General features: G+C 44.1%; 6 protein-coding genes across 14 annotated transcripts; 2 read left to right on the top strand and 4 right to left on the bottom strand.

The window, feature by feature from the left end:
- Positions 1 to 38,787: 38,787 nt before the first annotated feature.
- LOC121588859 (antigen 5 like allergen Cul n 1-like) lies at positions 38,788 to 40,052 on the bottom strand. The gene is made up of 3 exons (XM_041907289.1): positions 39,608 to 40,052; positions 39,292 to 39,536; positions 38,788 to 39,199 (listed from the first exon to the last, which is right to left on the bottom strand). Exons 1-3 carry the CDS (start codon positions 39,899 to 39,901, stop codon positions 38,956 to 38,958), a joined length of 783 nt encoding a protein of 260 aa, XP_041763223.1. The 5' UTR covers positions 39,902 to 40,052; the 3' UTR covers positions 38,788 to 38,955.
- Positions 40,053 to 43,343: 3,291 nt separating this feature from the next.
- LOC121588704 (antigen 5 like allergen Cul n 1-like) lies at positions 43,344 to 44,533 on the bottom strand. Its single transcript, XM_041906978.1, has 3 exons — positions 44,109 to 44,533; positions 43,793 to 44,037; positions 43,344 to 43,698 (listed from the first exon to the last, which is right to left on the bottom strand). The coding sequence occupies exons 1-3, from the start codon at positions 44,400 to 44,402 to the stop codon at positions 43,455 to 43,457; spliced, it is 783 nt and encodes a 260-aa protein (XP_041762912.1). The 5' UTR covers positions 44,403 to 44,533; the 3' UTR covers positions 43,344 to 43,454.
- A 4,020-nt stretch (positions 44,534 to 48,553) lies between these two features.
- On the top strand, positions 48,554 to 49,668 carry LOC121588014. Of its 2 annotated transcripts, XM_041905486.1 has the most exons (3): positions 48,554 to 48,870; positions 48,945 to 49,160; positions 49,259 to 49,668. In XM_041905486.1, the coding sequence occupies exons 1-2, from the start codon at positions 48,668 to 48,670 to the stop codon at positions 49,126 to 49,128; spliced, it is 387 nt and encodes a 128-aa protein (XP_041761420.1). In that variant the 5' UTR covers positions 48,554 to 48,667; the 3' UTR covers positions 49,129 to 49,160; positions 49,259 to 49,668. The 2 variants fall into 2 exon arrangements, with proteins under 2 accessions (XP_041761420.1, XP_041761418.1); XM_041905484.1 differs by having other exon boundaries at positions 48,945 to 49,668.
- Positions 49,669 to 51,407: 1,739 nt separating this feature from the next.
- LOC121588012 (band 7 protein AGAP004871-like) lies at positions 51,408 to 83,557 on the top strand. 8 transcript variants are annotated; one of them, XM_041905478.1, is made up of 5 exons: positions 62,876 to 63,184; positions 63,343 to 63,510; positions 65,040 to 65,111; positions 82,022 to 82,538; positions 82,637 to 83,557. In XM_041905478.1, exons 2-5 carry the CDS (start codon positions 63,411 to 63,413, stop codon positions 83,031 to 83,033), a joined length of 1,086 nt encoding a protein of 361 aa, XP_041761412.1. In that variant the 5' UTR covers positions 62,876 to 63,184; positions 63,343 to 63,410; the 3' UTR covers positions 83,034 to 83,557. The 8 variants fall into 8 exon arrangements, with proteins under 8 accessions (XP_041761410.1, XP_041761412.1, XP_041761411.1 ...); XM_041905477.1 differs by having other exon boundaries at positions 62,876 to 63,510; XM_041905476.1 differs by lacking the exons at positions 62,876 to 63,184; positions 63,343 to 63,510; positions 65,040 to 65,111 and adding an exon at positions 51,408 to 51,917.
- Positions 83,558 to 86,328: 2,771 nt separating this feature from the next.
- Positions 86,329 to 89,280, bottom strand: LOC121590124. The gene has a single exon (XM_041909526.1). It carries the CDS (start codon positions 88,985 to 88,987, stop codon positions 86,888 to 86,890), a length of 2,100 nt encoding a protein of 699 aa, XP_041765460.1. The 5' UTR covers positions 88,988 to 89,280; the 3' UTR covers positions 86,329 to 86,887.
- A 2,018-nt stretch (positions 89,281 to 91,298) lies between these two features.
- On the bottom strand, positions 91,299 to 94,854 carry LOC121588815 (phosphoenolpyruvate carboxykinase [GTP]). The gene is made up of 3 exons (XM_041907210.1): positions 94,479 to 94,854; positions 93,139 to 93,742; positions 91,299 to 93,022 (listed from the first exon to the last, which is right to left on the bottom strand). Exons 1-3 carry the CDS (start codon positions 94,505 to 94,507, stop codon positions 91,703 to 91,705), a joined length of 1,953 nt encoding a protein of 650 aa, XP_041763144.1. The 5' UTR covers positions 94,508 to 94,854; the 3' UTR covers positions 91,299 to 91,702.
- Between the last annotated feature and the right edge of the window lie 10,616 nt (positions 94,855 to 105,470).

Here is a 105,470-nt window from a genome sequence, read left to right as displayed (position 1 = left end):
TAGTCCTTTGGCAGTGAAGGTATCGCGAAGCCGACAAAGCAAGCACCTACACAGGAATGGATCCGAAAGAAAGTTGACACGATTTATGTTTGCAATTTTCCATTTGATATTTTATTCATGCCATACAACCGGTAGCGGTAGGAAGTGTAAGGAGGGCCCTTTTTCCCGTCCTTACACTCTGATGCAAAAGAAAATCTACAAGAAATCGACCTCCGATACTTGAACAAAGTTTTGCAACAAATACAGCAGAAAGGAAGAAAACATGCTCAAAAAAAAGAAGGAAATAGAAGAGCACAACCAAAGCCACGCCACTGGAAAGCGAATTACCGGTCGAATAACACATATCGTTCAGTCCATGGTCGGAAAAGAGCAATCGGTTGAACCGAACGTCAACGTTGGTTTTCGTTTTGTGTTTTCTCGGTTCAGTGGCCGTCGATTGTGGGTTGTGATGATTTTGCTCTGCTTGCTTCTTGTTCATTCAGCCCCCCTTCCCCCCCCCCCATCTCTTCCCCACTCTCCTCCAACATGCCGGGCAAGAATGTGCAACTAGTTGCAATAGAGGCACGGCGCTATCGATACTCGTTGCCGATCGATGCAATTCGATTGCAACTCGGACGGTGTTCGATCTATTCGACTCGTCGTCGTCGTCGTTACATTTGCGAACCGGTGAGTGTACCGGAACATTGGTATGCATTTCGATACGATCTGCGAAACCGGACCACACAAACCCCAATCAACGTTTCCCTCTGCTTTGCCTTCCCTCAGCCACCGAAGGAAAGTAATGATACGGACACGGCTGTGCGCATTGGTGTCCACATCACGTCGCACGACGTAGCGCTGCAACGCGGTTGCAAAAATCAATAGCTTCCAGCGTGAAACTTTTGACTCGTCCGTTCTGCCGTCTTTCCTCGTCCTCGTTTGGTAACAAGTTTCCTTACGCTGGTTGCCTCCCACGACAAGACGACGGCGCAAAGAACCGATGACCCGTTTCTTCGAACCACAATCGATCGTTTTGCCGGCGGATGGAGTGTAACCGTTTACTTCATTTTTCAATTCCAGCTCGCTCTTTCCACCTAATTGCCTATCAATCAATCCCGCAGCCATTGGTAAGCGTGGTGCTGCTGGTGGCACTGCGTTTTACAACCCTCCAGTAGGGCGGATAACATTGTGGGACGATCTACGAAACGAGGCGTATTATATGTGTTCGCCCGGTCGTGGTGCAGAAGCAAGTGTAATAAAGGTAACATCAGATGCAAAGTTATTACACTGTCCTGAAGATGCTGCACCGGAATGTAAAATGAAGCCCGTTTACACCGTGCTTGGTAGCTGGGCAAGCAGATTCGCTACAATGTGTTGAAGTGCATCGCGCCAACTGGAGCGTAACACGGTGCGCGGTGGCCATGCGGGAAGAGGTGAAGGTGTGTTCGTATTGCAATGCAGAGCATTCGGCGAAATTGGAAATAAATTGTACCGTCGATTGGACTGATGTTTTTCCCAATAAAAGACGTCACTTAAGCGTAATGAACTTACCCATAAACCGTTTTACATATTGATGATCAGATCTTGCATTGTACCCTGCCATCATTGAAATGTATGAAAAGGAATTATTTTTTAAGGTTCTTCTATTGAACAGTTCTTTTCCTGCTGTAGTTACTGTTCTACGCTCACTAGAAATTTGCGCCTACAATCATTATTTTTTTCACACTCGTCAAAACCTGGACTTGCGAGCTAAAAATTTATAGCTGCACTTACCTTACTCTAAACCCTCTCTTGCTAATGAACTTGCCAAAGATTCATGCCCAAATTACGGATTTATGTGCTCATTATTATGTTCAGTCCGTACCTCCCTCTGGAATTGGGTCGGGCGTGCGGTATGCATTATGTTCCGGACCAGCGCTCGACACAGTGTCTGGCAAAGTTAATTGAAGCAATAAATAAGGACATGAGTGCGAACATGAAAGTATTCAATTTTAAGAACCACTCATTCAACCGTTCGTTCCTGTGCGAGTCTAGAGGAAAGCGAGAGTAAATACCATCGTTCTAAGCGTAAGGATCCATAAGGATCGACCATCATAAGGATCACAAGGATCCACCATCGACCGCCATAAATTGAATGCATCTCCAGAAAGTCAACCCTTCCGTTAATTTATGATTCAAAATGGAATATGAAGCAATTTACGTAAAATTTAATAAAAGCAAGCACAAGTGGGCTGAAGAATATTTACACATTTTAGTGGATTTTATTTTGATTACCTAATAACTTACAAAGAACCTTATATGCGACGTATGATAAATCTATTTCCTATTTCTCAAATATTTGCAATTATTTGCCCATAAATTACATGCAAACATTTTTCTCATTTAAAATCTCAGAAGAGTCTATTCCAGAAGCTTTTATCTGAACACTTTCAAATATCTGTTCCATCACCAATGGCTCATCACCAACTCATATGCCCAACCGACTGAACGATGCAGTTTCCCGTGTCAGTAGAAACTGCAATGCATTAAAAAGCAAAACCCAAAGCAAACTCCTTTTTCATTCATTTTGAAGCGCTATTCTTTGCAACCTTTTTCGACTACTATTTGCTCTGTGCATTCCGTGTCCCGAGAGCTGAATGCACAATGAGACGCCATTGCAGTTACTGCCACAGCAGCTCTCTGGTTTGTAGTCGAGGACTACTTTTTCTGATAACCACCACTCATGTGAAACATCATAATTTAAACTTTCCGACAGGCATTAATCCTCCCGAGAAGCTTGGCTTAATTACGCTGCCTGAACGTTTGCTCGACCCGGAGCGTCCTCTTGCTAGACCGCACTAAATCCTGTTGAATGGCTAATTAGAGGAGTCTGTGTGCCGTAGTAGGTGGGCAAGTGGGGTTAAGATCGATGCTTCCGGGCAGGTGGACGTCGTATCGAGACGGTTGGTAAGACATCTCATCTAACCGGAGATTTGCGGTTTCATGTGTGAGCGGGATCACAGTGTCTCTTGGCCTCACAGTTGGGACACGTGTAGAATTATGCTATATGCTCAATGCGCCACACTGCAATATGAAACACTCAAGAGCATTTTGGTGAACTTCTATTTCAGATGTACAATCCGTTTGAAAGAGTTGAAAAAGATAGCGAATGAAATACAATGAACAATGGATTTTTGGCAGCTAGGGATTAAATGGATGATTTTTTTTTTAACATTTCCATTCATAGCAGTTCCCTTTCAGTTTTTGTAGAGATTGAAATCCTATTCTGTTATAATTTGAGTTGCTTTTAGACTCATAAATTTTATATGGTACAGATTAACAATACATAGTGCAAAGTTGTAGTTAATTTTTATATTCTTTAGATTATTATCAAACATTTTCTTACTATAGTTGAGGCGCGGAAGAAACAGAATACTTTAGCGGCAAATAAGTTTACTGAATATTGGTTACATATGGAAATATGGTTAACTTCCATTTAACAAATCACAATATTAGTTTAGTAGGATTGATGTTTTAAATAACCATATGGAAATCCAAGAATCTTGTCATTTCATCTGTGTTTACATAATTTTAAATAACGCGTCGGAGCTTCTAATCAAATTTCTTCACCTCACAGGTAAATTGATTTCCATAAAAAGTATTTGATTTCGTAAATGCACCAAGCACTCCACTAGACAAACTCAATATCGTCAATTTGTATCAGTTATCGAAATAGATAATCCTCACCGAATCGTTTCCATGAAACAGCGACCTGTTCCATCGACGCTACGCACACAGAACATAAATGAAGCTATTCACTAAATCCTTTAATTGAAAGCCCTTTCTTTGCCCCAGCATCATCAAGCACAGTAAAAGTTTCCCGAAAATATAAAGTTTTCCCACACCATCGAGAAAAATCCAGCGACACAAATACGGCTTACCACATGTACAAATTTGAATGGAGGTTTGGAAAAGATTTTTTCCCTCGCTATGAGCCCAAACCGTCTCTATCTTGCATAAGCATTCTTCGAAAAAAAATACCCCTCCCCACACAGCGCATGGGTGTGCGTCGCAGTCCGGAAAGCTTTCACCCCATCAACCCATCAGCCTTAGCAGGCACATCCCGTACGCACACGCTTTAAAACCACTCACGATCGGTCCTATGGCAACGGCAACAGCGTATTGTTATTGCCCGCCCGAGTGTTTCGAGCAACCCGTAACGATGCTGCGCCCGATCAGGACAATGGGAAACGGTGTCAAAGTTCCGTGGGCAAGTCGTTTGCCTTGTGTGCCGAGAAGGAGCGCTTTCTCCGCCCCAAAACCCCTGGGCAAACACGAACCCTTTGCCCTACACTATGTTGTTATAATTTGAAAATCAGCTACATGACACCCGAACTCAAAAGCCACTGCCACCAAACCACGCCACCGAACCACTCCGAAGCCCCAATTGTGCCTCACCGTACAACCTCGACCTGGCCGTACCGCCCACCCGGACCATTGTACAATTGTTTGGGAAGCCATTTTTTATGACGCTCTTTTCGCAAACGCGCGCATCGTTCCCTCCATGGTGCCATCTTGGTTGGCACTACGCGTGTGGCTGTGTGTGGATGGAATATGAGCTGGGTAAAGGAAAATGTAAACTACCCACCCACTTAACAGCTGTGTTAATTCGTAAGAGGACACGATTAAGACATTACTAGCAGTGTGGGCCGCTGCGGAAAATTACGTCGCGATGAAGCTTCAATAAATTCCTTCCGGCTGCCCTGCCCTGTCACTTCCCAGCCCAGCGCGCAGCATTTGTGCTTCCCCGGGTGATGGTTTCCCCGGGCACAACGGTACGGCACTGATTATGGTCACACAGTGAAAACGAGAAAGACTGCGTTGTTGGTAAACAGACAAATAAGCTTTAGTCGCTGTCTACCCTGCCGAAAACGAACGAACCTAATAGCAAAGGTCGTCGTCGTCGTCGTCGTCGTCGTCAGCGGAAACAATTCAATTCAGGGTAAACGATGGTGATGAGCATAATAGGGGGAAAATCGTATCATTATAAGGATAATTACTAAATTAGTTCATATCGAGCGGATATGGAGAAGAGATAGCTGATTACGGTTTCGTGGTTGCCACGGTTCGAATTATAATTGGTGGCATATTTCCCTGCGCATGGTGGACGTTTGGAGTTCTTTTACAACTATTAAGTTTTCATATATTTAGAAAATTAAACATGGAAAAAGCGTACCAAGGACCGAAGGAGCTTCTGTTATAAATACCAAAAAAATATCAGTTGTTGGAAATCAACAAAACTACCCTTTTTTAAAGAAATCACATTTCCATGCCGCTTTAAACCGGCAACTAGTGGTGTTTACTACACTTTAACGTACCCTTTAATGCTTCGTTACAATGAACGTAACACATGGGAAGAGTAACGCTTGCAAAGGTATCGTGCCAACCGGTGGTAAAGGAAGTGGTTTAATGTTTCACCAGGGACTATTTAATTTTTCATTCGATTCCACAACTTTGCACGCTGCTCCTGTTACATCCCCGTTGATTCGGAAGAGCGCACACGAGGGATAATGAAATGATTTAAAGTGTGAAACCTTCCACGTGCTTACACTTAGAAATGTGCAGTGTGCTAATGTGTGATTCGCGTCGTGGCGTGCATCCATTAATAAGTTCCCGTGATTGTAATTCATTCCTGCACTTGCTCAGTTGCTTTATTCGCCGGTAACGTTTGAACTACAGCACAACAAACCGCATTCTATGCGTTGTGTGTGTATTTTTGATCTTTTATTTTTCATTTTATTTTCACTACGGAAACTCCTCCATCTATAACGACATTATCGTGCCTTGTATCACACCACAAACGATCGAAAACACACTCAAGCAGCGTGCCGCTCTCCTCAAGTGCCACCTGGGTGTGGTGCACTCGATGTCGATGCGATTGCAGTTTTTTTCCAATATTTGTTAGCAGCAACGATAGACTCAAAGAGTTTTCCCTTTTGTGCAACTGTTTAGAACGACTGAACGGAGCTGTTGCTGCTGCTGCGCTTGCTGAATGCGACCGACTGTCCGCAATGGCAACCGCATTTCCCCTATATCCTTACAGCAACCATCTTCCGACCAGTTGCCAGTTGTTGCTTCACCGTTTGCCGGTAGTACCCACTTCAAACGGGCCCTTCTGTCAAGTGCGTTGGGCTCATCTTCCGGCGCCACTGTTACGACACACCGGTTTTGAGAATCTTTCTCTTAACCGACTCTTGGTGAACGGGGTTTCACTGCACTGCGTGCTCATCCCGAGGTTGACTTTAAGCGCACGGCATGTTTTCCGCTCGAAGTGTGCGAGTACCCGGTTTAGCCGGCTGGAAAGGTTTTTATTGTTTTCAGCAAACCATAAAGCTGAAAATTCATCCCACCCGGGCGTGATGACGAGGCACAATGTTTTGCGGGTGTTGTGCTTGCGCGCGAGACGCAGAATCCGTCACGCCAACACAACTGTCAGCCAGGGCATGGGTAAAAAGGTTAGGCCAGAACAGACAGGCCGAGACCATACGCTGGGAAACTGGGAGTAGACGGTGCCATTTTGGTGCGGAGGGTGCCATTTTGGCTAGAAGGCAATACGGAGCCCGACCCGAGTGAAGCGCGCGTGATAAGGAAGCAGTTAACGCGGCACAAAAGAACAGCCGGAAGTTTATGATGAGCAATACACTTCACAAGACGCCGTCAACTAGATGGGACCGCGCAGATGGGACGGTAGTAGTGAGTGAGGTTTGCACACACACACACACACACACACACACACACACACACACACACACACACACACACACACACACACACACACACACACACACACACACACACACACACACACACACACACACACACACAAAACGAAGGCAACGAGTTAATCGTGCGCCAAATTCGAACCGGCGACAGCGACCGCCGTATGTAAGCCGTGCACCAAAAATTCGGCTTTTCTGCAAGTAAACCCGGTTTACGGTGGTCGGGTATGGCTTGACATAATGGTTGGCTTTAAAGTCACATAAAATTTGTTACGCGCACCAGAAACGGCACACCATTTATATGGCGGTTGAGCAATCGTGGCGTGTTGAATAGTTGTTCTTATCTCTTTGGCGATGGGAACAAAGCGATGGATCCCAATAGAGCTGTCTACTTAGGCGTAGTTGGCGGAAAAATTGCATGTACGATAAGAGTAAGACGATGCGACATTCGCTTGATAGCGTTGTTGTGCAATCCAAAATCATAACTTTAACATTAACGTTTCCTTCGCACAAACAAAAAATCGCATCCATACCGAATCGATTCGATTTCCTACCAAATCTGTTCCAGTTTTGTTTGCGACTCTTTCCTCTTCTTTCTTCAAATCCCTGACTCTCGGTCCACCAAATGCCTATTGATTTGTATCGCAAGTGTATTAGATAGGAAGCAACGCTACCATCACAACCCAAAAGCGATCCACTACTACTTCGGAATGCAATCAAGCGGTAAATTTCAATCATCCTTTACAGTAATGCTGCTGCCCCAGTTACCGCATAGCGCCAGGACAACGCAGGCAGAAAGGCAGGCTAGCCGTTCAGCACACACTAAGGCATGCAAAAAAAAAAAAAAAAACTCATACACACGCACGGCACGGAGAAATAGGACTATCTTTGCGACTGAAAATAAGGACATGGCTTTTTTATACTTGGGACAACCTTTCTTGCACTCATCCATGGCAAACCAAATGGAAAGCAGGGAAGGCGAACGAACGAAACGGTGAATCAAAATCTAGTTCCATCCAGCAGGAGTATGCTTTGCGCGGTGACCATGCGGGGAAAGGAAGGAAAACGCAAGCCGACGTACCTTAGGTGATGCGTTGCTATTCATTTCCTAGCGACCAATTTTCCAAAATCTGATCGGACCCAAACGTTCCATGGAACCATGGCAATGTCCAATTCGTTCGATTGGGTTGTTTGCTTGGATGATTAAATCACAATCAGTGCAAGGGGTGTGGGTGGAGGATAAACATTCAAATGATGCCCGTCGGTGGCAAAAGCATTCCATTTTTTCCTCTAGTTTGAATTATCTCACCGCTTCCTAAAATAGCCAGCAATTGCAACGTTATCTCTTGTGCGTTAGCGTTCAAAAAGTGCCAAGTGGAATAAAGTCAAAGTAATTCAAATACTGAAACCACCACCCACTGCAGTGTAACAGTGGTGGGTGCTTGATACGCGCACCCACACTATTGCTTCGAGACATAATTTACTTCCCCAACTCTAAAGGGAAACCCTAAACCCCACGACTCGGCGCTAGGCGACAAGGTTATCCGGGCAAAAGCGGCCCTGTAAGTGCTACCTACCATAGGCCGTCCTGACCCTGCCCGTACCCAACAAACCGGCATGTTGTTTCCCCAGGTCCCCCACCCCCGCCCCTTTAACTGTTTTGCCGCGGGCGTAAAATAGGGCCAGACGACGCCGACGCCTAATTTTCACATCCTTAAGAACGGAGCCGGGTTTGGCACCTACTTACATTTTCACGCCCGTCACTTCCTTATGGGGTGGAGATTGGCGGGCGAAAATATGCGAAAAACTTACACCTCGCTACCCGCGCGAGCCGCATGCTTCGCTGCCGGCGTTGGGCTGGATAACGCTAGTTGTTCGCACACCAACGCTACCACCTGCTCCAGGGAAAGCGTCCTGTTACTTGAAAGCGCGTCCATGCTTTGTAGTTTGTGTTTCTCTCTCTCTTTCACTTTCACTCTCTCTCTCTCTCTCTCCCTCTCTTTCTCTCCCTCTCTCTTTCTCTGTGGAAAGATGTGAACAATGTTTGGCAGTGAGTGGCAGCCTTTTTTTCGTGCTTGCCGTGCTTTTGTACGTGCTGTACAAATGTGTCACTATGCCGCTTCGCTTCAATGAACCGGAACAAGTTGGGTGCTACGCGTCGCGGTACAACTCGGATGGGAAAAATATCCTTTCCTTTCATTTTTGGCGTGTTTGCGTTCCGTTTTTTCCTCCTTTTTTAGCACATTTTGTGCATTTTCACCCTGCAAAAAAACGGAGTAGCTCTATATTTCTGTCCCTCTCCGTCTTTGTTCGTCGGAAAACTTTTCAGCACGCTTGTTACATTCACACAAATCGCATGCTTAACTATGGTTTGAAGTGCACCCGGTATAGCCTACACCGAAAGGATTGGTTAACGTGCCAGCTCTTTCGTTACATTGCTATCGGGCTTTTCTTACCGCTCGCCAAAATTCAAGGAATTGCGTTTTGGCTTGCATATATTTGGTGGATTCCAGACGCGTTGTGCACTATTTAAATTACTAAAACATGCCAACCAGACACGGAACCATACGTATTATCCCCCGGGTCAATCGTGGTTTTGCCGAAGCATTATGCAGATTCACTCTGGGTTCTGGAGCTTGGAGGAGAATGCTTGCTTTTAGCTATTTTTCCCCCGACATTCCCTGTTCTGTGGTTCTAAATTTGTTCTTTTTTATTGACCCCCCCCACACACTGGAAACTGCTGAGATCATCCGCTTGAGGAGATGTACTATATACATATCGGTCGCCTCACCAAATGATCTAATGGACCGTGTTCATCGTACTGATGTCGGTGGCTAGTCTGGTTTGGTAAACGTGACCGTACACAGTTGGCAAAGTGAGCGTGAACGAGAGATCGATCGAAGCACGACGAACAGGACAGCTGGCAAGGGCGAACAAGCAAACAGTCGGTGGAAATGGATTATTCATGTAAAGGCATTATACGCCAGCAAAACCGTAAGCCTCCATGTGAATAGTTGCAAACGATAAGGCGAAGGCGAGGATAATTTATCGGACCACGCCGGACAAGACCGATGGTGTCGGTAGTGTTTTAAAGCCAGTCCAAACAGAAAACTGCAATGGTGTGCACTATTTGTCTCTTTAATTCGCTGATGGAGTAGAGAGCTATTTGATTGTCAGCTGTTTTCTTTTTCCAATCTGTTTGTTGAGGTATAGACGCCAAATAGTACGACTTAATAGCATGCCCGTTGTGGTTTCAAGCCTCATATGAACCGGCTTCCCGTAGGAAGGACTGAAGACATGATTGCGTATGCCATAACACCAAATAAGAAAGATTGTGAAGTAAACCGAGAAAAAACATAAAGAACATGAAATTAATAGCAAATATTTATCCAAATTTCTCAGAATCAGTAGAGCAAATTGGAAAGCTTCGAGGTCTTGTTAGATATTACTCCACCGAAGCCGTATCGCTCTTCAAACTCCATCAACCGCCCTCATCGTAACCCATGCTTACGATTGTTGATTGGTTTGGCGATGCTAATCACGTATATCACACATACGTAGAAGCCGCAGAAACATGAAACGGTTCAGTGGCGATTACAAAGCTTCACGCAACGCGGATTGCGTTTGTCCGTTAATCGACTGTACCGTGTTCGGGGCATATAAGTAATCACCAGTAACAACCACCAGATGAACTGCTTAGACCGAAGAGTTAACTCCCTCAACCCACACACACACACACTACCTGGCCGGTATGGTACACATGGTCGCAATTGGGTTGTGTGAGTGGAAGAATTACGTTACGGACACGTTTTCCCTTTCACCTGCAGCACCACCGCTGGACTGATCGGCGGTTTGTGGTAATGCGTTTTATGATTTATGTGCGTTTTAGCTGCACATGGGAGCCTGGAGGAAGCTTCCCGCACACCATTCTTCCTTACTGTGCGCACAAGCGCTCGAGTTTTCCAGCTCACCCACGTGTGCCGTGAATCCAGTTTTCTACCGCATGGCGCCACAACGACACCTCTCACCCGATAACCGCCCGCGCACACACACGTAACTGGCACGAAAAACAATTATTATCTTCTCGAGCAATAAATTGTAGCCCTTCCTGCACTCTCCCCCCTTTCTTTTCCCCTCATCCTCCGGGGTGGTTCATTCAATCGCTCTCACTTTTCTTTTACGATCGATGGTGAGACAGCTAGAGCTTAGACATTCGTAACACCTGCTTCTAGCAATCTTTTCTACTTGCTTCTACTAGCAAGCAGTCGGTTGGGTGAGCATTTTACCAAGAAACTAACGGAAATGAAAGATATCGAGTCCATTTAGCACGAATCAATGAAGATATAGTGGTGTGTAGCCGAGTCCGTTGCTACCATGCTGGAATGATTTATCAAATACACAAATCCAATTCGAGCAGCTTCCCCTAAATGCTGCCAATCGACTTCGAGGTGCCGGGAAACTATTTATTCACGGAACAAAAGTGCATGGTTCCCCTTTTCTAAAACCGCTTTCTCTTTTGGATCTACAGCGGTACGTGTGTATACTGTCTCGATATGTAATATCCATACATCAATGGGTGCCACGCGACCATCTGCTAGCTATCCAAATCGTACTTTGCAATGAAGCTGCTTCTAATGGTAGTATTAAAATTTAAATGATGATTATCAGACAACATAGCTCGCTCTTTCTTTACCTCAACTTCCACTTTCCCTGGGCTGTGGACGGTGGTTGAATGTACCCATTATTGTGCAACGCTTATTGTGGTAAGTGCTCACACAATCACCATCACCACAGCGGGCCTTCGCCGAACCGGTATCGCTTTCATTAATGTTTCATATCGCTGTATGAGTAATGATCTAGAAAACACACTGCTTTCGTTCATTTTCCACTGGAGTAAAGTGTTTTAGAAGGGGGGTTTTAAATTTATTATCATTTAGAAAATGTAATCGCTTTTTAAGGAGCTTTAGACTGATGATCTGTACAGTATCGTGGGTCAAATGTTTGCTAGCCATAATATAGGACTGCATGACCAACGAGAACATTTCTGATTATCGTTTTGATGTATTAATACACATTGTTTTAAATGGAAAGGATTGAACAATAAGGTTTGATTTATCGCTTACGAGATATAATTATCTTATATAAATATAACAGATAAGACGAAAAAACAACTTATCTCACACTACAGTGAGTTCAGTTTAGATTCAGTTTAGGTTGCGGTGTCGGTGATGAGGACCCATCGATATCCAAGAGTTAATTATTATTTATTTTAGCAATTACTGCATTATTATATGCATAAAGTTAAGCAAGAAAATGTATTTTAATGTTACAAAATTTGGTTCTATCAAACTAGAATGATAAGATTTAATCACTATATATAATGATACAAACGCAAGAGCTTTACAGCATGCTGTGCTTACCGACGCAGTAGAAACGTGTCCTAATTGAGATAAGCATGATTTGATGACTTGAACAAGCAGTGCTCACGTTGAACAACAGCATCGAAAATACGAAGCCTCTTTTGAAGTGTGACACTCTGGGACCCCACTCGCCGGCTTGCGCCTGGAATCTCACACCAAACCAGCACGTGGGCACGAATTGAGCATCGTTGAAATATCCCGGCATCGTTTTGAACACGTCCCAATATCTCCGTAGCTCCCGCTTGCTCTCGTTATTGTGTACTGCGCACATGAGCTGCATGCTTACCTTTTACACCTTGAAGGGCTAAGCGGTCCGGACAAAACCACCATAAACATATTTCACGCGTGCCACAACAATTGCCTATGCAAAAGGCGTCGTTCAGAGTGCCCGCGTGCGCCCTAAGACACATTCCCAGGCTCGATAGGCATTTGGCAAAGTGGTATAGCAACCGGCCCACCAATGTGGTAGGTATGGTGAAAAGCCATCACACATTCTGGCCGGCCGTCACTCTCGCCATCACCCTGCAGTACGTTGTCGTGGCGGCGTTGGGCCAGCCTGTGCAAAACATTACAAACGCATCGGAATTATGATGGTCACATTCCACACCGAAGGATGTTTGTCATATTTCAAAAACCACCTGACCACCGCATCCGCTCCATCATTGCACCCATACAATGGCACACTCACACTGACACACACGCATTCGTGGTTGTAAGGAAGGATATCAGGAGCGGCAGATCCCGAGATATCAGTGCGCTCAGAGACCGAAAATGGCAGAGCTTGGTGGCATCATGAATAACGTAACGTGAAAGTATGTGATTGCTTTCTTGTCGGCGATTATTTCTCGCCCAGGCAAGATAAAGCCGTACGCAATCGATCGCCATCGTGTCGGATTTTATGAGCATGTCGAGGAACGTAATTGCACACTAGGAATGCGTGCCTTAGGAAGGATGAGTTTCCCTTCGCTTTATTCGCAATGGGCAAACAAACACATCATAAAATGTTTTGCCCAAAAAACGCACTCCTTCCTGTCCAAAGGGGAAAAGAAGGCTTGCTTCACGTAGTACATTGTATTTTTTCCCGGTTTATTTTTCCTTAACTTACTTTTTAATGTTTTTTACTTCCAATTTTTGAGGAAAAAGCCTACCCCTTAAATGTCTGCTTTAAAGGTCACTCTTTAAAAATACCACCTCAGGTGAGATGTTGGATCCCACGTTTCGGATCAAAAGTGAAATGTCTCTATTTCCCACTCTCGCTAATGCGTCAAGCCTTCACCGTAAAACCTTACACGCTCTTGAACCTATTCGAACGCTACCCGCAGTAACGGTGTTTCCTTCTAATCGGTACGTTGTTGTCAGTTGGATTGATTGATTACGAAACGGATTTTTCTCATCCCCCCCAGGCTAGGGCTAGGGGATGTGTAGTACCCGTTTCACGCACGGCTAGCCATTCGATCGATTACATCCTGGCCACATTTCCAGTTCGCCACTAACATAACAGCTTCATACGGATGGTGCCCGGCTGCTGGATAAATACTTTCCGACGCAAGGACACGTTTTGACGTTCATTTCATGCGCCAGACACCTAAATAAAGGGAGAGAAAAACCGGGAAGCTCAGAAATAACACACATTTTATTACTCTTGTGTACAATGAATTTGCGCGTGTTTGCCAACCAGGCTACCATCACAGCGCACAAATCAACCCCTTTGGTTCGGTCTCACGTTCGGTGCGCGGGCCAGCACGGTTCACGACCGTCACGTCAGTCAACGGAGCGCGCTCGACAAATGTCAATCGATGCGTATAAATCATATTTTCAATCATAAAGCGTGATAAATTGGGTGTGTTTTATTGAATCCATCGTGTGCATTGCGTGCCCGTGTTAGGTGCCACGGTTAGAGGATAAATCAATAGGATGGTCCCTTTTCCTCCCCTATTAACCGTTTCAGAGATCATGTAATGAAATACGCTTTGCCTGATGAATGTAGCAAATGTGCAGCAGACGGGCGATAAAAGTGGCGTTTTGCTGTAGAACAAAAAAATCGCTAACACATTCCAGCCGGAAAATATAATCTATTTATCATTTAACGAAAGCTCTTCGTTATTGAGTGACGATTACAATGAAATGCTTTTTCACAAATATCTTCTGAATGATCGCTAGTGTATTGGAATTTATTCTATGCTATTCTACTAACCAAAACAAACCTTTGTAAAAGCTTCCGGTGAATAAATCTTCCCTCGCCCTTCACCTCCCCCTCTCCCAGATACACTTACTTTCCTGAAAGGTGGAATAAGGAAAAACTCCCCCCACGCTCTACAACAAAAAAAAAACATAAACAAATCCCGCAGCTAAAGATTTATTGAATAATTCTGGGTCAGCACACTGGAGAAAGCGGGAGACCCGTTTGACCAGTTCAGCATATTTTTGTTTTCGTCGTTCGTTCAATAGCTGGAACTAGTTTCGTGGGTTTCGCCGGCTCAGACTTATCAAAAATTCACCCTCCAGAGATTTACTCCATAATCCCATTTATATTTTGTTGTACTTTTTTCTCCTCCATTCTGTTTGTTTGCGTCTCGCGCAAAAGTATGAATGATGGTGTGAACTGGAATCCCGGAATCTCAACCGCGTGCGGAGGCGAATGTAGGAAGAGACAGATGCGCACCGCCACATTTGACACGGAAATGAGATCCATTCCCCGGGATCGATATCTTTGACCCGAGAGATTGATGATATCTATTTGTTACATCAAGAGACTGCAGCAAGAGAGGGAAGGGGCGGTGGCTTTGGAGCTGTGGAGAGGCACACAGTAGAAGCGAGCATGTATATGTCGCAACACAATGAGTTTATGGGTAAGAGTGTCCGATAAAGCTTCAATTATTTTATGACTCTATTAAACGTAAACATTCAGAAAGTAATACTTTATCCTCGAGCCATCTGACTCCACATACCCGCAAAGGGAGAAAAATATTTGCAAAAGACTGACCGAAGCATCACTCCTGTAAAATTGCAACCGCCTCCCTTGTAAAGCATTTCATGCATCTGCCCGGGAAACAGTAAATATTGTTATTATGATTGCTAAATTTGTGGTAGAACTTTGGTCGCTTGCGCGCGCCCCTTTCTCGAGCGGTTGCCACGGCTGGTGGTGACCGAAGTGGGCTTAAAATAACTTGCTTCTCAAAAAAATGATAATCCAACCAGGAAACATGGCTCCCCAGAAAGCTAATGACACGCAATCATCGGGCGTAGCAAAACTTGTCCCAGCAACCCAGCAAAAGCTTGACAGCCGACAGCCCGGTTTCCGTACCATTGGAGCATACGCGGGGACGGTTTTTGCTATCCATTTCCTTGCACTCCGGTCTTGGGAGGGTGTTGGGAAGGCGAAAACTTTTACCACGGAAGAATAGCAATACTATTAACAAAAGGCGATGTATCGCTTACATTACTCCACGTTTGTGTCGGCATTTCCGCATGCTGCTCGTGCCGTCCATCGCCATCATCATGGATGGACGAAAGTTTTGGCCGCAAATTTATTTTCTTCTTCTCATGATCCCCGGAGGCATCCCAAGGCAGTGAACGAAGCACAGCAACAAATATAAAAAAATAAATCGCTCAGCATTCCATACTCTACCCCGGGCAGGACTTTCTAGAAGATGTGCCGAAGAGACTTAGAAAGAGGGAGAGAGAGAAAGAGAGAGAGAGAGAGAGAGAGAGAGAGATAGATGAGGCAGAGCAGCACAGAAAAAAACGAAACTAAATAAATAAAATCCTGTCACGCTAACCTTGACGCGTTGAGGGTCGCTTACGCTTATCCATTTTTTATGGCTGTCCAATCGATCACAAGCGCACCAAGGAGAGTACGTAGAGTAAGCGTTGATCTGGTTTTAAAATATTCACCTTCTTTGTGGGGGCATTTTGCAGTTGCTTTTAAACAGCGCCGAATTGCTAAGAACATTGAAGGGCAAAGTTCTATTCTTGTTAGGTTATTTAAAGCTTGTCGTGAATTCCAACGCATTTTGCATTTCGTAGAGTTTTACGTCACACTTTTCACTATGATTTTTAGACATTGATTTTCCATTACACTTATTTTCTATCACTCTCGTTTTGAGAAGCATCAAGTTTTCGTTCTAAATGTTACCTGCTACTGCAAAACGGCTCACTGCATTCTGCCAACCATCACACAGCCTCTTTGATTGATACCCTACACAACAAACTACCCAACTTCGTAGAATGGTAAACACAAACCCCTGACCAACGGGAAGTTGTCAACTCATCAAACCACTTCAATAATGCATGACACAGGTATATCGATAACTGGTCTCGGGGAGCTCACGATACGTGAGGATATATCCATTCTTCCACATCATGGTTCAACCGAAAACCATCAACGTGCGTCCCTGTTTCGTGCCTCAATTGCTGCACGCTTGACGATGAACAAATAGGCCACTTTATGAACCCCCCCCCCCTTCCCCCTCTCATCCTTTCCCATAGGGCAAAAGTGGGAATTATCTAGCTTCCTGTATTCAATTAAGAAATTATTACATCAAACATACCCTACCACGTCAGCTCGTACGGCATCAACCAGCTACCTATCCTTTGCACGTAAACGGATACCACGCTCAGTGCTGATCCTGTCTGGTTGAATGTTGTGCTGTGATGAGCAAGATGTTGCTTACCAACACAGAGACACCACACCCCACCCACACTGTAGCTTCCCATGTTTTATCCACTAGAAACCCGGAACACGACCATGAAGTGCTTCCAAGAGTGATCTTCTTTTTCAAGAATTGCTTGAAGAATTAATCCAGCTGGATACGCTTTACTTTCTCCTACTCGCTCTGCCCTTCTCATCGGTCGGTCGGTTTCTCTGCCGTTTCGTGCCGTGGTACCCTACGTGCGGCTACTGTTCTACGTTGCACTTGTACCGATGGCTTTCTGTTAATTTTTACACTCTAATCTCACACAAGCGTACAGCTGCGTACAGCTGCGGTGGTGTATCGTGGATCTTTCCTCTATGCACATTGACACACGCTACACTTATGCAGTTTGTGCGGTAATTAAAATCCCTTGAACTTTGTCGTGGGGGAATGGCGTCCTGCTTGTTTGACTCCCCATCGTAACCTTTACTCGTTATGAGTGGATAGTGGTGTGAAAAGATGAAAGCGCAAAATATCTACCAGACTGTGACTAATTGTGACTGTGTGGCTAAGCTATGTGGGTCGGTGTAAGCAGCAAAACATTATATAGATGGAAACATTTAAGCATACAACGGCGTCTAAAGAATTTTTAGTTTCAAGATGTTTCTGTGGTGTTTGTGTAGTGAAAGAAAGACTTTCTATAATAAGCAATGAATAATATATGCATTTTCAAAATTAAAAATGCGAAAATCGCTCTATTTTACCAACTCAGAACCAAACGACTACTACAGCGACAGCAGCAGTGAAGTAATGCCAGGTAAATTAAAATGAGTAATTTATGCATCTTTACCTCGTAATGCAATTAACCAACGCTCAAGGAACCAGTCAGCATAATAAAATAACGCTAAGTTCCCGCACTTTAAACTACCCCCAGCGTCATGAAAGACAACGACCGAACGGGGGAGCTTCCAACGAGTCGGGTTGATCGGACCAACACCGATTAAGACAGCGGCGATGGCGAGCAATAGTGCAGACTGCAATTGCCCAAATAGCTTTCTATGCAAATTCACCACGAACGATAACATCCGTCACAGAACTGCGAAAGCTCGGGAACGTTCAGTCGGTCGACCCGCTTTGTCCCGTTACTGCAAATTCACTCCAAAAATGCATAAAGCAAACATAGGTATGGGGAGCGAGCGCAAGCAGGGGAGATAAAGCGCATCCTCAGAACGGAACGCTCAAATGCAATGAACGCGGAGGAAATTAATTGAAGTACTCACCGGAACCCATTGCTACCCATTAATTTCCTTCAAATGCGACTCTTTCACCCTGCCCGGCTCGTCGCACGGCTCAGGGAAAAGTGGAACGACTTGGCTCAAGACTCAGATTTGCACCACACCCGCAGTCTCGCCGACGCGTCGCTTCTCGGAAACTTTCCGGACGATGGGAAAGATGGTGCAAAATAAATAACTCACCTCCCCGTGCCAAAGCAAAACAACAGACCGCCCGCCCACGGGTCGTCTGGCGTCGCTGGGCCTGGCCGTCTTCGACAGGTTTTCCATCCCGCCGCGTTCACCTTGCCGTGTTGTCTGCACTTTGCACGAACCAACTGCCACCACCAGCACCACCACCACAAAGAATGCGATATTTGTCTGAAGTTTCGCTCGGCAAGTTTCGCCTCCTTTGCTTACTTGCTTTTTTAACGACAGTTTCGGATTGAGTTAATCTTTCGCGGTGTCCCCCTTACGGTGACCCCTTTTGCAGGCCGCAGCGGAGCTAGGGAAGCCGACAGGGCCCAAAGCGTGTAGATGGATAGCGATGTTTTGGATGATTTTATCATAATGTGCTCTGTTTAGAACGAATCCGTGGCGGGGTGCACCCTGCCTGGCAATAACAATAACACCCCGGACGCATGGTGTGCGGTCGGGACGGGCCGGTGCGTTGGTGACCGGTGGAACGGTACGGTGTAAACTTGAATCAATTTGCGAGAACAAACTTCTGCATTGGAGTTTTGTTTTTCTTGCGTTATTTCGTTGCTCTGCTCCCTGTCGGTCCCTTAACCTTTCGCCAGGGATTCAATTTCCTTCGAAATCGGGTTTGCCGAAACGGAGAATGAGAAATTCCCTTACGACATGTACTGTGCAATGACTGTATGCCGAAAGGGATGTACACCGGGATACGCAATGTTGGGGCGAAAGAAGGTGGACAGTGCCTTTAACTTTTCCCATCGTGATTTAGTGGAAGGATGGCAATAAAATGGGAAAAATATGTTTGTTCATTGTTTTCTCGTTTATTTCCTACTCCCTGCGGAACGGACGTTTTGCAGAACGTTTTATGTCACTTTAATTCGTTCGACACGACGGGACAACTACATTCGATAATTAAATCAAGGCCATGAACGTTAAATTAATTTGTAAAAGAACGGGTAAGTTTATGTTTTGCCATCTACTCAAGACTAAAAACAATACAGTTCAGAACGTATTATCTTTAGAAAATAAAAATTGTAATCACTCATGAAATAAAAACTTATTGATCAAAAATGATATTTCTTAGCCCTTTTTCATACTTCTTTCATCTTTTTTTATACATCAATTTTTAGAAAATACATGTCTGTTTTCAATCGATACAAACATATTTTATTTTAAATGATCTAGAGTAAGAAATTATTTATGATAATTGTAGAACCAAAGCATTTGGTGTAGTCTGTTGTACACAATACTATTTATATAAAAATTTCAATGTTTTTGCTGTTTGAATGGTGACTATTTCCCCTGCTTAGAACCATACTCATCATCATCAGCTATTATTTTGACATTTTTTGGGAATGTAACTGATTCATTTTTCCTAGTTCGTTTGTAAAAATCTAGCTGTCAATAATATGACCTGATCATGGCACTAGAGAGTTACCTTACGTACAAACCCCAACATAAAGAGGCAACAATTCATTTGTGTAACGTGAAGAACAGAAGTTAAATTATTCGCAGTGAACGTTAAAGTTACACATCATTACTTGCACAGGTTCGTTATTTCTAAATAATCACCTCCGCAGCTGTCTATTTGTAACGTATCGTGGTGGGAAATAAGTAAATAAATATATATGAAATCCTTATCTCTATCATTTAAATGAAGAGCTACACTTATACTTAGCCATGTTTGAATATTCTAGAAAACTGTTTAGACCAGGCCTCAAATGCTTGTTTCATATCTTCTTCTTCTTTGGCTCAACAACCGATGCCGGTCAAGGCCTGCCAACCCACTTGTGGGGTTGGCTTTCAGTGACTTATTGATTTCCCCCCATAGCAGGATAGTCAGTCCTACGTATGGCGGCACGGTCTATTTGGGGCTTGAACCCATGACGGGCATGTTGTTAAGTCGTACGAGTTGACGACTGTACCATGAGACCGGCTTATACCGGTTTCATATCTATATGTTTTTATTCATATCTATCCACTCTCACCCTTTCGAAGGTAGTAAGTTACCATAAGAATTTTATACATATCTTAATTTTCGATTTCACTTAAACAGCAAAAAAAGATATATCAGGAATCTAGCTGTAAGCATCCTGTGTCGTGTTAATTGATATGAATAGGATTGGAATAAATGTGTACAATTTACCTACAATATACAAGGATTATTTAATTTTAAATTATAAGAATTAGAAATTATAAAAAAAACCTAGTGACATGCATTATTTGAAGATTATTCAACTGTCAAATCTTTACATTACATTCATCATCTTCTTGACGCCTGTCCTGGGTCTCCTGCCGTGTTTTCTTATGTTAGATATTTTGTCTCTCCTTTTCATGTGTACAACTTGTTCCAAACAAAGTTTTTTCTCCCAACAGCTATGTCAAGCATTTAATCAGCACAGTTGTAACGAGTTTTAAAATGCAAGTATCATATCCTACCCCAATGCTCACTGCCAGAAAACAATACAATCTTATAACACACCGAACGACTTTCACCGGCAATCTGCCAACCAGTTGAAAGAACACACAAACATACACCTAGGAGAGATGGTTTTCGTTGGTTCCATTTTCATCATTTGAAACAAGCATTCAGGGGAATAACTCATCACCCCAACCATTCGATCTGATAGAAACGAAATATTTGCTCAAGTTGAAGGTGAAGCGTGGCTCCCCGCTGCGCATACGTGCGTATTACCGATGGCGATGGCCGTACTTGCTCTCTCACTTTATTACGAACTGATTTCCGGGGGCTGCAAAATCTTGCCCAGAATACCAAAACTTCACCAACGCGCGCGCCAACAATCTTAAAAGCACGCGCACGTTTTCGAAAGAAGCGGAACGAAGGGATGTGGCAGTCGTGCGGGAGTGACAAAAAATCCACAGGTTTGTCCAAAAGTTTTTAATTAACAAACTTCACCGTCACAGTAGCGCACCGCACCAGACCGGTAAAGACAATTCTACTTTGAAGGCTGGTTAATGGGTAACGGGGCATGGGAAAAAGGTAAAATTTCGCTTCGTAGCAACGAGAGACTACACGAAAGGGGTGGTGATTTTTTTTAATTAAGCGTTCCTGTGAACCAATCCACCCCTTTTTTAACCAGAGCCACCATTATCTTCCCGGCCGGCCGCTTCAGAAGACGGTAGCGCAGAAAATTTGGCCAAAATGTCCCGTACCTTTGCTCTGTACAATGTTACGCATTAACAAGAAGAAAAGAATAATACCAAGTTTATTCCCGTACCAAAGTAAAAGCGAGAAGAGAAAGGGGAAGAGAGAGAGAGAGAAAAAGGGAGCAAGAGAGAGAGAGATAGAGAGAGAGAGAGAGAGAGAGAGAGAGAGAGAGAGAGAGAGAGAGAGGGGGGGGGGGAGAGAGATTTTTTGCCGAAAGCATTGTCGAGTGAAACTGGGAGTCCACAGAAGAACATTTCGCTCGGAAAAACAAGCCTTCCATGCCGGCAGTTCCGTCTCCAACATCGTCTGGCTCAGCAGAAGAAAGGTCGCCGCTTCGCCGAAATCAATGTTTAACAATTAATTACAGCTTTCTAACTTTTGCTTCCGTGTAGTCATGCTTTGCCACTTTCCCAAGGCAAGGCGTGTAAAATCGATGCGAACGGTCTGTAAAGCATGTAGTAATATTTTAAGCCCTGGCCCTCGGGAGGCTCAAATTACCTACTGCTTTGCTAAATTGATCAGCGATTACCGAGATGACATTTGATAAAAGTGAGGTGAGTAATGGGTTGCCATGTTGACACGCAATGGCGGTGCCGGTGTTCGTGCCGCCCCGATGTGTACGTCCCATGTGTTTTTGCAACATAATTTAAAATTCTCTTCGATCCTTTGGGTTGAAGCTTTTTCGTTACGTTGTGTTTCTACCGTGTTACGTGTGTTTCGAAGCATTGGAAGTTTTTAATCTAATTCCCCTCTCCCCCCACATGACACCGAGCCACGTGTCGCTTGGAGGTAATGCATCGCGAGACGAGGAGGAAATGTTGTCATCCATGACCGTTCGATTCGTTTCCTCGCACCCGTTTTTGCTGGGGCGCAAAACTTCCACACAAATCAAATCGAACAAATTCCACCCATTGTACCAGCAGTGGCATTGTCCGGGTGTAGCAAACTTTGCTCCCACTCCCGATCAGCCATCCAATCACAGGGATCCAATCCAATTGTCCTCCATCGACAGCGCTGGCGAATGGTAATGAATTCTTAATCGATAGCAACGTAGCAGATACCTGGGAGGCAGTGGCTCTTGCCATGACCGTCCAACAGAAGGTTCATTGAAAATGTAATTTTGATAATTACACTTCCGCTAATCTAATGGATTTTCTTCGGGCACCGAGCACAGAACAGCGTCGAGCTATGGGTGTCAACAGATGGATCGTTACAGTTCGCGCTGGCCGACTGCACAAGGGATGGTTTGTAATCGAATAATAGTGTCCTAAAAATAAGACATTGTTCCAGGAACGTCCCATTCCATCGGAGCGCAGCGTACCTGTCTGGAAAACATAATTGTAGCGCTTCTTTCGACTGAGGCTCCTTTCAGCTTCACGGTGCAAATATAATAAGGGTAAGAAATTAAAACATTCTTAATGGCGAAACTTGTAAACTCTTTAGGTGATTGTTCAGCTTTAGCTGTATGCGCTTTGGCATTATGGACCATTCTTCCTTTGTGCGCGTGTCACGCTCTTACAAAACGCATGCAAATTACGGCTCGTTAAACAGAAACATAAAAATCAATGAAGCTCGTAACGTGTCCCGCACGGCTGCTAAACGATGCAATTTCAAAGCCCAAAGCCCGGCGCAGGAACCATCCCGCCGAGAGCAGCAATCCCGACAACCCATTATATTCCATTATTCATACAACAAAATTACCCCCCTTTTTCTTGTGACCCGAAAAAGATCACACATACGAAAACTCGCTTGCTTTTGTCATTCAACAGTGCGCTCGTTCGTTCGTTGACTGCCGCTCATCAGAGCCTTCCTTTACAATGCTGGCCATGTTACAACTCTGCCATGATTTGATACCGTACTCCCTCCTCCGCCGTACTGTCCTTGTCCAGTATCCCGTCAAACGGCCCATTACATCATTACATTCATTCTAATGTCCTGTCACTCGGTCATATCAACTCAAATTCAAACGCCCCGCACTGACACTTTACCGATGGTCCTACGTCACCGAGTGGTACCTCGGCAGCTCGTTAGTGCCGGGCGCTCCCCAACACTAAGCTCAGTCGGGTGAAAACTCATCTTGCACTGCAATGGAAGCCCGATTGGCTAGTTGCAAAAAGCAAATAGAAAGGCAAGATGCTCTGACAGACTCTTTATCTTTCATGTGTGTGTGTGTGTGTGTGTGTGTGTGTGTGTGTGTGTGTGTGTGTGTGTGTTGTGTGTGTGTGTGTGTGTGTGTGTGTGTGTGTGTGTGTGTGTGTGTGTGTGTGTGTGTGGCCATGTGAGTGAATGCAAGTTGCCGTGTCTAGCTGCTTCTTCTTCTCTTGTGCCCATTAACATTCATACAAGTGGCTCGCCTTTGCTTTGTCAGTTGTGCGAGTCGTTGCCGAGGTTCTGGCAATGTCTTTGACCCTTCTTTCCGATTGCCACCATCAGTCGCATCAGGCTCACTCGCTGGGATGTATGAATAATGCAAATTTATCGGAATTCTTTTGGGACGACAATCGAGCAACCCCTTTCCTCTCCGAGTGGTGCATGTGAGAACGACTGGGTAAACGGCGGCATGACGGCAGTGAGGTGGAAGACAGGTTGAGCATTTGTCTCTAGGCGATGACAAAGAGTGTGAAGTATTCCATTGGAGAAGATAAGACATATTTTTGTCAATATAGTGGAAGAGGTTTAAGGAGCTTTATAAATCCATCACAATGAAAGAAGCCATAATGAAGAGAGTTAACTTTATCGAATACTTAGCAACATATTTTTGCAAAGCTAGTAAATCATCAGTTTTATCAAATGTGTTCTCTTATATCATACACTTGCTAGGTTTCCTATGATAACAGTATGAAAGTAATAATAATAATAATAATAATAATAATAATAATAATAATAATAATAATAATAATAATAATAATATAATAATAATAATAATAATAATAATAATAATAATAGTAATAATAATAATAATAATAATAATATAATAATAATAATAATAATAATAATAATAATAATAATAATAATAATAATAATAATAATAATAATAATAATAATAATAATAATAATAATATAATAATATAATAATAATAATAATAATAAAAATAATAATAATAATAATAATAATAATAATAATAAAAATAATTATAATAATAATAATAATATAGATAATAACAGTAAAATTAATAAGTACATACTAATAAGATGTATCTTTTAAGACTGTTTTTTCAATAGATCCTTCTTAAGTCTTGATTAGCTTGGACAAAATTTAGTCATTCTACTATCTTTTTTTAACATGTTTTAGATAAAATTCATTTTTTTAGCATAACAATCGTAGGTAGCATAGCTAGTTATTTTTGGCTAATTCATTTTACTATAGCAAGAGAGTGAGTCCTGTTCATAATAGACACAGTCCATTTCAAACTTATACTCAAAACGAGCATATCGTACGACTTGACGAATAATTAGAATATAATAAATTACTTTTCTTTATGAATTTCGACCCTATTTTACCACTATGCCGAGAAAATAGTCTTTATTTACCACTGCAATGTGATAGAATCCACCAGAAAACTCCTCATTTGCAAGTATAAAGCTTTTGGCGTGTTTCTCTTTGCTGATGTACAGAAAAAGGCTGCGTTTTATTTTACGATGTATCCCTAGCCCTCGCTAGTGCTATTTTTATTCAGCATGTTTCAAACTAATTTAAAATCTTTTATCCTACACTCTCTCACCCTTTTGCAGCATTGGTGAAATGCAAACGATTTTAATACGAAAAACACCCCACGGGGTCAGATCCAACCCCGTATGTCGCTGGATCTCTTCGCTTCTCGCTAGAGCACACGGTATCAGTTCACCTCGATTTGTCATTTGCCTTGGCCTGCGTACCGAAGAGTACGTAAAAATCTACATAAAACTCAACATGTGCCATAGTTCTCAGCTCGTATCGTTCACCACCGGTACAGGGGAAAGATAAAATCGTTTCGTTTTGTTGTTGTTTTTTTTGTGCCCGCGCGTTCAATCGAATGAAGAAAATGCAATGAACCTCGTTCCAGCAAATGTGATAAACTCTCAGCGGAACGGTGATGAGAAGGTGCACCGTTTCATCACACTCGTCGATCGATGATCAGCATCATCGATGCCTGCGCGACGCTCATCGTCGCCAAGATCAGCACTTTTACGTTCCGTCGGAAGCACGAGAACGATTCGGATTCTAATCAAGCGCTTGGCTACCAACTCAGTTTCTCACGCTCACACACGCTGTCACATGTGTGGGATACAAAATCAAGACAGAGCCCGACGGGTGACGGGGAGGTCTGAAAAACAATAAGAAACCACACAATGCGCCCGTGCTGCGATGGAAAGGGTGTGAAAGATTGAAATTCTCATTCGGTCAACCTTACCCGTTGGGTAAGCTTCCCACTCGTCTTACCTTTTACATTAATATTCCATTGCCGTGCCGCAAGTTGCGTTGAAGTGCGTTGCGGAATCTTGATAAAACCTCGTCTAGCTCTTTCATCCATCTGCCGATCCATCTGAGATGGAAGTTGGCTGGTTTGAGATTTGTTGCACAGCGTATGCAGTCGTACAGTGCAGTGCTTCGAGCACTGACACAAAAAAAGCAGGTTATGCGTTTCGCAGGTTCGTTTATGCTTTTGAAGCGAACCAGTGTAACGTACGCCAACGAAAGAAAATAAAATCTAAACCAATCCAGATGATGTAGTGTAGCAAATAAAGTTTCGCACCCAAACAAAATTGTACTTTGTGTGCATCCTTACACGCGTGAGTCCGTCGTCCGTGATCGTGATACGGTGTGCACAGGCGAAAACCCCCGACCAACCGAGCAACAAAGAGCTTCTCGATCGTACATAAATCATCCTTATGCAGTGATTTAGTTTCGTGATACGGTAAAATGTTACGTCGTGTGTGTGTGTGTGTGCCTTCATTCAATTTTGTCCGTGTTTGATCCGCTTTGGTCGGTCGTGAGCGGTTTCTTCGTGTACGCTTTAGCAACGGCCGTCATTTTTCCTCTTTTGGATGAAATTTCCCCCCCCCCCCCTTCCGGTCGTATGATTGAAGTGCAGGTTTCTGCTGTCGATGCTGCCGGAGCATAACGCTGGTTCCGCTCATTCCATGGAAAGATCGCTTAAGCTGGCGCTCACAGCTCATCCCATTCCCTGCGAATTTTCCGGTGTCACCAGCCACCACGCAAGCAAATCGGCTCACATGACGCGCTTTAGTTGCGTTACAAACGCTTTTGTCGAGGAAAACCATTTATCATGCCATTCAGTGTCTGTATCCTGTCTGTCGTCGGTTGGTAAAGAAAAGTTTACCCCATCCCGCAAGCCACCACATACACACATCCATCGTTGTGCTTTTGTTGTGTTTTGGTCGCGTGAGCGGTACACTTTTCGCGATGATCATCAACGAGCGTCGTTACTGTTTTTATTTTGCTATGCTTTGGCCTCTCCCGTTACGGGATCCCATTCGTGGCCAAACTTTCAAGCTTTGCAAAGTAAATTTCGTGACGGCGGCTACTCCAAGAAGGCCTCGGAAGACCTCGGTCGCGGTAATTTATGGCTTCCACTACTAGGCAGCACGAACCGACGCTTCCATGCACGTCAAGTGCCGGCCACTACCATGTAAACATCGAACCAGCTCGGACGGGTCAAGTAGCTTGAACCGGAAGAAACCTTTTTCAGCAGCGGAGCACAGCCGGATCAAGAAAGAAAAGACCAAGACCGGAATTGGAAAACAAAACGCGCAAAACTACCAGCAACTAACCGGTGGCCCCGGTTCGTGTAGCCACAACAAACGGCAACCATATTTTGGATACAGCGAGGTGTTGAAAATGACCCACAACTTTTGGGAGGTGTTGTTGAGATCTTTAATCGGGCCTTTAATCCGCACACAATATTCTTTATCGCTAGTTTATTTACTATAGATTTCAACACTTACGCAGCGTGCTATTTTATGATTCTGTGTGGTAAAGGAACGAAATGAAAAATTATTAAAACTGAAAACTTTTTCACGATTGATTTCTTACATTTGGCTTTCCTCGCTTATCAACTTCTTGTTTCACAACTCACCCTGTTTCACCCGTGTAGGGCGCTATATTTAAAAAAATCGGAACAAATGATGCAAAAAGATTACTTTTACTAGCTATCTATTTTGTCGGTCAACTTTCAGCCAGTTGGAACAAAAACGCAAAGCTGTTTCGGATAATGTGTACCGAGGAAAAAAATGATTAAAACTTTCCCAATTTCGTTATCAATCAATCTTAACTTTTGCCACGAAAACGCAACCTTCTGACCGGTGACTTAGAAGCCAAAGATTCGTTGTTCATTATAACTAGCACAACAGAACAACGGTCACCCCTGCCAAAAACCTGTCAGCTGCTCGGGGAAAAATGGATGACCCATTCGGGGATGTTGTTTGCTTTTTAAAATTACCGAATTTGGCAATATACCGGCAAGATAGCAAGGCGGTAAGTTATGAAACATAAAACAACAGATGACGTGCCTCGCAATTTGCTCTCCGTGTTCGCCGTCAAGGCCAAAAGACACTTCTCTTTACACTTTATCCGTGCCGGCGAGCATCCGGGGACCCTAAGCGGTGACGCCGAACCAATTTCAGATCAAACTGTAAGCCTCAAACGTGCCTCGGTGAGCATGGTTAGTGTAGAAATCAACCCTACTTAACCAATCTTCAGCCCATTATGCTGCCGTAGGATATTCACCACTTTTCCAGCCACAAATAACGTTCCCGAGGGACACGCAAACGATGCACGGGTTGCAAGGCAACAGGAGGCGAAAACGGTCCCGGCTGAAGGCATTACTCTGGCCTGGCCTAGCATTGAAAAGCGCTTTTATCGGGCACCAACGAAGAGTACCCTCAAACCGCAACAAACCCCTTCGATCAACGCCCATTCCCCTCCCAGTAGCCAAGACCCAACGTTCCCAAAGTTTCAGTGCGCCCTGGCGTACTTTGGTATTTGCATTTTATACCCTCACGTTTGTGGAAAGGTTGTCTGTGGAGCTTTTATGTAAAATGGAACGCTTCAGGTGTGGGTGCAAAAGTCTAGAAATTTATCTATGACCGAGTGACAACTGTGCAATTCAATCCTAGGGTCTGTGCATGTATGTGTGTTTTTCTCTCTGCCTCTTACTCACAATAAAATCGATGAACTAAACGCTCGTTATAAGTTGGGTGAGTGGTAGAGCGGGACCAAGACCGCAGGAACTATGTGTAAGCGTCTACGTGTGTTCCTGTGCGCTTGTCTGTGTGTGTGTGTATGAAAGTGTTTTGTATGTGTCTGCCATTAGATGCCATTAGATTGTCATTATAGGTTATCATTTGGCAAATAGTCCTTTCACCTCGTACCATTCGATCCTCAAGACGTCTGCTGTACATTCTTTGCCTTGCATTCTTGGGTCTATGGCACGAGAAAACTGCCAGGCAAACATTATCGGAATCTATTGATGGCTTTAAAATTTAACACTTCATTGAATTGAGATATTTTTACTGCCGTTAAGCATTTACAAGGTATGATCATGTAATTCTTGACACATTTTATACACATTTATATCCAAAAGAACTTTCTAGTGTGCAATTATGTTCACCACTGTGAATAAAGGTTTATTAGAAAAAAAATGTTCGAAATTCTCAATAAACCTGCGAATGTGAAAGAAAAGTATCTCATTATTAAAATAAGATATTTGCTGAAAGCTTTAGTAAGAAGGGTACTGATTCCACATTGCATTTATTAGGCATTACAATAAACGTACCCCTAGGATTATAATCTATCATACGTTTACTTTTGATGTCTCCAGAACTAACACTTAACCGCCATCCCGGTCCTCCTGGTCCAGTTTAAGTTTATGCTTAGATTTTGTGAGCAACAACTGGAAGTAAACTGAGTATCTCATTTGACAGAAAACGATGTCCCGAGATGTCTAGATGAATAAAATAATAAACTGAAATCAATATCCGCTGAAATTGAGAATATGTTCCAACATCGTGGAAAGCAACTACCATTTAGGTTTGGAAAACATTACCCAGAAACAAACATTTCTCATCACACTTTCACATTCACAATCAAACTGATATTATGTGCATAATATTACCTTTTTTCCTTCAAGTAAAGTTGTTGTACATTGTTGATGAATCGTCAAGGCAAAAAAAAGGACCACAACCTTCACATCCTATTGCAATCGATGTAAATATTCTAATAGCTTCGGAGCTAATGGTTTCCTTCAGAAAAAAAACTTTTGGGCCTACTTTACAGAATACAGAAATCGTACAATTTGTCCTGCCAAAGCGAACATGTAATGAATGAACAGTACATCGTAATTATCGATTTATTTCCATCCCAACCAACAACACACAAAACAAAAAAAAACATGCAAACGATCAAACTTTGAATGCTTTCGCTCTTTAAGGTGCTTCACGGGTAAATCAATACGATTGCGCATAATTATTTGCACCGCACGAATGAAGACACGCTCTCGGCCACTTTACCCTCATTACCCTCGATGGAGAGGCCTACACATTTTACTTATTATTATCATCCCATCCCCGAATGCCCCACAATGCCCTCGTTACCTGCCTGCCCCTTGCACAGTTTCTGGCCCTTCAATCAAGGTTTTCCCCAAACCCACTCTCTCCCATTCCCTTCCCTGTCCTCCTCCATCTCAAACCCTCCCGCAACCGCTCTAGCTGAAGTACTTTCAATTGACCTTAAATTCCTGGAGCGCTCCAAAACTGACGGTAAACAAGGCCCTCCAAACAATCTCACGCATTCCGGCCACGTCGCCGGGCCGGAGTCGTCTTTACGGTATGTGTGGTCTTGGCATTCTGGTACACCACTTACTTCCCCCCATCCATCTCTCCACTCTCCCCGATTCCCGATACTATCCATACAGCATGCGAAGATACTTTACGGCTGGTCGTTGGAGGGATTTTTCTCTTATTTCTCTCCACCTTTCCTCTTCCGCACCACTCCCTGGACGCGTAGCAACAAATTTATCTCGAGTGTTTTCCACCGTTCCGTTCCACCGAAATCGTTGTTTTCGAAGCGCCAGCACTCCTTCCCCTGGGGGAAGGGAAACTAAATCGTGCCCCGTCGCTAGGGGAAGCAGCTTTCCAAAGCAGGACTCGGGATAAAAAAACATTCCCCCCAAAAGCGGAAAAGAAAATGCAAAACTGTGTCTCCCGGCCCATTCAGTGAGGGAGTGAGTGGCTTTTTTCCGCTCGGTTTGGTTTTGGGCGATTTTGGGCAAAACAGAATGTGGCGGCAAAGCGTTCCGAGTACAAAATCGTCACTGCAAGTGGCCGCTTACGTGATTTATGAGTCATCAATTTTGGTTTCCGACTGTGAATCTAGCCGTGTATAAGCTTGCAGGTATGCTCGCAGGCAGCGTGGCTGATGAGAAGCCAAACTTATTTTTCTAAAGTAGAAAACATTGGAGCCTCGGTGAAATAAGATTTGATACTTTGAAGGACATTGTTTTCCCGGCGAAAACAAGAACCGATTAAACATTAAACTTCAATTCACCGATTGTGCATGGGCATGTGCAACAGGTTCAGTTACGTACAATGTTGAAACACTTCCTTTTATGACCGATTTTCGGGGAAACGTAACGCAATGCAAAACGCGCCGATACACGCAAGGAAACTGCAATTCAATTTCGTGCGCAAAGCAAATGTTTGCCAGAAATTAATATCAACCGTTGAATAAAACATGAGCATGAGGGTTTTTTGTTTGAAATGTGCGCAATTCTGTACCGTAGCTTTCAGTGCCGTCCGCCCGGACCCGGAGTGTGGGTAGGCACGAACTCGAACGCGTCGCACAAGCGCATTTTCTCCAACAGCAACAAATAAGCAAGTAAAACACGGTCACTTCAAACAGCCAACGCACAAAGATGAAACGCGACGGTGTGTTTAGACGAATTATGCGTTTGGCAGCCATTTCCTTGTTTACATTCGAGTGAAACGTTTTCCACCACGTGCTCGCACATCAGACGCCGCTGGTTTGGGTTTCTTAGATCTTCCACTTCATTTGCTGGTGGATGGGCGATACGGACATCCGTACTTCCGTCAAACAGGGCCCAGACATCCCGAGTTTGAAAAAGGATCTAGTAAAGTTCTGAAAAAAAAACCGCTCTGACATGAGATAAGGGGCACACAATAAATTCAAAACAGCGACACAGCACGTCATATTGCAATACAGTCATATCGAAAGCAGCAAATGCTCCGAAATAAATGAAATAATAATGCGTGTGTTTAGTAACCTTCCACCAACATTTCTACTCACGCTTACTTTTACTCATACAGGCGTACCGATGTTAGGCAATCTTTCGTGGTGACGCGGGGGCAGAAAAAAATCCCTGGAAAACGGGGAGTAAACATTTTCCTTCTGCGAAAACCGTTCCCGATCATCCTAAACGAATATTTACCGGTGAGGATTTGAGGGAAACTGTATTTTTTTTGTGGAGAGGCACGAAGATTCACAGTGAAGTGCAGCGTGTGGGTGGCATTTAGCGTGTGTCTTCCACGTCTATGCCGACGACCTAACGCATGGGGAAAGCGGAACTTTTATAAGGTAGTACATTAAAACAGTACATTAAAATATGGATATAAATGATCACTTTCATATAAATGAAATTATTCATTATTGTGGCTCAGCTTCTAACGAGGCTGAATTAGTATAGATTGCCAATGGCATGTTCACATACATGCATAGATAGCTGTAAGGGAACTTTTTGTTGTTTCTATTAGATTTCTATTAGATTTACAGTTGGATTTGAACATTTGGCAGCTGAAACTACATCAACAATTATTTTCCTTTTTGATGTTTTTTTTTATGTCCTGAAACCCAGTGCATGGGTTTGGGCAACAAAAAAACATTTATAATCTAAATAATAACATTTTAACAAGAAAATAAGTATAACTCTTTTCAAGCCAATATGAGAGGACGTAAACAATGTTTGTACACGTGATTTTCAAACATTTATAATTTTTCAAGAATATTTTTTTTTTTCATTTCGAAACTGTTAATTCGATATGCAAAATCCGGAAAATCAATTTTTTGTCATTGATATGTTTTCATTCTTCATTAAAAAAAAACAACTTTTTTTCTAATGGGCCAGTTTGACCAACCTCACCTTTTAGCACCCAACAGAAAAAAAACGAAAAAAGAAGAACAATTGACTCATGTTACCGGGTGTGATAATAACTCTGGCTTACCAACTTTTCATCCTCAAAGCTAGCAGCTTGAATTCTAGAAAGAAAAAAAAACTGAACATAATATTCTGTTGACAATCTCTCACGGACCAAGCTTTCCCTTTCAGGACCGTTTCCCTGCAGGGTATCAGATACCAGAGGCCATGGGAAACAAACATCATCGCAGCTGCCATATCGATGCAGCCGCATCACCGGATATTCGGCAAGATTGTTAGAAAACAAACCGTCCAGCAGATCTCGCCCCGGGCCGGTGTTGTAAGTCCGGTTCCGCTGGTTCCGGTCGAAAATGTGCTTTAAGCGGTTGTAGAGCCGTACACCAACAAAAACCACTAAAGCAAAATACCTCCTCCCCCCCTTCCTGAGGAAAGCGAAGATAGAGAAGAGATTATGAAAGATATCAACGTCAGTTGCTGTTGTTTTGTTACCCGTCTGTGAGCTTAGGGCCTAGATGAATAGGGAACGATTTAATGTTTGCTTCTTATGAAAGCGGTTGAGCAGAATGTTTTTTTGGCAGCATACCTTGGCGACGGTCATAGCTCGGTGATGAAACGGGCAGTGATGAAATACTTGTGTGGGTGGTTGTGCTTCCTTTACTGCTTTCTTTTTACCCTCACTGCTTTACCTGTAGGAGCACCATCGGCTTAAGGCTAAATTAGAATGCGGAATTTATGTCTACTCTTGCTTTTCCTGGAAATTATTTCGTCTGTAGTGTGAGCTGTGTGCAACGGTTGTTAGTAAAATTCCAATCATCAACGGTGTCCATGCTACATCTACTTGTTTAGCAAAGCTCAGAAAGCGTGTTGTGTGTTGTGGGAAAGTGTTTGATATCTAGCTCTAGTTGAAAATTTCGCAACTCGAAAGCTATTTTCTCTTTTTAAAACTGTTTTCAAATAACGCCAGGAATAAACAATTATTGAAGATTACACAAGAGTTATTCGTAATATGTTATGTTGCACGTCCGGGGACTTAGAAATCATATATACACGGAGTAAGCCTGGACACTCATGAATGGCTTCACGTAAGTCATTATGCCAATAAAATGAAAGTAAACAGCAATGAAATGTACATAAAATAAGGTTGTTTTTTACATAGATTTGCTCAATAGTCTTACGAAACAGCTTCTCATAATCTCAGTGAAGAGGTTAGAAGTTCTTTGATATAGGTTTAATGCTGTCTGTTGCAAGTTCACCACGTTATCTACTTAATTAGTACAAGTGCATGTAGCAGCTTAGCTTTTTCGTGCTCAGCACTGTCCCGCGCTAACGCTAATATTCTTACGATCGAAGAGAGATCGAAGATTGATCTAGTCTCGTATTCAGACCAACCTCCGCCAAACCAAATCGAAAGAACGCAGTAAATAAATATATACAAATAAAAACATCAAATCTATTTAATTTTTTTATTGTCTAGCAGATAAAACTTAATTTTATGAATTATCACAACGTACCTTAACGTCTATAAGTCCCTATGTAAAGTTTCAAAATATGATGTTCAAACATATTGTTGAAATATATTGTTTAGCTGATTCAAATTCATAATATTTGTTGGAACATGAAGCTACATAAATAAAATTGATACAACAAAATGAAATGAATTCAATTCACTCAACATTATTTAAATGTACAGTACACTTTACTGTTGCATATTGATTTTTTGCATTTAACTTAATCCTTTTTCAAAAGTGAAATGAAAACGCTCGACTGCATTCAATCATTTTCAATTTGCGATCCAGCATATACAAACAATACATACATGCACGAACCGAAAACAGAAACTTAAATTACTAACAGCAGTGCAGCTTGGTTCCGCATGGCTACAAGCTTTCATTGTGCTTGAAACAACAGAGCAACAAAGCTGAATAAAACAACGCATCGTTTTTTATCGATGTGTGTTCGTTTGCTTTCGCTTTTGTTAAACTTTTTAACAAAGTTTTAATCAAAACAGTCCAACAATGGCACCAAACCGGTCCAATTACTGTATGTTCGATGAACGTGTTTGCTCTACTTTTTAACTTAAAAAAACGACATCACTCGAACCGCCTCGACACATTGAACGCATACATGAATATAGACGTACGTGCGGTCAACGGTCGGGGGCCAATCGGTTGACCGGAAGTTGTTTAAGCATAAACATGCTCCACCCAGGATCAATAACTTTATCCGTGTGTTTCACGGGACCGCTTCGCCGCCGTAGACGAACCAACGAACGACGTCGCTTCGCACACCCAACAGACCGAGGATTATGGATTTAATTTAACAGATCACCGATTTGTGCACTAACGCTACGTCGTGCCCGGAAGGAACGTCTCGGTGATGGCGTTGAACAGGCAGCTAACCATCACCGAAATTTGCAATCTGTTTCTTATCGTTAAACATCTTGCAGCGGAGGGGTTTCCCGTACGGTGTGTGCAGACGCACGGCCGGTTTGCCGAAAGATTAAGGAAAACTTTACTCTTATAGTTCCTTCACGTGCCTGATCGAACGCGGCGCAGCACTGCGATGTGTGTCTGACTGGCGGAAACAAGTGGAAGAATTTAATTAACAGTGTATCAGATGATGCCCGTACGGGCTTTACTTACACGGGGCCCAAACTTTGGCCTTGCGATGGGCTAAGCGATTTCAGAAATTCTGTGAGAAGCCTTGCTGAAGCCTTTTTTGGAATGGGAAAGTGAGTCAGTCAGGGGGTGTTGGGTTTGCTGTAGTTTGGCCTGCTATCGCTTTATCATTCGGTTGTATTTGCTGCACTCGTAAATGTTAACGATGGGTCTACGATTCGATTGCCGTACTAAATTGCTCTCGTAGAGTGAAGGTTTCTTTTTTCTTATTGAGCTACGAAGTGTTAATTAGCAATTGCTCTTAATCGAACGGGTCAAGAAATCCTTCATAGGGTGTGATTGATGTAATTAAAGGTTTATAAAATCACTTGCTCAAGAAGTTAGTTGAAATGAGATCACTCTCTATGATTAGCCAACGAATGGGATGTTATTGGATCTTCTGAACTTTGTGGACGAAACATTTGAATCCAACTAACAAGCTGAATATTCATGTCTTTTTGTCCATTGAACATCGCAGTTCTTAACAAGAGAAAAGATACACGAAAAGATCCTTATGTTCGGTTCGCTATCAGGATCGAAATAAATATTGAAAAGGAAATGTTATTAGTTTCCTTAAAACTTTACATTGAATTGGACAATGCTGTTTCTTCGCCTCCATACGTTTCCCGCAATTTCAGCACACCCTTTGCTGGCACTTTTCACTTATTAATTGTATTCATACATAATAAAACGTAACTACGTTCGGTGAAGCACAAAAAAAGTTTTTACAATAAAACGAGTTTAAGCAATTGCCACATTATCTATTCACACCGGAAGTGCATCACGATGTACTAAACTTTTAGTACATGCCGTATCGTATCGGTGGAAAATGTGTCGTAACGCACAAAACTACCACCTTGCAGTAAGTGTTCGGATTCATTTTTCAGACCCTGCTACAGCACAGTCTCACACGATGCATTTCCATTGCAACAACCAGCAGCAAGTTTCGTGGGGAAAACTGTGTCGAACTTCGCTTCTATCATTAGCCGCAGTACAGGGTGGAGGTGAAGTTTTGCAGCAAAGATTTCTCCCCGTCGTTCTATCCGTTTCCGGCTCTCGTTAGGGGGCCTTCGCAAGGATCATCGCTTCGTATCAATGCGGACCGCGGACAGCCCCGGCATAGCACCGTCATATACGATCCTTGGGAACCAGCTCCAACACGGGCACAACATTTGCGATGCGTTCACTGCTCGTGTTTCTGCGCCGCAATCGCCTAAAGGACAGAAGAGAAGACTGTGCCATCTTTTGCACATCAAAACGCTTTCCACATCGGTCGGACGGTTAGCCAGGTGCACTTTTGCACGGTGCAGCGCGTGCAGCCGTGGTTGAGGATTCTTTGTCACTGATTTCTCTTCCTGTAGGTGGAATCTTTCAAATATCTTCCGTTTGCTAACTTTTGACTAGTGTTATGCTTTTTTTCCTCGCAGTTTTTTTGCTTCCCACCAACGGGTACATCGTTGAGCAGACCTGTTATATGACCCAGGGTATAGTCCATGCCCTGGTACATACCATTAGCTGCAGAAAAGTACGGAAAGGAGAGCAAATGGCAAAGTTTTCTTACTCGATTCTCTACCGCATGACGCTTCCTTTTACACTGCTGACATTGCAGGATTTTGTTGAGTATGAGAAAGACACATTCAACAGCTACATTTGCCGTCGAGCACTATGCTATGACGATCTTGTGAACCCTTAAATATACAGCGTTAAAAGGTTGGTTTAATTTTGGTTCATTAACAAAAGCTGCCGCGCATAGCTTTAGCGTAGTTTTAATGAAGCTTTTCATTGTGTTTTAGCAAGACCGTTTGGCTGGGTGTATAGTGCTCATCTTTCTATGTTATTGTTTTGGAGTGTGCTCACTCACTGGCGCAAGATCACACTATCTAATAACATGAGCAACATTATTCTTCTTTTTATTGGCGGTAACGACCTACACAGTCAAGTCTCTTATATCAGCAATCGAGACTTTTTAAATACCCCGCAGCCTGATAGTCAGTCCTTGCTACGAGGAGATGGTCCATGTGAGGCTTGAACCCATGACGGGTATGTTGTTAAGCTGTACGAGTTGATGACTGTAGCACGGGACTGTACCGAAAGCAAACTAATTTTTGCCTTAATTTATCAAAACGAAATAAACCATAAAAACACAAACATTCTCTTCATAGCACAAACAACATTCAGCATATAGCACATACAAACATTCAGCGTCATAAATTAAACGAAACAGTGACAACACGCTTTTGGGGAAAATATTCAGAAATAATTAAAAATAGTGCATTATACGTTGCAACATATTTTAATTGAAAATAGAGACCCTTTTGTCTTTTAGTTTTAAAGCTACAGCCTGAATTACGAAAATGTTTAAATAGAAATTGATTTGAATGAAAGAGAGAAATCAAGTAAATAATTTGTTGTGCAGCCTACAGCTACATTAGACATCACTTAATATCGATACGGTCGTAACAAATTGCAGTAATTTTCTAGACAAAAAGCAATTATCAATTGAAAACACGTATGGTAATACAAGAATATTAAGTATCACATAACTCCAGCAGCATTCATTGGAACTAATAATACTAACCATGATCCAATTGTGATTCAAAGCTAATTATACTAAAACATAACAAAGCAGAGAGTTTTCTTGGAATTCCTGTAAATCAATTCACCATCATGTGCAAATATTAATCATCAAAACAAACTAGAAGCAAAGTAATTCCGAAGAATGTGACAACAATAAGTAATGATGGGTAACAACAATTTCATACACCTTAAAGCTGTTACCCATCGATGGATATGCAAACTACTGTACTTCTCTGGTTACAAACATACTTCAAACAACCTCGAACCACCGTGCGGAAGCTAATGAAAAATCATTCATTACACACCATCATTCTAATTACATTCAACGCACTTGTGCACTTCTATGACTCTACCCTGCAGAAGGTAAACAAAAATACCAAAATGCGCCCTCTCCAAAACGGGTACAATGAAATGGTGTGAAAATTAATTTAGCAATCACCCAACGCAAACGCAAACTCCGACATGGTTGCGGTTCAGCCGTGCAGCGATTGTTGCCGCCGTTCTTCTGTTTGAATGGGCACTGCCACCGGTAGCAAAATGGTTCCAATTGGAGCTCAATGATGGTGGTGATGGATGAAATTCCAGCAGCAAATCAACCTGATGGAACATCAGCCTGCACAGCTGCACACTAATTAAACGCTCAATAATTCAATTGCTTTCTTGGTGCCGGTCGTCAATCTGCTTAGAAACGACAGGAACCATATTTTGGTGGGATTGGGAGTTTAAATTCGGTTTATTGTTTAACGATCGCAATAATTTGCTTCAATCTAGCAACCCATATGACTGATGACGGTAAGCCATTTGTGCCGTGGCCATTTACAAAGCATCAATTATGTGAATACATAATCGTGAGCGTTTAATTTTGATGTATTGAATGTGTGATTGGTTGTGTAACTTAACATTACTTCAAAAATTCTTATTTTCTTTCAAATAGTAACTCATTCGTTCACCTTCAATCATGCTAAACAATTTTATTATTTATTTACCACAGTTTCTTTAGCAAATCCAAAAGATCTAATTTAATCAAACAACATTGAATAGCGAAAAGCTTCTACAAACATTGTCAATCAATGCTAGTACTGGTGTTGTTGTCAATCGTGTGGCAAAGTCATTCCTGTTAATCCCTAGAACGGCACCGAAACCGGTTCGTCTGGATTGCAGAGGCCTTCGTAAGCCGAGTTGCAACCAGTAGTACAGCCAGTGCACGGATCGCCTGCCGCATACATCGGCAATCCAACGAAATCGGTAAACGAATAGTTGCACACCAGGTACAGGAAAGGGTCACCATTATCGGACCACTGGGACATCGCGCAGCCCAGCTTGTTCGATTTATCCGCAGCCATTACGGCAAAGTGGAAGATCATGGTACTGCAATGAGTGTGGCCAAAATGAGGAGAATTAAAGATGAAGAAACGAACCATACGGAAGTCCCTTTCGTGACTTCAGCGTCCAACACTTACTGTTTTCCCGGATCGTACATGCTGTTGACCATGCGCGAGTTCACATCGAGACGCTCATCCCACCAGGACGAGATCAGGTCCTTGATCACCTGCGGGATGTTGTCGATCGACGGGGCCGTTGTTTTGATGTGGTTCAGGTTCTGGCCCGAATAGCGAATCGTATCCGTGTTGTGACAGGCGTCATGCTTCTGCACGCACCGATTCGCGTTCAACTGAGCCATTTTTGCCAGCTCGTCGTCCCAGGTCTAAGCAAAGAATCATTATTTATTGACGGGCTGGAAACAATCACAGGTCCGATTACATCACAAAAACCTACCATCGTAGTCATTTGCTTGGCTTTCGGAAGCCACTTCACGCCACCGGTGGCGACGGTGCTACGATACTTGTTGTGCTCGTCGAGCATAATTTTCTTGTACTCCTCGGTAACCTCGATCACCTGTGCCCCTTCGGGACAGTTGCTAGTGAAGCCTCCCGGGTTATTGCACCCAATGTGAGCGTCTCCAGGATCGCACAGATCGGGATTGCAGTAATCCTGAGCTTCCGTCGTCTTCATGGTCGCTGCCACAAGCACTGCCAGCAGAAGCACCAGCTTGCCTTTTCCATACGCCATTATGATGAAGCGTTCAATCCTTCACTGTACAGTAGTTACCTACTGCTCTCTAAAACAGAAACTGATGCTAGGCAACAGGATGGCTTGTAAATTTATACTAAAATGTACAACGAGATGCATCTTCGTACGCGAACGGATGCTGTAGTTGTGCCAAACCCTCTCTGTTATTTGAGGGGGCTGGTCTAAATTAAGCTTGATATATTTCAATTCCACGAACACAAACAGCCGGCTTATAATGGCTCGAGATATCTTCCATTCGATCAAGCGGCTCATTTAGATCGATCTCATCATCCCCGGTTATCCCATGAAAACTCGACCACAGCTACGCATTTATTGTATTCAACAGAAATGACTATCGTACTAATGTAACGTGTTTTCTGACATAACAATAAATAATAGTTTAAATCGTAGCAATATAGAAACTATGAGTTGCTATGGTTCATATTTTTATTTCAATTTGTGGAATCAATCAATGGATCGCCAAATGACAGAATTTGCTTTTCATCAATCAATTTAAACCCCCCAATTAGTGGCGCATTGCAACGAGTGGATGTCCTCACGAATGTAGGCCCTGCGTGCGAGTAGGAAGTGTCGAGTCAGAAGGATTATTGAGAAATTCTTGTGCGGCGAAAGATCAAGATGTAAATTTATTTTTAACTATGGTGGTAGGTATTTTTCGCGAGGCAACCATCGGTCGCTTATTTTGTGTAGTGCCTGATATGCCCATGCCATCGATACGTCCTCACTATGTTGATGTCTATTAAACGTAACGAAACCATCGATTCGGAAAAGAATAATTAAATATTGTTGAGTGTAAAGTGGCAGAGGCAATTGATTTTATATCGCACAGATAAGATATTCCATTCCCGGTGATAATTGTTTCACCCGCGGTCTATGACGTCAATAGCTTCAATTCGAATTACATTCAACACAATTGCATATCCCACGAGGTGCAATGTGCATCAAGGTGGAATGGATTTCCATACCACACGTGATTAGGGTTTAACGAGAGGCTGCACAAAAAAAAACAAAATTGCTCGTTAACTTTATGTGTTAAGTTTAATTACACCTTGTGAACAATCGCACCCACAGCAATAAACTATTGCTATGGTTATTGTAAGTATAGAAAATCTAAAAGCAATAGCTTTTTAAATGCCATTGCACACTGCACGAACTAAAAGCTATAGACGAAAATACATTTGTTTTAGTGATACTATTTTGTAAATGTTAAAATATATCACCGAACAATATAAGCCTAGACAAAGTGCGTAAAATGTTCGTTGAACGGACGAAAAAGGTAGTTAGCGAAAATGGGAAATTGAAAGAATATTAACAATAAATAAAACAACCCAGTCTAGACTGCTCTTATACATGTACACCTACATATCAACACAAGACGCGCAAGTCAGTGGTTCGGGTAGTTAATTCTGCCACCGTGGTACGGGGCTCGTAAAGGTCACCAACGGAGTTCAGCAAAAGGGTCATGCAGATCATGGGGTCGTGGGTGCCAAACGAAGTCCGCGGTGCAGTAATAGCCAGCATTGAGCGGGCTCGAAGTGGCCTAGCTTGCAGTTACAGCTGAATCCACGAAAGCAGCACAGGACAGTCGATATTCTCGTTAACAAGCCCGGTGATTAATGCCAGTCTGGCATGCAGAATACAGTCAGCGAGGTAAGGGAGCCCCAGCAGCAGACATCTTGTCTAATAATGAAATGTAAAAACTTGATTTGTCAGAAAAAAATATAAGCTCTTTATAAGTCTCCATTAATAGTACGTGACGGTTGACCCTATCACAATAAAGCATATCGTAAACTTAAAAATAAAATCGATTTATTACTAACGTTTGGATTACAAAAAAGAACCTTTCTTGGTATGGATATAGACAAAAACTAATACAGATAACAGCTGTCTATAGACATCCACTAAAAGAGAATTATTTGCATCCTGTTAATAATAAACCTACGACCTTGCCTGCTATCTTCCGTTAGTTATCCGGAATTTTTACCATGGCGCATTTAGGCCATTGCAAGTCTGGCCCAAAATATGCATTTAGGCATGTTTTTAAGATCTGCCGTCGAACAATTCCTCTTCAGCTTGCGTGGCAAAATTGTTAGATTAGAGCGATTGCATTATGTCTAAAAATTCTCGGTGGGACGCAGCTGGGGGATGTAGGTCTGGTTCGCTGACTACGCCAAGCTACGAAACCAGTGGACGCGATTTTCACTTCCTGACATGTATGTTCATGTTTCCTAGGTACAGTGTCACTGTTTGGCATCGGCCGGTTGCATCGGTCAAGCAAAAGCAGCGATGTAGCGACTTCGCTACTTCGGACTTCATTTTCAGCATCATTTGGAACCTTAAGACGCTCAGAGTCGTTGTCCATTCGGACCTCGGCTTTCATTCGATGCCCTGATTGTTGTCTAAAAGTGGCAAGCTGTTGTAGAGGACGGTCCCGTAAAGTCGTCAACTCGAACGACTCAATAACATACCCGTCATGGGTTCAAGCCTAGAATTGACCGTTGCCCCGTAGCACTGACCCCGTAGGACTGACTATCCAGCTGCCTGATACAGAATAAAGTATCAAAAGCCTGTATACGGTGACATGTCGCTTTCCATCGTGGCGTGGTGCCTTTCTTTGATCGCGCACGCTTCACTTTTTTGGGTTTCATGGTTAGAATTCGACTAATAGAGGTGGCCAATTTCGTCTACTTATGTTTGGACTTATGGACTTATGGGATACTGTTATTGAAAGCGCCATCATAGTTTCGTTAGTGCGGGTGAATAGTTCAACAGTTCAAAAATCAACAACAATTTCTGTGCATTTCTTAATGTAAATGTTCTTCGTAAGTACTGTTTGCCAAACCCTCCAAAAACCACTCTTATGAATGACTAGAATAATTCCGATTGTATCATGGATACATTGGAATTGAAGGGGAGGTTTGGAACGCAATCGACGCAAAAAGAATGGAATACAAACACAACATATCCACTGGGAGCAAGAACAGAGCAATTGAATGATTGGATTAATATGTCAAAGTTATTGGATTATTGTGTGCCTTACTAGAGTATTGTCTTACAATGTGACCGGTAGAAAATATGCAGTAGTGATGAAAAGCCTCGACAGACATTCAACGCCGCTAGGTATGGTTTATATGTAACTTCCATTGTATTTTATCTTTTCACTGGGCGAATGCATTGCAGAATTCATATAAATTTCCAATAAAGCATTTGAATTTGAATTTAATTACGTTACTTGATGTCCCAGCTCCTTTGTCTGTATGGACAAGATTGAAAGAGTTCAGAAACGCTTTGCTCGTTTAACCCTTCGGCATTTACCTTGGCGCGGAGAGATACCTGGAATCATCCTCATTGTAAAAAAATATATCGTTTTAGGATATTGATCGTTTTCTTTGCTTCGGACACACCCTTTCAACCAATTATGTGCTGATGAATGATTATGCCTTTATTGAGCTGCCATAAAATATGGAGCAGATATTTGATCGTGATTGTCGCGCAGTTTCTTGATATAGCCTGGCAGTATGGCCAGTGTCAATTAGTACGGCACCGAGACTGGTTCGTCTGGGTTGCAGAGTCCTTCGTAGGCGGAGTTGCAGCCCTTGGTACAACCAGAGCACGGTTCACCCTGAGCATACATCGGCAGACCGACAATATCCGTGAAGGAATAGTTGCACACCAAGTACAGATAAGGATTGCCATTCTCCGGCCACTGGCTGATAGCGCATCCGATCTTGTTCGCCTTGTCCGCGGCCATCACGGCAAAGTGGAAGATCATGGTGCTGAAGGTTTGAAGAAAAGAATTTTAAGGCGTCATTAATGTGTACTCATATGGTTCTGATGCTAAATAAATAGGTTCTTTTGAAAAATACTTACTGTCTGCCCGGATCGTACATGGCCTTAACCATGCGCGAGTTCACATCGAGACGCTCATCCCACCAGGACGAGATCAGGTCCTTGATCACCTGCGGGATGTTGTCGATCGATGGTGCGGTGGTCATGATATGATTCAGGTTCTGGCCCGAGTACCGATGCTTGGCAGTGTTGTGGCAGTCGTCATGCTTCTGCACGCACCGATTTGCATTCAGCTTGGCCAACTTGGCCAGCTCGTCGTCCCAGGTCTAGAGAAATGGATCGATCAGCTCGTATCATTTGCTTTGTTAGTTAAGAAGTATCATCCCACAAAACCTACCATCGTGGTCATCTGCTTGGCCTTCGGCAGCCACTTCAAGCCACCGGTGGCGACCGTGCTACGATACTTGTTGTGCTCGTCCAGGATGATCTTCTTCAGCTCGTCGGTCATCTTGATCACTTTGGCCCCGGACGGACAGTTGCTGGTGAAGCCTCCCGGGTTGTTGCACCCAATATGATCATTGCCCGGATCGCACAGATCGGGTTTGCAGTAGTCCTGGGCCACAGTTGTTTTCAGGGCCGCTGCAACAAGCACTGCCAGCAGCAGCACCATCTTGCCTTTTCCACTCGACATGTTCCTAACACCTTCGGAAACGCTTCCAAACGTTGCAAGCAGATCACTCACGGTACAAAAACACAGATTCAGATGCCCTCTAAACCTCTCCGTTCAGTGCCGTACAAACACTGATAACTTGGAGGGAAATTACATGAACCTTTATACCAACTTCTGCTTGACCTACGCTTTTGGCAGGGCAATTCGTTTTTATCAAATCGAAGGCATCAGTTTCATTAGAATTCCTTTTCACGCACCTAGCAGCTTAAAGTAATTTACTCACACACATTCGCACTGGCAGCTACTGCTCGGCAATAAAAAAGAAAAAGATGATCGAGCACTACAAATCACTACCAGCCCGATTGAAGCTGCCCGATAAAGCCAATTGCGCACAGTTTCACAATTAAAGCTTCGGCGTAGATCGAGAGCGATTAGCTTTCGATTAGAATCGCCACGGCAGCCGGCATATCGTAAATTGTAAAAAATGCAAACGTGATATTCCGTCCACCGATTACATTCGCTGATAAGGTGCAGCATGCATTATGTAATGTTGTAGATAAAAATAAGTACCAAAAAAACTCATATAGCGCCAATTAAACTGCAATCAATTGTTGATTCGTTTCTATTGCATATAAATTCACGTGGTTATAATTATTCTCATGCCATTTGTGACGTTAATGGACCGCAGCTATGCCCGTGTGTCCCTGGATTGAGATCCAGCGTAGCGAAGCTCGTTTTGTTCCGTGATGGCCAATCATACACGTGATTTTGTTTTGTTTTGGTTGGTTCGCTCGTTTCATGTGATAAGCTAGTTCTATTTGCTTCATTTAGAATAAAGCGTGAAAAGGCAATTATTATCAGACACTCCAAAACATGTAAAGAATTCTTTATTTAGTAACCACTTGCAAGAGCCATTCAGTGAACTAAAGAACTTCAGTGTAGTGTCGTCTGATGAGCTGAGTGCTCATTTATTTGTCAGAAATATTTTGCTGTTGAATATGTCAGTTTATAGACAATAGAAGGAGACAAATGTCACAGCGTTTCGTTCTTCTTTTTAAACTTCTTTAGCATACTAGATAATGACCAGTAATTATTTGGAATGACTGAATATTTGGGCATATTACTTGATGCACACACGTTTTTCAAGATAGTGGAAACGAGAAAAAAATACAAAATAACAACACTTCATAAGTAGAACATTTTATAAGCTGAACACATTTTATTTAATAGTATAATATTACAATCAATACAAGCGAATTGATAAACATGATAAATGCCATGAAGTGCGCAAACATTTTAAAGTAATTTATAAACATTTTCAAAAACAATTTCAATTTTGTATTTTGAAATCTACAACATATTTCTTTTATTCTTTTTCTTCGGCACAACCAAACATTGTCGGCTAAGGTATGCGCTTGAGCCACAAGTGTGCTTTTCTTGGCAGCTTTCAGTGACTTATTGACTGCTATTATTGACCCATAGCAGGATAGTCAGTCCTGCATAATGCGGCCCGATCCATTTTGGGCTTGAACCCATGACGAGCATGTGTTGTAAAGTCCTGAGAGTTCACTACTGTACCACGAAACCGTTCCATCTTTTATTACTTTTAAATATTATTGCAACGTGAACCATACAATACGTCCTTTGCCGCAGCTGGTTGGGAGAGAAGCGAACGATCCTTTTAGCCGAAGCACCACGATCATGTTTTCACGCACACGGTCGCCTAACATTGGGCGCCACATTTCTCACCACATAATTCAATAAAGTTAAGAATGTAAACAACTATAAAAAAGAGTTTATTGTATATCCTGTAAAGCAACATATGAAACTAATGCAGAGATAAACAGCTGAGTTGTAAAAGGTGCAGGTCAGGTTTCTCGACCGGGAAATAGGGTTGAAATCAATTTCAAGATTGCGAATGTTTCACGATCTGCATCAAGCCGATGATAGCTTTTTGATCGATTTCAAGATTGATTTCTGTTTCAAATATATTCCAGTGGAAGGAAGGAAAAACAATGCTATGGCTAGTAAATGTAGAAAAACAGTGGCAAAATCGGAACGGTGACTGAAGCAATGCCTGAACCACGACATGTTCGGGGAAAGCTCTTGGACCGAGATTTATGCAACACCAGTTTTTGGATAACAGTCAGGAAAAAATGCTTTGAGTGTGGCTCAGCTTTGTAGAGCTGGTTAACCATCACTCATTTATAAGTTCAATGAAACTCCTTTCGCTTGTTGAAACATTTATTTATTGTGTTTGTGTCCAGTTCTATAAGGACATTTTTTCAGTACCAAAAACAGCACCCACCCAAAACAATGCTAGATCATTCGTGTAACTTCAATGTTTGCCATTTGCCTCCATAAACTACCAGCATACGCACAGTCGTTACTGAAAACGGGGGAAGCAGTGTGGCGCGTTTAGTTTCCCCCCTCCTAAACTGCTAATTAAATCCATTTTTCATGCACGATTAGCATCACACCTTGTGGCACACACTTCAATCTCGACACCTCGTCCGGCCCCCAGCGAACCGGTAAACCCGATGCACACGTGCAATTTACGCATTCACGGGTGGGAAGCCAGCCAGGGAGGGTGGTGAAATTGATTAACGTCAGCCTCGGTGCCGATATGATTGAGCTGATTGGTGGCACTGCAAGAACGATGGTGCACTATTGCTGCTGATGATTGGTTTCCTATTGCACTAACTCCCGAGCCATATTCCCTCGTCCCATGTTACAACGAGCACTCAATATGCTGCTCACAATGAAGTTTTTTGCTTGTTCATTCTCGCTTCAATACGTGTGTTGGCTTGCGGAAACAGTTCACATTTTTAACTGAATTATGATCTGGATTGGACGCTTCTGTTAGATAAACATGATACCGAATGTTGTGTTAACGTCATCGTACATTCTATTTAGCAGGATATAGTGGATACAATACGCATAACATTCAAGGGGGAAATAACAGGCTGGCCACTCTTGCTCTCCCGCTCGCCGGGTATTAATTATTCCATTTGCTTTAATCTTGTCGACTTAAGCCTGAGCTCATAAATTTAATTTAATCGATGCTTTTACTCGCATTTTTCTCGCGGGGACCGTTGCGATGCAATCCATCCTGGGCATCACTTATGTTGGTTTGAGTGTCACTTGATGGTGGTAGAATCTGTTGAGCTATCAGGTTTTTTTATTGGTTTCGTTGTTTTTCGTCACACATACACACACACTCGCGCTGGTGATGAAACATTATGAGTGGTTTTCTCCCGGCAAGCTTTACCTTCATTACGGGTAATCAATTTCCATGTGGTTATCAATTATTGCACCACAGCACCCCAGTGCCTCGTGGAGGTGTATTTTTGCGTGTGAATGCTACATGACATACGATGTGTTTGGTAGGCTTTTTTTAACACAACCAGTATCAATTCACTGCTGTTCAACATTATGTTCATTAATTAAAACGATCCATGTTGCCAAACAGGTAGTACAGAATCCAAAATGCGGACAAAGTACTTCTGGTATTTGCTGTGGCACAAATAATGCGTACTTCATTAACATTTGAGCAGAAAAAAATATTTTAATGATTGTTATTTACTGAGTATGTTTTTTTTTTGCATCCGTTATGCACATTTCTACAACTAATGATATGTTTCACACACTGAACACATTTGTTTTCAATTGCACCTCTCAAAAGGCTTAAAATTCTTTCGCAAAAATAATGGTGTGATAGTTAGTAGATGAATGAAAGCAACACATTATAACCTCACTAGTTGTGAGTTATTTTAGATGGGTGCGAACTCACAAATTGACACGCAATCGTATCACAACCAGTGAGATCATTCTGCATTGAAATTTCCCATGCTATAGGTCGCTTTTAACTGTAATTTTTAATTGAAACACAAGCTTTTTCACATCTAGATGTCGCTAGTGTCGCACCCTTTGGAAACGTGTGTGTTTCGAAGCATAGTGTGTGCTTGTTGTCAATCGAGACAAATTATGTGGTTTGTACCAGTCAAAGTTTTACTTTCTTCATTAAACACAAAATAATTTCAAAATAATTTTACAGCAATTTATATTAATTCAACTTGCTTGCGCATTGCACAATTCAAACATATGCTCACCCTGTGTAGGCAATTTCTCAGCTCAAGATGACCACTCAACATCCCACTGTGAATTATTGACAGTTCTCTATTTGGTAAACAAAATCCCAAGCAGTATCAACAATGCTGCTGCTCGCAAGTGCAACAAACTAGCCGAAGTAAATACCATTAATTACCAATTAAAAACAGCGCACCATGTCCGAGGACGAAAACTGGTCCGTAAGCTGCTTCGAGGCAACCGACTGGATGCCCTCGCCGGAAGAGCTCGAAAACGCTTACTGTGCGCTCGAGAAGGGCACGTACACGCTCGAGCTAAACTGGAAGTGTCCCGGGCGGAGGGCACCATCGCCGGCGAAAAAAGACGAACCCAAAGTGACGGAAACAGTTGACAAGGAGGCGTAAGTATAAGGCCGACGTAAAGTCTACCAATCCGCGTCTTCCAAAACTAACCCAGTGCCCATTCCATTCCCAGTGCGGCTAAGAACAAAGAGTTCGACTTCATGGATGACGTTGCCCTGCCGCAGATGCGGGTGCGCGGCCAAACGAGCGGTCCGAAGGGGTCGGCCAAAAAGAAGACTACCAACTTTGCCGGCGTGCTGGACCACATGAAGAAGCACGGCCGGCTAACACAGTCCAAGGATAGCTCGGGAACGTAAACTCATGCACCCGCCGCATTTGTGCTATGTGTGTAAGTGTGTACCTTTCCTTCGCTTTTCTATCGTGAATCGGGTCGATTTGGTCGATATTTTTACAAAACTAAATTTATGTGCCCCACCCCAATCGAAGATATTTGCGCGCGCCCATGTGGTCACAACCTGGTGAACCGCGTCAATCATCTACCATCATATGGTGTATTCAATAACGGGAGGCGGGAGTCGAGAGGAAAGGGGGCAGGGAAGGTCAACGAGGGACAAATTAATAGATCGATCGACCGTTAAACGACAGTAAACAGTTTATAAATAAAATTTTACGATGAAGGTTTTACCCGTCGCTGCCAAACGCTTGCTGGCAGGAAGAGCAAACAGGGTTGAAGAAGATTCCCTATGTGCGGCTAGCAGGTGTTCCCATAAGTCAAAATTGCGCGAGCATATTTTACGAAGCAAGGCAGCAGACAACTCAGCAAATAGGAAGTAATCGCAGCTTTGATTGTACATATTTTTTGTATTAAAAAAAAGAAACAAATCTATTCAAATGTAATCCAATACCCCTGCACATCGTGGGGAATGTATAATACTCACTATCCGAAACATTGTAAATATGATTCCCCGTCATAAAGATAGCGTAACGACACACACCTAACCCAAGGTGTGCCATTCCTTGCAAGCGTAAGCGAAACTGGTCACTGGCGGGCCACCTTGAGCTAACGCCACCCGAGCCCCTACACCGTACGATATGAGCATCGACTGGCAGCGGTCCAACAATCATTAGGCAACATTCCTCCCAAATCGCATCACGCGTCATGTATTCGTGGTCAGGAAATGTGTTTCAAAGTTACGCCCCGCGCCCAAGGGATGCCAACCTACCGGCCAGGAATCACCGATCGGAGGAGTTGAGATTTCCTTTTCGTGATTTTTAACGTATCAAGCAGCACGAATAATTGCCCGCAAACCTCCGTTTGGTGGACAGTGTGATGGATTGAAGGCAAATAGAAGATTTCTAACTGTACAGTGAGTAATTCAAGCAACTCAACCAACCATCACATCCATCACATTCCCGCGCACCATCCCGCGTGTGGTTTTTGTTTTGGGGCGCACGAAGCTTACCGGTGCGGAACACACCGGGCCCGTGCCGTTTTCTTCAACAAAATTTCGTAGGATATTTTGTACATTCTTCGCAATGTACAATGGAGATTAACCTGGGCGAGATCGGTGGGCGAATAGGGTAGGTTGTGTGGGGCGGCAGAGAAGGGAAGTAGCAGTCCGGCTGCACAAATCCAAAACCGCGCTAAACGCATCAGAAATGTAAACACAGAATCTCGTTTGCCCCGATCGACACCCATAACCGATCGCCGACCACCACTAGCACCGACGAGGGGCAAAAGTAAACTTTGCCTTAAAGGTGCGAGGTAAATCTAGCAACGGGTAGTACCGGGCCCACCCCGGCCCCATCATCGTGTCCCCTGTGAACCGGGGTTGCGTAGTTCATTTGTTAAACTATTCAATTCAAGAATAGAATTCGATGGAATTGAAATTTCCAATCAATCGGGGGAGTTCCTTGCCCCATTTTGCTCCCTTGTTTTCCGTGATCGTGATCTCAATCAATCGTGCCGAAGACAATCGAACCGTTAATTTTCCGCCGAAGCTAGGAGGGAGCGCAATATACTGACTGGGTCGTTCCGTCGGTGGACCAAGTAAAAGAGTCTGAGTTTGGGAAATTATTACACCAATATTTACACCCGTCCCAAGGAGAAGGAAGCAAAACAGAAAAACTTAAGGCGAGGTTATATACACATTGGTAGCGCGCCCGAGAACTAGCGAGAACGGTTGCCCGCTGGAGCAGTCACATCGGAAACGGGACGATAAAAACTGCTCTCAGATCATGCCACGCGGTTGAATAAACAGTGTCCAGTCGGTAAATTGCAGCTGTTTAGACCACAAGCACCGCACAAGGCAAGCTCAGGTGCGTACCGGGACTGACTGCTGATACTTCTGTGGTCTTTCAGACCGCTCGCTGGGACAAGCTGGGCCGTGTCTGACCGGCAGCTTCCAGCAAAAAAAAAAAAAAGATCCCACCAGAAACACCAACCAGGATAAGAGGATCAAAGTGAGTATCGAATCGAAACAGCGGTTCCGTTTTTGCGCATCGGTCCCCGATCTCCGCTGCACCGTTGGGTCTCGCGTGAGCTCAAAGGAAGGAAATTACGGTGTCTCGTGCTACTTTGCCGTGCCGGGTCGTGGTGTGCCTCACCACACACTGCTCACAGCCGTGTCCCAGGCCGTGTGCTTCTGGTGCGTGTTCGTGCCAGCTGCGCCACCGTTTCGCGCATCAGTACATCATAACGCTTCGGTACGGGCGGACTGCTGTTTGCGCTAGTGGCGCGCTTTCACCGTCAGCGCGCGTAACAGTGCTACACCGGTGCGTGTTTTTGGCGTGCGACTGCGGCAAACGAACGGTGTGCTGGCGGAATTGTTGTCCGTAACCGGAACAGGCTAGTGGTGCGGTGTAGTGAATTGTGCTTCCGCCAAGATGGATTGGGGTGAAAGAACGATCGTCGATGATCAGCAAAGTGTCGATGGGTTGCGGGCTGCCGACCTGCGCCACGAGCCACCGGCACATCAGCAGCAGCATCTGCTGCAGCAACCGCTGCAGCAGCCCCTGCTGCAACCGGTACAGCAGCTGCACACGTACATGCCCCAGTCGACGACACCGTCGCAGCTGCCGCCGCCACACCACAGCCCGCTCTCGCTGGCCATACCGATATCCGATGCGTTGCGCCATCGAACAGGTAAGCTTCTGTGCAGGGAAAACGTGATCGTACGGCATGTGGTTTTTTACAGCAAAGAGTGTTACAAACCGAAAAGATGAAGATGATTAAACTGTTGCCGTATTGATACGATGTTATCTCCTCGGCCGATATCTGTAGCTTTACAGTAAAAGTGTACAAAATCAAGCAATCGCGATCGCTACAAAACCCGAACGAAATGAAGCAATGCAACCGTTAATTCTTCACACCTCATGGGGGAGGGGTTCCGGCGAAGGTTTCGCTTTGGCACCATCGTGTACCTCCCGCCACCGCCAATTCTTCTTACTCTTTCACGCGAATTCGTTTGCTTCTCTGTTCGCCTCGCGATCGATACGTTTCCCGCTGGCCACCAGTAGTAGTATCTCTCATACCGATCAACGACGGCGTGGAGAAGGCGTGTGGGTTAGTTTATTTTTATTTTGTTAACCAATCGATTAATGTAAAAATAAACACAAATCACGCAAAAAACAACACACACACACACACACGCACTCCTTCCGCAGTGAAACACGCAACGCATCTTTTGGCGCACGTACTGGTCGCCCTCGGGGTGGAGTTTTTGACCGGCAACACGGTGGTTGTGGGTTGGTTGTGAGGGCGCAAAATGGGGAATGTCGGAGTGCGCATCCTACGGGGGAAAAAGTGTGTTGTTGCGTCTTAGCAAGCGTCTTAGTTGCCGATTATTATGATTTTTCTTCCTTGTAACGCTTGTAAAAATCGGTTCATCGTGCGCGCGAATGAGTTTAAAATGTTTTTGGACTGTGGATGGGGTTTTCTTTTTCTTGCACATTCTTTGGCATTTTTTGTTTTGTTTGTTGCTTTCTGTTCTGTTGTGAGTAGGATGAACATGTTGTTCGCAGTACCGCGGTGTCCGGGTGTTTTGGATCGGATCCATTAATGTATAACGGTGAAAGGCAAAAAAGAAAAAGGGAAACCTTTTAATTTTTTTTAAAGGACCATGTGATTGTCATTTTTCAAGACATTTATATTAATTAATTTTAAAGAAAATTTCATATTAAAATTTTATCCTTTTCAATGTTTTTTTCTCTAATTTGCTATTATCATTTGCCAGAAACTCTTTCTGTTAGGTGTTTTGTTTTGTTTGCGATAAAATAAAATAAGGCAGTAAAACTATATCTTGAAATTAAATGTTAAATTTTGATGCATATTTCAACATTACGTGATGCTTATGTCTTAGATATATATATATATATATATATATATATATATATATATATATATATATATATATATATATATATATATATATATATATATATATATATATATATATATATATATATATATATATATATATATATTTGAAAATTGCTTTAAGTTTTTAACAAACATTTCATTCGTTTAACGCTAAGCTATAACAAAAAAAAGAAAATAAAGTGAAATTTATGGCTATGTGGACAACATGTAATTATAAGCAGCAGGATTCGCATTATACGTCTTTATTCTCTAGTGACCGTAATAAGAGTGCTCATCGAGGAGCTTGCGTATGTCATTCAACCGACATTTCTTCCTGTCTGTTGAACAAGGTTTGGTCATAATGAGGTATGACAAAATATTATAAATAAACATAATATAAATTATACCACTTACAACCATATCCTTAGCCAAAGTCAAATCAACATAAAAGCTGAAGCCCGCGCTTTCATAGTTTTACTGTTTTAAATCATTTTCTTAACAAGAAAACTGATCATTTGAAACGTTTCTACTTGTTTTGCTGTGCCTTTTGGTCACTTAAAAACAGCCAAAAAATGTGAACACTATTTTAAATCAAATAAAACGAAACATGTAAACACAACATGCACGCTTATTAAAAGCAAATGCTGGTGCGAGATAATTAAATTATGTTCACCCAATATTTCAACCGACAACTTTCACGGCAAGGGGACGCTTAACATTCTCACCCGGGCCCCACCAACAACAACAATAGGAAGTCTGTTCGTTTGTGTTAGCACCAGCATTCTTTCCCTTTCACCGCGCCGTCGTTCGTCGTCCGCATTCCGATCGTATGGCGATCGTTGGCTGGGGGCAAAAAAACCTGGACACACACACACACACACACACACACACACACACACACACACACACACACACACACACACACACACACACACCAGGGTGTTGTTTTTTGTGTCTCGCACGCAATTTTTGAAAACGATCGTGACGTGACAACGCACACGTTTGCGCATAACAGGATGTCCTGCTGGGTGTGCTCATAAATCAGACCCGAACCGAACCGAAAGGAACCAAGCGCGCGGTCCATCGCCGACAGCCCCCAGGGATAGTTTATTTTCGTTCGTTCCAAAGCCCTGAGTCTACCGGCACGAAGCGGCATTGTTGTGCCTAGGTCGAGTCAATTGGAGGAAAATATTTATGTTTTTTCTGGGGAGCGCAATGATCCACTGACTGGTGGTGGAAAAATATTTACCCTAAACCGTTGCGGAAATATCGGTCGCATTCGATCGTACCCGGCGAATGGATGAAGTGTTTGCAGACACCGAGTTGGCTGTGTGATTTTGTATTGATGTGTGTACGGATGCAGCTGCGTGATGGAAGGAGGACCAATTTACCAAGTAAGCAGCTTAACAGATGCAAACGGCCATAAATAAAACCATTAGCAGGTGAAGACAATTATTACATTAGCATCAAATTGCCACCTCGTGCCGACTCCATCGATTTAACGCTGTTGGTTCGGCTCCATTCATTTCTGCTAGCATGCGCTCGTATCAACTTACACGTCATTGCTACGAGAAAATCATTCCTCCCCCTTCAACGGTGTGACAATCGAAACCAACGTGTTCCGTTCCACCTCGCATCACTTTTCCGTACGATCCCGCAGGGCAATGGAATCATTCACGGATAATTTATAGCGGCGAGCATCTAGAGCGGGCGGAATATTATAAGGGAAGCATATTTTTAGAACTCACGCTCCACACTTTGCTCACGCCCGCCGTTTTGCGCTGCGCTTCCAACACGTGGCTGTAACGGATAATCACTGCACACCGGTTTTAACAGCAAATTATGTGTTTCTTTTTTTTCTTAGCTCTTTCTTCTGCGGTGCTTTGGAGTGTAAAACAACACAAACACATTCACCTATACGCACTGCACCTAACAAAAACAGAAGGTGTCCGGAGACCCACCCCTAGAGTGGCCCATCTCCATCTCAATTTTAAAGCGCTGAACACTTGAACTGTCTCTCGTTTCGTTGCCTCTCCCCTTCGCACACTCCATTATTCCCATTCCCCAGTGTGTATGTGTGTGTGGTACGTTAAAAATCCATAAATTAAGTCACTAATTAGCTAAAAAGTAAGGGAAAAGAGGGATCTCGGACTGCTGCATCCCTTACTGTTTGCATGTTTTGGTCCAGCGAGCGAGAGAGCGAGAGATAATAAACAGTACGCGTTTGTGCAATAAATACTTCACTTGCGCCAGGCAAATCCAGACACCCAGCGAGCGTTCCAGCGACGGGCGCGTGAGCTTAAGAAAACAATTATACCCAGACCCGGGGCCGGAAAGGAGGCCATTTTCACGCCTTGCAGGGCGGATCGCAGAGTATTGGTACAACTTTCCTCCCGACTTGAGGAAGAGTTTAACTCCGAATGGAAACAGGCAACCGCACCACTGGCTGACTCATGCAGCCTGTGCAGTCCAGAACTTTCGCACCAAGACAAAACTCTTCCCCATCTGGGCAGCTTAGCAAGCAGCGAGAAATGTAAAGAGTTTAGCAAGCTAAATAAATCACCGAGCAAGACACATTTGCTCGAAAGCTACTGGGCGTCTCCACCGAAGGACGGCAGCGAATGGGAACACCTTCGAAATCGATCGCTTGCTTTTCCCCACCTTCCAAAATTAGTATATCGTTTTCACACAAACACACACTTTATCTTCTTGGCCGGTTTGGCTAGCTTTTTGTTCCTTTCCTTGCAATCTCTCCGATGAATGGTTGTTAGTTGTTCTTCTGCTCCAAAAATCACGAACGCCTTGTCGCCTCCTTTTTTTCGCCGGTCCTCCCCTCCCTCGGGAATGTATCGACACCGACGCCGCGCCCGTCATCGCCCGGACCGGAAATGATTGTTCAAACCCTGACCTCTTGATCTGCTGGTGATGGGTTTGCTTTTGCTCCCAGTGCGCTGGTGCCCGTTTTTTTTCGCACGATTTGTGTTTTCTCACTTTCTCCCTCCCCCCACCTCCCCTCAGTGCGCTGGTCCGTCCGTTCAGCCATAATTGATAGACAGAGCGCGCCACCAGTTCAAGGCGCGGTAATCGAACAGAGATCGGTTCGTTTCCGTTTCTCGATTCACGATGCTGTCGTCTCGGACGAAACGGCTGATGGGAGTTTTGTTCCCCCCTTTTTTTTTGGCGTTGCTTGCTGCCTTCATCTACTCCCTTTTCTTACAGCACAAAGCAAAGAAACGATAAACGGTACGACGACACACGGTGGCGGCAGTTTGTCTGGGACGCCGGATGGAGTTCAATTTTCTTGCGTTTTCGGGGCAAGCAGATGGGACGTCGGTCGAACCGATACGCCGACGGACGACATTGTTTCATTTTCACGGCGGGCGTGAGTTTTCTATCTGCTGGGTTAGTTGTGTTTTTTTCCTTCCTTTCTTCCCTTTTGTCCTTTGCCCTGTCGTTCGATGTGCCATGCCGTGCTCATCTGGTGCTCATCCATGAATGGGAAAAGTGTGTACGGGAGTAGCAGCACCGTTGAAGTGTAGTGGTGCCGAACAAAAGTCAGTCGTCGTCTTCGTCGTCGGCGTGATGGTCATTGAAGTGTGAACCACTGTGGGCAGGAAAGGTTTTGTTGTTTGGAAGCTAAGGAGCAAAAAATAGCGGCAAAGATTAGTTAGTTGATGGCAGCAGCAATTTCCGGCATTGTTTATGCCTTTTAGCATGGAAGCGGAGTGGATTTGGAATGCTTCCCCGTCCGAAGGCTTCAGAGCTCATAAATGCACAAGTAGTTAACCCACTCGTTCGGTGTCCCAACGCTTTTATGTTTGCTAAATTGACGACAACGGCCACGCTTTGCGTTCGGTGGCGAAATGTGTTTTTCGCAGTTTCTTTGGAATTTTTCAATACCGAAGAAACCGAATAATCGGTTAAATGCATTATCCCACTCCACTAGCTAGTTTATTGCCCTTCCGGGACCGACGCCGAGACCGATGCCGGATGATCCTACTTACAGCACAAAAACACATTTATTTTGCTCAAATAATCTCGCCCCGGGAACTGATAGGAAAATTATGCATGCAAATGTGATCCTTTGCTCGTTGCGCTTTTTTTTTTTTTTTGGTTTTGTTTGTTTGTTTTCTCTGTCGCCGGTCGAGATTGGAGAACAAACAAGCTCATAATGTTCGTTTCATGGTGGGCGGACAAGGTTTGATACGGAAGGAAGGTGGCCTTGCGTTTTTACAGAGCGTGTGCGATTTTTTAATTAAATCTAGTTTTACATGACAATTGATTCTCATCACTTTACTAGTGAATTGAAGTGTGATAATTCCTGTAAAAGCGTCTAACATTGGGTTTTTATTGTATAAAAAATGAAACTAATTTAAAGTTTAGCAACTTACTTACTCTTTATGAACTTTCAGATTGCAAAATGCTGTTAAATTTCCTTAAAATATTGTCCATTTCTATCAACCCAAGCACACTGTCTGTCTCCATCTTACACTTTGCGCTGCATAATTTCACTCCACAAGATACTATGCTAAGTACAAAGTGAATGAGAATAATAATATAAAAATGCACCACACTTTTGTTGCTTGTCCTTTTCTCCCGTTTTGAAGTGGATGCAACACGGCAAGGGTAGGTGGATGTTGGGGCGGCGTACCAAAGCGCGCCTGGTGTCGTTTGCCAAGTTTTTACACAACGCACCACACAACCAAGCACCACCAGCGCAGGGGAAGGAAGAAATGCATAAAGATGCTACAGGATTAGCTGCAGCTGTTTCCCCTTTTTTGTCGTGACTGTTTCTTACTGTTTACCCTCCGACTGCCTGGATGTCTTGGCAGGGGATTTCTGGGCTTAATACTAATTTAGTCGTTATCTGCAATGATTCAAATCGTAAAGTGAGCTCTGGATTCCGCTCGCAAGCTGATGGCCGGGTGCATGCTTTGTGCTGTGCAATTTGCACTGAATGCACTTCTGTGCGTAATCTGCCAGAAGTTTTGTACGATATGTATGGTATGGGGATTAGTGCTTGAATGCATAGCTAAAGTGAATCCTTTCTCCCAGTTTTGAATCCTTCAAATAATGGCTTAAACATTACACTACTTCTTCTTCTTCTTAGGCACAACAACCGATGTCGGTCAAGGCCTGCCTGTACCCACTTGTGGGCTTTGGCTTTCAGTGACTAATTGATTCCCCCCCATAGCAGGATAGTCAGTCCTACGTATGGCGGCGCGGTGTATTTGGGGATTGAACCCATGACGGGCATGTTGTTAAGTTGTACGAGTTGACGACTGTACTACGAGACCGGCTCCATTACACTACTTACATGGCTAAAAATTATCTGAAATATTTTTTAAATGTACAAAAAGTAATTTTCCATCTTTCTTTACTTCAACATGCACTTTTTCAACAACTTTTCCTATCCTTCCCGTATCCTTTCTTTCTACACGAACGCGCTGAACTGCAAGTGGCTGGGCGTTTTTTTGGGCTGTGACGAGAGCACTCGACGAAGAAAAGCCAATCGCCCCTCGCAGTGAAGTGGAGTAGAAAATACTTCTTACGACGTGACACAAGATGTGTGTGTCTCTTTCACTGAAAAACCACATCGCCTCCCATTGGCAACATTCGGTTGTGCGCTTTTTTCGGCTAGTCGCACTGTGTCACTGTGCGTCGTTAGAGCGATGCGACTCATTGGGCAGCGACTAGAGCCGGGGAACGGGTGAACGATTTGTCTATCTTTCCTGGCGCTTCTGCATGCGCGTCTGTGTCTGTGGCCGGGTCTGGTGGTCGTGAATATGTTTTGACTAGCGAGAGAAAAACCATTCGATTTCTGATTTAATGGAAATGTGTGTCGCCGTCGTTGGAGATATTGGTCGAATGCGCTGTGCGGTTCTTGAGATTACTGGAGGAACTGCTACCCGGGTGGGTGGTGTAAGGGGCGCCGGGAATGTTTTTAAATCAAACAGTATTATGTTTTCCCATTACTACTGTTACTACCATTGGGTATCTTCGTCTTCATTGATGTGGGCAATCGTCTAACGGGTGCTTTGATCTGATGACTTTAATGTGGCTGCTGACTTGCACTGCCACTAAAATCTCAAATATCAAATGGAGAAGGGTGCCGGTTTCAAGTAGTTTATACTACGAATGTTAATAAACATTCATTGCTCCAATGTTGGCAGGAAAGGCAGCGCCTACTGAATACCATTGAATGGCACTCGCGTTGATGAAATGAGCTTATGAAGATGTTTGATAAATTCATATTTCGTTGCATTGAGTGCAATAATGTCGTGAAGACATGTGTTTGGATACAAAATTATTGTTGACTTTTCTATTCTCACAATACGAATTTAAGTTTAAATAAGCAATTAGATCTAGTTCCGCTATTGACTAAAATAAATATTCGAAACACTATGTTTATTTTACACCTTATTAAAAATGCCGTGTTATACATTTTTAATGTTCAACCATTTCGGCATCAGCATTTCGACCCTTCCCTTCAAACGACAACTGCAAGTTAGGAGGGTCACCAAATACCAGCTAAAAAACAAAGAAAGAAACTGAACAAAACTGAGCGTACAACAGTCATTACGTGACCCCAAAAACCGAAACCGTCGCACGATTGAAAAAGTTGTAACATTGAATGGGGCAAGTCGTTACAGTGAAGGTAGTGCCATAAGTTACGCCAACTCGCCAGGATGCTGTCAAATGGTGACCGGCTACAGCATGCGTCACCTACCGTCACCTACCGGGCACAATATCGGACACCCTCGGACACCGAATCTCAAGGGTTTCAACATAAATCTGTGCTTTAAACATGAGCAGAGACAATAGCAGACCATAGAAGAATGTGATTTTGTTTGTCATTCCTATGGGTTTTCCACAATTTCGATGGTTTCTTTGTATCTCCGTCAAGGATTACACTGTCATTGGTGTGCATAGTTTGGACATTTGCTGTGTCAAACCGTCTCAACGCAATTGCCGTTGAAAGATGTTGTGGATATGATTTTATTTTATATCTTGAAGTCAAATAGATCTGTCTAACGCATATGACAAATATGGTTGCCACCGTTATGCTCCTACAGCAATCAATAGTATTGTAATGGTTTAGTAAAAAAACACACACACTCAAAAACCTATACGCACGCATGGTAACGTTTGTGGGCGACATGTATTCGCACGCCTGCCTCTATTGTGGTCAAGTCGTGTGTTTGCACTAGACAACAGCGTCCTGCTAAAGTAAACTATTCCGTCCGGCAAGCACGGAGCACACGGTTCGGAGCCAACTCATCTACCACAGCTGTCAAAGACAACAGAAGCTGCTTGGATTGCCGGCGGCCTGCTCAATATCTGCCTTTATCATGCGCACGGCCAGCGCCAGAATGATTCTGCTCTAGTGTTCGGATCATCCATTCGTGAACAAAACCGTGAGGAGTGTTGCCGTTATTACAGTAATGGATAAAAAAATCATCTTTATAAATTAATAGTTTTTATGTTTAGTGTTTACCGTTGAATTTATTGATGCCGTATTTTACTATTATCTACTTTTACATTATTTTCTCAAATGATCATGCTGTTTGGAATGGAATAATAGAAAATTGGTTTATGTAACAACAGATGGAACGTAGCTTTAGAACATTTCTAAATAACTATTTTTATGCATGTCAACATAAATAATTAAGGCTTTTTTAATGTATTTTTTAATTTAAATTATTCCATAAAAAATTAATAAACCGTATTGAAATCGTCGAAAACATAAACATAACGGTATAAAATAAGAAAAAAACTAATGTACAATTCAAAAGCATTAACATCTTGCAAGTTTTCATGACCATATGCAAGCTTATAATTTTTAACTGGCTAATCGACTAAAGAGACTCACAAATAAAACGTATTTAACAAAATAAAACATTGGTGAAGGCTATCATTTTACCCTAAATATTGAGTATTTCTGACAAAATTTCCACTAGTTTTTTTTAAATAACACTTTTTGGATTTTTTAACGCAAAAACAATATTTCGAATAATTTTGATCAAAACGAATGGATTTGTTAGCTAAACCGCTAAGAATTGTGCCACACAAAATAAGGATTATTTCACGCTGTATTTCACTTAAACTGTATATGTTGATTGAAATCAAACAAATGTCGTTTATTCTCACGGTAAGGAATAAAAAAAGTTGAGTTTTTGTGAGAAAAACACATTTTAGTCCACTGTTTGATAATTGGAACAAAGAGGGCACCTCGATCCCATTTCATTGCGCAGCCCAAAGTCTCCTTTTTTCATCGTGACACCATTTTGACAGTGTTTCGTTTACCAATGGTGTGCGGCAGCCGGCGTAAGTTTGCTACTTATTTTACCGAATTCCGGCTTGAATTAAGATAGAATTAAGATAGAAAAAACATTCATTTCAGGGTTCTTTTTTGGTCTATTTGAGTGTGTTGGAAAGCGTGCAATAATTGGATTTAAAGAGTGCACTAATACAATTTTGAGTTTTTGATACAGGGTTTCCTACGATTTATTGGTCAGTTCCCATTTTTTGAGCTCGTCTTACAATTTATTCATCGTATCCCATCCCATTTGGTACATTCCCATAATTTATTGGTATCGTCTGATTAGATATCAATATAATTGAACCAAAAAAATCTAGGAAACGACCAAAAAATCGTAGAAACACACCAAAACAATATGGGAAGCATCTAAAAAATATAAAAACCAACCATGTGCAAAAATTGCAATAGTTTCTAAAAAAATAATAATAAAAATTATAAAAAAATAATAAAAATAATAAATAATAAAAATAATAATAAATAATTATTTCTTGTCATTACTCATCATTTTTCTCTCTAAAATAAAATAAACATATTATTTTTCCAACAATAGTTAAGTATACTAGACACACATAACATGAATATTGTCTATCTGAAACAAATATAATACTTTGGATGCTTCCAATGCATTGGATGGAATGTTTGGCAAATTACCCTATTATTTTCTCAACCACTGTAAAACTACGTTCCCCATGGAGCAGTGGGTGTATAAATTTCAGGTATATGCAAAGATTTCGCCCCTTGGTCGCACCGTCTAGCCGAAGGACCACCATGCCCATGATACAATCTAATGAAGGGAGTTTTCCCTCAAATCTCCCTCCCCGTTCTCGACCGCGCGACATAAAAGAGTAAGCAGAATCATTCTCTTTCATACGGTGCCCCTTTTGTGTGTATCCCACTCTATCCACTCTATTCTACTCTCATAGAAGGTATTGAGGGATGTGGGGAGAAATTCTAAAAAAACCCACTAAAAAGAAACAAAACCCATTAACAAGTGCCCGGTTGGTAGGCGGGTTGGGGCGCGCCGAACGGCCGAAAAACAAAAGAATCTCCCGCTCACGAAAGCATCGTAAAGCAGCGGACGATGACTACGGCGCTGGTGGAAAATCTGCTGCCCGAGTGTAGAGTCGAGAGAGCCGTCGTGGCCGTCCACAGGCGTGCTCTCGCACCGTTGGGAAACGATGAAATACCACCGAAGAAGATTCGGTCCCATCCCGACTCGAAGATGGAAACACTTTACGCGGCACAGTGCTGGCGCTAGGAAAAAGTGTGCCAGGCGATAAAAGAGTAATGGTTTATTAGGTCGGGACGAGTTTCGGGAGAGCAACAGACACGGCTGACGAAAACGCTGCTAGCGTAACAGCCACCACTGTAGCTGCCGCTGTTCGCGCTCTGGTCGCCTCGAGAGTACGCTTCCTTGAGAGTCTCCTCGAACATCTCGAGACAGCGGGACAGCACGCGAATGCGCCGAGGCGCGAAAACCGATGACAATGCGAAGCGCCGCGTTCCGTTTGGTACGCCGACCGATGCTGCTGATGCTGGGTGCGTGCGTACCGTGCCTATCAGAGGACACAGTCCTGTCAACGGAGTCGCCGGTGAAAGATAACGAAGCGTGTGCTGCTGCTCGCTGCTCTCGTGTGCGCGTGATTTTGATCGTTCGTGCTTAAGTACTGTTCACTTGCGTTATTTGAAAGTTTGCTAACGAAAATACGTCCCCCTGTTAGCACTGCTCGTAAGTTAGTGTCGATCGTTTTGTGTAATTGTCATTAGTGATCGGTAGGAAGTGGTTGCTTGTAGCTACACGAAACGTAAAAGATGTTTTATTCGACACGATAAGCTTTGCGTTAGCCTCTATCGATGATTGGTGGTGATCATACCGTGAAATTTCAGCTCCGTTAACGTGAAATAGAACACAAATTCAACGAACAAAAAACTCCTCACAAATCACCCCCGAAACGATGTATCACGCACAGCATTTGCAAACGCAGCAGCTACAACCACCGAACCAGCAGCATACCTCCCAGCAACAGCAAGATCAAGTGCGATGGAAAGTGAAAAGTACGTTCAATGTTCTTGCTCTCTTTCTCTCCTCTCACACTGTTTCTCTCCTACTCATCTAAAACATGGCCCATTTTTTTGAACGATTTTTGTGAGTTATGCTAATGAGTGTGCCACTATTTATATTACTAACACTACATCTTTTACTAAAACCCTCCCTGAAAGCCTTTACAATGGAGGTGTGAATCGGTGTGAATTATTACAACAATCGACGGAAAGGCCAATGCAACCGGCTTCCTTCGCTTCCCCCCGCGCGTGTCCCCGACACGAGCTCGGAAAAATGGCAACCTGTTCCCAATTTGTATTGCTGTTAATTTTCCCCACCCGCACAGCGCGCGTGTATATCTTTCACCCGTACGCACGAACGCACGCTTCATCATCATCATCATCGCTCTCTTCGATGAGGATCACCATTGTTTACTCCATACACCAACCCCCGTGCGGCCCCCGTTTCCTGCCGCCTATCGAAGTTTCGGGGAAGAATAAAAAAACAATCCACACGAACTCTGGTTTAGCACGGACAGGCACGAATCCGAAGAGTGCCGGCCCTTCCCCGGCCCGATCGGCTCGGTCGGAGGCAGATTAGTTCCACCCCTTCGGGGTCGCTCGCACCGCCCGCGATGCGTTTATGTTTACGCGAGCAGCATTCTTCTTTGCGTCGGGGTATGGTTTTATAAATAATCTTCTGCCGGATTTTGGTTCGCCGTTTGGGTACTTTCTGCCTTCTTCTTTTTTGCATCACTCACACACACACACACATTCGCACACGTCACACACCTCTTTAGCTTAGTGATTGCACTTTCGTGGACGCTATTTTCGGTGCGTGTGACGGTTATCAAAGATTTGAATATCTCTTACTAAGCGCACAAGAAACAGTAGAATGAAATGTGATGCTGGCACGATTAAAGATTGTGTATGTGTGTGTTTTTGATTTTGTATCGCCACTGTCCCCTCAAACAAAGCGAAGACAAATGGGTCAAACTTTCCCCTTTCTTACCGGTGATTTATTCCCATTGTAGAGGAAAATTTTGTCAAATCAAATTGTCCTTCCTGTTGTCAACAATTTGGCGTTGAATGGCATCATGGATGAAGAAGATTTATACATTTTTGTTACGATTCATCATGCTCTTCATTTGACACGCTTGGTACGTAATCAATTGCATTAAAGTGCACCGAAAACTGCCACTTTTGCTTAAGTTGATTTCATTAATTTGCTTCCGCTTCGTCCCCGGGGATGTGTGTACAGTTTTTAATCACTTAAAACTGCTCCACTACCTGATGGTGCTTCGATTGCAGCTTCTCTTTCTCCCCCTTGGAGGTGCATTTGGCTTTCCCGTTAACTCGCTAATGCCTGCCTGCTGCCACGTGTGCAGCTTACGCTGGTAACCATGCTTAGCAAAAAGCATATCAATTGTTTCGCCCATTTACCCATGCTGCCGTGGCTGCCACCCCGTCTCAAACAAAAAAAAAAACCCCATTGAATGTAACGTAATACGCTGATACTAATGCAGCACACGAACCGTTCGCAGCTCCGATGCACTCTCCGCAGAGTACTTCCGAAGCGTCTCGCAAGCAACCCTACCCTCGGCCACAGTATTACGGTAAGTGTCGGTGGTTAGTGTTTGTGTGTGCGTGTGTTTGTATTTGTTGTGTGTATGTGGAAGCGAAGCGCATGGTTGTTTACCACTTACACTGCTTGCACTATCAGACGTTGGAGCAAAAAAATCGGGAAAGCACTCGCTTAGGCTGATAGCACCACACGCTGTAAACGCTGTAAACGCTTAGCACTGATGTTGTGTCACGCCGTAACGGTTGATTCACTGACTGCAGAGTGGAGGAGTAGACTGAGCCAAGTGATTCATCAAACAACCATCCATTCAAACAATAGAAAACGGGGATTTTGCTGCACCAGCACCTGCAATTTATGTGTATACTAGGAAAGCACACACACGCGTCGTATCTTTGCTTATTTACGCTTGCATGTATTGGTGTCAATCGTGTCTTTTAGCAGCGCAATGTATTTCCGTCTTGTTTAGTTAATTTACTATTATGTTGGTTAATTATTTTCGCGATATATTATTATTTAACATTTATTATTATTTGGGTTCTGTGTAGATATTTTCACCGCAAGAAATTTTTACACGTGGCTAAGTAAAGCGTAAACAACTACAACATTGTCGAAGCCTTAATAGAGTCACCAACAATGTACAAAATGTGTCAAATGGAATCATTTAAAGTAGAGTTTACTTTATGGTGCCAAACTTTCTTTCAGTGCGTTCCTTTTACTTGGTATTTATGGTGTTTCAACTTTACACTAAATAATAGTTTTTATTCCCTCCTGAACAGCCGAAGCACAATTTGAAACAACATTAAAAAAAATCTGTTTAAAGCGTTGATTATTTTTTTTTTATCATTATTTTTTTTAACCATTACCAAACCCACAACAATGCTACGTTTTGTCCCTGGGCCATAAAGCCATCATTGCCGCAACACAAATGAATCAACACGCAAGCAGCCGAAAAATTCCATCACACGCATGTTGTATCGCATGCCGTAATCAATTATGTACAGGGAGGGTACAATATTTACGACCCCGCCAAAGACCAACCGGATAGTAAAAAAAAAAATGGAAGCAACAACAAAAATCTCATCCCACATTTCCTCGCTTCACTATAAATAGGGATTTTCGATCTGATTGTTTTACGATCCGGCATGACAGTGAAAGCGGCGATGTGTGCCTGCGTTTCATCCCTTTCGTCCAAAAGATAGGTTCACCATCTTAATCTAGCTGCGTCCCTTGTTTCTTTTTCGTTATTTTCTTTTTTTGTCATCTTCAAGCGGAAACGCCTATTACACCAACATTCGCAACACAGTTAAACGTATTTACTCGTGCATGGATTATGGTCGGCGAAATTTGTAAATACATTTCCGCTGGATTAAGCAAGTAGATTAAACGGATTTTAAACCCCCACAGTTTCAAACGCGTATAACGCACACACCAACGCAACTCTTTACGTGTGTAACGCACGCGTAATCACACACTGTGCTTACCACCCGTTGCCGTAGTAACGCCCCGGCAATAGCAACCACCGGCAGGTCTTATCTCACCTTCTCGAGAGACTAGACAGCAGGGAGTATGTGTTTGTGAACGTAACCGACTACGGGTTTGGCCACCTCGCCGGACCAAGGGGAAAAGGGGACCGGGCGATGTTGTCATTTGAATGAGTTCGATTAGACGGGAACCGGTCATACCGGTGAAGTCAGTACTCGTTAGCGGTTCCAACGAACCGGATCGTTTTGTGGCGCGTTCGTCTCGACGCACTGTTTACAACCGTTCGCGTTGGCCGTGTGTAGTGCCACCCACACGACTCGACTAGCTGGTGGTGGTGTATGTGTGTGTGTGTGTGCGATCGTAGTTTGTTTTGCTTGCGATTGAGACACACAGTGCGTTGAAGTGGTGTAAGCTGATGCAATGACCGCTGCACTGATGGAACCGACGCCCTCGACATCATCAGCTGCCGTTATCATAAACGATGATAAACGACGAACCAGTGGTAAGGCGAGCAATAACTGATAAATGTGCATTCTTTCGCAGTGGGAATGTAGATTCTTCTTCTTCTTCTTTTGGCTCAACAACCGTTGCCGGTCAAGGCCTGCCTGTACCACACTACTTGTGGGTTTGGCTTTCATTGACTTATTGATCCCCCCATAGCAGGATAGTCAGTCCTACGTATGGCGGCACGGTCCATTTGGGGCTTGAACCCATGACGGGCATGTTGTTAAGTCGTACGAGTTGACGACTGTACTACGAGACCGGCTAGGGGGGGGAATGTAGATTAGAATGACAAAATATCGATTGGACATGTATTTTAGATAAGAAAGGTTTTCGTGTCGATTGCTTCACAAATTAACACCAAAAACAGATAGCAAACGACACGGAGCAAAAGGCTTGTTATCTGTTACCACAACCGCTGCTGCATATTGTGCAATGTAAACCTCAAGCACCAAAAGCCTGACGTTATTACTTCAGCAGAAGGGCATTTGCGCCAAGTGTTTACATTAAAACATAAACCATCCTAATAGTTGCACCAGCAATCAAACTAGTTTCCGCTGCCTGGTTGATAGGCCATCAAAATATAATTACTCCATTGAAGCCATCCGTCATCGAAATACTGTTTACTATTCAGCACGCTGTGTAAGGGCATTGCAATCGAAACAGAGAGCGAGAGAGAGAGAGGGACGAAATTGAAATCATTCCCCAGTGTACCAACCCTTTTGGCCGGCTGCAGTTTGGCTGGAAGATTAAATAAACTATTCACACTGGCAAACCCTTCGCAAAACCACAGGCACGCAGTGTATAAGCAAATGGAAGAAAACATTTCCCATCCGACATTAAATATTATTCCATTTCCTGTCGGTTTGATCGGTTCGGCAGTATGATGGATTGATGTTAAAAAGCCATTGCAATTGTGTTTTCGAGATAGAGATTTTAGGAGTGTGTTGCATTACTTAAGCAAGCAATTACGATTTACGAAGTTTAGGAATATTTCAAAGTATCTTCCATTCATCCTTGACCATTAAGATTTGAAAATGACAGTGAGGAAATGGGCACCTCCAAAATGATTGTTTTTTGTATTTTTTTTTTTTGAGTATCTTAGCTTAAGTTGTGACGTTGTGCTTGAAGTTGTGCTTAAGTAGGGTGACCTAATTATAAGGGTAAAAACATTGGAGATAGATCAAGTGCGATCTAATAGTCGTCCATATTTGAAGCTTTCATTGCTCTTCTACATGCAGAACTATGCATTGGCATTCTACACGGGACCACATATTGGCAGGGGTCGAATATGATCACGGAGTCGTATCGGGTACTCTACCCGTTTTAAACAGATGAGCATGGTGCATCTAGCATAGTCCTTCTTAAGGAGTTTCATAAATAGTTAACAAACAAAAACATTAAAAAGGTTGCAGACTAAAAGATGAGAATAGTGCAACAACTTGAGTGCAAAGATTTCACAACAAAAATACTGAAACTTCCAAGAAATTGACCTCATCACATGATGGATGTTTATTCAAAAACTTTGATAATCTAACACAAACGCTGAGCGCATGATCTGGTGGGCGAGTGTCACAACGCGTGTTGTAGCACCATTTATCATAATTAATGAGACTTAACACTTCTTATACTTTGAGTACGCATTTATTGAAGGTTTATTTTAATAACATTTCAACAATAACAGTCTTTTGTTTTACATGTTTACATTCATTGCAGTACGCGGTACTAGGCGTCCCCATATGTGATATTTTTTTTGTAGCATTTTTAGCCTTTCCTGCCAAAAAACGCATCTTTAACAACAGCAGCTTAAAATTATCTAAAAAAAATACATGCTCACATTTATTTTATTTTTTGTATTTATCACAAATTATTTTATTTTGTAAAGAGAGAGTGAGAGAAATTTTCATCATCACTTTTATGATCTTTGATTACTCTGGTGAGATACCATTTTCCCGAGATTTATAAACCTGGCTATACAATCTGTGGTGATTGCTGAGTATATGAAGTGGTGTGTATACCTTCGCTGACTATTTTTATATTTTTGTTTTACCTTTAAGATGGTATTTATGAGCTATAGTTATGTACAAAATTAATAAGGTACATTTTCGTTAAATTCAAGCTACCGCCAGATTGTGCTGTACGTAAACTTGATGCACAAATATAAATATGGTCTACTATAAAAATTATTATAATATTAAATGGGAACAAGTTATTTTTCAACAAATTATTTACTAGAATGGCAGTAATAATCGAGCCGATACTGACAAAATTGCAAATTTCCACAAATCACGTGTTGGAAAATTCCAAAAATGCGTATTGCAATCTGTTGATCAAAATACACAATGCAATTCACCTTTTGAAAAAGAGATTCCACCAATGATTGTTGCTATTGTTTAATTTTGTGACATAAAATATCATCTACGTGTTATTCATTAACATGTTCGTCATTCATTGTTTACTGCACGCTCTGCAAAATAACTCACCGATGAATCATCGGCACCAGCAACGCATGATGCTTGACAGTGCAATGATGTGTGTATTGGTGTGGTCCAGTTCGTTTGTGGCCATTCGCTGTACACATCGGTGATGAAGCAAAATTGTTTATTCTGACAAGATGATACAGATTCATACACACATTGCTCACATCAACCCATTACGGCGTACGGCTCGTTTGCTATGAAATGTTTCCACGAAATCTTCGCCTAAGTAGTAGCAGCGAGTTTACGTGTGGCGTACTTTACCAAACCAGCCCAGCTAAGGGACAAGTGCCTTACGTAATGGCAATAAATGTGTAAGACGACTAGAGTCTCGTCATCTTTTTATGATTCCGCGCGTGTGTGGTGCATCATGTGCGCGTTTGGGCCGCCCGCGAATTTCAGCCCATTGCTCAGCGGCCCAAATGGTACAAATCTATCCCATGCTGAACCATCCAACCACGGTCAAACTGAAGCCAAAAGGGCATTAATCATCGGCTTTAGGCAAGGCGGGTGGAGTCCATTTGCATATTTCCGCCATTCGATGATTACACTCATTCGTGCATGTGTGTGTGCGTGTGTGTAAAAACGACGCACGTTTCAGACGCTCGTTGAAACGTCACAGTACAGCAATGCAAGCCATCAATGGGTGAACTTAGCAAAGAAAATAGTACAAGCTTTTCCCCGAAAAAAGGGAAAAAGTAATCCCTCTACCATGTAGAAAGCCCCATTTAGGAAGAGGAATGACAGGAGCTCGCTCGCTCATCCGTGCAATCCACACCGTCAGTTCCTAACGACGGAACGGCGGAACGGAAGCGATTCCGAGTCGAGCATCTGTTACCCTTACGCCCGCCGCGAGCGAACGTTAGCTCTGATGGCGGGGAGGGCGAAATGGGCAATTTATTTTCCGCACTCGGACAAAATCTCAACAAATCTGGCGCCCCGTTCCGTTACTTCCCATACGCGCGCAGTCACATTCCATTACGTGAAATCGCGCCACTCATCCACTGATGGGTGTATGTGTGTGTGTTGTCCAGCATCAACGAAGCTCAGCTCAAATAAAAAAGGATTCCCAAGATATGTGCTGTATCATTTCGGCCGTGCCCCGGATTGAAACAATATTCCAAACGACGCACCACACGCACTGTCCCACCGGCCGCTCTCGAAGGAAGCATTCACCAGCACGGCCGCCGAGGCTAATGGGCTTTGCTCGAAACTAATTTGGAAAATGTGCTGCGTGTGGGATACGATCATAAAGAGGATGAAAGGGAGTGGAAAAGGGGTGGTGGTGGAAGAAAACCCCTTTCACTCACTTCCATTTTGCTGTCGTTGTTTTTCTTTCGACTTTCTTCACATCACTTACTGTATCGAGATGGGATTTATTTTATTTCCAAAATGATACCGCAACGATACCGAGGCCACACTCGCCGGAAGGTCATTAGGGCCCCCTCCCCCCACGAAGCATCTTCGTCGGAGTGCACAACCTCTTTCTCTTTGCCTGCTGGTTAACCCTTTACGGTGACTAATGGTACCTTAATAAATCTTTATTCAAATAGCCTTTCCAGTCGACCGAAGTATGTATTGAATACGGAGATAGAAAACACAATTCCCCCCCCCTCCTCTCCCCCTGGGCAACACTTAAATGAATGAGAAACTTGGGCCGAATACAAACAAACCAAACGTAATAAGCGGAAAGCGCGCTTTCCCACGCGAAGAAGTTATTAGCAGGGTGCCGGTGACAAATCGGCCCGGAAGAATGAATTTTCAGTTCATATTTTTTAACCCCACTGCTCGTTCATCATCATATGGGTGTGTGTGTGTGTGTGTGTGTGTGTGTGAGTGTGTGTCGCCCCATAACGGCACAAAGGCGCCCGATACAAACTCCAATGCCACCACTTCCACCAAATCGCCTGCAACGACCCACTCGTTCTGCTCGGTGTGCTCATTTATCATCTTCGCTTAATGACCCACTGTCGTGGCGCTTGTGTGGGGATGGGTGCGTCGAGCCGCGTACCACCACTTGTTGAGCACGATCGGCCAAACGGCATGTCAAAGGCGGGACATGGCCCTCCGACTATACGCAACCGTTCGCGCAACCATTTGCGAACAAAGTTTTCACCGCATAACCGACCGACCATGCGGGCAAAGGAAAACGATCGAAGTGAGCTGTGAAAATGGTGTGCTCCACGCCGAAACGCCGATTGGAGGCAAGCAACATTGCTTCAAAGTAAAAAGCGACCGGTGCAAGACAAAACGTTGCCGACGCCACCTGATTGGGAACGCCGTTTGGGGTGAAATGAAGGGATCATTCGTCGCAAGCCGGTCCAGTTTGAAACGAAAAAAAAAGCAACAACCTCACACATTGCCTTTTCCAATCACTTGCAAACGTGTCAAACGTGAGGGATCGTGGCACAAACTGGCCAGGCACGCACACACCGTTCGACGATGATGTACATCTGTCCCACCGGGGTCCGCCCCGGGAATGATGCTGTGCCGCTACGTGTGTTTCGTCTTTCGTAAATGGCGATTTGATGGTCGAGCAGATTTGAACCGTCCCACGCCCGGCCGTCCGCTGACACGATCGCCGTTCATTCGACAGTTTATGCTTCGGGTCACGTTCCGTTAATCCCGGTTTGAAAATTCTTTCTGTAGTTCTGCGAGAGAACGGTGGGGAGGGGTTCGTTTTAAAACGCCGTAAGCGCTTCGCAAAAGGAATAAGAAATTAGCACGCATCAGTTTCGCCCGCTAGCAACAGGGTAGCGATTATCTTATTCATGGGAAGGGGAGCATTTTTTTTGTATGCTTTGCAACCACTATCGAGAATGGAGAATGCATTGTTTATCGATTTTCGATTCGATTCGTTGTTTATTGTTGCTTTCTCAATTTTCTTTGCCGCCAAGTCCCAAAAACCCTCTCCCGAGCCTAAATCTAAACAAACCGCGTAGGTGGCGCGTCGTTTGATTGATAGTAAATTATTTATTGTCTTACTAAAATCGAACGCACCGTGAAGGTCGAAACCCTATAGGTGTTTGATGGATTGTTTATGCAATTAGGCGAAACTTTTTAGGCGAAAGTGTGGCTGTATGGAATTTGTTTGTGGCTTTGAAATGGGTTTTAAAGTAAACAATGTTTGTGTGCACCATGTGCCGTGGAAGGTGAGGCATAGAAATGCTCGGCTAATGGGGTTGAAGGGCGGAGTGTCCCACTGACTGGTCCAAATAACTTCATTGTATTAATAAAGTAAGCTCCCATGCGTGTGTTGCGAACTGATCCCGCTTAATCTCACCCAATCTCGAGCTCGCTCTTCATGACACACATCTTCGGCTCAAGACAGGGATTAGCTTGGTTCCGATTACATTCCTCACTGCTTCGCCGAAGCCACTTCCCCGTCATTTGTATCGGGCAGTCGAGATCAATGTAATAAACCCCACGCCAGCCAGGCTAACTAATCTGGGAAAGATCAAACCACCCCAACAGTGACGTGGTGGGGCTGATGGTGCACCTTTAACGCACGTCGCGTCAATATTTGGACAACGTGTTGGAACGGGTCGGAATGCACACATGCCACCGCCCGGTGCGATGCTTCACGCTCCCGTACGCCCACCCTACCAACTTACAGTGGCTCATTTAGTCCACGATTTATAAATATAATTAACACCCTTTCACCGGAGGACACCGTCCCTTCCTGTCCGATCGTGATCCGAAACAGTCGTCGGCCGATGATCATGTTGTTGCATTTTGCACGCAGCGCAGCGAATTGACTTTTTGACATTTCCACAAACCAACCAGAACGGTTTCTTACTCTCTTACGCTTTGGTTTGGTCCACTTTTGCACGGTCGGTGAAAGGAAAAGAGTGGCAGAATACACACCACACCAGACGACGACGACGACGACGGGTTTGGTCGCCAGGCTGTCATCAAAGCGCAATCTTCCGGGGTAGCATCTTGGCTAAACTCACTCCTCGGCAAAACCAACAATCCAAAAAAAAGAAACCTCCGCCCGTGCTGAAGCTCATCAGACTGTGGAAAGACTATCGTCGTCGTCGTCGTCGCCGGGTTTTTATCACGATCGTGGGTTTTTCGCATGCTTACCCACTGGTGGCCCAAGACCTGTCTGGTCGGCACACAAAGCACCAAAAATGGACACCCGGAAACAAGCCAAACCAAGCCGAACGACTGGCTCGAACTTAATTCGCCAAATAAACTGTGCTTATCAGCCAGAGAATGGAAGCGAAATAGAGCGATAGATCGTAGTTTTTTTCTTCTGTATTTGTGTTCCTGTGTTGTCGTGGGCTTGGTTTAAGAATGTCACATCAGCAGAGATTAAGACGTGACATGAGCGTGTGTAGGACGCTGCATTTATGTTCCTGTTTGTTTTCGGGGCGGCATTCCCTTGCTCGCTCGCTGATGAGATGTAAAGTTCTTTATCAATAAACAACTTCCGAAATGGCCCCTTAAGTTTGTAACACAAAATCCAATTTCAAGCATGGGGAAGGTTTTTCAATCAAACCCTTGGTCGCTTGAATGTGTTTACAATCAATTAAGGGACGGCGCTACCCGAACGGAGACTGTAAATTAGGCATACCGAGACAGATCACACTGCATCGCGATGGATTTATTCCCCTGTCCAAATTAAAGCCACCTTACTAAACCGAACGAGTCATCAAATTTAAAGGGGAAAATTCATCCGTTTAGTGTTCTTCTAGTCCGCTCTTTAATGTGCTGCTAGCATTACCAATTGTTAAGATCCGATTTGCTAGCTTCATCGTCTTATGCACACGGAACAGGATGATCGTTTAGTTTTATTACCATTAATCGCCGCCCCTCGACGCAGCATTTTTGTCACAGTTTGTTTTTTTCTTGCTACTCTACTTCTATTCATCAGTAATAGTGCTGTGGAAATTGGATACGACATCACAGAGTGTCTCCGGCGCGCTACACGTTGTTGCGGTCTCATTGTGAGGTTTTTTATTGTGCACGGTTTTCCCTCCCTCGCACACACACACACAGCAAGGGACATCATTAATGCTTTTGGACGGAATGTGAAATCAAAAGAACACACAGACTAAACGTGGGCTGCGGAAGAAGGGATGATGTCGTTTGCAAACCCCACGCCACGGTAGTGCCCAAGTACATGGCTCAAGAATGTTGCTCGTTCTGTGCGGCTCAAGATGGATTGCTTTCAATAGACGGCATGCATGCGGCGGCCGCCTGGGCAGAGATTTAGATCCCGTGCCGTCAAGCTAGCCAGATAGATAAGGGAAATGAGTTTTAACTGATTCATTTTTACTGCCTAGACCAGTTTGTTTATGTACCGAGTTTGTACGATAACGATGCGTTTGTTCGCTCTTAAACACTCCTTTATATTCGGCTTTGGTTTGACAAATAGATGGACTGTTTGGGTGGATTAGCGCCTTCAAGGCGCCCTAATTTTACGGCGTTATTCGCTTAAATATTGTTGCTCCACATCGCACAAATTGGGCGGGTTTACACATACATAACCCCGTCAAATTTAATGCTTAATAGGGGGTGGGGGGGGGTTCAGGTTCAAGATAAGATAAATTAGAGAGTGGAGAGGGTTAAAGCGTTGGTCAGCAAAGACAATGGGATACAGATACAGATTTGAGAGCTGTGTTTATCAATCAGCGCCTATTTTATTTTGCTATCATCACAGATTACAGCTGCTATTACGGTAAAGTAACAACGAGAGCTTAAAAAACATCTCGAACTGTTTTTTTTTTTTAGGAATTTAAGCATATTGATATTTTGTCATAGGTTTCACCTCGTGACCGAATCGAATTCTTACGCAAAGATTCCGTGAAATTTAAACGCAATTTCTTCTTCTGAATTTATTTAATATAAAACTGCTTTTACAAAGTTTCACACGGATTTGTGGTTCCATAATCGAATGGTGGAATGAATGTAAAAAAGGAAGTTATCAAAAAACTCTCTGGGAAACAGCCAAAAAATCACGTTTAACCCGACAATAACGACAATCAATAGGAACCACTTATATTTTCCTAATTGTTACATCATAAACTGGACTTTTAATTCCCTTTTTCAAAACTAAAGTGCTGCATAAATTTTTGTTTCCAATTTATCTTCAACAACTTTAATAACATTATATGTAAGTTTAAACGTGATAGTTTTAGTGGTAGTTTAGAAGCAATCGGGATGTTTTAGAATTAATAGGAAAAATTACAAGAAATGTCGCAAAAGTCGTGTTCTTTTCACTGCCATTCGTCCGCGTCACTCGTCCACTCGATATTTAGCCCTGTAAAACAATGAGTTTAAAATTCGTCAAAATAACATAAAAACACACATGTGATCAATTATCACTAAAGTGCTGGTTGTGATATACGAATTGCCGAAAAGCGAAGAGTGTTGAGAAAAGCCGTTGTATCCTTTGCGCCAATCAATTTTCTACTGTTGATTTACTTGTCATTTCATTACAGATAGTTCATTTGTTTCTTCATTTCTTTTAAATTCATTCCCAATCCTAAGAGTTCATTCTCCAGTTCTAATCGGTAATTGATCTTGTTAAGTTGAAATAATTCACCATTTGAAATAATTCTCGAAAGGCATGCAATTTAAATAAATGTATGAAATAATTCTAAACTAAACTAACTACAGCTCATTAAATTCAATTTCCAACAACATATTTAAAATATTCTCCATATCCCGGCATTTTGGTTGTGCATTTTTTTGTTTTGTTTTATATCTTTCTCACAGTATTGAAAGACGTAAATAACATTTCAAAAAATAAAACTGTCCCCGACGCCTTATACAAGATTAAATTCACACAAAATCTTATTGTTTACCCTTATTTTTCTTTAAACAAATACTAAATAAAATTGCATTTAACAACCCGCGGCTTAGCCGTTAAATACAACGCACCCATAAATTCATTTACTTATATTTATTTTTTTATTAAACTTGTATCAATTATATTTTATTGTATATTTTCCATACCACATTGATGAATTGAATTATGATAAAAAATATAAATATTAACACAATCATAATTCGAGCATAAAAAAAACGCTTAAAGATACTGTGCAATGTTTTCTGAACGTTTGCTAAACAATCTACCACCCCAAAGAAAAGCAACGTCCTTCAATGCCCTGCACTGACAACGATAGATTGCAATGTCACTTTGTGGAAGCATACGACCGAAATTCCGTGCCAAATGATACCACCCCACAAACACAGGGGTCAAACAACCCAAACCGAACATTTGCTGTACGTTTGCATCGTTTTGGTTGTAAATGTAAAATGCTACTAGAAAAAAAGAGGGCACAGACAGGGAATCTATGTACGATTCGATTCGAGCAAAATCTAAATACCGAGAAGAGGGGAAAGATCGGTCAGGATTTACCGAGCGAGCAACGTTCGAACTCGATTTACACTCATGGTCACTCGCGTAACGAATTTGATGTCGTTCCGATCCTCCCGTTTCCCATCCAATTCCCTCTCTCGCTCCGTACAACATGGAGCGATTTCGTGTGAGCAGCTTTTCCGTGTTTTTTTATCGGTCGAAGATCATTACTTGCTCCCTTCGCACCTTTCCTTTCCATCTTGCAGTTTGAAAAAAAAAGTTCGTAGTGGTAGTGGTGTGTTTTTTTTGCTCCTTTACACATCTAAACTCATTCCCAGGAAAGAGCACTCATCCATTGCCCTTCCTTTGCCGCGCGAAGATGGAGAATCTCTGGCTGCCGCTGGTTTGCGGTGCGGTTTTGCAGCAGTTCGATCCGAATTACTACACCGGGTGGTGCCCATCGTGGGTGTGTACGCGGTACGCGTGCTACGCTACGGCTAGAGCTGCTACTACATTGTGCCCGGTCGCACGCTTGCCAGCGAGAGGGGTGGCCCACCGTTTTCTGGCCTGTCTCGGGACCGTGTGAAAAGTGTCACTTTTGTATAACACGCGACCAAACATCGATCACCACCCATCCTTGTGCTTAGTGTGTGTGTGCGTGCTTTTCTTCTTCGCCCTTACCTCCCTCGAGTGCCATTTACGCGCGTGTTTGATGGAGGAAGACATTGTCGGGAAATAAATTATGCTCGCCGACCCTTTGCGCGCACCATGGAACGAGGACACCATCGTGACAGCCGACCGACCGTAGCGGGAGCGGCGTGAAAATCGTGACCCTCTTGCTTCGCCGTTCAATTCGCTATGGACACCGACTGTCTCAGTACCGAGTCCGGTGGCTGCGAGTGCTACGTTGACGTTCGTACGTATCGTTGGGTAGGCTTTTTTGCTGTTGTTATTGAGGTATAATGGGTGTGTTGGGCAGAGAAAAAAAAAACGTACACACTGTCGCATCAGTTTGCTGAAACTAGATGGAGACGCCTGGTGCGGCACGATCAAGCAGGCGTGCGCCGGCCGTTTTCTCGGCTTTCGGTGCCCGTTCGTGCGCCCTTGCCAACAGACGTGGTCGTCTAGTGTGATGATCTTCTCGCGAAAGGTGGAGAGCGTTGTTAGTCTGCTGCTGGTCGTCGTAAGTGTCAGTGCTGTCCGAGTGCTGCCGGGGCCTTAACGTTTTGCCTTTGATTTTCCTCGTAAAAACTCGTGATTAGAACGTGAACCGCAAGCTTAAGTGATTTAAAAAAAACACGGAGTAACTCGTTGTGTTCCGCAATTTTGGGCACGGAAAAGGTCGAAGCAGCGAAAAGTTCGAATGAAAACGCGTTGCAAAATAAGCAAGTAATCACACGGTTTGATGCTCCGGGTTTTATGTGTGTGTGTTTGTGTCTGGTTTGTGTTCCGGTGTGCGATTAATTAATATCCAATTACGGTTCTCACACGTCGGTGCTCCAATACTGATGGTTCACCAATTAATTATGGTGCTGCGTAATCGGGCGCAAAAGGCGGCCAAGCTTACTTCCTCTCGAGATGTACTCGAGATTGAACAGAGCGGCGCGTGAAGCGCATCAACCACTTGGGAAAGATTGGGCGCACCATAAACAAGATAATTTATAACGATCGATTGAAGATAAATGTGCTCAAAAAAAAAACAGAGCTGTGGGAGAGTTAGTGGTGGAATAGCCAAAAGCAGATAGGCCGCATGTGCTCCACGCTTGCGTGTAAAACCACCGTGTCCGTAGGATAAAGATATAGTTCGCTTAACCCGTTGTCTTAAATCCAAACTCTCGACTACAGCCGTTCGTGTACGCGCAAGACACGAGAACTACACGCAACGGCCAATTAGTCAGTGTTGTACATCGTGTAAAGCATTAGGCCCCCTCAAAAAAAAATACCTTCCTTCTCGCGCACACGATCGCTGGAGCGAAGAGGAAGCCAAACTCGACGGCCAACCGTCCACCAAAAACCAACCGTCCACCAAAAACTCCCCCGAAACACCGAACACCGAACCCCCCCCCCCCCCCCCCCCCCCCCCCCCCGGGACGCATTAGTCGGCGAAAACCATAAACAAACCATTCCCAAACGTACAACCAAGGGAAAGTAGCTCTCCAGACCCCACTCTCGGCCTTTTGCACTTTTTCGAAACGATTCGTGCTAATTGGCCTATCCACTAACCACCCACACTGGAGCCGGGCGTCTGCTTGGTAGGAGTGTTTCGTGTTGCGCTGTGCGTCGAGCAGTCGCGGCAGTGCACAATGGGCATTTGCCGGGATGAAATTCAAAAAATCAACTTTGTAATAGCGCAATTCCAAATAATAGGTTTTAATACTAAGGGTTAAACTAAGAAAAATACCAAATATGAGCTCTTTATCTTTTCTGGTTCTCTAGAAAGACCTTTCAAAGTCGAGATTTGTTAAAAAAACGCAGAAAATTTTTCACTTTTATTGGAAAATTTTGAACCTTTGTAAATTTTTCAAATATAAACTGATTTTGATAAGTTTAGATATTTTAAAAAGGATATTTAGTCAGCTTTAAAAATACATTAAAGATTTTGAGTTAGGTTAATTTTATGCAAAAATAAACGATAATAACTGAAGAAACTTCCTAAAAAATTTCATCATTTTTATTTTTGACATGATGCCATTATTGAAGTGGCGTAGAGTGGCGTTGTCTCATATATGTCACATAATAGTGTAATATATATACTATCAATCTGTGAAGAAATATTCTGCGAAAGTCTGCGAACGCGAATTTTATTGAAGTTTTATCACATCAACTTTTTCTAAAAACAGACACATGCGCAACTAGGCGGCTCCATAGGAGCCTAGTGTAGCGTATTTAGTGTATTCTACAAAACTATATTCTACGTGATTTTAATTTCCATTACGAAGCTGTGTATCTTAGTTTCAGCTCATGTACTTATCTAATATGTAAATTTCTATTCTAACCTAACTTTATTATTAAATATAATGAAGCAAATTAGAATCAAATAACTTTTGGTCCTACTCCAGATTATAAACGGATGTAAGGAAAATAATTCTGAAATTATACGAATAACAGGAAAACGTTATGAATGCACCAGCATCTATTGGCGCTTTGGGAGAAGAAACTCCCAAAAGTCATGACAAACTAAATATAAGGATATAGGGGAGTATGCTACAAAGAATATTTTGCAAGAAAGAAAATGCATCCAGAAGGACATTTTGTATAATGAGCTGTATTCCTCTGATTCGTTAACCAATTCAATATCAGTAGCTACACGCACTAAAACAAAGACAGAGTTTAACTTTACTAATGAAGTAAATACTTTGTTTGTAGCTATCGTTGAACTCTGATTTTTTCGGATAGTTGTAAAACCAAGAACATACAATGTTTAGTTTTATTACCCCTTCTGAAGGCAGTACAGGACTTGGAAAAGTATAGGATGAATATTCAAAGACTAACAATATGAGCTGCTTTTCATGACGAATTTGGGAACTACTTTATTTCAATGTACCTGCTCTACCGAATTATTTAAATGCCTTTATTCATGTCTCTAGAAATGTGAACAAGACGTCAGAAGCTTGTAATAGCATCCACCTAAGTTGTGTATGTAAAATTTTAATATTTGTACTACCTGTGAGTAAAAGTGATGAAAATTAGCTACAATTGTTCTATACAAAACAGAAAATATTATCTTATTCAAAATTATTATGTTTTGCTCATTTATTATAAAACATTACAGTTTATTTTAATATGGTTTATACTATTAGAAACAACAAATACAAGAAAAAAAACACACAAAATTAATAAAATTAAGCAAAGGTCCCTTAAAACACTATTTTATGTAGCGCCACCTGGTGGTATGGATGCGAACTACATATAAATGTTATTTACTATCATAACTCTTTACTACAAACGATAAAAACAAACAATTTCTGCAAAAATAATTTTATCCCGAAATTTGTTCTAAACTGCCCATTGTGCAGTGCTCAACGACGTTGCTGGCGCTCATGCACAAACCAAGCGCGCCATCGATCAAAACATACGCACACACGATCGACACGGGCTGTGAAGAGAGCATCATCATCATCATCATAACGCAAACACCAGCGCAAACGCAGCTCACTTTATTATTCAATCACCGGCAGCCTCCCGCGGTCCCGAATGCGATCGAATGAGCGTGAATGAAGGTGGTTTGGAAAACGTCCGGCGGTAATATACTGCAAGTTAAGTTGCGTTTCTTCACTCCTGTGTGTTTTAGGTTCGGTTGATGAAGTTGCTGTGGATGGGGTTTGTGTGCCTGTTTGTGTGTGCGTCAGTTTAAGTTTAAGCTGGGGAGATAGATAAGAGTCATCATTGAGAGTGTTGTGCGGAAGAATGGTACACACAGGTGGAGATAGTTTTGATTTGCAAAGTTTCCAATGAAGTGTTTGGTGCAAAGGCAAAGTGTTTCCACTTGAACAAAAGAAGTTACTCAACACTTCAGCATTTCACTGAAGAAACCCGTCCCCATTAGGAAACGGCGTACACTTACACACGGTTCTACTGCAAATGTACATATCCTTCGTATACACTGGCAGCAGTTCTTTCGATTTGAATTTTCCCTTTTGGCCGCTCGCAATCCCATCACAAACGGCAAACGGCACAAACAAAGACGATGCATACAGCTTTCGTGCATCCCAAGACGACGCCCTTGACGGTGGCAGTAGGCTGTGTGCCATTCATTCACAATTCACAAAGAGCCGCGTCGTGCAGACAAACAACACCTGATGCAACACTCGCAAACCACAGCAGGCGGGCTCTGTTCCCCTTGACAATTAGTCTCACTCGGTGGGGGAAAGCGTGGCTTTTTGATTAATTTTCCCGTTCAGCTGGTGCGCTTGACGATGTGGTGTACCCCTGGTGTAGATGGGAAATGATGGAGTTTGGAATTGTTTTCCAACACCCACGATGAAAGGCGTTCTTGAAGCGAGTGCATTCTGTTGGTGTTGGTGCACATGGTTTAATTATCCGTTATTATTTGCTTGAAAGTTTGAGTTTAAATAACGTTTAGTAAAGAATTTCCAAAAAAAAATATACTAATTTTGAACTCCCCCCTCCCTTTTTCACCCGCCTTTTTGCACCCCCTCAAAACAGCCGAAGCCGATTCGATAGGATGCGTGGAGGTGCTGGCGACCGTGTGCTCGATCGTGCTGATGGTGCTGACCCTCCCGATCTCGCTGTTCCTCTGCTTCAAGGTGGTGCAGGAGTACGAGCGGGCGGTCATCTTTCGGCTCGGCCGATTGCGGTCCGGTGGGGCCCGCGGGCCCGGCGTGTTCTTCGTGCTGCCCTGCATTGACAACTACTGCAAGGTCGACCTGCGTACCGTGTCATTCGATGTGCCGCCGCAGGAGGTGCTGACGCGCGATTCCGTCACCGTGTCGGTCGATGCCGTCGTGTACTATCGCATCCGCGACCCGCTCAACGCGGTGGTGCAGGTCGCGAACTACAGCCACTCGACGCGCCTGCTGGCGGCCACCACGCTGCGCAACGTGCTCGGTACGCGCAACCTGTCCGAGCTGCTGACGGAGCGGGAAGCGATCTCGCACTCGATGCAGGTGACGCTGGACGAGGCCACCGATCCGTGGGGCGTACAGGTGGAGCGTGTTGAGATGTAAGTGAGGATGTGGGCTAAATTGAACGACAAAAAATTGATCCCAATGCGTACGATATCTCTCTGTCTTTCTCCCTCTCTCTGTTCTTCACTCACAGTAAGGACGTTTCCCTGCCCGACTCACTGCAGCGCTCGATGGCAGCCGAGGCGGAGGCGGCCCGGGAAGCCCGTGCCAAGGTGATCGCGGCCGAGGGTGAGATGAAATCGTCCCGCGCCCTCAAGGAAGCGTCCGACATTATGTGCGAAAGCCCGGCCGCGCTGCAGCTGCGCTACCTGCAGACGCTGAGCAGCATTGCGGGCGAGAAAAACTCCACGATCGTGTTTCCGCTGCCGATCGAACTGATCGGACCGCTGATGAACTTTACCTCCTCGCTGGGCGTGCAGCGCACCACTGCCCCAGTGCGACCGATGGCTCCGCCGGCCGCACCACCGTCCACAACGACCAGCACCTCGTCACCGCTCGGCGATCCGAGCCAGCAGCAGTCGTTTGAGTAGCAACAGCCGCAACAGCAGCAGCAGCAGCTACCGAGGGTACACTTGCAGCGGCGTCACCATCATCAGCACCGACGACATCAGCAGCGGCTTCCGCACCACCACCGGGCCCGGGAAGCTTCCGGGTCGGCCGGCGGAGACCGTAAGATCGGACCCGGCGCGATCGTCGGGTCGGCATCGTCTTACTCCATCTCCTCGGCGGAGGACTCTGCCCTCTGCTCTCCCACCAACCGTTTGGCACGATTCATTCTAGACCTGTAAGGTCCAGCGCCAGGAGGAAGAGAAGGAAGAAATGCTCGAACTCACAGTCACACACACACTCACACGCATACAGATACAAGCAAACGACGGTCTACTGGTTGGCAGGATGCTAATACTTTTCCATCCGCGTCGAACGAGCCACAATCAAACGAATTACCTAGTTGTTGATGTTTTAACAGTGTTATCATTTTTGTCATTCTATTATCTTTTGAATGTGTTTTAACGTACTCCGAACATGATTGTAAATAAAAAAAAATAAAAGCCGTATTCGTACTACAACTAACCGTGTGCGGTCGGTACATACATACACTCTACGGTTCAAGGATACTGGGAAAGGCCAAACGTACAGTAAGTGCTCCAAAGTTTCGTTTACAATTTGAAAACATTTTCACACGACGAAGTAAAGTACTTTGTTTTCTTTCTCTTGACCTAACGTGCTTTGTGTGCTAAGAGTAACCATCTTCGCCTGCTTTTGCAGCTTCACGGGCTTGGCGGGATATCAGTGGATTTAATAAATTTACCCATAAACCATATGGTTAACAGCTATGCATTTCATAGCGTCGATCTAGACGGTACTTGAACTCATGACGGGCTTTCTGTTGAGTCGTTCGGGCACGACTCAACAATCGGACAGATCCAACGGCTACATGGATCGAAATCGAATCGTTATGGTCTGGTCTTAACAGCAGCCTGTGCGTCTACAGCTGGACTACTTGTATGACCATCACTATGCAAATTCTACTAAATTTCCTACACTATTCCTACGCTGCTCATTTATTACCGGATATGTTTGTAGACTGGAACTGGAATTGTATCGGTGCCAGGTCCTGAGCAGGGTCAACTATCATTCCTAATCCAAATCTGGAACAGTTACAGGTACTGGAAAATCGAGGAAATAAATATAACCGAGAGCTGTTTCTAGATCTCTAAGGGTTCAGTACCAGTTCCAGGTCCGGTATGGATTTACTATCAGTTTCAGGACCGTTATGGATTAATGATTGGTTCCAGGCCCGGTATGGGTCCATGATCGGTACCGGTTCATAGTAGGTTCCAGGAAAGGTATGGGTTTTTGATAGGCTCTAGTACAGGTAAGGATTCATGATATGTTCCAGGACAGGTTAGGGTTCATGACAGCTCTCAGGACCGATATGGGTTCATGATCGGTTCCAGGAGCGGCATTGGTTCATGATATGTTCCAGGACTAGTATGGGTTCATGATAGGTTCCAGGAAAGGTATGGGTTCATAATTGGTTCCAGGACCGGTATGGGTTCATAATTGGTTCCAAGACCAGGATGAGTTCATGATCTGTTCCAAGACCGATATGGCCTCATGATAGGTTCCAGCGCAGGAATGGGTTCATGATCGATTCCAGGAACGGTATGGGTTCATGGTGTGTTTAAGGGCAAGTACGGGTTCATAACAGGTTACAGGACCAGTATGGATTCATGGCAGGTTCCAGGACCGGTATGGGTTCATAATTAGTTCCAAGACCGATATGGGTTCATTATAGGTTCCACGACAGGTGTGGGTTCATGGTTCATGGCCAGCATCGGGGTCCCAACAGCTATCCTTCCGGGGGCCCTTATCGCTAGTACTCTGTCCATACGGCATACTATAGAATGGCGATCTACGGGGCCCCTAAATCGGCGGGGCCCCAGGCGACCGCCTACTCCGCCTAACGTTAGATCCGCCACTGGTCCCAAGACCTTTATGGGTTCATGATCAGTTTTTGGACCGGTATGACCAGTATTGGTTCCTGGAACGTTATGGTTTCACGATCGGTTCCAGGACCGGTATGGGTTCAGTATTAGATCCAGGGCAGGGATAAGGTCATGTGCAATATGTAATGTATTTGTGTCAGGTCCAGTATGGGTTAGGTTTTGGATATCTTAAGGAGTAATTTTTTTTTTTTTTTCTTTTGGCTCAACAACCGCTGTCGGTCAAGGCCTGCCTGTACCACACTACTTGTGGGTTTGGCTTTCAGTGACTTATTGATCCCCCCATAGCAGGATAGTCAGTCCTACGTATGGCGGCACGGTCCATTTGGGGCTTGAACCCATGACGGGCATGTTGTTAAGTCGTACTAGTTGACGACTGTACTACGAGACCGGCTCCCAGGTCCCAAGGAGTAATTATCTCATTTTAATTGGGTTTCGAGGCCGTTAATTTCGGCTTACTCTTAAAAGAATCTTTGCAATTTATTTGCACAGCCCTATAACCTGGCAAAATTAACTAATTATTAATAATAGTTCTTAAATTTACGATTTGCAAAATAAGGAGCGAATTCAACTAACATTTCTAACACTATCAAGGAAAAAACATTTAAAATATCTAAAGCATTGTAAGCAAATCCCCACGAAAGGACATTTATTTACGACACCAAAAGAAAGCGTCTTAAACAGCTTAATCACCTTTTCAAATTTGAAAAAGAAAAAAAAGGTTTATTCTACCCTGTAGTTCCCTCTAGCGAAAATTGAAATGTGGGTTCGAAAGTCCGAGAAAAGGACTGCTCAGCTCAGGGATGTATTACCCGCTTTATCACGCAGTGGAAAAAAAACCCATTTACCTGTCGTCAGACAATCTTGCCTCCGCTCGCCATTCCCGTGGTAAATCCGCTTAATGCATCCTAAATTCGCTTTCAAATTCGCATCTACCAAAATCATCCTATCCTGCGCATCAAGTGTCTCGTTTTTACCATCCTTCATTCCGTCTCATCTTTACCTGTTACAGTAGCAAATAGCAACAGCAACTATTTACATTGTGTCGACATCTATATTACATCGGAATTCAATTCAGGCAGCACGTTACAAACGACAATATATACGGCAGCACATCTCATCAATTTAACGCAGCAATTCTGCTGCTTCCCTCACGGTGCATCCTAGGACAGATCGGTTGTCACGTGTTCAGCCCTGTCTGTCGAAACGTGACAATGAGTAATGAAATTTTACAATTTGCATACAAAATGCTCTCCGATGCTGAGGCCCTCCTATACGAACTTTCAGAGGAGGGAAATATGTGATATTTTTAGGCTTTGTCTCTTCTGGCAGTGCCGACAATAATGGAAACGCTTGCATGAGTTTAAGTAACATTGTTTCGAATAATATTAAAAATACAGTCATAATAAAACACTGATCGGTTAAATTGTGCCACAAAAGAAGCAGATAAAACAAGGTTGTAATAACCTTTGCAAACTTACACTACCACCTACTACGAAGCATAACTTATAATAATTTAAGCAAAATTAAATGTTTTGGTGCAACTGAGTTGAAAAAATCCTGTCCGCGATTAAGATTAAACGTAAAACAAGCTGCATTCCGAGTGATGGAAGAAAATTAAATAAATGTTATGTGAAAATGGTGAATTTCCAACAAATTGCTGCCTTTTGCTTAATTAAAACTCGCTCAAAAAAGCCTTCTTTGGTTCTTTTTGAAGAACAACGCGTGATTACTGTTTCTTTTGGTAAACTGGGATTTGGTGCTGTGCTTAACGATAATCATAATAATAATAATAATAATTAAAAAAAGCGATAATAATGATAAAAAATGGTAATGTCAGGTTGCGCCATCAGTCTTCTCCATAAGCCTTCTTCATTTTAAATCAATTGTCCCACATGCTGGCCATGATCGCCGTCCAAATCGCCGGACTGCTTGCGAAACACCGACTTCATCATCTGCTTCCGGATGTCCTTGGTCGAGCGGCGCAAACTGCTCCGTAGCGTGCCCCCGCCGGATGGAGCGGCCGCAATCGGTTTGTACTGGTCCAGTGACGGCTGCCGGAACACGGCACGCGGCTGCTCGGCAATGATGGACATTTCCAGCGCCGATTCGCCGGTTTGCTCGGATTGCTTCGATTCAGCCACGACGCCGTTCCCTTCCTCGCCCGTCGTCGGTTTGGCTTTGGCGGTCTGGCGGCGCCTTAAGCTGTGCCGGATGGTAGAAATTAACCCGTGGCCTTCCCCATCGCGCTGCGACGCTGGTTGTTTCTCTTCCCCTTCTTTTTGCGGTTCGTCCGTGTGCACCGCCTGTCCGCGCGGTATCAATCGACGGAAGCTGCGGCGTATAACGTCACGCACTTTGTGCGATTTAACCGGTGCACCAGCATCGCGTGCTCCTTCTCCATCCGTCACCTGGTCACCGATGTGTGCCGGATGCTTGAACTCATCGGATGCGACGATTACTTCCGTCGGCTTGTCTGCGAGCGGCTCTTTCTTGCGGTACGCGCGCTGAAACGGTGCCGGATTGTGTAGCAGCTCTACGTCCTGCTCTTCGTCTTCGAAGTCTTCCACCTCCTCGAACTGTACGTCTGGGTTGGACATGTCGATACGGATCTCTTCCCGCACCGTCGTTTCTTTGGTAATGGTGAACGTCATTTGGTTGCAGTGGGCCACTTCCGAGTGCGTCTCGGTTGTATCAGTCTCATCAATTTTGCTGTTCAGTTTCTTACCGACCGCTACCGGTGTGGCCGGTTTTCTATTTTCTTTGTCTTCCTCCTCCTCCCCCTCATCCTCCTCTTGTTCCTGATCCACCGCACCTTCCGGAACCTTTGCATCGTCCTCCAGCTTGGTGAAGTCGCTCTCGTCGTCATCAAGCTCGTGCAGCCGCTGGGACAGATTGCTGATGTGCTTCATGTCGATCAAGCTGCGTCTCACCGATCGACGCCGATGGCCCGTTCCGCTGAACGTGAACGGGGTTGTTTCGCCCTGCCGCTGCTTTCTTGCCTTCGCTTCGTTGATGCTGTTCTCCAGTTCCAGCTGGTAGCAGTCCAACTTCTCACCGATGTCCGACTCTTCGCTGATGACCGATAGGGACCGTCGTTTGGTCAGCGTGACCGTTACGTTCCTGTTCAGCGTATCTCCCGCATAGCCGGATGCCACCTTCGTCGGCTCGGGGCTGCAAACAACCATGTTGGCCAGCATTTGGCACGGTGTTAAGGCACTGGGCGGCAGCTCCTGGAAATTGATACGATGCTTCAGCGATGGTGTGAACGGAACGGCAATAGCGTACTGTGGCATCTCCATCGCAGGATTCTCAATGCCAGCCAGTTCCGGTACCGGCAGCCCCCGGCTGCCTGGTGGTGCCTCCGGGGCCGCCTCTTTCGGGCGCACAATCTCGAACGGATTGTACCGTTCCGTTCCTTTCTCTGCCCCGCGGATGTTAAGCGCACTGTTGACAAAGCAGCGGCTCAACTCTTCCGCCTCCTTGCGTTTGCTTTCGTCTCCATCGCGTGGTACTTCGAACGGGTTTACCGGTTGCTTATCGGCGGCGGCTAGATTCAAGCCGGGATTCTCGAAACAGCTCTCCTCGAGCGGTACCGTACCGGCCGGGTGCATCTGTTTCTTCTTTTTCTTCGGCGGTTTGCGTATCACCTCGAACGGGTTGCACGTGTCGGGCGTGTTCGCTTTCGGGCGCTTGGTTGCACCGGCCAGATCCGCGATCGACTTCACCTCCATGCACGAGTCGGAAAACAGATTGTAGTTCTCTTTGTTCGCCACCCGGAAGGACGGGTTCTCGAAGGCACTGCTATCGATCTGCCGATTGTGGATCGGCGTCGACGAAGGGATGCTGAACGTTTGTTCGGTAAAGTTAAGGAATGGATTCGTTTCCGCATTCCGCTTGCGCTTCTTTCCCGGAGTTTCCATCATCGCACCGATCGGTGGTTCACAGAAGGCACTTTCCAATGCGGCAAGCGACATCGCAGGACTGCAAGCAGATGTTTGCCCCACCGTCTGGCTGACCTTGGACGAATGGTTCTTATCAAATTTCACCACTTCACTAAACTAATCTTGAGTTATTTTGGTTGCTTTCACACTAATCATTAGCGTAAATATCATGCATATAAATAAACGGATCTAACTAAATAAACTGGGACGACGGTTCTTGCTACAAATTAGTTCACTTGCTCTGCAGATGGTGCAAGTTTGTTGTCGGTTTCGAATCTAATTTGTTTTTAACCGCTTTTTAACGGCGTCACTGTTTGACAGTAGCAAACCACCTGGACATGGTAAATGACGTTTGAAGAATATTTTCCATAAATAAACTACCAATGAAGAGCAAAAAGCAGCTAAATTTTTCAAAATTTCAGACAATTACATTGTTTAAATTAACAAAATAACTCCAGAAAATTTGCTATATCCGATAAAAAAAACTAAATCTCGTAATCAACAACTAAAAATCTACACGAACGCAACTAGCGCATATAAACATACGACCGGTGCTGGAAACACCCGGTGACCCAACTGACAAAAGAATTGTCAACGGTTGTCAAGCTCCTAAAAAACTACTCGAATGCTGGTTCTGCTCGAATTTGCATCATATATTTTATTTTCTCGAGTGATACAGGTTTTTTAAATACAATCAAATTCTTTCTTTATTTCTCTTGTTTCATATTCAACACATATGCATATTTAGTGATCAGCTTCGATTGTCAGCGAGAAAATGTGTGAGAAAAAATCTCAACCCAAAAGAAATTCAAAATTACTTTTTTTAACAGACGGTAAACGACTGATGCATTCTTAAAATAGCAAAAAATAGTGCCGTCTTCTGTTGGTTTAATTAACCACACGGGGGAGTTTTTCTTGCTTCGAGAGCTTTCTCTTCCCGTTAGTTAGTGTTGTATGGTTTCGCATTGAAGTTATGCATCGCTAGAAAGAAAGAGAGAGCACATATTACAGAAGCGGCATCGTCTCTGAGGATCAGAAACAGAGTGAACGATCGTAAGCCAATGAAACGCTCTTACTGCTCTTTTATCTTGTACTGTGTTCTCCGCAGAAAGCTAATGCAAAACACCAGCGCCCAGATTGTTAAATAGAGTTTACTCTTGTGAGCCATCAAAACTGAAGCAAGTGAGATTTGAGTAATGGTCGATGGTGTTGATACCCGTGTATCTGACCACACGACCATTCTTATAAGTTTTTGGTCGTAAAGTTAGAATGCTACATAGGATAAGATTAGACGACGCTAGGCGAGAAACACATTCCAAAAAAAAGGATAGCAATATAGTGGTGGATGATAAAGCGCCATCTATTGAGCAAACCACTGGAGCTATGGAGCTATGCTTTAATTTTCTTTGATTATTTTATTTTCCAGTCATTCAAGCTTAATCTGTGGCCAGTGGGTGTAAATCATGTGCAAGAAAATGACAACACAATTATAGTAAAACGGTTAACGGTTATCCAAGCATCTCAGGACCCGGCGGATGCCGGTTAATAAATTTCTTTCGGTTAAATTTCCGAAACAATTTAACAATTGTTCTTCATCCAAAATGAAGTTTAAAAATATCACTAGACACTAGATACCTTAATAGGAACTGACCAATAAATCGTGGAAAACCCTGTAAAATAATGATTTAATAAACATATGAGCCGTGCTAAACTTGAATGAACGCTTACATGAGTACCTTTCCTACCAGGATCATTGATGAATGCTTCAGCTACCCTCTTGTCAGCTGAGTTTGAGTTTTAACAGAAAGAAAAATATATTACACCAACTATTACCAAAAAGCTATATTTGGCTATTACTAAATTCGTGCTTTAATTGGGATCTTGCTTTCTACCCGATTTTGTCGTTTAGAACAGACACCAAAAGGAAGCTAACCATATTCTAACTCCATCTGAATTTTATGTAAAAGAACCTCCATAGACCTTATTTTGGATGAAAAGGAAATTGGTATACTTGAAATTGGGATCGGAATCCCCTAGCCTTATCATAAACACACATCTTTAGCTAATCCCTTCGATGTCCGAAGACATTTAGATTAAGAGGAATAGTTTGAGTTGTGTTTCCTTGACACATTTTTACACCAATCGGCCTTTGTGTGCTGGAAGAGGATCTGTTGCTGATTAGCTGTCTCGGTACGCGGCATTGACCGTGGAAACTATGGTAAACAACAAACAGCAATCAAACGATAATCCAACAAGTAACCATAAATATAAATTTTCCATTCAGCTCCCTACTCCTTCAGTTGAACAACAAGCACAGCAATCAGCGAAAAAACAAGGCACTGTGTAAATTATTGTATTTTTTGTTTTATTTTAAATTTTCTTAGCTTACGTACATTTGTGTTGTGTGCTCCTTATTAGCAGATTGGTGGGCTTGTGTTTTCGTAAAACCAAGCCCACTTCAGTTATTCTTCTTCTCCTTATTCTCCTTCTTCTTACAGCGTCTATCACAATACTTACTATAGTGACTTACGTTACTATGTGCCCTACATTGTTTAATACAAAATATCTACACCTAAACACTCCTGACTCGCGTCTGACTTCGCCTAGCCTTTTGCGTCAGCCTACTCGGCGGCCCTGGTTAATAAACCCTACTTTTGGTAGAGCTACCTAATTCCTGTCTGTTTCACTTATCTATTAGTGGTTTGTGTCTTGATTTTTTGTTTTGTCATTCAATCAGTGCAATGCGCATTACATCTTCTCAATGCGACTCTTCAGCTGCTCCAGCTCGGAGGCAATCTCCGCCGGCAGATCCTGGGGCAGCTGGTTGTCGTAGTACTGCTTCACCTCCTCCACCTCTCGCAGCCAGAAGTCCTTTGGAATGGAAAACAGTTCCCGCTCGTTGACCGGGCTGCTCAAACCGTCCAGATTGAGCGAACCTTCCGTCGGCACACGGCCAATCGGCGTCTCCCGGTAGCAGTCGGCGTCATCGATACGGTGCAGGATCCACTCCAGCACGCGGCTGTTCTCGCCGAATCCGGGCCACAGGAACTTGCCGTTCGCATCCTTGCGGAACCAGTTGACATGGAAGATCTTAGGTGCATGGCCACCGACCGCACTAGCCCGCTGCTCCATGCTCAGCCAGTGCTTCAGATAGTCACCGAAGTTGTAGCCAAAGAATGGCCGCATCGCGAACGGATCGTTCATGATGACCTTGGCCTTGTGTTCCGCGGCCGCCGTACTTTCGCTACGCATCGACGAGCCAACGAACACACCGTGCGACCACGAGTTGGCCTCGTACACCAGCGGCACACCCTGGGGACGGCGGCCACCAAATAGGATGGCCGAGATCGGGACACCCTCCGAGTCTTCCCACGCCGGATCGATGATCGGACACTGGCCGGCGGGTGCACAGAAACGCGAGTTAGGGTGGGCGGCCGGAGTCTTCGACTCACCCAGCTTCCACGGGTTGCCCAGCCAGTCGGTGATTTCGACATCCGAGGACACCTCCTTCTCCATGCCCTCCCAGAACACGCCACCGTCCGAGGTGGACGCGACGTTCGTGAAGATCGTGTTCTTGTAGATCGTCTCCATCGCGTTCGGGTTTGTTTCGGACGAGGTGCCGGGAGCAACGCCGAAGAAACCATTTTCCGGATTGATGGCTCGCAGCTGGCCCTTGGAGTCGAACTTCATCCAGGCGATGTCATCGCCGACACACTCGATCTTGTAGCCCGGCAGCGTGGGGTTCATCATGGCGAGATTCGTCTTGCCGCAGGCCGACGGGAACGCGGCCGCGATGTATTTCTTCACACCGTTCGGATCGGTGATGCCCAGGATCAGCATGTGCTCCGCCAGCCAGCCTTCCCGCTGGGCGATGGTGCTACCGATGCGCAGGGCAAAGCATTTCTTGCCGAGCAGCGAGTTGCCACCGTAACCGGAACCGTACGAAACGATCTCGTTGTTGGCCGGTTTGTGCAGAATGATGGTACGCTCGGGATCGCACGGCCAAGACGGCACCGCGATCTTACCGTTGGCGGGTGTGCCAACCGAGTGCAGACACCGGATGAAGTCCTAAAGTGAGAAGAAAGAGGAAAAAAACCACACCGTTAGTATGCAAGCCCTTGTGCAACTGCCACTCCGAGGCGAACGCCCATCCGTGCAGAGACTGGGAACGCGCAGAAACTTACCGAGTTGTCGGACAGCTTGTCCAGCACTTCCGCGCCCATGCGCGTCATGATGCGCATCGACGCCACGACGTACGCCGAGTCGGTGATTTCGATGCCGATCTTCGACAGTGGCGATGCGATCGGACCCATCGAGAACGGGACGACAAACATGGTGCGGCCCTTCATGCAGCCCGGGAAGCGGCTCATGATCGCGCGATCGTAGTCGGCGGGCGAGATCCAGTTGCCAAGGGCACCGTTCACGCCCGGCTTCGGCGTCGGGATGGCCTGCTCCGGCCGCTCGGTGCAGATGAACGTCTTCGATTCGACGCGCGCCACATCGGCCGGGTTGGTGCGAGCCAGCCAGCAGTTGTCGTACTTGGGCAGCGGCTTGATCGTGCCCTGGCTGTGCAGCGTCTTCAGTAGCGTGCTGCTTTCGCTCTCACTGCCGTCCACGATGTGGATACGGTCCGGCTGGCACATGGCGGCCGATTCCTCCACGAAGCGGCGCACCTTGTCCGACAGCAGCGACACCTCCCCATTGACGACCGGGAAGCCGCGCAAATGGTTGTACAGGTTCTTGGGCAGCGTCTTCAGCTTCGGACTGCATCCCAGGGTGGTCGGGAGCCTGAGCAGGGCGAATAGTTTAACCATCGCGGAAGGGAATGGTAATATAGAGCACAAAAACAAACGCGTTAATGAACACTGTTTCGAGACGTCGGGTAATGTTTCCAGCAGAACAATGCACTGGAACACACTATGCTCATTGGTAGAACTGGTAGAACGCAGCGAGTTTGAGTGTTAGGAGCAAGAAAAGGGCTCGTCGCACAGCTGTAAGCAGTTACTGAGCCTGTCCGGTCACTGGTGCACGGCTTATATACATACATGTTTCCATCTCAGTTATCAGCCCAGACCGGCCTAGCCGCACGTAGGCAAAAAAACGAAACATCTCACTCTGACGTAGATCATTTCCTAGCTGATTATCAACTAGATGGGTGACCTACGTCGATCGAGGAATTTCACAGACGCCTACCCCTGGTGGGCAGAAAAGCAGGAAATCCTCAACGATGAAATACACCGATACCAAACTGAGGCAATGTCAAAGTGCAAAGGTTTTGCTATCCTCACCAAGGTTCGGTACGGCTGCCGGGTCGAGATCTTGAGGGGCACGGCCCGATAAGATCACCCATCTATCGCTTCGAAGTCGAGCCGATAGCTTTATCAGAAATCGTGTATGTGCACACACACCCCGAGAAAGGTCGGGAAGGGATGGCACAAGGAAGTATTCCAGAGGGACTGTTCTAAACTCGAGCATGGGTGTGTTCCAGCGGTTTGGAAGGTGATGCACGGGAAAAGATACTTACGGTGTGTACTGTTCGATGAGCTGAGGCATTTTGTTGGTATGTTAGATAGACACAGGCTGATAAACTTCAAGAAAGATGAGTTGACTAAAGGCAACACAACGGCGACACAAATAACACTGGTATAAATTCACACACGACGACTTGATTAAGCAAGTAGGTAAGCGGAGTAGTAGCTTGAACTGGGATTTAAACTTTTCTTAAACTTTCTAACTTCTTCGCTTAGTGAAGCGTAATTTTTAAGGATCTTTTTATGTTTTTGTTAAGGAAGATGCACTTAGGCACGAGAGTGTAAAACACAGGAGCTTGGAAAACTAGCTTGTTTTCATCTTCTGAATTGGATTGGTTCTGCTGAACTGATGCTGCTACCTTCGGAACCGGGCCTTCTTATATTCGCACCAGCGTGGTACGCTTTCAAGCGCACGGGTAGCGCAAGGGACGGTACGGTACGGCAGGGTAGGGCAGGTCCGGGAGCAAAGGGGGCGCAATTTCGGTGTGTCGGGTAGATGGCGAATCCACTCGGGCGGGAAAGAGACGGAGCGGGACATGAGCGAAAAATAGAACCTGCCGCACACGGCACCTTTTTTCTACCTTCCCTTTTCCTGCCGCGCGCGCACTGGCCCGACCTGCGATAAGGGTGCCAGAGACACACTCGGCAGCACAGTTGTTGGACCCAAAACTTACCCCCGTCGTATCCGTAGCATGGCGAAGCACTGGGCGTGAGCGAGAGAGCGAAAGTGAGAGAGCGAGCGAGAGCGACCGAGCTTGGATGCAGCTGATTGGCAGGCTGGCCCAGTACGGTGTGTGGGTCCGCACACCCATACCACGAACGAGGGCGCGCTCGTTGCTGAGCCCGTGGTGGATGACGTTGCCCTGTTGCCGCGGCCGCGTTGTTGTTGTGTCCCTCCCGGTTGCTCCCACGACCTGTTGCGCTTGTTTTGATGGGTGACGTCACAAGTGCGGATGCCCTGGATGGGTGGGTTTGTGTGGTGGAACCGCTGTCGCTCGCTGACCACAGCAGCTGTAAGATCCCCTGTCTATCCACTATGCCCGCTCGCTCTCCTTCGTCTCTCGAAGCTTCTTCAGCTATTGCTGCCCCGCGCTGGTGCGTTTTCTTCCGCGATGGCCACGCGCGCTGCTTATCGTCTCCAGAACACTCGCCGAGCACGCTGTTTCCATCTGATTGATCCGATTTGGGGTGCGCCGGGTGAAGGCGACGCATTGCCGATTGTGGTGCATTGTCTTTCCGTTTGCGATGGCTGCCATTTCCAGCGATGGCACTCTTCCTTCGATGCCATCGTATCAAAAGCGGACAGACGGAGGAAAACAATTTATGACCCAGTGCAAGGGCAAGGGACGGTTCGCTCAAGGCGACTGTGGTGGTGTCTTGCGGTGCCCTGCCGAAGAAGGGCTACAGGACCGAGGACGGCAAAGGACGGGGCTTATTCGTAGGGATGAAATATTGCTGTTGTTTTTCTATGACATGCACATCTTTTTACTCGCTCTGGCCGTGTACCAGCCTTCAGAGTTTTCGCATCATTCACAATCCTTCAAAACACACCAGCCCCGTTGAACAATTCAATATTTTGGATGGCCGGTACGATTAGGAGGCTGGCACAGAGACCTGGGCTTAACCGGTTCAAACTGATCCAGATGGGTTGGGAATTGGCTATTGCCATTGCCCAACGCGTCGGTGTGTGGCGTTATGTGATTCCCTGGACTATTGCTCCCATCCCAGGGTTTAAAGTCCCAGGCTGGGGAGGGTTTACTGCGTTTTGGCGACCGGATCTGCTGACGGTCACAAATTTTGCTGTGCCTTTGCTACGCTTTGGCTTCGTGTAGCAGTTCAGGGCCGGAGCCGATTGTTTGGTCTCAATGAGTGCGGCGTGTGTGTTTGTTCCGTGGGCGTTTGTTATGATGCAATCGATGGTGATGGTGCATCTGTTATTGATTGCAGCATGATGGAATGTTGTTTGTGGTGAAATGTTCTAATGATATTCCGGGATTAGCTTCAGCCTAGGAAGAAATATTATTCATCGCGTTTGGGAATTCGATTGGCGATATTTCCTTAGTATACAGCTCATGAAGTAGATTTCTAATAATGATAATCAAACTTGAAGAACTGCTCAGAATAAGTCAAAGTTTATTACAATCAACATTTCACAATGCTCATTACGACGAAGGTATAAAGCGTTGATGACAAATTGTCTTTTAAGTTTTCTTGTACATTCTATCGATTACTAACCAATATCTAGGCCATTTTGTTCAGTAGCACAAATTAATAATGTAAACATAATGAAATTTACTAAATTTACTAAATCTTCTCATTTATTACCGTTCAGTTAGAAATGCATTGAGAAGGACTGACCATGCTCGCAATAAATTCAGTTCATGGAGTTAATTTTTATTATTATATTAGCCATCAGGTTCAAAATCAATCTTAGCAAATGTTCGCTGTTCAAAAATCACTTATCCCTTTCTAACGATCAAACACCATTTAATTGAAAATGAATGCTTTTGGTTTGCACTTCAAACCGAATTCATTAATCAAAAGACTCTTTTCACTAAGATTGTTTACTAAACTATCCAAATTAAACCACTCTTGCGCAAATGGTCTTATCCCAAAAACAAAAGTGTACTAGCCTGTAAACACAGAATCAATAATATTCATTTTTACTGGTTTTCTGTGTACAAATAAGGGTTGAAATCACATTTACGGAAATTAATTTAAAAAAAATGGATGTCATTCAGTTTTTTTGTGTAAATATGTTACAAGTTCTTCGTTGTTGATATCCAGTGTAGTCATGGGAAAAATGATTCTTTTTAAAGATCAGGTGCGGTCCAGTTCGCTCAGTGGAATGAACTGAACGCGTGTGGTGATTCTTTCGCACGCCTGAGGTGCGGTACGTTTTTAAATATCGATTATATGCTGCAAAAATATCCAAACGATTTTATTTTTTTATTTTTATAAAGCTACATTTACAAACATAGAAAAAGGAAATCAAAGTTGTTTTAATGCTCATGTAAACTTTAAATTTATCACGATTTGTTTTATTTCCTTATATCATAATTCATAATTCATTAGCCGGTCTCATGGTACAGTCGTCAACTCGTACGACTTAACAACATGCCCGTCATGGGTTCAAGCCCCAAATAGACCGTGCCGCCATACGTAGGACTGACTATCCTACTATGGGGGGAAATCAATAAGTCACTGAAAGCCAACCCCACAAGTGGGTTGGCAGGCCTTGACCGGCATCGGTTGTTGAGCCAAAGAAGAAGAAGAAGAATCATAATTCATTTTGTGTTCTACTCGTTTAAAGTATTTTTTATAAAAATGTAACTTTATCGCCGTTCAAAACAACGGATTCATAACACTCATTCAATTAATCGTACAGTTTAATAAACTGTGGTTAACTATAGTCCATGAGGAGAATCTTCTTCATAAATTCAGAGCCGACATCGGGTGATTCAAACATATGGAAAATTACCTGCTGTTTCGGTCTGGTGAAAAAAAACTACTAGAGCGAGAGTGTATTCCTATTTTGCGGAACGGGAAAGAAGACATGGATAACAGAAGCTTTCTCGTTCTAGTTAACACACTATCAGATCGAAAAAGCATGCTGATTTTCTGAGTAGGAGAATGAACTCCGCACCGCGTGCGGTGGTTTGTTGCACACTTTCATGATCGGTATGGAGAGTTTCCGCACGGAGAACCAATACCGCACCGCTAGCGTGCGGAGATGTATCGCACACATTCATAGTCGGCGCGGAGAACGTCCGCACAAAGAATCATTACCGCACCGCTAGCGTGCGGAGATGTATCGCACTCTTTCATAGTCGACAGGGAGAGCGTCCGCACGGAGAATCAATACCGCACCGCTAGCGTGCGGAAGAATCATTTCCATTTATCTGGAGGTGCGGTACTCGTTCACTCAGTGTAAAGATTGGAATGAATCATTCAGTTCTGATTCATTTTGCCCATGTCTAATCCAGTGGTAACTCACGAGTAACACATTACAAGCAGATAGTTTAGTTAAGCATGGATATTTGGCTCTCATTTAAAAACTTTGTCATTGTAAGTAGATTCGAAATTTTTCACTGTAACGTCTTCAGGTACTTTTTGTAAAATAAGCAATCATGCCTAGTGTCCTCACGAAAAAAAAAAATCCAAAAAGAAGGAAGGACAATGGGCCATCATACGCTTGGTACTGGCCAGGTAAACATTACTTCCATCTTCAATACCTTTTACCAACGGCAGCCCAAATCCAACTTTTTGGCAGCCATTACGTACCATTCCAGTACTTTTCCACTTTTGGTAATAGTTTGAGGCACAAGATACGGTGGTTACAACATTTCTAGGCCATCCCTAATATTTCCTCAGCACTGCTCAGCAGCGGATGATGAGTTTACTGCCATGAGTTCTGAGATGCCACAGCGAACAAAGCAAAGAACGGGATGGCACGAGCCGTCGATCGATAGACACACACGCGAGCAGGAAAAGGATGCACTGCTAGACGCCGGATGGAAGAGTGGAAATTTCCATCCACAATCCTCCTAGATGGCTTGTTTCAGAAGTATGCTTCTTGATGGATGCTGATCATGTACCACTTTATGGCGGTTTGGTGAAGCTTCGAGCCGCTGCGTCTGTACTGCGACTCGGTTACAATCCAGCCGCTAACTGGTACGGTCTGGTTTGGTCCTCTCTTTTCGAGAACTGGTGAATCGAGGGTGGTTTGTCCATGGTGCTTTGTTTAGTTCAATGCCGGATGCGTAACCGCAGCGCTAAGAATGAATTACATTTTATTATGGTTAATAGGTGCTTTTATGGATCTAATACGAACTCCGTGAAACATTCGGAAAGGTAATTTAAAAGAAGGTCATAGTTGGATGTAAACATAGACACACTAGATGCAAGTTTGTTGGACAAATGTTTTGGATGCTCCAAAATACTCAATTATCGTTTGTGTGTGATCAAAAATCCTCTTGAACTTCTTGAACCCCCAGACATCGTAATCGATCTAGAATAGCAAAAATCGCGTTGGTAACTAAAACATTTTCTTCAAAACACTGAATTTTGATTACCGGTAATGACTTTTTTTCGGGTGCATGCATTGTCCCGCCAACAACAGACAACACCCATGGCAACACCGAACGCTGCCGAGCCGTACCAAAACAAAACTCGCCCCCATTTGCCCTCGCCCCGATCGGCTCGGGCTAATCGGCCGGACCAACCTTTCGTGTTGGCCCCTAGAAAGCGCTCTTGATATCAACAACGCCCAGCCGACCGACCACATTACACGACGGGGACGGGGAATTAGGTCTCTCGCAGCAAGGTCTAATTGGGAGTTCCGCCGATTCCGCCCGGGCGCTTCGCCTTCATTCCAGCAACACATTTCGGTGGGGAAATCGGGCAAGTCATTCTACCGGCTTGACGATAAGGCACCTACGGGTTGCGAGTTTTGCAGTACGCCGTGTTCCATCAAAACAAACCCCGCCCGTCACGTCCAACGTCCTCGCGCGAGCCTCCCATCCCACACTGGCGCGAGTGATAGTACGCGAGTTCAACAGACCTTTTTTCGTGTCGAAACCTTCGAGATTTGCTGCTCGCCATCATTCGAAAGAGCTGCCCATATGCCCGTATTGAACCCCGGACGAGCCCTCGCGCGCCTGGAATGATTTCGATGTCCGATAGGAACCGGCTTATCGTACGCCTGGATTCCCCGCACATCCTATCCGCGCACACACACACACACACACACACACACACACACACACACACACACACACACACACACACACACACACACACACACACACACACACACACACACACACACACACACACACACACACACACACACACACACACACACACACACACACACACACCACACACACACACACACACACACACACACACACACACACACACACACACACACACACACACACACACACACACACACACACACACACGCAGCGGATCGGAGACTCGGAAACAAAACACAAACAATCCTTGCCGTGCGTTTACCTACCCAAGCGGGAGGGTGTGTACAGGGCGGAATGGTATTGCAAAAATAGCAAGACGCAGACCGCATATTGACTGGATTCGGTTAGCAACAGCGCTAAACCACAGCCACAGCGAATGGTTTTGTTTTGGGGGGCAGCGTTGGCTTTCGCTGTGGCGGTGTTGGTAATGGGGACGAGCTCAAAACAAAAATGACATTGACCAGAGACCCAAACAAAACAGGTTCCGCGGAACATGTTCTTCGCATGCAGGTTTTTCTGCGACGCACCCTTAAGAAGATGAGCGGGCTTGTTCGAAGTCAACAGTTTTTTCTTGCTTCGTTTTTGGGGGATCGTTAACGTTTCGAGTGAATCACGCCACTCGACGATTGGCTCGCTTAAAACCGAAGATATTTTTACGCACCTTTTAAATTGGCGCTTGGCGTCGTACGGACATAGCGTCAGAGAGATGGAAAGAGAGAGTGAGACTTTGTCATCCGATGTATATAAACGGTATTCGTAACCATGCTCACTTTTGAACGTTTTTTAGTCTTTACTGTGGGAAAATGTGGTCTGATCTTTAAACCTTGTTCCACTCAAATACCCTATCTATAAAAAAGCCCCAGCCCTTACAGGTTGTAGTAATTTCGATGCAACTACAGTGCCATTACTGCACCATAACTGGTTGTTTGACTAACAAGAAACGCGACCAAGCCTACCTACTCGGTGAACTTGATTCCTTTACCAGCCTCACTCACAGAGGAGTGGGTTAGTGGGGGGGAAGGGGGGGGTAAAAAGCCTTGAAAGTGTTAAAACTCCCCTATTGCTTTCGTAGCCACGCTTACAGTTGTTTTCGGTCGTACAAAATGATGCAAATAAACGATCGCAGCTACATCAGTGAGCACAGGCTTCTTCTGTTCGGCTGCCTTCGTTTGTTATGATTTTCGTCTTTCTCCCAGGTTGTGCCCCTACGATTACTAGCATTTTACGGTGATCCGTTCGAGCGAAGACACCCTTTGCGTGGGGTCGTCAATGAATTCAATAAACGTGTGCCTTTATTTGCCGGTGACAGAATAGGAACGCGCTCTTGCACTAGATTCTAGCGGTACCGGTTGGACGAGAATCAGTTCCGGATTGAACTGGCTAAGCCAGTTCGCGAGCAAATAGAAGCGAATGGAACCGTCCTAACATAGGGCAGGCTTGCCGCGCCAGCCCAGCAAGTTGCGCCAAGTCGAACTTTGATCCGTTGGTGCAGTTGCTCCACTAAAGAGAGCGTGATGCGTTACAGCCCCCATACAACCAGCTAGTTTCGCTGTGGTTGCAACAGTCCTATGGTATGCGTAGGATGAAATCTTCCAAGGCCTTGATCGCTGATCGACAACTTTTCTCAGACGGTTGTTACAACTCGAAGCAGCAGAGGCAAGAGTCGGAAAGCCGTCAACAATGTGTTTACTCCAATCTAGCGTTGACTGTTGAACGGACGGAGAAACGGGAAGCTACAGGGGAATGGAAACAGCCGTACGCTTATCACACAAGTCAAAGCAAGAAGCGTGTCAAGTGCCGAACAGCTTGCCAGCCGGGGACGGGCCCCTGGTAAAAACCGAGCCCCGCGTTGATTGATCCGCAGCTGCCAACGGATCCGCCCGACCCGCTTACTAGTCGTGGTGGCGGCTGGCTATGTTTGTGTGTCATTACGAAGTCATTATTGGCGACGTTCGGGACGTTGGAGTGATAAGGGAAAACGGGGCCGGTGCGCAGCAGCAAAACAACCGCGTTGATGCTCACTGTTGCCAGGCGCTCTAAAATCGCAAACGGTCAACGGGGAGAGAACGAGAGATTGGTTGCGTGCGCGCGTGTGTGCATGAGGGGTGGAATGCGATTGGTTCGCGAAACAGCTGATGGGGCAGCAAGTGAACTGGCACGGTGCAGTGTAGAGGAGTGTTTGGGGAGTTCGTACCGTGGGGGAGCGCACGGGGTTGAAAACACATTCGCGCGCTTCGTTCGCTTAACCGTTGGAGGCTTGTCTCGCTGGCAACGGCACGTGATTGGTCCATTTGGTCAGGGTCGAACATTTCCTCTGGCTGACGCAAGCTACCGGTTGTGTTCGTCAGCTTGGCAGTGCTTCTCTGGGTTTGTACCCTTCGCCGCACACGCATACGCTTTCGGAAACAACACCCCATTCGCATGTTTGCTGACAAAAATACGACCGTTCGCGTTCGTCGATCTTTCCCCCCTTGAGCTGGTGGTGGTAGTAGTAGTAGTAGTAGTAGCATTAGCAGAGGGAAGTTGTTGATGGCGATGCCGGTTTGTTATTGTTTTGGTAGAATTCTGCTTGATGACGATGGAGCCAAGCGAGATCCACGGGAAAGGAGGGGAGAGAGAGAGCGATATATTGAGGGAGAAAGAGAAGGCGTAAAAACAAAGAATCTTCTATGAAATTATAGCATGTGTATGTTGCCGAGTCGGATCGAAATCACATGATACCATGGCTGAATGATTCGTTTTGTGCGACAACATGTTGCCTCTGTGCGAGCGTTGTTGTTTGTGCGTCTTCAGTAGGTTTAATCATACGCACGTCAAAGAGTGGGACGCGTATGTTGCGAATGTGATCAACATGCGATGCCTAGCTTATTTTTGTGCTCAAATATCATTTACAATGATAAATGTCCACAATCAGAGAATGAAACAAGTTGTCTTGAATATTTACTAAAGGCTATCAATGATGAATTAGTTGACATTATTTTACGCACAGCGAAACTTTGATAAGAAAGAGCTCCAGATGTATAGAAAATGTATGATGCCATGACCGTTTGTTGTGAAAATAACAAAAAAGGACCTTTCAAAACTAAAACAGAGGGTAAATTTTATACGATACAAAACCAGACATTTGCTATTTCTATTATGATCATCTTCATCAAAGGCATTGATTAATAGCAATCATCGAACAATTAATAGATCATGAAAAGAAACCAATTTAGAGTAGGATCAACTAAGGCCAATCACAAATTTGGTTGTAGCAAAAATATGGCTAAAACAGTGAGGTTTCATTGTGTTTGATTTGATGTACATAAAAAGCAATACGGCCTCTTTGGACCATTCCTCCCGAATAAAAAAAAATACATATGAAAAAGTGCAAATGTGTTTTGCTACAAACCGTTGGAATGGATATTCAAATGATCCTCTCTGACCGATTGGAACTCCGTTATCATTCTACCTCTTCATGTGTTTCCACTCTCACAATGCCCTCTGTACATTGAAGCGTGTTTGTCAACATACTTGAATGCAACAGCTTAATGAACCTAACTATTTGCTTCAAGATGTTATTTATAGAGCATGGTGCTAAATACTGCACTTGAAAAACTAACGGAAAATACCACACCAATCAATGGCTTTGTGCATCAGCACTCGTCACCGAATGGAATCTCCTCTTACAGCAATGGAACGTGCGAGAGCCTTTTTCGCTGCCAACCGTTGTTACCGCGAGCAATCCGTTCGAATCTGCTACAATTACCAGGGTCAAACGATTTGTTTTGCATCTTCCCATTAAACAAGGGAACCTTACCGATGGTTTCGAAAGCAATACGCCCGTCGAGGTAAACAAGGGCTCGATCGTGCAACTATCAGGCTATCTGGCTGTAGTTTGTTTACTGGGCAATGTCTGTGCAGGATTTGTTGTTTGTTGATCGTGCAACGATAATGTTATCTATTTTTTTTGTTGTATTTTGTTTGGTTGCAAAAAGCAACAGCCCCTAGTCTCTACCCCTCTCCTACTCGGGCTGCACTCTCCGTTTCGTCCAATCAACCACTGCTTCCAGGCCGTTCCAACTTGATCCCTCCACTTGATCCCGGAATTTGTGTGCGGAATCGGGTAGGAGTCGGGCGACCCGGTGGGGTTTCTTTCGGGGTTGGCAATGTTTACAGCAACCAGGCGGACGGCTGAAGGATCGCTATCGTTTGACGAGGAATGCATAATACATCGCGTGGCAGCTAGGATTGTGTATTTGAAAAAGTGTAGCTTAGCGTTTTGCTCACACTTGAGACACGTTTTGTGTAAAACCACGGGAAATGAAAGCACCCTAGAGTACGTCAATGACTTAAGTGGTTAATCGAATTGTGGGGTGGTCTTGTGAATCGGACTGCCATATTACCAGGATGTGATACTTGGGAGGTAAGCCCTGGTGGCTCAATGGAAGAACCGTTTCGGTTATCTGAAGTGTGCATTGAGTCATAACTGTAATATTTACTATTTTCTACCAGCTATTGCTGATAGATTGAGGGCATAACATGGAACAAGGCTCACAAAGGTAGTGCGCAGAATACAAAGTAGCAACACAACGTTTAAGTTATAAGCATGCAGAAATATTGTGAAAATTCAAATAAATTTAAACCTGCACATCATTTAAAGTAGCTGACATCTTGAAAGTTATTGAAATCCACGTTCCTTTGCTGACTACAAACTTTCAATGAATTATTGTAGCATTCGATGAATGAAGTAGAAAGAAGTATAATTTACTACTATTATAAATCACTTTTTGCTTACTTTATTCCGTCTGTTACATATTTAGAAATAAAATGACGTTATATATTATACTATATCAACACCCATATAACAACAATTGCTTTGGTACGAGCCCCCTTCTCTCCCAAAGTCAGCGGCCTCGCATGTTTTGCTTTATACTCCATGTGGTGCGCTTCAGTATTGAAACTCCACCGCAACAGCACACCTCTACATTGTGCGTCACACAAGATGAACGCTGTAGCACGTTGGGTTACTTTCCCTTTCGCTTAGGAACGGCCAGCTAGAAACCTGCCCAGCAGCGATCGTACCGAACATCGACGTCATTGGTGCAGCACATCCGTCACAGTCACAGCAGATTGTGTTCCCCTGACGCTGAAGCGCTGCGCATCAGCGGCGATAATAGATGATGATTGTAATGTAACAAGTGTTTTACTGTACGCAAATTAAGCGCCTATCAGCGCAATGAC

Source organism: Anopheles merus, chromosome 2R (genome assembly GCF_017562075.2).
Source record: "Anopheles merus strain MAF chromosome 2R, AmerM5.1, whole genome shotgun sequence".
NCBI classification, from domain to species: Eukaryota; Metazoa; Arthropoda; class Insecta; order Diptera; family Culicidae; genus Anopheles; species Anopheles merus.
This window is presented reverse-complemented; position numbering and strand designations above follow the sequence as displayed.

What these genes read in the sequence shown, in the direction of transcription:
- LOC121588859 (XM_041907289.1), bottom strand. Translation starts at nt 39,901, where the DNA reads ATGGCGTATGGAAAAGGCAAGCTGGTGCTTCTGCTGGCAGTGCTTGTG. An exon ending in CCAAGCAAATGACTACGATG is followed by an intron (nt 39,537 to 39,607) that starts GTAGGTTTTTGT and finishes TTCTTTGCTTAG; the next exon opens with ACCTGGGACGACGAGCTGGC. An exon ending in ATGTACGATCCGGGAAAACA is followed by an intron (nt 39,200 to 39,291) that starts GTAAGTGTTGGA and finishes CACTCATTGCAG; the next exon opens with TACCATGATCTTCCACTTTG.
- LOC121588704 (XM_041906978.1), bottom strand. Translation starts at nt 44,402, where the DNA reads ATGTCGAGTGGAAAAGGCAAGATGGTGCTGCTGCTGGCAGTGCTTGTT. An exon ending in CCAAGCAGATGACCACGATG is followed by an intron (nt 44,038 to 44,108) that starts GTAGGTTTTGTG and finishes CCATTTCTCTAG; the next exon opens with ACCTGGGACGACGAGCTGGC. An exon ending in ATGTACGATCCGGGCAGACA is followed by an intron (nt 43,699 to 43,792) that starts GTAAGTATTTTT and finishes TCAAACCTTCAG; the next exon opens with CACCATGATCTTCCACTTTG.
- LOC121588014 (XM_041905486.1), top strand. Translation starts at nt 48,668, where the DNA reads ATGTCCGAGGACGAAAACTGGTCCGTAAGCTGCTTCGAGGCAACCGAC. An exon ending in GAAACAGTTGACAAGGAGGC is followed by an intron (nt 48,871 to 48,944) that starts GTAAGTATAAGG and finishes TTCCATTCCCAG; the next exon opens with TGCGGCTAAGAACAAAGAGT.
- LOC121588012 (XM_041905476.1), top strand. Translation starts at nt 51,659, where the DNA reads ATGGATTGGGGTGAAAGAACGATCGTCGATGATCAGCAAAGTGTCGAT. An exon ending in TGCGTTGCGCCATCGAACAG is followed by an intron (nt 51,918 to 82,021) that starts GTAAGCTTCTGT and finishes CCCTCAAAACAG; the next exon opens with CCGAAGCCGATTCGATAGGA. An exon ending in CAGGTGGAGCGTGTTGAGAT is followed by an intron (nt 82,539 to 82,636) that starts GTAAGTGAGGAT and finishes CTTCACTCACAG; the next exon opens with TAAGGACGTTTCCCTGCCCG.
- LOC121590124 (XM_041909526.1), bottom strand. Translation starts at nt 88,987, where the DNA reads ATGTCGCTTGCCGCATTGGAAAGTGCCTTCTGTGAACCACCGATCGGT.
- LOC121588815 (XM_041907210.1), bottom strand. Translation starts at nt 94,507, where the DNA reads ATGCCTCAGCTCATCGAACAGTACACACC. An exon ending in CTCATCGAACAGTACACACC is followed by an intron (nt 93,743 to 94,478) that starts GTAAGTATCTTT and finishes CGCCCTGCTCAG; the next exon opens with GCTCCCGACCACCCTGGGAT. An exon ending in ACAAGCTGTCCGACAACTCG is followed by an intron (nt 93,023 to 93,138) that starts GTAAGTTTCTGC and finishes TTCTCACTTTAG; the next exon opens with GACTTCATCCGGTGTCTGCA.